At 50.0% G+C, this 104,995-nt stretch overlaps 1 protein-coding gene across 2 annotated transcripts; it reads left to right on the top strand.

Annotated features, from left to right (window-relative positions):
* Positions 1-12,879: 12,879 nt before the first annotated feature.
* On the top strand, positions 12,880-98,212 carry BICD2 (BICD cargo adaptor 2). 2 transcript variants are annotated; one of them, XM_036738178.1, is made up of 8 exons: positions 13,328-13,638; positions 70,183-70,395; positions 81,660-81,812; positions 83,588-84,046; positions 85,665-86,687; positions 89,099-89,250; positions 93,035-93,245; positions 95,943-98,212. In XM_036738178.1, exons 1-8 carry the CDS (start codon positions 13,399-13,401, stop codon positions 95,946-95,948), a joined length of 2,457 nt encoding a protein of 818 aa, XP_036594073.1. In that variant the 5' UTR covers positions 13,328-13,398; the 3' UTR covers positions 95,949-98,212. The 2 variants fall into 2 exon arrangements, with proteins under 2 accessions (XP_036594072.1, XP_036594073.1); XM_036738177.1 differs by having other exon boundaries at positions 12,880-13,638; positions 93,035-96,248.
* Positions 98,213-104,995: the final 6,783 nt, after the last annotated feature.

Genomic DNA, 104,995 nt, shown 5'->3' with positions numbered 1-104,995 from the left:
GGATTGAAAAAAATGAAGAAAATGCAAAATATCTAAAGCAATTGACACAGAAAACAGGTCAAGAAAAAAAATCTAAAATTCATTATGTGAGAAACGTGGTTTTGGGGATCACTGGACTTCCTAGGCAAGGCCAAAGTCCTGAGGAAGAACCCTGTGATAATCCCTAGGGAAAGCTGTACAGACCACAGAACTCCCAGAGGAAGACCAAGTGGTAGCCATCCCTTAATCTGTGGGGATCACAGGGCCTCCTAGGGGTCAGACCCAAGCGATGGCCCCTTAGGATGGCGGTAAGATCACAAGGCTCCCAAGACAGGGCCGGAAGTCCTAAGTGATGTCCCCTTAAGAAGGCCATGCAGACCACAGGGTTCCCCAAGGGAATCCAGAGTGGTAGCCCTCTTAACACCCGCAGTGGGGATCACAGGACACCCCAAGACAAGATCCAGGAGTAAGCCTGGTGAGTTTCTGCTGCCTGTTGCTTCCCTTCACTTGACCTTAGGAAAATCCTTGTGATTTGCCCATTCACACCCAAAGAACTCAGGACCAGAGTGGGCAGAGGAAGGCATTTTATTACACTCCCTGGGAGAGTGGGTGTAGTGCTTGCAGGAACACTCACACTGATACAGCCACAGGAGCAGGGGTAACCATTCCCTCCACTCCTGCTAGAGTCATGGTTAGTTTACAATCTTTGTTTTTTACATAGTTTTCCTAGGTTATACAGTTTATATAAATAGGATAATAAGGATACAGAAGCAAAAGTGAAGTTAATTAGATTTTCCTTGTCTTAGTTTAGGATTAAACTATATTCTTTTACTTCCCCTACTTTCCCTCTTTAACATATGCAAATCAGTAGGCCTGGATTCTTGACCAAGACCAGACCCTAGATAAGCTTGAACAGGTTCAAGTGGGTTTGGCCTCTCTAATTCCCTAGACTGCCTTCTCAAAAAGTATGCACATGCGTACAAGCCTCTGACCTCTCACCTGACTGACCTTGACGCTTGGTCTCTGCTAAAGCTGGGGTGGGAGAGGGCAGGGAAGCACACCTTTAGTTCTGTGGAAACAAAACTCTTCCTCCCATTTCTTACAATTAGTCACCCTGAACAGTATTTTTTTAAGGCCTGAGTACTATATTTCAAGAAATCATAAACTCAATAAACTCAATGTATTAAGACCAAAGGGCAAAATAAAATAGAAAGAATCCAGAAGAAAACAGAAAGAATTCAAAAAAAAAAAAGAAAGAAAGAAATTAGGAAGGAAGGAAGGGAGAGAAGGAGGGAGGGAGAGAGAGAAGGAGGGAGAGAGAGAGAAAGAGAGAGAGAAAGAAAGGAAGAGAGAAAGAGAGAGAGGAGGGAGGAGGAAGGAAGGAAGGAAAGAAGGAAGGAAGGAAGGAAAGAAGGATGGAAGGAAGGAAGGTAGGTCCCAGCAATGTCATAGCCAAAATCTATAATTCTTTCATAATATATGTATATGTATATATTGAAGGCATCCTGAAAGAAAGCATCCAAATGCCAAGGTTCTAGTCAGGATCATACAAGACCTGACAGTTTCTACTAAACATGAGGAAATCTTGGGAAAGAATATTTCAGCAGACAAAAGACACAAGCTTGCAACCAACAATAACTTGCCCCAAATAAAATCCTAGAGGAGGGAAATGATTCTTCAGTGGAATAGGAGACTTTCAAGTATTTCTGATGAAAATGTCAGAGCTGAGTAGGAACTGTGAAATACCAACATGAGTCCAGAGAAAATGAGAAAGGTGAATTTATTGGAGCAATTGGAAAGAACTGAACAAGGATCTAATGTTAATATTCTAATAGTAGAGAATAAAAAAGTGTTCCTTCAGGACTTCAATTTCTTCAAAGTGTATTGAGGGAGTTAAATAAGAAAAAAGAGAGGACCTGTTCTGAGGGTCTGAAGGGGGTGGGGAGGGAAGAGAAGGGAGCATAACAGAAAGAAGGGGTGGAATATGCTATTTCTTATCATTGGGGCATATGAAAATATGCTAACATAGGGGAAGGAGGTAGGGATGGGCATCAGAAAAGCCTCACTCTTATGGATGAAGGACAGTTGAACACACTGAGTTCAGTGAAACAAGCGAGCAAGTGGGGATGGGGACAGGGATTAAGAGGAGAGATAATATGGAGAGGGAATAGTGACAAGCAGAGCTAACTTCTTGACCCTCGAGTGGAGATTAAAAGAAAGGAAGAAAAGAACACAAATCCAAGGGGGTGCTTTCCATTGCCTCGGGCAATTGTGGAATGGCTGAACAAAGTGTGGTAATGGAACATTATTGTGCCATAAGAAATAACAAGAGAGAACAAAGAATTCTGGGGTATATGAACTGACAAAGTGAAGGGAGTGGAAAATGGGAAGATAATTTATATAAGGACAATACCGTGGTAAAGAAAAACAACTTTGAAAGACTGAAGGACTCTGTTCAAAGTAATGACCAACAACATATCCAAAGAACCTGTGATGAAGTACGTTCCCATCTTCTGAACAGAAGGTATTGGATGTATGAAAGATGCAAAGATGACACTGTAAAGATGCCTTTTCTTTGGCTTATTTGTTTCAAAGGCTTTTTTCCTCTATTAATTGGGGAAGGGGGAGGGGTGATTAACAATAGTGATGCAAAAAAAAAAAGACCATTGAAACATTTTTAAATGCACAGAAGAGAATAGAAAGAAATTCAGAAGGAAGAACAGACAAGCAAGAGTTTTGAAATTAACATGTGGTATTTATTATGCACTTTTTTTTTACAGCAAGTCTTGTGAAATGGAGATCCATTGTTTCATGTAGAATCCTCTTTTGTCTTCTGTCATATATATGAAAATGCTTTTTTTGGTGTTTAATTTTAGGATTTAAAAATAAAATTGAAAAAGAATATAATTGGATAAATGTAAATTCTTAAACTCAAGTTCCAAAGATTGACTTCACAAGAACAAGACAGGGAGACAACCCCTTGAAAAAAATATGGAAATTGGACTAAATTGCAAGCAAGCTCATTATGAGTCAGTAGCATGAGGAGGGAGCCAAAGAATGTGATTTCTTCTTTTTTAAAAAAATTTCCATATTAGTCATGTTGTGAAGGAAGACACAGACTGAAAGAAAAGAAACACAAAAAATAAAGAAAGTGAAATCTAGTCTGCTTTGATCTGCATTCAGACTCCATCAGTTCTTTCTCTGGAGGAGGACAGCATTTTTCATCATGAGTCCTTTGGAATTGTCTTGGGTCATTGTATTGCTGAGCAGAGCTAAATCGTTCATGGTCAATCATTGTCCAGTATTGCTGTTACTGTGTACAATGTTCTCCTGGTTCTGCTCACTTCACTTTGCATCAGTTCATATAAGTCTTTCCAGGTTTTTTATGAAATCAGCCTCCTCATTATTTCTTAAAGCACAATAGTATTACCTCAGAATCATATGCCACAACTAGTTCAGCCATTCTCCAACTGATGGACATCCCCTCAATTTCCAATTCTTTGTCACCACAAAAAGAGCTGCTATAAATATTTTTGTATAAATAGGTCCTCCCCCAGCCCTTTTTAAAATCTCTTTGGGATACAGAATATGGTTTCTTTTTTTGAAAAGAAAGCTTCAGTGTCTTGGGACTGGACTAAGAAAGGCCTAGGTCTCAGGAACAAGCAGATGAGAGTCCCACTGTAGTGTCCCCTGGCCAGATCATATTTAGATCTTCAGGCTTGGTTCTGGGCACCATGTTTGGAAGGACACTAATCTGGAGAGTGACCAGAAGAGGGCGCTCAGGCTCATACCATATGAGGATGAAGGGCAGAAACAGAGTAAGTTTCTCCTGGAGAAGAGATGACTCAGGGGGTGATGTCATAACTCTATTTAAGTATTTGGAGAGCTGTCATGCTGAAGAGGAATTCCCCTTGTTCTGTTTGGCTCCAGACAGCACAATCAAGGGCAATGGTAGATATTGCAGAAAGGCAAACTGAGGCTCCATGTCAGGAAACAAGATGGTGGCAATTGGAGATTTCTCTCCAAGGCATTTGGCCTGTCTCAAAGGAACCTTACTGCAGGGCTTCCAACAAAGACTGGGTCGCCACTTGTTGGCCATATTTTAGGGGATATTCTTTACCAGGCATGGGTTGGACTCACTGACTTCTGAGATGAAGCTTCTTCCAATTACATTAGGTGATACTGTGTAAGGGCAGCCTCCATGGGGAAGGGGACTGGCCCCCTTATCAGGACTATTGGCAATGGGCATGGGGTGATCGCTTGTTGAGAATATTATAGGATATGAGATGGACCAGACAGCTGCTGAGGTCCTTCCAACTCTATGATTTTCCTTCCCCTCTAGCTCAAATGCTCAGTCTCCCTGACAGGAAACATCCTGCCTCAAGAGGTTGACAACGGGTCTTACTTTGCCCCTGTCCAGATCAGCTCATAGAGTGAAGAAGGTTAAGGGAGGTAGCTAGTGGGCACTGAACTTCAAGTCAGGAAAATCTGGGTTTAAATACCATTTCAGACACCTAGAAATTGGGCCACCTGGGAAAGTCCCTTGTACTCTCTGAGTCTCAGTTCCCTCATTTGTAAAACAATTGTATCTACCTCCCAGGATTGTTGTGAGAACCAAATAAGATGATGTATGGGAAATTCTTTGCAAGTTACTATATATGTGTATATGTGTGTGTATGTATGTATGTATGTATACATATGTATATATATGTATGTATACATATGTATATATATGTATGTATGTATATGTGTATATATAAATATATATAAATGCCCGCTATTATTATTAAGAGTATTGACTGGGTGGGGGCAACCTATATCAAATATCTCTGATAAAGGTTTGGTATCTAAGATATATTGACAACTAATAGAAATAGATAAGACTGGAGGCCTTTCCCCAAAAGACATATGGTCAAAGAATATGAACAAAGGAGGGAGATTTGCAAACTATTATGAAAAAATGCTCTAAAATTGCTAATAACATAATAAAATTGCTAATAAAATTGCTAATAATAAAGGCAAATCACAATCCTGAGATTTCACCTGAAACCCAGCAACTGTCAAATTTGACAAAATATGGAAACAGTCATTGTTGAAGGGAGTGTAAAAAGGTAGGAACACTCATGCATTGTTGGTGGAGCTATGAATTAGTGTAACTATCCTGGAAGGCAATTTGGAATAATACCAATAAAGGCTAATTTGTTCATATCCTATGATGTAGAGATTCCACTGTTAAGCAGATAGATAGATAGATAGATAGATAGATAGATAGATAGATAGATTAGATAGACATACAACACTTATTAAGCACTTACTGTGTGCCAGACACTATGCTAAGCAGATATAGATAGAATTAGAACACACATACACACACACACCCCAAAGTCATTCACAAAAAGAGATTCCACATACACCAAAATAATGAATGATAATAGCACTTTTTGTTGTCACAAAGAACTGGAAACAAAATAAAGGCCCATTGATTACAGAAGCCAAAACAAATTATGGGATGTGAATGCAATGGTTTATTTCTCAGTGGTAAGATTCAGCTCTAAGGGGAACTGGTCTGTGTCCAAGGAGCTTTGGACAGCCTCTTCATATGGAAGACACTTGAGAACTGCTTCTGGAAGAATGTAAAGAAAGTACCTTGGACAGAACAGAGCTTCTGATGACCTTCAGGGACTGATTCCAGGATGGCTAACTGGAAGGTAAAGGGAAGGCTTTCTGATTATCTTTGGAGATATCCAAAAAGGCCTGTCAACTTAGGCTACTTGTTTGCAAATGTTTACTTTTTTGTTTTCAACCATACCCTAGTGGAGTGACAGTGTCTGGAGAGAGACTCTGCTTAAGGAGAAGGGCCAGGAGAACTTCTTCCACCATAGGCTATCTGATCCTCAAGAAACAGGCCTGCAAAAATGGTCAAAGGATATGAGTAGGCAGTTTTTGGAGGAAGAAATCAAAGCTATATATAGTCATATAATCATTATTGATTAGAGATATACAAATTCAAACAACTTTGAGATGCCATCTCAAACCAATCAGGTTGGCAAAAATGATATTAGGAGGAAATGACACCGGTTGAAAGGGTTGTGAAAAAATTGGGACAGTAGTACACTGTTGGTGGAATGGTGAACTGATCCAGTCATTCCAGAGAACAATCTGGAATTATGTCTAAAGAGTTATAAAACTGCGTATCCCCTTTGACTGAGCAATACCACCACTAGGTCTATTTCCCAAGGTGATGGGGGATGAAAGGAAAAGAACCTATATGTTCTAAACCATTTATAGCAGCTCTCTTTGTGGTAGCAAAGAACTAGAAATTCAGGGGACATGGGGAATGGCTGAATAAATTACAGTAAGTGATTGTAATGGAATACCACTATGCTTTAAGAAATGACAAGCAGATTGATTTTAGGAAAACATGGAAAGACTTGCATGAACTAATGAAGGGTAAAATTAGCAGAACCAAGAGCATGTTGTATATAGTAACACCAATATTGTTCAAAGAGTATTATAAATGACCAAGCTGTTCTGAGTAATATGAATATTCAAATAAACTACAAAAGACTTATAAAGGAAAATGCTATCCACCTCTGGAGAAAGAACTGATATTTGGAAGGATGTATTATACAGTTTCGTGTGTGTGTGTGTGTGTGTGTGTGTGTGTGTGTGTGAAATGTTGGCCTTCCCTAGTGACGGTTTGGGAGAAGCGGAGGGAGACAACTAGGAACTCAAACATAACCAAAAATAAATAAATGAATGAATATATGTGTAAAGAACATTAAAAAAAAAAAGAAAGAAACATAAACGTATACAAACTGAAGTCAGCAGAGCTAGGAAAACAATCAAATATATACAATCACTACAACAATGTCTGTGGAAAGAGCAGTAATCACAAAGCCATTGAAACATGAATGTTGCAAAGTCATAAAGAACTAGCATGGCCCCCAAGAAGAGCACCCCGCTTTGGTGGGGACAGTGGGACAATGGATGCAAAATAGCAGATTATCAGATTTTTTTAATGTTTCTATTGTTTTTTCAGAATTTTTTTTCTTAAAAAAATTCTTTGTTATAAAAAATATCTCTGAAAGTAGGGAAGAGAACACAGGGAAATCTAGACGATGTTAGCACAAAAGATAGCTATAAAATTATTTTTGGGGATTTTCACCTGCAGAATTTCTTGGTTGGTTAGGAGCCCTATGGGGCTGGGTGAGGATACCACAGAGGACAGAATCAGAAAGTGTCAATAAATTAAGCCCTCCGATGAGGAGGGGGAGGAGGAGGACATAGTCACCAGTAGTGAAGGATACGTGTCTCATCCTCCAAACAACCACAAGTTGGCTTTGGTTGAAGTCTGACCTAATACTCAAGAATTCCCAGGAGACCCAAGAAAACCATGGTGTTCTGCCTGGTTTAGCCCCTCTAACTCTAGGCCAGTTGTTTACCATTTTGAATAGAATTTCCAGCTGTGCCTGCTGTGGAAATCTACTCAGTGCACTGGGAAATGATTAGCTCTGACTCCAAGTTCTCCTAGTCCCACCCATGCTCCTACCACGATCATCAAAGCCAAGTAATTAATCTGAGGCAGAAAGGCAGAAGTCGTGGCTCTTGACCCTGATGAGGCTATTAGCCACTCTCAATTGCTTGGGTTGCCTTGTAACCCAGTGGAAGGGCAGAGCTAGCCCAAGGTTCCGGGCTGGAGCATCTAGCACTAGGACAGGAAGATGAGTAAGCAAGCTAAGCTACCTGACTGGCATTCTCCTGTGTTGTGTGGGTCCCCAGTGTGTCATACTGTGTGCAGTCCTACAAGCCTGAGGCAGTCTTCAGGCCCTGCACACATCACTGGGCTGGGCAGCAATGATGCCGTGTCACATGATCAATGACCCCTTGTCAGCACCTTTGGGGCCCTGCCCCCTTCTCCTAGGGTGTTTGTGGCAGATAGCACAGGACCCCAGTCAGAGGTCAGAGTCAGAGGTCATGGGCCCTGATACATCTGTGCTAGAATCTCCTCCTCCCTCCCAACCCCAGCTTGGGAATAGTGAGTCAGCTTTGGGCTCCATCATTTTTGAAAGCCTTGAAATTGTTCCTAACAATATGTCAGTTAGTGCCAACTGCCAGGGCAGCTGCTTCTGTCTCCAAGGAACTGTCACTGAGCTGGACGCTGCCAGTCTCCGACATGTGCCAGCACCTCAGGGATAAGATCTATCACTTTGAATAACAGAATGAGGGTAACAGTGGGCTACAGGGACAACAGGCCACAGCTGAGACCATCTGCCAAAGATGGACACCAAAATCTCTGAGTGCATTTGGACCAGAAAAAATAAAACCATATTTAACAACAATAGCTAGCATTTTTAAAGTGGCTTCTGGGTGCCAAGCACTGTGCTAAGGACTTTACAAATCTTATCTCATTTGGGCCTCACAACTCTGGGAGGCTTAGTCTTATCATTAGACCCATTTTACAGATGAGAAAACAAGGCAAACTGAGGCTAAGTGACTTGCCCGGGTTCACACAGTTAGAAAGTCTCAGAGAAGTCAGTAAGAACTCAGGTCTTCTCAACTCCAGGCCTGATGTTTTACCCACTGTGATACCTAGCTGCTGCACATTTAGATAGTGTTGTAATTAGCACTAAGGCCAGGAATGCTAAGCTGGCCCAAACTTTGGGAGATTCATGGGGTCGTGTGAGGGGCACTTTATTGTTTTTGTTTTTCAGCCATGTCCAAGTCTTTGTGACCACATTTGGAGTTTTCTTGGCAGAGACACTGCAGTATTTGCCACTTCCTTCTCCATTTCATTTTACAGATGAAGAAACTGAGGCAAACAGGGTTAAGTGACTTGCCCAGGGTCACACAGCTAGTACATGAGAATAAATAGCTTGCAGTGGCCCAGCGTTCCTTTGTATTCCCTTCTGTATTTGCTCAGACACAGGAGAGTCTGTGGGGATGGAGAGTCTGTGTAGGGATCCATCTACAGCCATTCCATGGACTGCTTTGGGGCCACAGCACATAGTACACCAAAGAGAGCATCCAAGCAATGATACTTCATGTTATGTGACCACACCTCTGACTCTCTGCAACTGAGCTCAGGCTGTGGAGTTTGGGGGCAGGGGAGGTACCCTGTGGCAGGCTGAGAATGCTGACAAAGGAACCTAGGAAAGTAGTAGCCCAATCTCTTTTGAAACGAAGACCCTGAAGGCTCAGAGCTATGCATGCATAATGCTATGCAGCCAAATCCCTTGGTGATTTCTTCTGAGCTGCTAGTCAGCTAGAATCTTCAGATCTTTTTCTCCACTGCCCCCCCCATCCTCCCACCCCCCAGCTTACCTTCAGCTGAAAATGTATAAAGCAAACTCATCATCTCCTCCCACCATCTGATGCTTCTTCCTGGCTTCTCTGGACCTGTCCATTGCTGAGATGAAACCTTTTCTTTTTCTCTCCAGTGCTTCTTTTACCCTCCCAAAAAAGTTCTTTCAAGAGGTCTCTTGAATTGGGCATTCAACACTGAGGGGAGGGGTGTGTGGCCTGAAGTGGATAGAAAAGTCAGGAAGTAGATAAGGCAGGAAGCTATGGGAAAAGCCTGAGTGAGGCAGGGGTGGGGGGAGAGGAATCCATCTGCCCCTTCCCTTCCTCTCTCTCTCGGGTGGTAGCAGCAGCAAGAAGTGAGCCCAAGGCCAGGGTGGCTGGGGAATTGCCATGTTTTGGCATGGTGATTTTGCCACATCAGGACAACTGCTAATGATAAAGATGCTCCTAGGGGAGGCCTTGAATTTCCAAGTCAGCATGGGCTCCTGATGCCAATCTACTTTAGAAAGTGCAGACAAGACAGCCAAGCTTGGTAGACTATGAGCCCAAGGTCAGGGGCGTGAGGGAGCCAGGCTGGTTTTTTTGTAACATGGTTTTGCTACCTTGACACAACCACTAATGACAGAGAGGAACCTATGGGAGGGATAAGAAGGGGAGGCTTGGGTTTCAAAGACAGCAAGGCTCTGTATGATGATCTATTTCAGGAAGTATAGGCAGGGGAAGCTGCATCTTGGTGCTGCTTTGGCAGAGGGCTCCACTTATAATGGCTCTAGCCTTCTCCTCAAACAAATTTGTCTCTGAGTTTCATGTCAACAGCTCCAGTCCTACGCCAGTGTAGACACAAGTATCATCCAAGTCACTGGGTACACAATCATTCGACTCTAGCAAAGGCACCCCCATTGCCTGAGGTCTCAAGGGTATGGGAGCTGTGGGGATCACAATGAACTGATGAAATGTCTCTTCAGATCATCCCTTCTTCTGGGAAGAAGCTGCCAGGCCAGGTCTACTGGAGGTTTCTTGGCACTGCCCTGTACCAGGTGGTAGAAGGGAGTGTTGGGAGCTTTCCAAATGTCATCATCTAGTGTGAATGGGGAGGAAGAAGGGTGATGTAGAGACAGTGATGTGTTTGACCTGAGGCAGTCCGGAGGGCCTCAGCCTGAATCCTCCCTCTGTCATCATGTGACCTTGGGAAAGTCCATCAACATCCCTAGATTCTTCTGCAAAGTAAGAGGTTAGACTAGATGGAACCTAAAAACCAAATCTCAGCTTTAAATCTATGGTCCTATGGGAGATCCTTGATGAGAAAGACTTTCATTTTTGTCTTTGACCTCCAGTCTAGGCCAGTGCCTGGCACATTGCAGGCTTGCTAAGTGAACACGTATGATGGTGTTCACCCCTTTGGTGCTCACACCTATCAAGGAGTCACAATCAAAAGTCCCAAAGGCTTACTAATTTTGTTGAGTTGTCACTCTTGGTTGGGTCATTTTCTCATGAACTCTGGAGCCCTGTAGACACTTCTTGAGAATTTCAGTGTTAGTGGTAACCCGGCTGGGCATTCAGAAGGGCAGGAGTAGAAGAAGGGCAGTGGGGATGGTTGAGGCTGGGGTAGCAAGACAAAGCTGTGCTAGATAAAGCCCATGATGAAGCTTTTGTCTCTGACTACAAAGCGGGTGGTGGGGGGGGCACAGAAATGTGGGCAAGGGTTGTTCAAGGACTTGGCTTGAGTAGAAACAAGTGGAAGAACGGGATAAAAATGGAAGCCAAGGCAAGTCTTGGTAGAAGTAAAAGCCCTGAGTGTGGCAGGACTTGGCTGGTCTTGCTGAAGGCTAGGCTGGGGTGGCAGACCCGAGGCACTGAGCATAAAAGCAGAACCTTAGTAATGTACATGGAAAGAACACTGGCTCTGGAGCTAGGGAACCATGCTGAGGCTTACTACCATTGTGACCATGGGCAAATCCTCCTGGGTCTCAGTTTTTCCTCTCTAAAATGAGGGGTGGTCTCTGGGGTCCCTTCCAGTCTGAGATCTATTTACTGAGCCCCCCTATTGCTACACATGACTAGGATCACAGATCAGAACTGCAAGTGGCATATCAGATCATCTCATGCCATTTGCTAATTTAACAGAGCAAGAGACTGAGACAGTCATGGGAACAAGTCACCAGAAGACAAGGAGGTGGTAAATATCAGAGGCAGAATTTGAACATCCCTTTTAACTCTCTAGTGGGGATTCTGTGGCATACTCAATTGCCTTAGATTTATTGGCTGATTTATGTTATCTTTCTAAAAAGCATAAAGTACTTACTGGCAAAAACTCTCCTTTGGAATTTGGACATTAGTGGTCACTTGTAACTGAAACCCCCGAATTTTAGAGCAAAGGAAGATCCTGCCCAGAGAGGTCAAGTGACACCTATGTCAGGCTTCGCTGATTCCCCAACTGTCCTCCCCCTTGTCTTTCACCCAATTGACGGCATAGATCTTGAATGTACAGGTTATGTTTGTTTCTCTCACTAGAGTGTTAGCTCCAGGAGGAAAAGACTGGGGGGTGGGGGTAGAGTGGGTTGAGTTTTTTTTGGGGGGGGGGTTGTTTTTTGTTTTGGTTTGGTTTTTTGCCTTTCTTGGTATTCATAGCACTTAGCACGGTACCTGGTACATAGATAACAAGGCTTAATCAATGCCTGTTGGCGTAACTTGTACGTGTTGGCAGGTGCTTAGCACATGTTCATGACTTAAGGTCCCAAAGGCAGCCAGTTGCCGGGCTGGAAGTGGAAATCGAATTGTAAGAGTTGACATGTACTACATACAGCAGGCGCGTCACTGTTTTCATTTATAATACATGTATTGCACACACGAACACACACATATATGTATATGGATGGATGGATCAGGATTCAAATCCTGGCCCTGCTACTTACACTGCATTTGAATTGAACCTCAGTTTTCTCATCTGTAAAACGATCCTACGGGTACCGCCCCATTTACAGATGAGGAAGGAGGCTCATAGAGGTGAAATGATGGTCGCACAGGTCGCAAGCCAGGCCCCGTGCTCCCTGCAGGATGCTCTTAGTGTCCCGGGGCCAGGAGCCCGGGGAGCGGCCGGAGAGCCCGAGCACCTACGCTAGGGGAGCCTCACGCAGGTGCGCAGAGCACGCGCCACACCCCCTCCAGGTGGACTCCGAGCAGTAGGCTGGGATGCCCGTAGCCAAGGAGCCAGTCCTCTACCCCGCCCCCCAGCAGCCCGCCCCAGGGGCGTTTTCGGACCGTTACTCCCGGAGCTCGGACCCTATTGGATGCAGGAGCTACGTCAGCGGTCAATCACCAGACAACAGGGGCGTGTCCCTTCTCGCCCCGCCCTCCTTTCCTTTCAAAAAAGGCCAACAGCTGCGAATACCGGGCTCGGGCCGGCCAGGCTCTCCAGACCGGAAGTGGGAAGCGGGGAGGGATACAATGTATCGTGCGGGTGAGGGTGCGGGTGCGGGTGTGGCCAGCCTTCTGTGACGTCACGCGTGCCGGCGTTCCGAAGGAGATCGGCGTTTTTCCTCGAGGCTCTCGGGGACCAATCGGGCGCGGCGGGCAGGGGGGCGGCCCAAGGAAAGGGGCGGGTCTCCAGGAGGGGGCAGGGGAGGGCCTGGGCGGAGCCGAGCGAGCCTCCTGGGCCTTGTAGTTCTCGGGGCCGGCCGGGGACAGGAGAGGACTGGAGCGGAGCCGAGCCGAGCTCATCGCGGCGCCTCGCCTTGCTGCGCTTGGGGCGGGACCGGGGGCCGGACGCTCCCTCTGGGCAGACGCGCAGCGGAGGCTGCTGCGGCGCGTTCCCGGCGAAGGAGGTCCCGGAGGACAGGCGCCAGAAGCCGGGGCAGACCCAGGGCAGGGCCAGGGCCCGAGGAGGCCGGCGGCGGCGGCGACAGCTACGGGGACAGCATGGTGTGAGGGCTCCTCCAGCCCCAATCGAGGCGAGGCCAGTTGGGAGGCCGGCATGGGCGGCCGCCGTCGCTGCCGCAGCTGAGGGCCGCCCGGCGGGCAGGCAGGCACTCTCCCGGCGCCGCCCGGCGCAGCGCAGCCAGGTCCCCTTCCTTGTCCGCCCCCGCAGCCCCCCGCACCCCGCCGCCGCGGCCCGGGACCATGGCGGGGGCCATGGAAGAGGAGGAGTACACCAAGCTGGTGATGGAGTCGCAGCCCGAGTGGCTGCGGGCCGAGGTCAAGCGGCTCTTCCATGAGCTGGGCGAGACCACCCGCGAGAAGATCCAGGCGGCCGAGTACGGGCTCGTAGTGCTGGAGGAGAAGCAGCAGCTGAAGCTGCAGTACGAGGAGCTGGAGCTGGAGTATGAGACCATTCGCAGCGAGATGGAGCAGCTCAAGGAGGTGAGTGAGCCCTGCCGGGCCCGCCGCCGGGCCAGCCCTCCCTCGCGGCCTGTCAGCCTGCACGCTGGGGGGTTCCAGCAGCATTGCGGCGCCGCCTGCCCCTTCCCCCGAGAAGGGGAGCCTGGGCGGGGGCCGCGAAGGGTCGTTGGCCCTGCCCTGTCCCTCTCCCCACCCTCCAGCTGCCACTTCCCGGCTACCCCCCCAGGCAGTGGGGATCCTGGGAGATCATCGCCGGGGTGCAGTGGGTCGGCCAGTGGCACCCTCCATGCCAGCCTGGCTCGTCTGGGCTGTGTCGAAGCCCCTTAACGGGAAGCCTAGACGGGCTTGGCCGTGGAGACATTAATGAGCAGGAGGAAAAGAGAAGGGCCTTCAGCTGGCGAGGGGGAAGGGGCAAAACTCTGTGGCAGGACTCTTCCTGGGGCTTTCCCCAGCCCCTGGCTGAATGGAGGTTAGGTACCTTCCCCAGCAGCTGTTATGGCCTTTGTGCTCTGCGAGCTGATGGTCCGTGGGTGGGTCTGGACCAGGGAGTTGGTTGGCTTCATTCAGTGCCCCTGCCCGCAAGGGGTATCTGGCTGGCATAGATCTGCCCCGGCATTGGAGCATTTTCTTGGCTGGGGTTTGCTTGGGAGAAACGTGTGTGTGTGTGTGTGTGTGTGTGTGTGTGTGAGAGAGAGAGAGAGAGAGAGAGAGAGAGAGAGAGAGAGAGAGAGAGAGATATCCACCGGAGCAGCAGCAGCAACATCTAGAATGCCAATCATAGGCAGAGGCTGAAAATACAGGAAATGGGTCCCATCTGGCACCATTGGCCAGACTTCCCTCTTTCCAGATAGATGCCCTGGCCCAGGTGTCTAGGGAAATCTACAGAAAGTGGACAAAGGATGGTCTTTAGGAGCATTTATATATGGGAATGATGGCTTGCCATCACTGGAGTATCTTGCATGCTCTTTAGAGTCAGGCATAGGTCACTTGATTGGTTATGTAATGTAATGCCTGGGTTCTACCCAACAGCTTTAAGCCCTCCTGGGGAACTTGGGGGAGTGAAGATGTGTGAAGACTAGAAGATCTGGTGCCTAGAGCAGATTCATTGGGGGGGGGGGGGTGCAGAACTCCCCCCACCACCACCACCAGGTGTCTGTCTTCCTGGGAAGCCTCTCCCTGACTGATTCTAGCAGGCAGCTCAGGCTGGGTGCCCTGCCCCTTTTTAACACGCTAGTTGTGGGAGGAGTCAGAGGAACCTGACAGCCAAGGGCCCTTGGGAGGGGGAATCCATGCTGGGTGCAGATGACCTGTGGGAAACCCTCCCAGAGGGAGGGAGGGTGGAAGGAAGCCCCAGAGAGGGCTATTGAGATCAAATTGAGAGAGGCAGTGCTCTGGAGACTTGAGTTTTGAGACTTTCTGACACTAGCAGTATTCTACTATGAATTCGTCTTTTAGCCTGCCTGAACCTCAGTTTCTTCTTCTGTAAAATGGGAATGATAGCAATAAATTCACTCTAAGATCAAATGAGATAATGTATGTAAAGTGCTATTTAAACCATAATATATCACATATAATAAATCAGTAGTGGATGGAGAGTTGCTGCCCTTGTAGTCAGGAAGACCTAGATTCAAATTCGACTTCCCCACAGTGGCTATTTTAAGGCTAGTGCCTTGACATCTCAGTGCTGTAGGCACTAAGAAATTGCAGAGTTGATGCTGACCAGCTTAGTTGGAAAGGGTCCTCCTCTCCGAGAGCTCCCCATACCAAGGAAATGACAAGTCAGATAAAAATTATTGAGAAGGAATTCCCAGATTAAAAAAATTCTCCTTCTATTAACATATCATCACCATCTGTGTACCTATAGGCTGTATCAGAGGTGGACTAGGTCTTCCTCTCTCCCCACTACATACTCAGTGCTTTTATCTCATAAATATACTTGTGGGGAAAATCTGATGGCCCTACAAAGAGTGTGACCCAAAAAGAAACCTCTTGGCCTGGCTTTTTGACATGGTTTATTTTTCTCCCTGTAAACACATTAACTTTATTAATTCACTTTGTTTTTTCAAATTATTTTTCAATTAAATGAGCATTTATTTCCTTTTCATCCCACCTCCTTCCCCAGAGAATAGTTTTCAATTATACAGAGTTTATTAAATCCTTACTAAGTGTCAGGCCCTGTGCTAAGCTCTGGGGATACAAAGAAAGGCAAAAATCTGAAGAGTTTTCACTGATGGAAGAAGAAACTGTGAGAAAATTACAGGCAGTTACTTTCTCTTCTTGTCCGATTCTGCCTCCTGTCCTGATTATTTGCAGCTGATCCAGAAGGTCTCTTGGGGAGGGAAGAGCTCCGAGGCTTCTTTATGCTGAATTTCTCAGCCAGTCATTTGTTAAGGCATTTCAATTCTCTGCAATGCTTGTGGTTCCAAGTCACTGAATTCATCACCTGAATTTCAGAGATAAGGAGAAGAGGTGGCCACATGGTGAATGGAGCTCTCCTGGGGGAAGGAGACCTTGGAGCCTTTCTGGAATCCTGCTGGGGTTCTAGACTTGATTCGGGATTAAGTCATCCTGAAATACTAGTAGTTAGGTGACAGTGGATCAAACTCCCAACCTAGAGTCAGGAACATCTGAGTCCAAATCTGGCCCTGGATGCTCTGGAGCCTGGGGCCAGACATTCAACCTCTGTTAGCCTTAGTTTCTTCATCTTTAAAATGGGGATGATAGTGGCAGCTCCCTCCCAGGATTGTTGTGAGGATCCCGTGAGATGATATTTATAAAGTGCTTTCCAAACTTTAAAGTGATACACACCTGCTTCTTGTTGTGATTATTATTTCATGGCATTAATTTATTGCTCAAAACCCCTGCCTGGCACCTCTCTGCTGAAATGTATCTGCGCCCCTGTTTGGCCTTGAGGGATTTCTGCTGCTTGATCCTCTGCCAGCCCTTCTTTGGATGATTCTGCAAGCCAGACACTTGCTCCTTCTCCCTCCTTTCCTTCTGCCCAGACAGGCCACTCAACCTTCCCCCGCCCATCTCCAGACTCTCACAGAGTTTAGGACCTGGGCCACCCAACTTTTATGCCTCCTTGGCTTTGCTGTGGCTTGGGTGTGCACTCTAGTCATCCCAAACACAGGAGGAACTTCCTGAGTATAGCAACCACATCTGTCTTAGACTCCTTTGTCTTCCCATTCCCTCACCTCCCAGTGCCTAGACAGTGCCGAGCACTTGGCAATCCCTCAGCACAATAGCTGGCTATTTCCTCAATGCGGGTTCGGCCCAGCATGTTTATTCCCTCTCTACTTTTAGTCTTTGTATACTAGAGTGAGAGATGGTAGGAGGGGCCTTTGAGGGCATCTCTTCCCACCACCCCCTCCTGCCCTGTGGCCCAGGAGCATTCATCCAAGCAAGTGGGATTGGAAAGAGCCTGGGGCTCTAGCGTCCCTGGCTGGGGTTCCCATCTCCTTCTGCTGCTCCCTGTGGGAAGTGAAGCCGACTCACTCATATCCCTGGACTCCAGCTTCCAGATCTGATTTATAATCCTCTGATCATCTAGCCTCTGCTTGAATGGTGCCAGTGACAGAGAACCCACTGCCTTGCAAGGCATGCACATGCAGTTTGGGGCCAGTTCTGGTTATATGTATGCTTCTTCCTATTGGAGCTGTCTGAGCCTCAGCTTCCTCATCTGTAAAATGGGAATCATGGTGCCCTTTCTCACTTTGTATCTGTGGGGATCAGTTGAGCCCCTCCCATTGGAATGTCAGCTCCTTAAGGGCAGGGACTGGCTCCTTTGTGGCTCCATAGTCCACACAGCCTGGTAGAGTTGATGTGTTTAATTGAACTGATCTGAAATATGCCTTCCAGTAGCTTCTGCCAGAGTAAGACTACCCTCTTCAGTATGCCTGCCCTTCAGCCACTCAAAGGCAGCTTGCCATGTCCTTCCTGCTTCCCCAACCCCACACTAAACTTTCTTGATTCATTCCTCTGACTTTCCTGTCCTAGAAGTGTTCCTGGATCACTCACTGTCCTCTGGATGGGCTCCAGGTTCATCATCCTTCCTTGAGAACTGAACACAGACCTCCAGATGTGGCTGACCAGGGCAGAGGCTGGTGGGCCCAGAGTGTCACTGCCCTGGCTCCACACAGCTGCTAAAGTGTCTTACGGTTTGCGAAGGGCTTTACAATTCACCTCATTTGATCCCCACAACTCTGGGAGGGAAGTGTTATTATTAGAGGCAGACAAAGGTTAAATGACTTATCTAGGGTTACCCAGCTACTAAGCATCTGGAGTGGGATTTGAACTTGGGTTCCCCGACTCCAGGTCCAGCACTCTCCCCTCTGCCCCACCTTCCACCCCCCGCCCATTGCTAGCTTCATTGTAGGAAGCTGGTCCCAATGAGAGTTGGAGCTCATATTTAATTAATGTGTTAGGACATACAAAGCAATTGGTTCACAAGCCCCTTATGAGGCGATGCATATACTGTCCTGATATCACTGTTCAGAATTGCCCAGGTGAAGGACATTGTCCAGGGTCCTGGCAGCCACTGGCTAGAGCTTGGACTGAAGTCCAGGTCTTGACTCCCAGTCCATTCTCTTCTGTAACAGAGCCATGAGGAGGCCATATTGGTAATGACGGGTCTGAGGTTGGTCTCACCAGGTCCCTGAAGTTGGCCTTGATTTTCCCCATTGTGGTTAAATGCCGCACAGCTGCCTGGGTGAGAGCAGGCAAATGCAGTTGTGCCATGGGCTGTCAAAGCACAGGTTGGGAGGACCAGAAGCCCCCCTGCTCCCCTTTAAGTGTGGGGAGACAAGCCTGAAGCAGTGACAGGCAGAACTGCCATGGGGCCACATCCTGAATCCTTGGCAGAACTGGGGGTTGGATTTTTCTTAGCTTGGGCAAATGAGTCACTTTGTAGCCTGTTTACCTGTCTGTAAAATGGGCTTGATGCCCATACTGTTGAATCTACCTTGCAGGATTGTTGTAAGACTCAAGTGATCCAATAGAAATACAGTGCTTTTAGTGCTTTGCAAACCGGAACCTGCTCGGCACTCTGGCCGATGGCCACGACCAGGGTTTGGAATTCTGTTTCTGCTCCCAAGTCACAATATCTTTGAGCCTTGTCTCATCTGTAAAATGGCCATACCAGTGCTTGTGCTCTCTACCTTTCTGTGTTTGTTGTGAAGAAAATGCTGATGGAAGGAGGAGAGGCTGGTGGTGGAGGCGGCAGGGGGCAATTAGAGCCCAAGGCTTCCTCCTGTTATGTAATTTATTTCTTTGTTACATGATTCATTTACTTTTGAGGACAGGAGAGAATCCTGCCCCACCTTCAGCAGTGTGGGTGCTGGAGGTGGCACTACCCCAACCTGTCTCTGCCTCACCCACCGCTCATACTATGGCTAGGATGCTGAACTGGGGGTAGCTTTAAATCCTGCTTCTGAAGCTATGAGCTGTGGGACCTAACCTCTTTGAGCCTCAGTGTCCTAGTGTATAAAATGGGCTTGCAAACCCCAATGGTCCTGGCTCTCTCATGCCTTCTCTCAATCCCTCCCATCTTCCCTTATCAGTTATTATTAGGTCGGTTTTACTCTGGGCTGCTTTGATTTCAGGATCTCCTTTAGCCCTGTTCTGTTGCCTTTGTGCTCAGGGAGCTTGGTTTGTTGGTGTTGCTAAAGAGATTCTGCCTGGGAAGGATGTGTGCTCTCTGTGGCAAGCCCTTCCCTGGCTCAGGGCTCAGTGGAAACTTGGACGGGAACCTGCCATGCAGAGCTAGAGTGGGGGTGGGGGGGAGGTCTGGAACTTGACATCAACTTGGCCCCATGCTCTGCCTGCCAGCCTCCTTTCCAGCTGATCTCTCGGCTTCTAGGGACTCAACTGACCGGGGAGGGGTAGAGTGGGGAATGAGTCACAGGATGTGAAAGCTGGAAGGGACCTGAGGACCAGGCTGTACATGATGCCTTCAGCAAGGGCCCATCCAGGAACCTTCAGAAGCAGGGAGCCCACCGCTGGCCGAGGTGGCCCATTCTACCCCTGGACGACTGGCCTGCCTCACGAGGCTGGAATCCATGGACAGCATTCTTCCTTGGCAGCACCCATGGATGGCTCATTTCTCACAAGAAGCTTAGTTACCAGGAAGGTTTTGTGTTTTTTTTAGCCACGCAATCACAGATCTGGAGCTGGAAGTGCTCCCCAACAGCCGTTTGATCTCTACCCCACCCCACGGCCCATTTTACAGATGAACAAAACTGAGGCCCAGAATGGGGAAATGACTAAGGTCACACAGGTAATAAGTAGATGAGTTGGGATTTGAACTCGGGTCCCTAGTCAGTGCTCTTCCCATTATAGCATAGTCCCTTGCCATAGAAAATGCCCTGGACACAACCAGAATACCAGTCTGAGGTCTCTGGGCTCAAGTGGGGCACTGGGCAGCCTTTGATGTCCTAAGGCTCAGCTGCCAGACCATCTTCTCTTGGATGAGGGTGGGGTTGAAGGACCTGGAATTCTCTTCTGCTAACATGGTGGGAATGACAGCCGTCTCCTTCTGAGGCATGCCCAGCACGCCAGGCATGGCACCAAACCTGTCACTTGGCGTGACCCTCCTCACGCTGGAGGCTTCAGGCTAAAGAATGAGGGGAGCCTGCCAAGGCGCCTTTGCAGAGCTGGTGTGGCCTCTACACTTGGTTTGTTATTCATTTGGCCTTGGAATCCTGGTCTCTAGTTTCAGATTTCCAGATTTAGTCATCCTGATTGGCCTCGTTAAAATCTGATTACCCGACTGGGCTGAAGATGGCCCACACTCACTTTGTCCCTCTAGTGTGACAGTCTCAAACTTTCATAATAAATAATATTTTTAGTATGGTCATTTTGTTTAATTTTTAATGCAACATGATTAGTGAATGGAGTACTGGCCCGGGAAAGTTGCCTCTCCAAGACTTGCCTCTACCAACGATCACAAGTCCAGCCCCTTTTAAAGTGGTGCCAAACACATAAAAATGGCAGCTGTGAACAGGTCTGTACATAAGGATCCCCCAGGAGCTGCAGAGTGACTTAGGAAACCACATAGTAACATTGGCAGTGGTCTGTTGTTTTGTTATTTCTTTTGTAAATGTCTTCCCAATTACATTAGAATCTGGTTCAAGCCACCCTGGGCAGTTTGCAGCTGCCCACCAGCAGGTGTTTGGCAGCTCTGGGGTAAAACGTATCTTCTGAGGGATAGAGGCCAGGGCATGGGGGCCATGGAGATAGCCAGTGGGACAGTTCATTGCCCCACTGGTATCCACGCAGTGTTTATGGCTTTAGAGGAAGGTTCCCCAGCCGCTGGGGTGACCTCCCTGTGGAAGATTCATAGGAAGAGTTGGAGAAGAGCCTCCAAGGAAAGGAAGTGCGGTCAGGTTGTTGTGGTGTGTACCATGACAGATCCTTTGAAGGATGGAGATCTTGTACAGGGTGTGGCCTCTGTTCTGATCGTTACACTCAGTGGTCTGTTCCAGAGGATCCTTGAGTCAGGGGGTTTTGTTGGAGATAGGCTAGTCTAGCATTACCCCAACTCGCTGGTCAGTGGAACCTTTTGGGGCCTGATGATAATGTCACTACAATCCTGAAGTGTGGGAGGGAGGTGGTTGGGAAAATTTTAGAGGAAATTCACTTGGTTTCCGTACTGAGCAAACACCCCTTGTTCCAAGCATCCTCAGTAGATAACATTGCTTTGTATTTCATATTTTGGAGGTAAAGCAATGACTGGGGCCCCTTGTGTTGTCTTGTGGATCCTTCCTGGGGGTGAGGAGCCCCTTACTGCTCTGGTCTTCTCTTGACCCCCCAGTCACCCTTGGTCCCCAGGTACCGGCTTTGGAATGGAGCTCTTTTCAGCTCGGGTGGCTCTGGCCCTCCAAGAATGCAGCAGTGCTCAGGATTTTACCTCAGGGCACTCCCCAACTCAGCACGGATCAAAGTGCCCTGCCTGTGTCTGTAGTTAAATAACTGTTGTGTTGACTTGAGCAATGAGGTTGAAAAGACTTCAGAGGTCATTGAATCGACCCCTTTCACTTGGCAGATGAGGTCAGGTGACTGGTCCAGGGTCACATAGCTTTCTAATCCAGACCCTTTGCACCCGCAGTGTTCTTTAGGTCACCTCAAGGGGTAGGAAGAGGGAGGCAGCCTGGTGCTATGGAAGGAAACTTAGATCTGAAATTAGGAGACCCTGAGCCTCCTGGGATGGCCTTGGGCTTGGTGGTCCTCAAGTTCACTCACGGTTCTCCGCCTATGCCCCTCTAGGGACTGAAAGCAGAGACTGATCTCCTTTTGATGAGAAAGCCTTTGGACTCTCAGAGGGAGGTGTGATCTTGGTAGGGAAGAAGGCCCTGAGCCAGAGGCTGAGTGTGGACATTTGGTGTTTGGTCCCAGGAGCACCTGAGGATGTGCATTCCCTCTTGGGCTGGAGGAAGCCCTGCTGCTTCCTGGCCTCAGTTTATGTGAAGTTCCAGGCCTTTATGGAGCTGGTGAGGAGGAAAGAGGAAAAGGGCATTCTCATGGGAATGTCTCTGGGAATGTCTTGTGTCCTCTGGATTCATCTGGTGGGCTTCCAGAGCCACTCGAGCCCAGAGGGAGAGTGTTTGAACCATAAAGTTTAACTATCCTTTGCTGTCCTCCAGGACTGATCTCCCCCCCAATTTAACCCCAGTTTCCTTTAGGCTCTTAGTAGTTAGAGCTGGCCAGGCTCTCCAGTGCTAGCACCACAGATGAGGAAGCTGAGGCCCAAACAAGGCCCAAGAAGCAGCCTTCCAGGGCTCCGTACCCCTGTCCAAGGCCATGGGGCCCAGCGTGTCCGGTGTGACGAGCCGCGGCGGCCTGGGGCCAGGCGCTGGAAGGCCAGGGTTTCTTCTTTCTGACTCCTGGGCACCGCTTTTCCAGTGACACTCAATAGGTGATCTCGCGTCGCAGAGACCTCGCCGTTATTGCCATGAAGGGCGCACACCCTGGGCAGAGAGTGGCCGTTAGATGTGGCTGGCGGTTCTCAGGCGGTGATGTGAGCGGGGGAGGGGGGCAAACCCTCTTCCACCTGAGAACCCCCGGCCTGGCCTCTCGGGCTGGGGGTGTGCTTCCAGAAAGGCCCCAGAGCTGGTGTTCCCTTCTGGCCAGCGGTCACATGGTGGGGCAGAGATGGAGAGGTAGGCTTGTCACGGAACCATACAACTTGGCTCTGTCCTGTGTTGATTCAGAGGCAGCCATGGTGGAGTAGATCCTGAACCAACCTCAAAGCTAGGCTAATCTCTAAGGCTGGGGGTACAGAGAAGGTGCCAACTCGCTTTGGTGTAGAGGGGAGTTTCCTCATCTGGAAATTCCTGATATTAATGCACTTAATGGGGTCAGCCCCTATTCCTATCTGAGCTGCTACTTGCGTTAATCTAAGAGAAAGGGTGGGCTGCCCCCATTCCTAGGCTGTCGGTGTAGGGAGGTGTGGTAAGAAGGCCTGGAGCTCTAGATTAGGAATGGGGTGCTGTGTGGGTGGGGGGGTGTTTGTGGCTAGAGGCAGGCCAGGAAGTCTAATGGAAAGCGCCCTAGTCTGGGGGACTGCTGACCTAGGCGTAGGGTTCAGCTCTGCCACTAAGTTGAAAGTGACCTTGGGGAAGTTATGAGGGGATTGGACTAGAGAGTTTGAGCTCCCTCTGAGCTCTGAGATTCCTGGGTGGTTGGATGTGGCAGCTGGAGACATGGCTCTTGTTAAGTTGCTCTCTTGGCAAAGACGCTGGAATGGTTTGTCATTGCCTTCTCCACTTTTCTGCAGGGGGTAAGGGACTTGCAGAGGGTCACACAGCTAATAAGTGTCTGAGATCAGATTTGAACTCTGGTCTTTCTTCCTTCAGGCCCAGCGCTCTAACCACTGCACCGCCCAGCTGCCCTGCTGTGGCAGTACTGTGGGGAAAACGGCCCCCGGAACTCAGGCCATCTGTGTGAATCACACTCCCTCTGGGCTGTGTCCCTAACTGCCAGATGAGGGGGTTGCACCTTTTCCAGCTCTAAATTCCGATGCCCTCAACACTCCCTTCTTCCCACCTGGCACAGGGCGGTTGCAGGAAGCCTGGCCTGGGTCTGAGAGCAGGATTGGAAGAGGCATTCTTCCTTCAGCCTTTCTTTGTTTCCAGCTGCCATGGTCTTGGAGCCTGGAGGTTTGTAAGCCTGAGGCAGTGAAGGCACATCTGCTCCAGCTGGATGGTGACCCAGCCTGGTGGCAGGGATGGTTCTTGAGGGCATGCTGTTCCAGCATAGATTTGGAGCTGATGCCAGAGCCGAGTCTCTGGGCCTTGGTAAGTGGAGCCCTCTGCCAAACCAGCACCAAGATGCAACTCCCCTGTCTATACTTCCTGAAGCAGATTGGCATCAAGATCCTCGTTGTCTTTGAAACCCAAGCCTCCCCTTCTTACCCCTCCCATAGGCTCCTCTCTGTTATTAATGGTTATGTCGATGTAGCAAAACCTTCTGCCAAAACAGGAGCCTGGGCCCCCACCACTGACCTTGGACTCATGCCCTGCTGTCTCCCAGGAGGAGGGGATTGGGGGCTGAGGGGCAGGGTGGCGAGGGGAAGGTCACAGATTCCTCCTCCAGAGACAGATTTTCTCCCACAGACACTTTCCCTCCCAACCCTTCCTTGTGACAGTTTTTTATGATACAAGAGGCCTTACAAAAGATTTGTGAGGGGGCCCAGCAGGATTCATTTAGAAAAGAGGACTTGGAGACTGAAGGTGATGGGGAGAGGGTAGAGGGACAATGAGGGGCTGGGGGCGCAGATGTTCAGGCAGTGGTGGAAGAGATAGAGAGGACACAGCCAGTCAGTCCTCCCCAGAGACCGCTGAGGCTGTGGGCACGTGGGTGAAATTGATGTCTTCCCTAAACACTCACAATTGACCCGGTTGCTCCGGATGTCACCTGGCTGCCTCTGCCTCACTCCTGCTGCCATTGGTCCAGGGCCACCCTTGGTTTGGGGCCCATCATTTCCACTAAAGGGTTTGTGGATCCTGGATCCTGTGATCCCAGGCCGGCACACACATAAGCCCGTCTTTCTCGAAACTTCCAGACAGTGTAATGGGCAGAAGGAAGGCTGGTGAGCTTGGTAGGGAGAGCCTCCCTTGAGCGCCCCAGAGCAAGGGAGCTCCCTAACTCTCCTCCTCAAGACTCACTGGAAACGAGGGGTCCCCGGGGCCTCTGACTTCCTGGACTTCCTCTAGCCCACATTCCTAAATCTGCAGAAAGTGAAACTTGGGCTGTTACTTCCTTTTGACCTTCAGTGTGCTGAGTCTGGGCCTAAGTGAGCCACCGCCGCACAGGTGAGAGAGAATGATCAGTGCATGACACAGAGGCAGACGGGTGGGGCAGTGAGGAGAGTGCTGGACAGAGGAAGTCAGAAAGGCCTGAGTTCAAATCCTTTCTCAGACACTTGGCATGTAACTGTGGGCATGGCACTTAACCTACCTCGGTTTCCCCATCTACAAAATGGACTACAAAGGTACTTCATGGGATTGTTGTGAAGAGCACGTAAGAGAGCCTGTGTGCAGCGCTTTGCATATGTAAAAGGGCATAGAAATGTGCTTTCTGGCTCCTCAGCAAGGATACTGGGCATTGTTGCCAGCCGTGGGAATGCATTGGGCAGCCTCTCTTCACCCCCCCCCTTCTCCTCCCGCCCCCAGCCAGTACCTGTGGGGCACTTAGCAGGACAGGCCTCTAGGGACGCGGCTGGGGGCCCAGGTGTGAAGCCACCTCTTCAGGGAGGTGGCAGTGGGAAGGGCTACTGGCCGGCCCTGCCGAGGCTAATTGGTCGGTCTCTGGATTTGCCAGGGCATGCATGCTTGTGGATCTGGAAAATCAGGCCACAGCTCTCTGCCTCGCCCTGGGTAAGGGAGGTATTAGCCCCATCTTACAGATGAGCGCAGCGGGCCTCAGAAGTTAAAGAGCTTGCTCTTGGTCCCACGGCTGGTGAGTGATGGAAGCTGGCATGTCTAGAATTGGAATCCAGGATGGCTTGGTCCCCAGCACACACTCTGAGGAGAGTTCATTTTTCAAGACTTTTCAGATGCCCTCAGAAATTCTGCAGAGAAACATGGAGGGCATAGATTTGGAGTCAGCAGGGACCACAGACCAGCTAGGGCAGCTACTTTGGAATTAGGGTCTGTCTATGTGGGTGACTTTGACATTGAAGCAAAGGAGGTTCCAAGAATCCTTGGCTTTTACTAGGAAGAGCAGAAGCCAGCTGCCATGGCCCTTCCGTTGGTAGGAGGATGCCTTTGGTCTGTCAGCTGCTCCAGGATCAAGCTCCCTGAAGCCGACCTCCAGCTGGTGTCCATTCTCTTAGCTCTGGTCCTCCTGTGAACTCTTCGCCTTTGCCCCTGCCCTGAGTTTGCTGCCCCCTGGTTCTGCTCGTACTTGTTACTCTGACCTTTCAGCCGCCTAGGCCAAAGCTCCCTCTCATGGCCACTGCTCCCTGCCTTGCTCCTTCCTAGCTATAGCAGCTCTGTCACATCTTCTTCTGTTATTTAGAAAGGACACCTAGTCATTCCTTCCTGCCCCCACCCCTCACACTCACACCATGGGGTGTAAGGGCTGGGGCTGTCTCACTGTATCTCTAGGCCTCACACTGCACAACAATGCTTTTGAATTGAATTAGTTTAAGGATAAAAGACCAGATCCTGGAGGTTGGGCCCATGTCTGAGCAGTCCTCACCTGGAGCAGCTCCCGTCTAGCCTGGCCTGGTAATAGGAGTGGCCCTATGCCGAAGACTCACTGTTTGTTCCTAACTTCTTACAAATTAATATTTCAGGGCTCCGTGTTTCATTGAGATGGGTGGGCATTCTACCCATGAGAACTGCAATCCCTTTGACTGTAAACAATCTTCAGTAGTGGTTGTGAGCAAAAGATCCATTGCTTTCTGCCCACCTGGTGATGAGCCTGTCTTGTTTTAGCTAAAGTGGTCCTTAGGTGACCAACAGACGTTCATCTAGGCCTTATCCTGTACTGACTTGGGCCTCCAGAACATAAGGCCCCTTCCAAATCATGATGTAGTATTGGATGGGGTTTGGGCCCCCAAGTGACCCCAGAATGAAGAGTTGCTGAGTGTTTGGGATATGAAGAATGGCTGGACAATCAGGAGCAGCTGAGGCCTGGTTACCACAACCAGATGCTTTCTGGGTTGCTGCTTAATTCAGCCGTTGTCTCTCTTTTAGCAAAGACAATTGCAGCCAATCACCCACAGGCCAGCTCATGGGACTGCATCCCAGTTGAAAGGCCAAGCTGAAGCACATCACCCCTGTAGCCCTCCCTGCCTGGATGAGAGCTGTCGGGGCTGGTTTATACTGATCCTGGTGAATTCTTGACGGAGGGAGCAGCTATAAGGAGTTCTTCTCACTTCCTTTCCCTTGTCTTCTGCTCTTGTCACTTAGCACAGTCTTAGAAATTAGAGGGGAAGGGAATTTCCTAATACAGCGAAGCTTCCTTCCCTTCTCTTCTCTCCCTGTAGAGGTATACATTTAATTCAAATTAGCAAGCATTTATCAAGTACCTACTATGTGCTGGCACAGCGCTCAGTACTGGAGGTACAAAAACTTAACCATCCCTGTCTATAAATGGGTGTTCTGTTCCAGGGTGGGTGGGGGCCAACATCCACAGAGAGGGTTTGATTTTTTTAAGTATGCTTTATATTTGCTTATTTAAAGAGAGGAAAAATCACTGGGTGGGGGCAGGGGAGACTAAGAACTGCTGCTCTGCAGGGGGGACCCCTCCCCTACCAGAAAGGAAACAGGAGATTCTGTGAGAGGGGAAAAAAATGCATTCATTTACCTGTCTTGTGGCTGTGAGAGGTGGAATGCTTGGGGAGAACACTCAGGCCTCTTGGCCTGGAGGAAAGGATACATATAAGAGAGTAATATAGAACAGGACCAAAAGGTACACGTGAGTCTGACTGTTGAGCAGAGACTGGCACTGATCCCAACCTGGCCCTGGCCGTTTTAACACTGTGTGTACCTTGATGCACTCTGTGAGGCTAAAGTAACATTGATCCCCCACCACCACCACCACCACCATACACGCACACCCCAGCCAAAGCTCTTCTCTTTCCCTTGGGTTCCATCAGCATCCACTCTGCTGTCTTCTCCCAGATGTTCTCTACTCTGCTGGTGCCATGTCTTCTGAGGCCGCCTTGTATGGACTCTGTCCCTGCCTATCCTCAGATTTGCCCGTTGATGTACATTTTTCAATCTACATTAGATTGTAAGCTCCAGGGGTGGCTAAGGAGCATCTGCATTTTCTCCCCTGGGCCAAGAGCTTGGTGCAGCTCTTAGGGTATAGAAGATGTTTGGTGCCTGGTCAGATCGGCCTCCACCCTCAGAGAGGAGTGAAGAGGCAGAGAGGAGGAGAGGACTCTTAGGAGAAGTGGTCGTCAGTTTTTAACTTGCCTGGCACCATTCTTGGCTCCAAAGTTGGCTTCCATCCACCCCTGTGAACGCTTAGACTCACAGTTACTGTGTCTGTGTCTTCTGGCCCTAAATGCCTTTGTATCCAGTAGTTGCAACTTTGATTTTGCCCTTAACCTCAATTCCCTGCCCTGCTACATTCAGTTCCACTGAGGCTGGATGGGTGTGAGCAGACAAAGAGCTTCAGTCCCTGCCCTCAGGAAGCTGATGGTTTTTAAAATAGAAATGTTTTTATTGTTTTTCCATCCCCTTAATTCCCCGCCCCCCCATCCCTCCCTCCCTTTCCTAGAGACCCTTTCCCTACAGCAAAAGATTTCAAGGGGGGGGAAACGCCAGCAAAACTGAGCAATACATTAAAAAGAACCCAGACAATACAGTTCACTAAATATCCACACCCAAGGACCCACCCCTTCATCTCTACCTAGGATTGGGATGGGAGTCTGCTGACATTCTGATGGAATTCTGTCTGTAAATAAATCTCCAAATTGTCCGCCCAGTTCAGCCTCTCCCAGACTCTGGGCCAGGCCTGTGTTTTCAGTTCCCCCAGGATCAAAGTGCACTTGATTTCTCTGCTGATTGACTCAGTTTGTCCAAACTGATCCTCCCACTTAATCTGGCTCCCCTTCACAACTTGAGCATCAGGTTCATTGTCCCAGAATGGTCTTGGACTCCTCCCTCATTCCCTATGCCCAATTGGTTATTGATTCTTACTGATTTGCCTTTGGAACTCTCTCTGATTCATCTCTTTAGCTCTGTTCCCATTGTGATGGGCCTCCTCATCCTCTGTACTGCATTCGGAGTTATCTTCTTAAACACTGCTTCCATTCATAGGCCTTCCCTGCTTCTGAATTCATAATGGTTCTCTCCCTTGCTTATCAGATCAAATCTGAATGCCTTATCCTTATGTTCTGGGTCCTCCCCCCATCCCATCCCAATTAACTAGCTCCACCTTGTTGCCCAACATTTATTTCCTCCTATTCTCCACCTGTTCTAGTCAGTTTAGCCTGTATTTCCACACATTCCATTTTCATTCCTGCCCTAGAGACCTAGGGATTCATTAAAAGAGCTGGATGGATCAAAGAGCATTGGACTTTTGTCACATGACCAGGGTTTGATTCCTTCACCCCACTGCTTAGAGCCGTGTGTTTTTGAGGAAGCCTTTTCCCCTTTCTGGGTGGTTTTCTCATTTGGGACGTGGAGAGGGTAGACTTAAAATGGATCTCAGAATTTTCTTTCTCTGGCCAATACTGTTAAGTGTTTAAGTACCAATCTCAGGACTAAGCTCCAAGGATACAAGATAAGCCAAAAAGGAGTCCCTGCCCTAGAGGAACTTGCATTCTAAGGGCGGAGACAATGTGCAAAGATCATCTTGCTTTTGCTTATGTTGCTCTGTTTTTGGAATATGGTCTTCTAACTGGTTTTCTCTGAGGGCCCATAAATTCCATCATGAAACCTGCTGTGGCTGTCCCCATCTCTGGTGATCTGGCTCTTCTCAAGAGTCTTAGTATTGACTACCCCCACACACTAATTGAATATATCTTCTATGCTAGGGATACAAAAAGGGATAAGGAGGTCCCTGTCTTCGATGCTCTGGCAGTCTGTCCAGTTTAGAGAGGTAAGAGACAGATTTGAGTTTCCTGGTGAGGAAGCAGATCTGCATCCACACTCCAGCGCAAAGACTTGCCAGGCAGGCCACAGAGACTTTGTTACTTACTCAGAGTCCCAGAGCCATTACATGGCCAAGGCAGAACGTGAGGCCAGCTGTCTGTATGCTATTGCGCATATGCTTATCCCATACTTGGATATGCCCATTTACATACACGGTAAAATGAAAACTAACAGTGCCAAGTGGCATTTACAGATCAGGATCTTAGATGTTTAAGAGGTCTTAGAGGTCATCTAGGCCAGTGGTTCCCAATGTTTCTTGTTCCTCAAACCCCTTTCCGGAAAAAAAAAAGGAACTGCCACTGTAACTCATGATATTGTTTTAGATTTATTCATTAAGTGCTTGTAATAAACATAATTATAACTTTTGCCCCCCAAAATTCTAGATTAAAATTGTAATTGCAAAATATAAAAACAGCCTATATGTTTATAAAAGAAACATTTATTACATCTTGATGGTGTGATTACCCAGCTGAAGAGGATGATGGGATGAGGGACCTCCTTTGGATCAGTGTACAGAATGCAGATGAGGGAATGGACATGTATCTGACCATCTATTGGGAATCCATTTGTGCTCAAACAGCAAACCCTTCTGGTGGTTTGGAAACAATTTGATAGATTAAGAAACAAGAACACATTGTGTTTTACCAGGAATGGTCAGAGGGCTAAACGAACACTGAAGTTTGGTATGTGCATGAACATGATGGTTTTGAATCTCTGCAAAAACAAAACTATCATACTCCAAACATGCGCATGCTCATTGTCACAGAAGAAAAATATCTTTGTAACAATTGGGCAATTACTTGCTACTTAAGGCACCATGAAAAACATTTTAGCTTCAGCCTCTTGGCCCGCAATCAGCAGCAACCTGCAAAGTTCCCAAACCACTAAAATGGGAATCCACCGATTGAATCTAACCTCCTTTTTATTGAAATAAGAAAATGATCTGTCTTTAAGGAACATGCTTGGGTTAATCATTGTTCCTGTGAAAAAGAGCTGGCATTTTTAGTGAGTTACAGACTCGATGGGAATTCACAAGCAGACTGGCAGTAAAGCTTTTTTTTTTAAGCTCCTTTGATCTTGGAGGACTTTAAGAGGGAGTTGTAGAATCCATCCCAGTCTCTGAAGCGCCACGCTGGCCATGGAGTCCGAGACACACAGATCCCTAAGCTGCAAGGAACCTTAGAGGCTCTTCAGATCCTCATTTGGCAGATGGGGAAACTGAAGTTCAGGAAGGGTCTGTGATTTGCCCAAGGTCGCAGGTCAGAGGTGGGATTTGAATCCAGGTCCTCTGATAGCAGGGCTGTGCCATTTACACAAGTGTATGATTGTGGGCAGGCTGTGGTGCTGCTATGTATTCTGCCCATTCAGAGCATGCTTAAGAGTAGAAAACTCATGGCTGGGAGAAGGAGCTGCTGTCTTTTGTCTTTTTATCCCGAGTGCCTGGAATATGGTAGGTGTTAAATAAAAGCTTGTTGGATTGGAGTCTTTTTTGGTTCTAGGAGCCACATTTTAGGAAGAAAATTGATGAGTCAGAGAGTGTCCAGAAGCGGATGTGCAGGGTGGTGAGGGCATCACAGATTATGCCAACCTAGAATAAAATGAAGGAACTTGGGGAAAGAGAAGGCTTCTCGGTTTTTCTTCTCACGTCTCATCAGCTCCACCTCCCCTAGACTTCTCTGGACCTCTCTCCAGCATGCTTTCCTTTGGCAGGATATTCATCATTGGGAAATCTCATTAGGCTTCAGGATTGAATCTACCTGCTCCGCTCATCTGTCCCCTTTTCCCTTCTGATTGGGTGCTGTGACTGGAGGGCAGGGCTTCTATTTAAGAAGGAAGGGTCTCAGCACAAGTTTTTTCTCCCCTGCTTCCCACCAGCTATACTGATTTTGACTTTCTTTGGAAGACCCCATCATGTCCCCATGCCTGGTACCTCCTGTTTTATTCCTCCCCTTTCAGCCTCCTTTTGTATGGATGGATGGATGGGTAGATGGGTAGATGGATGGATGGGTGGGTGGATGGATGGATGGATGGATGGACGGATGGATGGATGGATGGGTAGATGGATAGATGGATGGATGGATTTCCCTGCCCACAATGCCCATTGGAATGAGCTGGGCCATATTGGAGTTATTTGGGTTTTTAAAACCCAATCATGTGCCCAGTCTCTGAAGCTCCACGCTGGCCATGGAGTCCGAGACACACAGATCCCTAAGCTGCAAGGAACCTTAGAGGCTCTTCAGGTCCTCATTTGGCAGATGGGGAAACTGAAGTTCAGGAAGGGTCTGTGATTTGCCCAAGGTCACAGGTCAGAGGTGGGATTTGAATCCAGGTCCTCTGATAGCAGGGCTGTGCCATTTACACAAGTGTATGATTGTGGGCAGGCCCCTTCCTCTCTCTGAGCCTTTCTCATTTGGAAAATGGGACCATAATACTTGAACTGGTGTCTCACAGGGTTGTGAGGAAATCATTTCTAAATTGTAAAGTTTTACATAAATGGGCACTATTAATAAGAAATTTAAAGGGATTTTGAGGCCAGGGTCCCCTGGGATTCTTGGTGCTGGGCTGAGTGTTCTCCATCTGAGTCGCCTGTTGTTGGACCTTCCAGGCTAGGAGGCCAGCTGTGGGACTTTCTAAATGACTCATTGTAGAGCCTCGTGTGGCAGAGACAGCCACCAAGCTGGGTTACTGCAAACCCTGGCTGTACCCCTGCTCTCCCTCTAGCACATGCTGGTTGGGTGGAACTGCCTGTGGGGCACCTCCGGTTGGAGCACACCCCTGGTTTTCATACCCAGCTCTGGACATGACAAAGCCAGGAGATTTTGCTAGGTTTGAGGGGTCCCTGTCGGTGGCCTATTGGGAAGCCCAAGCGCTCAGGGCTTCCATAGAGAGGCTGCATTGAGCTGCCTCACCCATAGCCACCCTCTCACTTTCAGATCCTGTCAAAGGACGCAAGGAGACAAGATAAGCCAAAGGGCTCTTCAGCTCTAGAGAGGCAGAGAATATTGAGTGGGACAGGAATGCTGCCCTTTGCATCCCAAAGAGCTGAGTCCAAGCCCTGCCTCTGACAGTAATGACCCTGGGCCACATGGCATCTCTCAGCCCCATTTTCATGAGCCAAAAGGGGATAATAATGTCTGGGTCCACTTCAGAGAGTTCTAGAATCTCGGGTGTAGAGTAGTAGGGAGGGACTGAAAAGGCTTCTAGCCAAATCCTTCATCTTACAGATGAGGAAACTGAGGCTGAAAGGTTAAGCCAGGATCACCCGGTTTGTAAGTGTCTGAATCAGTATTTAAAGGGAGATTTTGGGTGGCTCCAATTTCAGGGCTTTATCAAGGCAGTGGCCTGCCTCCTTGTGAGCCCTCTGTAGGATGATGTCTGTAAAGTATTTGGGGTGTGTTGGGTTTTGCAAACTTTAAAGTCTCTGTAAATGTCAGCTGGTCTCTCCTCTGGCCTGAAGGCTCACACTGACCAGGCACTGAAGGATGCTTTTGTTCAAAAGAAACCTGGTTTTCCCCTTTGACCATCAGGTATTCTTTATATAGAACAAGGGAGGGGAAAGTCTCCCTGGGTCTCCCCTGTGATCAGACCAGTCCTGACTGCTGAATTGACTTTGGGGTGTCAGGTTTGGGACAGGGTTGGTTGTTATCTTTCATTCTTGAAGAGGAACAAAATGGTATCACTCTAGCTGCCTGGCATCACTATAGCAGCCAGGGCCAACACACAGTGTGTCTGACTGTGACTGATCAGACCAGTGTGAGCTCGGAAGGTCCTAGCACAGGCCGAGCAGAGTCCTGATGAACATTGGGAACGAAGATATCTCTAAATTTGTGCTTGCACGTTTCTTTTGAGCTGCTGCCCTTCTGCTTTGCTCACAGAGCACAGGGCCTGCTTTGCTGAGGGCTCACCGTGCTGGGCAGTCCTGTGCCAGTGTCTCAGAGTTCTTCAGAGAGTCCTTGAGAGTGTCCTCGTATCGCTTATTCTGACCCCCGTGTGAGTTCTCCATAAAATAGTCTCTGAGGTATCTATTTGTCATACAAACAACATGGCCAGCGCATCAGAGTTGCCCTTTCTGCGATAAAGCGTGGACGCTCGGCAGTTCAGCCAAGAAAGGACCTCAGTGTCTGCTGCCTTATCTTCAGAATGAATCATTTCCATTTAGGGAGTATATGGACAGATTGGAGCAAATGTCTGAAATGTTGAGGGACCGCCAAGCCATATCCCATGAGGACCATTTGAAAGAACCAGGGATGTTTGGCCCACAAAAGGGAACACTTGGGAGGCCCACGAGCAAGCCTTGTTGGAGGAGTTGCCATGTGGGACAGTGAATAGACTAGCTCAGGGTCTCTCAGCCAGTCTATGGCAGAGGGGACTCGACCTCCCCGGCTGTCTGTGTCTGCTTCTGGTCAACTCTCTCCACCATTTCCTGTCACTTTGAACATAACTTTTCTCCCATTATGTTGGTTTGCAGTTGGGGGCTTTCGGAAACCTGGTTTCTCCCTGACAGAGGTGAATTTTACAATAGGATGGCTCTGTTGTGTGATTTTTCTCTCCCGAATTTCCCTGTTAGCTGATTTCAGATTCTCTCAAATACTTAAACAGAACTCCAATGGCCTGGGGGAGGAAGAGGGAGCCCTGGAAACCATCTATCTCTCCTCCTCTCCCTCTCCTCTTTCTGACCTCCCTCCTTCCCATTTCTTCCCCCCTCTTTCCCCCCTCTTCACCCGTTTCTCCCCCCACCCCCTCTTTCCCTCCTCTCTCTCCCTTCTGCCTCCCTTTTTTTCTTCTCTCCCCTTTTTCCCCCTTCCCATCCTAGAAACAGTCCTTTGTGGGGGCAGGATGGTGAGGAATCTATATAAGAGGGTTAGGGACCCTGGTGTAGGGTAGCGGGCACTGCCCTGTGGCTCACAAAGCCCTGGGCTCAGCCCTCTGGGGCTCTGAGTGACCCTGGAGAAGTCACTGTACTTCTTTATGCCTTAGTTTCTTTATATGTGAATAAAGGGTTAGACTAATGATCTCTGGCTGCTTTCAGTCTATGATCCTTGTAGATTTGGATCCTGGAAGACCTGGGTTCAGATGCGGCCTCTGTTACTCGCTGCATGTTCATGGTGTTGATCTGAAAGTTTGGCTAAAGGAGGCAAACAGAGTTAGGTGATAGAAAATTTATATTACTTATTCATTTATTCTCCTAAGTTAGCAGACATACATGCATGTATGGGGCCAGACAAAATCTGACTGCCTGAACAAAGGAATGAGAAAGCTTATATACTTTATTTTTAGCAGATTCAGCATGCCTGCATTACTTCACTTCATGATCCCTGTGTATGTTTAACCATGATACAAGAAAAGGATTTTCCTTAATGGAATAGGTTGTAAATACAATAAGTCAGGATAGTTGACAAAGTGTCAATTGGAAGTCACATAATTCAAGATAGTGTCTGAGGTCAAGGTTCTCACCCTTAATGTCCATAGACAGAGGAAAGAAGGCTCCTAAGTCAAGCCCCATCTGGGCTTGTTGACCCAAGAAGAGGCATTTTCTGGGTAAACTCAGAGAACAAAGAAGCTTGGGTTCAGTTCTTCTTCTAGTTGACCATTAATAAAAGGCTCTGGCCCTTACTGAAAGTTACAAAAATGATATTAAATGACATTAATGATCATCATTGGGGAAGTCACTTTATTTTTCTCTGCCTCAGTTTCTTGGTCTGTAAAACCAGGATAGTATTGCCTGCAGTACTCCTCCCTCTTGGTTGTAGAAAGCATTGAGTAAGATGTCACCAAGAGCTGCTCCATAGCGCACAGTTATTGCTATCCTTGCTACCATTAGTCTTCCAGCAAGGCTAGGCTGGAGGAAGGGTTGGAATATGCAGGTCCTTGGAGGGCTGTCCTGGCTTGGAGGCCCCAACCCCAGCAGGACTTGGATTTGGAATGGCTGTGGCCCAGATGAGTCTCAGCTGGCTCTCTCTCCTAGCGCTGGGCCTGGGCTTCTGCTGCCCTCAGCACATTCCCTAGGGCTAGTGGGGGTTGGGGATGCCCAGCTGTCAGGAAGGTCCCTTCCCTTTGGGGGGGGGCACCTCCCTCTGGCCTGATCTGTGGGCTGCTGAATGAGGTGTTTGTATCCTTGTGAATATGTATGCAGGTCTTCACAGCTGTGCCCTGGAAGAATAGTTGGCTTCTTCTCACTCTCAGTGCCAGGCTCTCTGCCCTTGCCCTTGCCCTTCCCTGCCTGGGATGCTGGGCTCTCCTGCCAGGGACACCTCCCTTGCCGGCTGGGCAGATCCCATAGCTCTGGTTTGGGTGGCCAGTGCCAGGAGGGGCTTTGGCCCTGGGAAGCAGGCTGGGCCTAGGGCAATTAGGGTGTAAGCTTTTCTAAATAGTGCCAAATTCATTGTAAATCCCTCCCTCAGGCCAGGATCTGGGGATGAATTACAGTTTATAGATCTGGGACACTGCCCAGGGCTCTGTGGGTAGAGTCAGGGCGCCACTGCTCTACCCTGGTGCTTGCCCCCCAGACCCAGCCTTATCCATGCTGCTGCCTCCTGTGAAGCTGAGGCTACCCAGGGCCCAGGGAGGCCACTGCCCAGGTCTGGGAAGAAGGCGGATCATCACAGGGGCTTAGCTCTGACACCAGCCAGTCCAGGATTTTAGATATGGCCTTGAACCCAAAATCAAAGGAGCAGAAATGTCAGAGTCAGGATTCAAATCCTGATTCTCTGACTCCAATCTCAGCACTCTGGGGACTAGAGAAAATTCATTGTTAAACTATCTGCCTTTTATTGAAAAGTCCTTGAGTGTTCTATCATCCATAAATGGAGACCTGAACTCCACTGGAGCCAACGAATTCAGCCTAGAAGAGGCTGGTTGTGTCTGGAGCCCTGGGCTGCCTCCTCTTCCTCCTCCTCCCTCTCAGGCTGGCATGATTTGGGGTGGGGGACAGGGTAGGGGGACGCACAGCTGGCAGCTTCAACCCCCCTCTCTCTGGGGCCCTGCGTTCTAAAAGGGTGAGTGAGCCTCCCATCTGGTCTCTGAATGGGGGGGGGATGGGGATAGGCTGCTCTGGCCTTGGGCGAGGGGTCTGTTTCTTCCATAGAGACTCAGAACCCTTCAGACTCCACCTGGGCCTGCTGCCTGTCCCCTGACAGTGAGACTTCATCTCCCGTTCTGCTCCCTTCTTCCTTCTTCCAAATCCTTCTTTTAGGTTGGAAAAAACTCTCAGATTGGGCTAATTCTCTAGTAAGTGTTAATCATTTATCTAGATTTAAGAGAGGAGCTCATTAACCCAAATGGATCTCTGGTTGGTAGAATCTCAGGCTGGCAGTGGGGAGTGAGTGACTTTGGGAGCAGAGAAGGGCCTGAGGCTCAGGAGATAAGATCCAGATTGTCCAGAATGTGTGCGGTGAGTCACAAAGTGTGCCATTTGGAAGGGTGATAGGACCTCAAATGTGATGGCAGCCCAGGCTCCCTGAGCTGGGAGGGACCCAAGAGACCCTCCAGTTAGATGCGCACATGTGCATGCGCGCGCGCGCACACACACACACACATGCACACACACACACACAAACACACAGAGTCTATTTTTACTGATGATGCTGGGAACAGACAAAGCCAGGTGTCTTGGCTAGTCAGTGGGAGAACAAAGACTAGGCCCAATTCCAAAACCCTCAGCAGCTCCTAGAATGAGGATGGTCATGCCCATTTTGCAGGTGAGCCCTCAAGAAAAAGCTGGCCAGGTATATTGAAGACCTGGGGAGCCTCACTCAGGTGGGGTTTGACCAGATGACCCTGAGACTCCTTCCAGCTCCGAGCTTCTGAAATTCCATAGTCAGATGAGGGCAGGGCTATATATAGCTCATAGGATCATAGAAAGGGTCTTAGAGATCTTCAAGCCAACTCTCCCATTTTACAGATGAGGAAACTGAGGCACAGAGTGGCTCAGTGACTTGTTCAGGGACACACTACAGGGATGTACTGGTAAATGTTTATCAGCTCTCTGGAAAACATACTCAGACATACTTTTAAGTGTAATCTGCATTATTAACATTTTCTTCCATGCTAAAAAGCAAGTCATCAATCCCTAATTTGTGGTGTTTGCCCATTTCTGAGGTGCAGACACTCACAGAAATTAATAGTGGCTCCTTTGGAACTGGCTCTGGCACACCCTTCGAAGAGCTCGAAGGTGTCCTGGGAGGTTTCAAACTCAGGTCTTTGAGACCATCATCAGCACAGGCCCAGCTGAGTCACAGCATGGGCTGATTGCTCACTCCCCCAGCCTACCCTTAGCCTCCCCGAAGGGGACTCCATGCCTCCAGCCCACCTTGTTCTTTTGTTTTCCTTGGGTTGGCACTTACATATCGTTGGGGCCAATGGGTGGTAAGGTGAGGATTCCACCGTGATTTGGCCCTGCGCAGACCCCGTCCCACTAGGGGCTGCAGATGCTGGGGCTTCTCTCTGCTAGGGGCCCTCCCATTCTCCCAGAGACCTTGTGGCCCTGCAGCCAGAGGCTACCAACCCACAACCAGTGAAGCCACTTGAAGGTGGGTCAGGCCAACACAAAGTTGGGCCTTAATTAATGTCAGGTTTAACTGAGTCACCCAGAGCTCAGAAGGGGTTGGCTTGTCTGTAGGTTATGAGAAAGAAGGTAATTCTGGGAGCTCCTTCCTACAGCTGAGAGCCGACCACAATGACAGCCAGCATCCTTTCTATCTTCCTTTACAGTTGGCATGTGCCTGTGTAGATATTGTTGAACCTCACACCAACTTTATGAGAGGGGCACCGTGGTTAATAGTGCCCCCTTTTGGGGACGGGGAGACAGAACCTCAGAGAGGGCAAATGATTGGACCAGTTCCTCAGCCAATAGCATTTATGGAGCGCTGATTGTTTGGTCAGAGGGAGGATTTGAATCTAGGTCTTCTTGGCTCAGAGTCCAGCTCGGACTTTATGCTGTTAAGTGGAAACGGAGCAGTTGATTGAGTGGTCCTGTGGGAAGCTGGGCCCTTTCCAGCTTCTTGGGGCCTTGGGGCTGGGTTCTGTTCTGTTTGGGGCTGTTAAGAATTCCCAGCTAGGAGTAATCACCAGGTAGAGAGAGGCCAAAGCCAAATTGAGGGGAGGGGTGGCTAGCCTTCATTTTAGATTCTTTATGGAACTGCTTTTAGTCTTTGGCCCAGAAATTGATTTAATAGGATGGCTACCCCTTCTGCTGCCCTGGAACCTGAGCGTGGGTTGTAACAAGGGGCTGCAGTCAGCCTCCCGGGAATACGGCTGTTATTCTGTGGCATCCGAGTTTTCCTATTTTTCCCTCCTTCTCTGAAAGGACCATCTTCTCTTCAGGTAGAGCTTTCTGGCTTTTAGATCATAGGGTGGAGACTGAGGGGAACCTTGGAGATCATCCAGCCCGGCACCATCCTCATTTTACAGATAAAAAAACTGGGGCCTAGAAAGATCTAAGGCACTTGCTTAAGGTCACCCAGGGAGTAAGGGACAGGAATGAACCCAGGTCTTCTGACAAATCACCGGTCCAGGAACATGCTGCCTGAGGTAGTGCCCAAATGTGGCCTGGCCCCCTAGAATCCATGCCTGGTTCAAGGCACGCTTTGGGTCCATGTCTAATCTAAACCCACAGCTCATGAGCCCCCACCAGTGGTTTTAAAGCAGACAGACCACCCAGAGAGCAACCAGTTCAAAGCAAATGAAATAGCAAAGCTTCTCTGATAGATTTAAGTAGTGTCTCTTACAGATTCCCTCCTGGCTGGAGATGTCATACATGTGCCAAAGGGGGCCCCACATAGGGAATCCTCATAGCCAGGGTAACTCCTGTTCCTTGAGCTGAGCCCTAGCCAGAAACACTCTTTGCCTTCAGCATCATCTTTCAGTGTCCCTCCTGTCCTCTTGAGTAGCTCATGGCAGCTGCTGCTATGATTCCCAGTCTGGTGCTCTTTGCACTATTCCATGCCTCCTCTTGCTAGTGACAGCCTCGGACTTCTCATGTCCTAAGAGAGGCCTTTTGTTTCATAGTATCCAGCACCTTCTGATTCTTCTCATCACTAGAAATAATCAACACAAACCTTGAACCCAAATCCCTCAGTCTCTATCCTATGATCTAAAAGCCAGAAAGCTACGCCTGAGAAAGAAGAGAAGATGGTCCTTTCTAGGAAATCCATCCCTCAGATAATGCAGAATGATGGCTGTGTGCCTGGGGGATTGACTGTAGCCCCTTGCTACAACCCATGCTCAGGTTTCAGGGCAGCAGAAGGGGCAGCCATTCCATGAATTCGATTTCCAAACCAAAGGCTAAGAGCAGTTCCATGAAGAATCAAAAGTGAAGGCCAGTCCCCTCAGCAACAACAGTCCCTTTCACTAACAACTCGATCCACTTGGAGAGTTGGGACAGACTTCTTCACAGAAGATGGCGGCACTCCGGACGGTCAGTCCTTATCTAGTAACCCATGACTCATCCCACCACAACATGGCCCCAACCTGCCACCCAATAAAATAGGCTAATAAATAATAATAACCAGCATTTAGGTCCTGCATGAAGGTTTGCAAGTGTAGTTTCCTCCTCACAACCCCCTGGGAGATAGGGACTCTCATTATCCCCACCCTACAGAAGAGGTAAAGTGACTCTGCTATGGCCACACAGCTAGTAAGCGCCTGAGGCTGTATTTAAAGGCAGGTGTTCAGAACTCCAGGCCCAGGGCTCTGTCTGCTGCTGCTGTGGTCTGGCCAAGCTTCGGTCTGAACACCTTCACTCGGGCCTCACTCACCCTCCATCCTTCGGAGGCATTCCCTGATCGCACCCGTCCCTTAGAATCCCCGGGGTCCTCTGTGGCTCAGCTCATGCTCCCCCTTCCACTGGAAGCCTTGGCTGCCTCCCAGCGCTGCCCCTGCCCGCCTTGTCCCCTCCCCCTCCCCGCATCTTTCACACATCCCTGGCCCTGGCTGTAAACCCCTCAAGGTCAGAGCTGCTTTTGGTCTTGGTTGTTGTGCCCCCACTGTGTGGAAGAGGGACTGCCAGCACACAGTAGGTGGGTTAAAATGCTTGCTGCTTGCCTATGGAACTGCTGATCCCATGCGTGTTGTCATTTAGTCTTAAAGGAAGCCAGATTTAGGGAAGCGTGTGTGGGCACATTCAAATCATGCAAGTGCACTCGCGCGCGCACGCGCACACACACACACACACACATGCTGGGAATCCATTTATACACAATAGATCCCTGTTGTGATATGGCTCCTTGGTGTATATAAAATGGGTGATTACCTCTATTGGTCTCAGTTTCCTTAACTGTAAAATGGGAGGGGGCTTGGCCTAGATGACTCTCTGTTGCCTCCCTCTCTGGGAATGATCTGGTGAACTCTGGTGAACTCTGGAAAGGCACAATGGTCTGTGACTTAGAGGAGGTTGAGGGTGGGAGGAGGGAGGGGGTTATGGGAGCTCCCTAGGGAATGAAATGACATCTCCTTGAAATACCAAAATATTGAACTTCCCTAAAAACCCAGACTCCACCCTTGCCTCTAGTTAGAGGAAGCACCAGAAAACAGAAACAAAACAAACTCTTGGTGGGGGGAGATGGGGGAAACCCTTGGGATCCTGAGCCCTGAGCCTGGGGGGCCTGGCAGTTAGCCTGGACCAGACCCCTTAGGAAGCTGCATTTCCTGGGCTGTGTGTGAAGGAGACAGGTTAAGGGAGCCCAGGCCAGGGCATTTTTTGCCCTGCCCCATTAGCCAGCACCTTGTGGAGGGGGCATGATAAGGGGAGGACAGCTAGAGGGTGTCCATGTGGGGCTCATGGCTAGGACTGGTTCCTGAGCCTGCCCTGGGATGCCTCAGCCACCCTGGCTGCTACTTCCTGCTTCTGGAGAGCTGTGGAGAGGACATTGTCTGCTAGCCCATTACCTCATCTGAATGAGCGCCTGGGACTGGAGGGGGAAGGACAATCAGGCCTGGCCCTGGGCTGCAGCCACATGACTCAGGCTCTGAGCAGGGCAAGCTTTCTGGTGGTAAAAGCAGGAAGGCCCTTCTCCCTCTCCTTGGCATTGGCCCCAGCCAGCCTGAACCTGACCAGCAGCATGACCAGACGTCCCCCACAGAGGGGTGCTCCCAAGAGAGGCCTTTGCAGACCCCCTACAGGGGGACACAGGGCCACCCCCCAGAGGGAACTGGCCAAATGATCGTTCTCTTGCTGCCGGCATACACGAAGGACTGTAGCAGCAGGGGAGGTGCTGCTGGTCTTGTGGGAGATGATAATTGTAATGATGAAAGGAAGGTGATGCAGCTTTAGCACAAGAGGGAACAGATGTGTTCTACAGAGCTGGAGGCTCTCCTGGCTCTGGGAATTCAGTAAGCATTTATTAAGGGCCTACTGCATGCCAGGTCCTGGGCTAAGGACAAAACTGAACCAGACTCGAGGTCTAATAACAGCTGGGCTTGCCCACCAGGAGCTGACCCCTGTCAGAGGAGCAGGTGTCAGCAAAGGCCTCCCTCAGGAGGTGTTGGAGAGGTCCAGGCATCCCAAGAACAGGGCTTGAAGATGGGGAGCATGCGTGCAGGAGTGAGAGGGGGTGTCAAGTATCATTGGGGGAAGCCTTCCCAGGCTCACATTTGTGCAGACCATGGAACATGGTGGGGTGAGCTGGGGTGGGGGGGGGTGCTTTAAATACTACAAGGAAGACTTTGCATCTCCCCTTAAGGCCACGTGGATGGGCCTGGAAGTCCCACTTCTGATGCATCCAGAGCAATCTCTAGCATTGGTAGAGGGAGTTTCCTCACCTGGGAGCCCCCAATGTCAATGCAGCAGTAATGGGGAGACATCACAGGTTCTTGAGCTACAGAGTAGCAGATCCAAGGTAAGGGATGAGCACTGAGGGGGAAGGGGCTGCTGTGGGCCCCACCTCAGACCTCAGACAAGGTGAGCAGAGGGTGTTTTGGGGGGGAACACAGAGGTGAGCCTGCTTCAGGCTGCGGTTGGTACATGGCCCTCCTGGCTTTGGGGCCTGCAGCTTCCATCCCTGTGGTCACTGGGGGTGGCCTCTGGGTATCACCCCACCATGGTGTGTAGTGGGAGGAAAGTGTGACAAGCTGTGCTACTGCAGCCCCTGAATGGGGCCCTCCTCTTGCAAAGATCCCTGGACCTGGAATCAGGAGAGACTGGGGTCAGAGGCTACCTCTGACACATGCCTCAGGCAAGCCTCAGTTTCCTCATCTTGTAAAATACGTGCATTGTAATACCTGCCCCTGCCCCCCCCCGCCCCAGCACTTCCCTCATGGGGCTTCTGTGAGTCTCCAGTGACTCAGCGTGTCTATGAAGAGACAGCTGTTATTATCATGGTCAGACCCATGATTGTCTTCATGGGGGGAGCAGCCCCTGAAGAGCCCCAATCTACCTAAAGCACAGCTTTGATTCCTCATTCCTCTGCCCAGGAACCTTCAGTGGATCCCTCTTACCTACTAGGCAAAAAGCCAAATTCATTAGCTTGGCATTCAGGGCTTGGACACCCAACTTATCTGGGCAGATCTGCCCCTCCTTTGTGACTCAGTCTTGGGAAACCACCTGGGGTGCTAGGTCCTGGCTCCTGCAGCCATGGTGTATCAGGCAGAATTTGAACCCAGATCTTCTTGTCCTTCTTCTCCTCTCTGCCATCTTGTCTTCCTTCATGTTGGTTATTGCATCTGTAATGGTGATAGAACATTGGCTCTGCACCTTCACTGCTAAATCTCACTTTGATCTGTAAAATGAGGAGAATGGCATCCTTCCGGTGCCCCTCATAGGTGGAACACAGGACTTTGTAGACTGGAGTGCGAAGTAAGGATCAGACCTTGTTCTGGGACTTGAAAGGGTATGTTTGTTTCCTCGGCCATGTTGGTGTATCCTCACTCCTGGTGCCCACACTCGGGTCTGAACATCCTCTCTTACTGGCAAAGCCTGGGCTTAGATACGATTGGCAGTCCATATAGGGCCCACGGTCTGCAGTGGCCTTTGTGGCTCAGACTGCCCGGTGAACCCCATGGGAGCCACAGCCTGGGGGGTGGCCCCTGGGATGTCTGCAAGCTTGGCATGGGATTCCTGGACAGGCCAGACACAGCCTCATTCACCTCCTTCCTCCAGGCTTGCCGCCTTTCATTCAACAAATTCTGAGCCCTTGACCACATATGTAGAAAGAAGCAAAGCTCTGTAACCACAGATGCAGTCTTTGCCTCTAAAGGTACCTTCTGGAGGCACCCTTCCACATAGGCTTCTGCCCAGGATAATGGCTGGGGAAGCTGAAGGGTGTTTGAGGACAAGGGTCAGTTTTCTGGGAGGCCAAGGCCCAAGAGCTGGGATGCCATCCCTGCCTGAGCAGCGCCAAAGTCATGTCCTATACTGGGAGTAACCCTAACAAGGCATTTGAGAATGCTAGGGGGTGGGGGGAGTGCTGGGAGCCAGCCAGGAGGGGAAGGAAGGCAGGCCCTCTTCCTGTTTTGCATGAGGCAAACAAAGACGCCCTCCCCAGACGCCCGGGCGGTTCATCAGGCAGTGTGAGCACTTGTGCTTGGTGCAGTCATGGACAGGAAAGGCCTTTGGGGACAATAAAGCCTTTGAGCATATGTTGGGGAGTTGGGGGGTGGGGGTGGGGCACAGGACTTAGTGACAGTCCTGGGATGGTGATACTCACATCTGGGCCTTCTTGGCCATAACTTAGTCCCTCCTCCTCCTCACTGGCTCCTGACCTCAGTGGTCTCTCCCCTTCCTATCTCTGCCCCTCTGGTCTATCCTACACGTGGCCCAGTGAATCTGGTTCCTCTGCTCAAGAACCTTCCAGGGCTCCCTGTTACCCTTAAGAGAAAGGCCAAATTACTGAGCTCAGCCTTCAAGGCTCTCTATGCTCCCTATTCATCCTCCCTTTCTGCAGCTCTGCTTACAGCCCCCTCTAAAGCCAAACCAGACTCTGTTTGATTCTCTAAAAAGCTCTAGGATGTGCACATCCCTGCCCTTCCTCAGGCCGAATGGACAGGAGGGTGAAGCGGGTAGAACCCTGGCCATGGAGGCAGGAAAACCTGGATTCCAATGACACCTCAACCACGTGTTAGCTGCGTGACCCAGGGTGGCTCACCTGACCTTTGTGTGCCTCAGTTAGCTCATCTGGTGAGGAGGGGGTTGGTTACAGGCTTCCAAGTCCCTGGAGAGGAATCTGTCTGTGGGATGCTTAGGGTGGCCTTTGAAGCCCCCAGAACCCTCCTTCTCCTTGTTTCCAGTGTCCATCACATGTTCCTGGGTCCAGCACCACTGGCCTCCTCCCTGGTCTTCAAACAAGACCCTCCATGTCTGGCCTCTGGGCCTTCTCTCTGGCTGCTTCCTCCCCCCCGCTCCCCAAAGCTGGCCTCCTCTGTCTCCCAGCGTCCCTGGCTTCTTTGAGTCTGAACTAAGCCTGCCTTCCCACCCCTTGCAATTCTAGTACCTTCCCTCTGTTAATTATTTCTTGTTCCTCAGCTGTATAGCTTGTTTGTGTCTATCTGTTTACCCATTGTTCTCCCCCCTACCCATTATCCTGCGAGCTCCCTGAGGACAGGGGTCAGCCTTTTGCCTCTTTTTGCCTGGCACATAGGGGTGCTTAATAAATGCTTATTGGTTGATTAGAAACATAGATGAGCTTTTAGACTGGAAAGGTTTCCAGAAGTACCTGGAAGGACCACCAAAAGCAGCTTGGCGCCTGGCATCTCTCACACCTGGTTTGTTAGGGGAGGTCAAGGAGCTATCCCCCAGATAAGCCGTCACTCTCCCCATCCTCCCCCTCTGTGTTGGCCAACCCAAATTTACCTTGCAAATAAGGAAAGGAAATACCAACCCCTAGATCTTTGTTCTTAAACCACCTTGATCTCTCTCCAAGGCACATTCCTTGTCAAAGCAGTGACTAAAGTCCATTCTGAGCTAGATAAGGGGTTACTGGAAAAGCTGATCCTGCAGCTTGGTTGGTTCTCCAGAAGGGTCAAAACTAACAGGCTCCCTGCCATCTTAGGGAGTTCCGTGGGCCTTGGCATCTCTGGAGGGTGACTCCCAGGATGCTTAGGGGCAGAGCAGGCCCATGGGTTTTGGCAAGGACAAAATACAAACCCAGACTACCAGGCGGCAGTAGGATTTGAACAAAGGAAGCTAACTAGTTTCAGACACATTAATGAAACTACTTCCTGGAACTCTTTCTCAACTAATTAGGATGCTAGAGCTCATCCCAATGCCTTGAGTTGTATGGGTGCCTTGAAATAACCAAACTGGTTTGAAGGAAAAATCAGAAGGGAAACTCTGGGAGGAGGAGTCCTCTGCCCCACCAAGCCTGCTGGATTCCATGGTGCCTCCTAGGTTAGCTCACATTGAAGGCAGTTCTTCTTGGGAAAGAGAGCTTCCATGGCTGCTGTCTATGATCTGGGCATGGGGAAGAGCTTGCCGGAATCACAAGCGGGAGCCCTGAGCATTCTTTCGTCACAGAATCCTGGGACATTCAACAAAGGGGGTGATTTCCTGGCTCGTGCACTGGTATTCCCCAGGCCTGAATAGTTCCCTAGGCTCCGAAGAGAATCCATTGGTTGTGGGAAAGGGAGAGCCACTGTTCCTGTTGAGTCACAGAATCTGAACCTTGGAAGGTGCCTAGGAGGCACATCATGAGGGCTGAAAGGGAGACCCTTGTGGAGATCAGGTCTGACCAACTCATCTAAGCAAGATGGGAACTGAGGCCTGGGGTGGGGGAGCTGTGACCTTGGAGGTGATGAGCAGCAGAGCCAAGACTCCTAGGATTGTAGGGCCCGATGGGAGACCCATTAGTTCAACCCCCTTACTTTATAAGTGAGGAAACTGAGGCTTGCCCATAGTCACATAGGAAGGGGCAGAAGTGGGATCGGAACCCAGGTCTCCTTGATCCAAATCCAGGCCCTGGCCCCCAGGACCATGTGACTTCCCAACCATTCTTGGTGGTGATGAATCCAGGAGAGTCTTTTATCTTGATTTGAAACAAAAGTTTATAAACAAAACAAAAACAAGATACAAAAGCCATAAGCTCCAAAGCATTTCTCGTGAACTCTCGCTATCTTGGTCTCTGTCCTCTCTTGGGCTCTCTGGCTTCTGGCATCATTCAGTCTTGTTTTCTCTGTGTTGTTGTATTCAGTGACTGTGCACACACTTGTGATTGGGCTGTTCCCTCTAAGTCACTGGCTCTAATTAGCTGTTACTGAGAGGAAAAGCACTCTTGGCTGAACCCAGAGTGGGACACCATTTTATATGGATTTATTTGTGTCTTCTAAACACACACACGCACACACAGCCCCAGGAAAGCATTTGCCAAGGACATGATGGCAGCTCCCTGCTCCCCTGACTTTACCATCCATACCTATTCCTCATCCAGTCAGTCAGTCTCAGGGTAGGTCAGCGGCCAGACAGGCTGGTCAGACGGGGAGCTCTAGGGGATGGCAGATGGACAGGTTTTGGAGCAGGGACATTGCTCTTCCTTAGAGACCACGAAGAATCTTGCTTTTTCAGAGCAAGTCCTGAGAGTAATCCTCCCCATTCTGGGACCCATCAGGAAGAAAAAGGTTGAAAATGAACTGAGGCTTTGTCCACTTGGGTGGTACAGTAACTAAGGGCTGGGAGGGAGTAGGAGGACCCAGGTTCAAATTCAGCCTCTTGCCTGGTGACTGGAATGGCATGAGCACTCAAAAAACATTTCCAAAATAAACAACCCAATCCTTCCTGACTCTGGCCCTTCCTGCCTTTCATGTGACCGTGGCAGAGTTGTCTTCCTTCTCTGGGCCTTGGTTCACATCTATAAAATGAGGGAGGATGTGGCCCTGATCTCTGAGATCTCTGAACAGCCAGGAACATGATTGAGGACCTCTGGTGTGATGTTTGTTTACAGGTGGCCACAAAACCAGAATCACTTGACTTGTTTATTTTCATTATTATCGAGGAAGATGGCCTGCAAACTGGCAAAGATAGAAAAGAAGCTGGTTGGGAAAGAAGGGAGAGAGGGGTGAGGAGATGAGAGCCACCTGTGTCAGGTGAATTCCACTTCTATCCCCTTCCACTAATTCACAGGTGATGATGTGGCCAGAGGAAACCCAGATACAACTCTGGGACTTGCCAATCCCGGGCAGGAAACTGAGAGCTGGGGGCACAGACAATGACAGTAAACCCTTCTGGTTGTGGGTCATGAACTTAGCTTGAAGGGAGCTTAGAGATGATTTGCTCCAACCTCCCGCCGCCATTTTATAGACGAGGTGCAATGTCTTGCCCAGAGTCACACCAGGCACAAATAGGAAAGCCAGGTTTTGAAGTCAAGGCCCCAACTCTGAATCTATCCATCGCACTACACAGTCCCCCATTTCTTTTGGCAAGGAGGGCAGGACAATGGGCAGTGAGCAGCCAGCTGCCTAGGGGGTGTGGAAAGTGGGGTTCGGTTTCAGGATCATGGCTTGCAGTTTGAGAACATTTGGATTCTGCCAAGGGATGGAGTGTATCTCGTGAGGACTGGAAAGAATGTGCTTAGCAGGAGATTTGCCAGCCTGATCAAGAAATATGAGGAGAGGGAAGAAAATGCCCAGATAGAATGGCAAAACAAGACTCTCTATAGGACAGCAGGCATGACACAGCAAGATCAGTGTGGAAGGTGCCCAGAAATGGATTCTGAAAACGGGAAGAACAGGGAAGGGGGATGGGAATTCTCCTGATGGTCTCCAATGTCTGTTTGCTATTGCACAGGATGGAGATACTGTACAATGTGAACTTAGTATTGGACCTGCTGTCTGTCTCTGTAAAGAAAGTGACCACAGGGATGAGGTCAGTGGAGTATTGAAATTCAGGTCCCATCTCCTAGGTACCATTGGCATGTGGTGGGAAAGGAATAATGATTAGAATGTGGCAGTGGAAGGGTGTGTCTGTTTTAAAAGCCGATTGAATGACAGGAGCTATACCAAGGAGTGAAATGGACCTAAGTGGGAATCGATTGACCTTAGAATGGCAACATGGTGGACAGCCTTTAGCTAAGGAAGGACAAGAGGAAAATAGAATGAATATAGGAGCATAGTATAAGCTGACTGGCCAGATGGAGTCTATGGATGATACATTTCTTACAAAGATAATGAATTTGGCACAGAACTTATCAGTATGGTTTTTTATGGTTTATAAAATAGCTGTAGTCGCAACCTTGTGGAATAGGCAGTACAAACATTATCACCATATTACAAGAGGAAATGGAAACCCAAGGGGGCTGAGGGCTTCCTGAGGCTGGAAAGCATTGGGGCCAGGACTGAAGTCCAAGCCTTTCTTCTGTCCTTTCTGCCCCATGCTGCCATAGCGGTGAGGGACAATTTTCATTCTTCAGGCCAGACATTTAGAACTGGTTTGTCTTGGAATGCTCTGGTATTCTGAGGAAGCCTGTTGACTCTATTCAGAATCATCTTTTTAGATGCATACAATAAAATACATAGGATTCCAAAGGCTGGTGAACATAAAGGTGGACTTTTTTCCCCATCCAAGTTTAAGGACTGCTGTGGACCCAAGCTGGAGAAGCCCTGCTCTAGATCTCTGTTGGTGGTCTTGCTCGGCTAAAAGGAAGGAATCTTACAAATTCTTTGGAGTCATCACAGATGTCAGGACTTTTATGCTCATCTAATCCAGTGTTTCCATTTTGTAGGTAAGAAAACTAAGGCCCAAATTCATTTGCTAAATAGGTCATCAGTGAGCATATAGTCCAATTCCTCCCCAAATCAGGAATCCCCTAGGTAACAAGCCCACAGGTGCTCCTCCTCATGAGGCAGCTCAGTTCCCTTTGGTGTGGCCACAATAACCTGGCCTTACTTTGAGTCACCTCTTCCCCTTCTGGTTCTGCCCTCTGAGGCCAGATAAGGTAAGTCTTATTCCCTCTGCCACACGGCAGCCCCCAAAGGCCACGCCTGTTCTCTAGTCTTGGTGGGAAGACACCAGCTCTCCTCACTCTAAACCCTTCTAAAATGGACCCAATCTCAACACATCTCCAGCTGGAAGGCAGCTTTCCTGTCTTCACTTGAGTCTTTTCTTCCCCAAGGTGAACTGTCCCAGGTCCTTCAACAGACTTGTGGTAGGAATGGTGATAATTGCCTCCCACCTGGTCATTCTCCTGGGCATGCATCCATTTGTCAGTGCCTTTTCTAAAAGGTGGTGCCCAGATTGCAGGATTCCAGATGTCATTTGCCCAGGGATGAGGATGATGAGGTAGGAACTGTGGCCTCTCTTGTTCTGGGCACTGAGCTTAATGCAGAGATTGGATTCGGTTTTCTGATGCCTTTTTTCTTCTTCCCTTGTGCTACTGTTGACTCAGCTTGAGTTTGCGGGCCACTCAGACCCCCTGGCTTTATCCCACGTAGACAGCTATCTAGCCATGCCTGCCATATCCAGAGTTCTTGCTCTTGACTTCCGTAACTCAAATGTATGTTTACATTTCCATTGTTCTTATTTCATCTTAATAGACTTGGCCCATCGGTTTTGCCTGTTCAGATCTTTTGGAGATGCCAGTTGTCATCCAGAGTATTGGCTATCTATCCCCTCAAGTTTGTTGTCATATGCAAACAGATGTGCTATTTCTACCTTCATCCAAGTCATTGACACATGATTTCAGGAAATCACATGGTACAGTGGAAAGTGTTACCCGGAGGACCTGGCTCTGCCACTTACTGTCTGTGTGACTGGAGGTGTTTCTTTATGGGCCTCAGTTTCCTCATCTGCAAAAGAAGGTGAATCAGACTGCCTCTTATGGCCCTTCCTCTTCTCAATATTGACATCACCACTCTTTGGGTTGGGCCATCCAGCCAGTTCCCAATCTTCCCTACTTGGTGCTAACTATTCAGACCTCCATTTCTCCAGCCTATTGAAGGACTGTCAAACACCTTGCTGAATTTCTTCTGTCTTTAGACAGAAACGATTGGACAAGAAGCTTGTTCACGGGAGTGTGCTTCCTGACAATTTCATCTCTTAGAGAGTTTGAGGAAACAAACCAAGGAAAAGGAACTGGTTAAATGACTAGAAATGACGTGACTCCTGAAGAATGTCCCTATGTCATCCTTAAGTGCATCATAGTCAGAGAATGGCATTTTGGGCACAGTCAGACACGTACACTGGGTTTTAGGAAAGCAGATTTCAAAAAGAAATGTAAGGTATGATCCCATCCCCAGAGACTTTGAAAGAACAAACCCTGAGGGCTGGGAGGCTCTAAAAAAAATAAAATGGAGACACTGTGATCACAAGTGATGGGAAGAAAGGGGGAGGTACCCAGAGAAATAGGGCAACTGTTTAGGGAGGGGCTCCCAACTAGAGAGAAATACAAGGAATGGCAAGAACCTACAAGGATGTTGTCAGGACACAGATGGTGCCGGGGTGAAGTGAAGCATGAGGAAATTGTAAGGATGGACCCGAGGCCCAGGGTGCGTAATGCTACTGGTGACACCAAGGAAGCTCCTACTTTGTTTAGCTCATCTACCAAGAAGAATCAAGCTGAAAAATGGCAGAGAGGGGAAGGTCTAAAAGCTGCACATATTCCAGGAGCTAACAAGCAAGGACCTTACTTCTCTAAATGATTTCAGACCCAGGCCCCGATAAGTGCATTGACTATCAGCACAGGAAGAGCTCACAGATGAGTCTGAAGAGTCACTGTTAGTATTCTCTGAGGAAATCATGGTCAGGGAGGGGGGGTCCCCAAATTGGAGAAGGAGAATAAAGAGAAACCAACGATGTTAAGAACTGTCTTCCAGCAAAATGTCTAGAAGATGATTTGTACCTACTTAGAAGAGAAGGTGTTGATCACTAGGACCTGGCATGGGTTCAGCAAAACAGGCTCCACCAAATTAGCCTCAGTTTTGTTTTTCTTTGGATCCAGCATCTGTATTGATCATCAGCCATCACGTTATCTTGATTTCTACAAGGCTCTTTACAAAATCTCCCTTGAGATTCTTGTGGACAAGATAAGGAACCATAGATTGAAAGCTAGAACTCTCAGGCTTAGTCCCTGGTGACTATCCATCCCTCCTCCCCCCACCACACACATACACCCAGAACTGTGATCTTTGTTAGTGTCATACCAACTGACCTTCGAAATTCCTTCCACCTCTAAACCCGGAGGGCCGTCTCAACTGGTTTGCCTCCAGGTGTGGTTCTGGGTCCCTGTGGGGTCACTGACTTCAAGATGGAATGGAGTTTGGATTATTGAGTCTCCCCGCTTTATTTCATGGATGAGGAAACTGAGGCCCAGAGTTAAGTCACTTGCCCAAGGCCATACTGGCAGAAAATAGCAGTTCTGGGATTTGAATGCTCTGATTCCAAAGCTAGTGTGCGTGTTCCTTGTGCCCCCCGCCCCAAGCCAGTGTGTGTGTTCTATGTGCCCCCCAAAGCCAATATGTGTGTTCCTTGTGCCCCCCTCCAAAGCCACTGTGCGTGTTCCATGTGCCCCCCCCTCCCCCGCAGATGCACATTGTAGATACTGGGAGGTGGAGGCTGGCCACCCTCCCCTTTTCTTTGGCCATTTTGAAGTCCCTTCCAGCCGTGCTTCTGGACTTGTTGGAAGCTGTTGAGGGATGGTGTTTTTAGGAAGTTTATGGCTGGCTCAAGGTAGGAGGGATAGGTAGTAATTCTGTAGGACAGAAGCAAGATTCCAGGGACCTTGGTAGGCTAGAATGATGGCTGGGCCCAGACAAACAAGGTAGTATGGAGGGTGGGTCAGTTGATTGGTTGGTTTTAAACATATAAGATAAAGATGGGGAAGAAATGGCTTACCAGCAGCTGGGGGGAGGCGGGGAACACAGTCTGCCATGAGCTTACTTGTGGGATGTGTTACTAATCTGGAACATCCAGCCCCAGCAAGGAGGGGGTCCCATGGGCCTGTGCAGTGCTCAGACCACACATCTGGGTGTGGCCGGCCAACAGGCATGGGCATCTTTAATCTTGGAATCACTTTTACTCACTACAGTTTATTAAGTACCTACTGTATGCCTGGCACTGTGCTAAAGTAGAGACTCAAGTCTGGGTCAAGTGGCCCTTGATTTCTAGGTGCAAACTTCTGAAAGCCTACTGGAATCAGGCTCACGTGCAGAATACCAGGCTGGAGGAATCCAGAGCCAGAACTAAGGCTGCTAGGAGAAACAGCAACAGTCCTAGATATGCAGATGATGCCAAAGTGAAGAAGGTTTAAGAAGCCTCTTGATGAGGACAATTTCAAGCTGGCTTGAAGCTTAACATCAAAAAAAACCAAGATCATGGCACCTGGTGCTATCACTCCCTGGCAAATGGAGGGAGAAGAAATAGAAGCTGGATCAGAGTTTGTATTCTTGGGCTCAAAGGTCACTGCAGACAGTGATTGCAGCTGTGAAATTAGAAGACGCTTGTCCCTTGGAAGGAAAGCTCTGGCAAATCTGGACAGCAGACTACAAAGCAGAGATATCACCTTGCCAAAAAAAGGTCTGTATAGTCAAAGCCGGGGTTTTTCCAGTAATGATGTATGGCTCTGCAAGTCGAACTATAAGGAAAGCTGAGAGTCGATGCTTTCCAACTCTGATGCTGGAGAAGATTTTGGAGAGTCCCTTGGACATCAGGGAGGTTAGATCAGTCAGTACTTACAGAAATTAATTCAGACTATCCACTGGAAGCTGAAATACTGAAGCTGAAGCTTAAATACTCTGGCCACAGAATGAAAAGATGGGACTCATTAGAAGAGGTGCTGACGTTAGGAAAGATTGAAGGCAAAGGGGGCCAACAGAGGATGAGAAGGATAAATACTGTGGCGGAAACAATGAATGTGAACTTGGACAGACTTGGAGAGATAGTGGAGGACAGAAGGGTGTGGTGTAGTCCATGAGGTCTGCAAGAGTCCGACACAACAGAGCTGCTGAACAACGAAAGGCTTACTGCGTTCAGAACTGGAAAGGACAGCCGTCTAGTCCAGTCCGCTGTTTACCAGAGATGTTAAGTCACATGAGGAAGATGAGAGAGTTGAGATGTAGACTCCTACTTGTTCCTGCCAATGCCCATGCTGCCTCTTGATCCCCTCTTTCTGTCAGGGGCTTGCCAGCATTTTTCCAGTAAACTCTGGTGTGTCCTTTGATGCAAAACCACACTCCTCCCTGCCATCTCTCCCTCCTTTCTCCCTCCCCATTTGTTGGTTTTCTAGTTTCTCCCACATCCATCCCTCTTCCTTTGGGGTCCACACCCTTGGACTGGTGGTCTGCCTCAGGGCTTCACCCTCCCTCAGCTCGTCTTTCACACCCACCCACTCCACCATGATCTTCCTAAGCTCTGAAATCCGATACCCCGCTCTGGCCCTCTGTTCCCAGAGGCCCAGGATAGACTTGTGCAGCCTGGGGAAGAGGGAGGGGAAAGAAGAGCTGCCTGGGGTCTCTCCTATCCCCTTCACATGTGATCATTATCAAAATGAAAGCTGGATTTCTAGATCCTGTAAGGCTTGCAAAGTATGTTCTCCACAACAACCCTGTTATCTTAGCTTGTTTTACAACTCACAGGTCTAGTGACCCTGCCCAAGGTCACACAGTTTATAAATTGTCCAGCAGAATTTGAAGGCAGCTCGCTTCTGCCTTGGAGCCCAGCATTTGGCATTTCCTCCACCTTGCCCAATGCCAGCCAGAAGGCTGCCTCTTGCTTTTCCCCTCCCAGCTCTAAAGGGGAAGCTGCTTCTGAGGCTCTGGCTTTCGGGGATTTCCTCTCTGGGTGGCCCTTACATCGCCAGCTTCCAGCCAGGTCAGTGCAGCCTCCCTTGGTCCCTGGATCCTTTCCCTTTGTGGCCAACATGCTTTACTGGGGTTATCGGGAACACATGGACTCCCTACTCCCACCCCGTACTGCTCCCCTGTCCAGTACCTGGAGTGGGGCTGGATAAGGTGATGGACATGAGCCAACTAGAAAGAGGGCCTGAGCCAGAGGCCTCCAGAGCAGATCCAGCCTGCTTTGTGGAAAGCTTGGAGGTCACCTTTGGCCATAAGCCACCATAGTGTTGGACAGAAGAATCAGAGCTCAGATTTCTGTCCTCCCAAATATTTTCAAGTTCAGCGTTTGTTCCCAATGCTGCCCAGAATCTTGTTACTGGGGAGGCCACATGGGACCTAGGAAGCAGCACCAGAGGGCCCAGGCTGGAATCCCAGCTATCACTTCCCACCCTTGTGGCCTCAGCCATGGCACCCCCATGGCAGATTTTCCTCATCCATAAAGTTGCCTCTGGGGGCTCCAGCTCCAAATGCTACAACCCTAGTCTTTTTCAGTCATTTTTAATTGATAGCTTTTGTTTTTACCCTTGTATTCCTCCCCTTACTCTCTGATCCCAGAGAACAATTCCTTATTGCAGAGGATTTTTTTTTAATTGGAGAAAAAATGTCAACAAAAACAGTAAACACATGAAAAAACCTTGACATTAGAGAGTCTTTCCACCTCTGCAAGGGAGTTGGAAAAAGGTCTTCTTCTAGCTCAGGGATGAGGAACTAGAAAACCATATGTGGCCTTCAGGCTGCTGGGCCCCCCCGCCCCTGGCCTAGCTCTTCTTTGGGGCCAAGCTTGTGATCCTCTTAGTGCAGAAAAAATCAGCTTGATATTGGCTGGGCTGGTGGGCACGGTGTTTGCTGGGATGGGCTGGTGGGCACGGTTTTGACTGGGCTGAGCTGGTGGGCACAGTGTTTACTGGGCTGGTGGGCATGGTGTTTGCTGGGATGGGCTGGGCTGGTGGACACAGTGTTGGCTGGGCTGGTGGGTGGTTCCCATGGACCTTCATCTGGCCCTAATTTGCCCATAGTTCCTTTTCTGCAGAGCTTTGAGCTTTTCAAAGTTACTTTCTCCCCACAGCCCACTGAAGACAGTAGTGAAAGCAACTGTATCCTCATTTTGTGGACAAGGAAACAGACTCAGCCAGGTGCAGTGATTTACCCTCATCAGACTCAAGGCAGAATTCAAATGTCGTCGTGGGGTTTTGGACTCCAGAAGATTGTGATGATGAGCATATATTTAGTGTCTACGGCATGCCTGGCAGGTGCCGAGTGCTGAGGATGCTGTGACAAAAGCCGGTCACTGTCTTCAAAAGGCTCCCACCAGCCCAGCAAAGACCATGCGCACCAGACAGAAGTTAGGGGACCTTGCCTTCTCTTGGAGGTTGAGGGCAGGGTGGTAGGACAATATGCAGAGAAGCCAATGATACAAACTCCCATTTATTTACAAATGGTCTTAGGGATTTAGCATCACTTTCTTTCCTCAATCCTTTAATAAAAGAATTAAAAGGTGGGGATTCACTATAGACAGTTTAACACCTGAGGCCATGTGTGCAGCCCAGCCAGCTCACAGACCCCCAGCTCTGCAAAGCTGGCAGGGAGGCACCATCACTCAGCTCTTCCTCCGAGCAAGCTTGTCACAATTATCCCGTGTTCAGGCTGGTTTTTTCATTGGCATTGCAATCCTTGTGTATATTGTTTTTCCTGGTTCTGCTTTCCTCATTTTCCATCAGTTTGTACAGCTCTTCCTATGTTTCCATCCTCACCATGCTCATTGTTTCTTAAAGCACAGTAACATTTCAGTGTTTCCATGTACCCAACTTGTTTGGCCATTTGGCAATGAAATGGTTTCCTCCTCCGGTGCCAGGGCAGCTAACACTATAAGAGCAAAAAAACGTAGGTAATTTTGTCCTTCTGCTCTTGTCTCCCTTTGTTCTCCTCCTTGCCCAAGGAGATTGAGACCCCTGCCCTCCCTCTCTTCCGTCCCTCCATTCTGTGCCTACTAACGCCTCCCTCTGTCTCCGCTCAGATCCCGTCCCCTCTTGCCTCGTCGGCACTCTTTTCCCTTCCTTCCTTCCTACCCTTGCATGCATCTCCAGGCTCTCCCTCATCACTGGCTCCTTCCCAGGTGCCCGCACACACGTCCGGGTTTCCCTAATCCTGGATGATTCTCCCTTGGACTCTCTGTCATTATCACCTTTCTTCCTCAGCTGCCAGTCTTCCGGACCAAGTCCCTCCTTGGCCCCTCTGCAGCATCTCTGCGGAGTCTTGGGCACTGACGTGGGCTCCCTCTCAGAGGTTGCCTGATGGACAAATCCAAGGGCCTTTTCTCCCTCCTCTTTGACCTCATTGTCCCTGGAGGGCCCTCCTCTGGCATACACTACTGTGCCAGTTCAGTGTGTGCTTTGGCCGAGTCTCTTCCTTCTCGGAGCCCTGGCTTCTCCCTCTGCAAGATGAGGGGGATGCACTGGATCAGTCAGTTAGCCAGCATTTATTAAGTGCCTGCTATGTGCCAGGTGATTCCAGAGACCTCTTCTAGTTATTTGTCTCTGCTCTCTGGGTTCCCAGGGGCAGAGGGGAAGCTGCCACTTGGCTGGCCCCTCTCCCCAGAGCAGAGGAAACGTTATTTGATCAGGCTGGCTCCTAGGCTACATGATCAGCTGGAACAGCTGTCTATGGTATGTGAGGTTGTGCTGGCCCAGAACCGTGGATGCTGGGTGAGGGGCAGAGCAGGCTCTGGGATGGTAACAGGAGGTCTGACAGGGCTGTTCTTGGTACCCTGAGCTAGTGCCTGGGTTCAGCTGAGATCAGGATGGCCAGCTGGCTGTCACTTTGAAACCTCTATCCCTAAGCGGGTCTAGAGACCCCTGTGCAAAGTCCCTGCCTGGAATGCATTCTGACTGACCCAATCTTCTTTGGAAGAGAGAAAGTGCTGCTTGGGGACCAAGGGGATGGGGACTGGTGGGATCTGCCTCTGCCCACGAGGTGATGTTTGCAAGCCCTGCCTGTGCCCAAATATCGCAGCAGCATCCATTGTCCCCTTCCATCCAGTGCGAGCCCCATCGGTGGCCCTGATGGTTATACAGCCAGCATGGGAGCATTGTCTTCAGAAGGCCCCTTCCTCCCTGGCCAGCCCCATTCCCATGGAATCTCCCTGTCTGGGCTTGTTTACTCTGTTTAAAATGAAGAGGCCGGGCTATCCTGCCTCGAGCTCTCCTCTGGCTCCAAACATCTGATCCTCTGGTTACCAATGTAGCAGGTAGTGAAATGGACAGAGCCCTGGGCTGTGGAGTCAGGAGAAAATCTGAATTCCAGTCCTTTTTCCAGGACTTAGCAGCCATGTGGCCTTGGGCAAGTCTTTTTGGTCTCAGTCTTTGTTTCTTCATCTGTAAAACGGGAATAATAGAGTTCTTGTAAACCTTAGTGCATTCTGTGTGGGCACTGTCTAGCACATCTCCCTCATTATCTGACATACTGGCTGGGGCCTTGAGGTGAGCGGGTGCCCCGATCTAGGGCAGGTCAGGGGTTTGTTGTGTACACAATGGGCAGAAGGCCCAGCCTATGGGGCCCTGTCTGAGGGAGGGGCCCCCCAGAGCACTGCAGAAGAGTACTGGAGGTGTCAGCCAGCGGGGAGATCGAAGGAGGCGGTCAGGTACAGTGGCCTTGGAAAGATTAGGACTGACCGTGCACCTGGCGGACTCATTGTCTTCACAGGTGCAGCTGCTTTTGCAGCCAATGCACCAGCTCTTCCCAGCTACCTCATTGGTTGCCTGGGTCCACTGAGTGCACCCCCTGATCACTGAGCCTCATGAACCCTTGGGCTTTCTGAAATTAAAATGGTGACTTCCCCGTCATGGAAGGTTTCAGGTAAATGGCTGCTTGTCAGGGAAGCTGAGGAGAGATTCCCATACATAGATGGGTTGGACTGGATGGTGCTTCTCTCTCCTCCTGCTTCTGTTGTAGGTCACTGTGGGCACCTCACTGGGTGCCTCAGGACTAGATAGAGACAAAAATCAAAGAAGACAGAATGATTGTAGATGGTGACAGGAAAAGGGGGAAATGGGCGGGGTTGGGAGCTCCTGCTGGCTCCCAGGCTGCCCAGAGCAGGGGCCTGGCAGTGAGGCCTCTGGGAGGACACAGGTAGGCTGTTTTCCCAGGGGCTGCCAGGCTGGCCTCGCTTGACCTGTTTTTGTTGCTGCTCCTCTGCCAGTGGTTGTTCGTGCCAGGTGGCTCAGTGGAGCAGCTGGCCCGGGGTATGAAGGGGTGCGTTTGAGAGACAGCTGCGGTGGGGATGGGAGGGATGCTGAGGTTTAGAGTCACCCAGTGAGAGTCCAGGTGAACAAGCAAGAGAGAAGCCTCTGGTGTGCAGGGAGCCCCCGAGAATCGGGCCGTAACAGTGGGTCCACGGCCATGCGGTGACTCAGCCATCATGAGAACAAGGTTGCAGCGGCTTTCCCAGATGTGGAACATCAGCACTCTCCAACTTTGGTTGGGATTCTCTTTTTCAAACAGTTGAGGGATTTCTTGTCTGGGTTTAAGCCTAAAGGTCACCCACTGGCTCGGTGTCTGAAGCAGGATTGGAAGCTGAGTCCTTCCTGTCTCCAAGCCTTTCCTCAAGTTCTTTCTACCAGAGTATGCAGGTCAGGAGTTCCAAAGGCACACTCCCCTTCCTGCTGGAGCTTGACCCAAGTGGGGCTGGCCTCAGCATAGGAAGGCCTTGTGCTCCCAAATGCACGTGAGATGAGGGTATGTTGGAGGCTGTGCAGAGGCGGTGTGGACCTGGAGCTTTCTGGAACCTCCTGTTATGGAAAATGAGAGAGAGATACAGACAAGGTCAGAGAGAAGGCACACGTGTCCTAAAGAGATGGTCCGCAATCCTTTTTTCCTTTTCAAACAGTAAAGCCAAATGCTCACTTGATGCCCCTGGTTTGGAGAGTAGCAGGTGGTTTCAGCCTTGGAGGGATCACCCCATTATGGGAACCAAATTTGATCTTCAAGGTGGCAGTGGACGGAGGCTTTTCTCCTAGGATTCAGTCCACCTTTGAATGCCAGATAAATGCTGTTTTCAAAGCACCGGACCCTGGCACATTGTGCGTTCTGGAAAATGCTTGTCAGGCTTTGAAAACAAGCCCCCAAGTGCCTTTTGTATGTCACATGTACGAGCTGGACTTATTGGGCCCTAGCCTGGGTGCCTTCCCCCTTTCCCAACAGGGGGAATGTGGTTGGGGCTGGCTTCCTGCTCTATTTCCCTTCCTGATCTGTGGTCATGAGCAGAGATGGCATGTGAATTACTTTTGGGTCACAGAATTTACTCCAGTCCTGGTCCCCGTTTGGACTGATGCTTGTGAGTGCTATAGCCAGGCTGCAGGCACAAGGTAGAATCAGGAGTGATAAAAAGCCCAGCTGTTGTACAAGCTCCTGGGATCTTGTTGGCCACCATTGGTGCATTGGTGACCCATCTGCTTTCTGGTCCATGGTCACTGGAGGCCTCCCTTTAGCTCTGGTGGATAACTTGCTCATGGGGGTGCCAATGGCTTTAGTCAAGGGGTGGCAGGATAGAATTTGTGGTCCAGGGCTGCCACTTCCTGCCAGTGCAACCTTGGACAGACACTCTCTGGACCTTGGTCTCTCATCTATAGAACAAGGAAGTTGGGTTTGGTGGTCTCTGAGGGGTCAAATATTTAGGGACAAAAGGTCATCTGGCCCTGCCGCCCTCATTTGAAAGATGAGGAAACCAAGGACCAGATGGGGAATGTGCCTAAGGTTGCTCAGGTAAGAAGTGGCAAAGCCAGGATTTAAGTCCATCCTCCAGCTCCAACAGCCTCTGTTGACTTTAGTCCTCATGTAATTTGCTCTGGTACCTGGAGAAAATGGTGAAGGGCTTGCATCCTCCCCCTTCTTCCTCTGCCTTTGGCCTCAGCTGGCTGGGCTCTTTGCCCACCCACTCCACCCCCTTGGTGTGCCACATGGAACAGTCCGCAGGACTTCCCCTGATTTCTTCATGCTTGGTGGTGCATAAAGAAGCATGAAGGCAGCCGAATGACATGGGCCTGGCACCGGTGGGTGCATTCTGGCTGTGTCTACATGTGAGTTTCTGGACTTTGTACCTGGTGCCCACTCCTGGAGTGCCCGCTCCTGGAGTGGGCCCCCTCGCTTCCTCTCCAAAAGCAACTGTTCTTTCTGGAGCTCAGCCCTACCCCCCACCCCCCACCACAGCCCTGTCCAGTTTCCCCTGTGGACTGTGCCCGTAGTGCTCCCAAGCCAGGCCACTCACTACCTCAGCTGTGGGACCTCAGATATGTCCAGAGGAGTCTCTCAGTTTCTATTTACTTGCTAGTAAAATGGGAAGCCCATGACTTGCACAATTGGCTTCCCAGGGCATTCTGGGGCTCAGAGATGATAAGGTGTGGGGGTGAGGCTCCCCTCCCTCTGCCCCGCCCAAGCTCCAATGTCTTGCCATTGAAACACTAGTCTTTACCTTGACATGCGTTGACATCTGTTGCTGCATTTGCATCGTGCTCAGCTGTTTATAATGGAAGACGTTTGTGAATAAGAGATGACACATCTGCCGACATGTTTGCTGATGCCTCATAGACTGGGTTTGCCCGTGCTCGTGTGCTCACTCGCCTTTGTTTCCATCCGGGTCCAATGAGCACCGGTTGTAACAAGGTACCCTCGAGGTCTAGCGACCCTTGGATCTCAGTTACCTGGGCACCTTCCTGGGAGTCAGGACCTTGGGCACGTAAAATATGTAGACTTCATTAGGTGACCAAGGATGTCCCCCATCAAGGGCCTGGTGCCAGCTGCATATGCCCCAAAGACCTCGACAGGAAGGCATTTGTGGGGAGCTATGAGAACAGGCTTCACTCAGAGAAAATAGAAATGAAGACTGTAGACATACATAGCAGTGTGGGAGCTTTGTTCCCCCCTCTTTCAGGTCGCTCCTTCCCTAGGCCCATACACAGTTACAGTCAGCCATCATGTAGTGAGTTCCTACTGTGTGCCAGGTACTGTGCTAAGCCCAGCTCTAATGCTGCCCCAGTGAGGTCTTTTTTAATTTACACACACACACACACACACACAGTGTCTATTGTGTGTTTGTCTGATTTTGATTTTGTATTCCCATCACCCAGCACATAGTAGGTACTTAGTATAGGTCCATGAAATTGAATTGGTTTTTGAAAGCAAAGAAAAGCCTTGGGAGTCAGGCTCTGTGGCTACCTGTCATTGGGGCTCAGCTACCACAGGGATCCCCCTTTCCTGGGACTGGGGCAGGCTTGGTGCCTCCTGATGACCCTTCGACTGCGGAGGCCCCAGCTTATACCTCAGAACCACAGCTTTCTCTCCTTTTAGTGATACTAGATTTCCCACCGCCACCACCACCACCCCTCCGCCAAAAAAAAAAAATGCTGAGAAATTATCCCATTTTCAGTAAAGAGCAGCCAGGCACAGGCAATCAGTCCTCCTGGCAACAATCTGGGAACTCAGGGAGCTGTGTCAGGGTTGTCATGGCAACAGGTGAATTGATCAGCAGAACATTTTGTTGTCATGGCCCCTCCCCTATAGTCTTCTGTTATCGAAGCCTCGTTTGGGTGACCATGCTGACACTTGGGTAGAGGCAGCAGAGGAACGCTTGGTGGCTTGGGGCCTCTCCATCCCAGGAGCATCATACTGGGATGCTGTTGCAACATTCCCTCATTCCTGCCCTGCTTCCCCCGGCCCTCTTTGAATCCCAGCCACCCTTGGGTTTCTAGGGGGGTTGTTTTTTCTCCATCAGCTCGTCAGGAACCCACAAGTGACGACAATGATAGGTCACACTTCCGCTGTGCTTTGAAGTTGGCAGAGCCCTTTGTTAGAGCAATCTCCTTTGGTCCTTATAACTCGGTGAGGAGGTAGATGCTGTAGTGTCCTAGCCACAGACCCACAGTAGTGCCGTGCCTCCCTGCCTCCCTTCCAGTTGTAGGTATTGGAGACTTCTGTACATCTCTTTTTCAAACCTCAGTCATTCCATTTCCCAGCATGCATCTGCAGATGGAGACAGGAGATGGAGGCTTGTCACAAATGTAGGAACCTTGTGCAGAGACCATTGGAGTGGCCACCACCCTGCCCATTTCATAAATGTGGCTCTGTTGTCCTGGGTTCCAGTGGCAAACAGCTGTTACATTTGGGACCTGGGAGGCCATCCAGCCCAACTCCTTCCTTTCATAGATGAAGAAACTGAGGTACAGGGGAAGGAAGGGATGGGATTGAACCCAGAGCTTCCTAACCTAAATCCAGCACTCCATTTACGGCTATATCTCTGCTGCCTTCATTGTAGTAAAAGAATGCAATGTGAAATAAGGCTGGGATGGTCAGTGGGAGCCATGTAGTCAGGGAAGGGGAGTTACCTAGTCAGAACTGTCCTTAGCACAGCGCCAGGGACAGCTTAGGTGCTTAAGAAATGCTGGTTAGCCGAGTCCCAGATGGGTCGGAGAGGGGAGAGCCCAGAGGCATTCAGGAGGCTGTCACAGGATAGTGGCCCATCGGGAGAGGAGACAGCACAAGAGGATAGGTGTGGAGATGCATTCTATGCTTGTTGGCCTTGGTTTTCAAAGAGGACCAAAATGATATCACTCTGTTAGAGTCAGGTTACAGTGTGTCTGCCTGTGGCTGATCAGGCCAACAAGAATGACACAGTCTACAGGAAATAGGGAAGAACAAAGGCGGCTTCCATGAGGGGGTGCCAGGCTGAGCTGCCCCCCCACCCCGAGGGAAGTGGACTTGGCCGCCATTTTAGGCCCTTTCACATTTTGTCAACGTAATGTCTTCCTGCTTCCTGCTTTCCCCAACAGTGAAATCTTAAAAAGCCTTGGTGGGAGGGAAAAAGAATGACTCCCCTTCTTTAATGAGGGTGTGCGAAGTGAACACATTTCCAAGCCTGCTTTTCTCTGATGTGCGGCTGTCTGGGGAGGGTAATTAGAGGATTACAAAGAGCCAGGCAGGACTTTGGAATCCAGACTCATCAGGGAGGGGCCTCTTTGATGGCTGAAATCAATTTCCTTTTCGAAAAGAATTCTTCTTGGTTCCAGAGCCTTTGATTGAATCCAACTCTGGCCCTGCCATCCTCTTGAGGCTGATATTGTAGGGTCCACACTGAGTGGAACTGTCTGCGTTATTCCCAGAGGTCTTCAGTGGCTCCCCATGGCCTTGTGAATCAGGCTCACTCCTGCCATCTGAGGTAGCCTGGCACCATCTGGCCTTTGCGGCCTTCTTTCCCATTACTGCCCCCTTATCATTGTCCACACTCCCCAGGGGCTGGACTTGTTTCTCTCCCTATCCTCTGGGTCCAGGGCCTTCCTCTGTCTGTTTGATTTTACCGTCCCCTCTGCCTGAAAGGGCAGTCATCTTCATCATCATCGTCATTATCAGACAGAGGCAAAAGAGACCTCTGGGGTTCTCGCCCAACCAATGCATTTTACAGAAGAGGAAACTGAGGCTCGGAAGCCAAGTGACTGGCCAAGGTCCCCCAGTGCACGGTGAGGGGCTCCCTTTCCAGGCTGGATTTTAGATCTTGGTCACCTGCCTAGGTCTCCTATCCCCTTCCAGCAGGGACCCTCTCCCAGCACCTAGCCCAGTGTTCTGCATGCAGCTGGTGCTCAGTGAGTGCTGAATTGATTTGAATTTGCTTCTCCTCCTAGCCCCTCCAGCCCAAAGCCAATCAGCTACCATGATCATAGAGCTGGCAGAGACACTAGACACTGAGGCCCCAAGAGCTGAAAGGGCAGGCTGGCCAGATAGTCACCCATGTGGCAAGTGATGCAGCTGAGGTTTGAACTGGGGCCTGTCGTGGCAAGGCCTGGTCCTCATCAGCATCCTTCACGTACTGTGCTGCCAAGTCAGCAGCCAACATTCATCCCCCCAATCATTACTATATGCCTGCTGTGTGGGAGGCTCTACGCTACAGATCAGCCCATCCTTCTGCATTGATGAAGCACCTACTATGGGCTCTGCCCTCAAAGACTTTGCAGAATGGTGCAGTAACTGCCTGCCTCTTAGTCAGGGCTTTGTCTGCCTTCATTCATTACCCCCTTGGGGGAATTATCATTAGCTCCCCTGCTGGCCCCTCTTCTCCAAGGATCCCTCACACGCCTGCCTGAATCTCCTTCCTAATTGCTCACCAGTCCTCCCCTCTGCTCAGGACCATCACTGGCTCCCCATGGCCCATGGTGTCAAACTGGCCATTTCTTCTTTGTGAGGGTGTCCTGCTGGCCTGGGTCCCCTTTTCAGCTTTTTTTTTCTCCTGGCTATGTGTTTTATCTCCCCCAAAGTTGGAGCTGCCTCTGTCCTGAGGATGGAATGCTGAAGTGTGGTCCTTTTATACCTTCTGGAGTGAAAAACATCCTTAGAGGCTTCAAGCTTAAAACCTGCTTCAGAGGGTGCAGAAAGGCAGGCTCCCAGAGGGAGCAGGGGAGGAGGCAGCTTTGGGTGTGGCATGGCATCATCCAGAACTGACCTGCAGCGACTCCTTGAGCAGAGGTGATCCAGGGGCAGGCAGATGCTGAGATCATGTCTGCCGCTGTCCTCAGGTAGCTCTGCGCTCCAGGGAAGGGACCTTGGTGCCTGCAGATGAGCCCTGCCCTTCCATGGCACAGCAACAGGCAGCATTCCCCAATATTGGTCAAGCTGTAAGAGAGAGGATGGGGTCTTTCCTCCTCTTCTCCAGTGCCACCCTTGGCCTTTCGGACCTAGTGACCAAACTGGGGCATGTGGGGTGTTGCCAATAGAGAGGCTGTTCAGTCATTCAGTGTCGTCCAACTCTTAATGACCCTGTGGACCATGTAATGACAATACAGTCCATGGGGTTTTCTTGGCAAGGTTACTGGAGTGGTTTGCCATTTCCTTGGATTAAAGCAAAGAGGTTAAGTGACTTGCCCAAGATCACACAGCTACTGAGTATCCAAGGCCAGATTTGAACTGGGGTCTTCCTGACTCCAGGCGCGGCACTCTATCCACTGAACAACCCAGCTGCCTCCTGATGGGTGGAGAGGGGGCAAAAGAAAGAGAACTAAGGGCTCTGGAGCTGGTGGATCGTGGTTAGGATCCTGGTTCTGGCTTTCTAACTGTGTGACCCTTAATCTTTCTAGGCCTCAGTCTGTTCATTTGTGAAACAAGGAGGTTGGACTTGATGACCTCTCAGGTCACCTTTAGATCTAATGCCAGACCCTGTGACTTGGTCCCTGATAAGCCTGAGGCCTGTCCAGCTCCCAACGAGGTTCTTGCAGGCTGGACCCTTGTTGCACCCTTGTCCTGTTAGGTTCCTAAGGGTGGGGCCCTGGCTCGTGCATCTTCATATGCCTCCCATGTCTAACTTGTGCCTTCTGTGCAGTAAACCCTCAATAAACGTTTGCTGAGTGAACTGTATCTGGGCGATCACACTGAACGGGCTCCATGGTTTCCCCCACCTCCAGGACCCAGGGTGTTTTTCATGTCATAACATTACTGTAAGAGGGAGGAGGTCAATGGGAACAGTTCTGGTCTTGCAATCTGAGAGGCGTGTTCAGGACAGGTTGCTCTCGACGCTTCCCTAAGGCTGTTCCCTGAGGAAGGGCTGGTGCCAGCTGCATGTTCCCAAAAGAGCTGACTGGCCTGCAGCTGGTTGCTAATTAGGAGGGCAGCCAGCCAGCATCCTCCATTCCCTTGAGGTACCCTGCCCACCCCTACCCCTCCACCTAAACCCAAACACACACATCTGGGAGTATTTACAACCCCAGGAGCCTGCCATTGGCTGGGGGAGCCCAGGAATGGCATTGGACACTGAGCATCACTGAGCTGGGTCAACTCCCTGTGTGTCTGGAAGCCAAAACACCAGAAAACTTGCTTGAGAGTTTTTTTTTCTTCTGCCTTCTACCTTTTTAGGAGAGGGTGCAGTGTTGTTTAAGGCCCATGTTTGGATCCTGCATGACCCTTGGGCAGACCCTTCTCCTCTACCTATAAAATGAGAGGCTTGGCCCTTTCCAGCTCTGAATCCTGGGGTCCTTTGTTCTCAGGCCCCTGGAATGCCTGATCTTGTGCCCTATCTCTCCTGCTTCACAGTAAGGCAGAAAGATCAAAGGCTCTGATCCCACCTTGTGTCATGAATAAAGGATATAAGACAAAAGATGAAACAATCTCTGCCCTTAAAGACCATACATTCTCCCCAAGGCTTGAAAAATGGTGACTGGCTTGATTGGAAACCAACTGGATTAGAAATCAGATGTTAGCTATTGGTTCCAAGGCCAGGAATGGAATCAGACACGTGGACCTGAAGTGGCCCTTCTTTCTGATGGTTGGCAGAACATGACCCTTGTGCTCTGTGTCCCCAAGACTCCTCATCTTTTTTGACTGTGGAGGCTGTTAGGCAGCCTTAGCCGGGGTTTGTCCTTATGGGCCAATTGCTTCTTAAATGAAAATGGGAGTGTCAGGGTAGGGGTAGCTAGTGCAATCTCTGCCCTCCCTCTCATTAGGACTCATTTAAAAACCCAGATCAACATGTTAGCTCTTCCCTGAGACACTCTGGCTCTAGTTTTGCATCCTGATTGGCAGGAATACCAAAGACTGGATTTTATCAAAGGCGTTGGCATCATTTCCTATGACATCCTTAGAGCTGAAAAGGAGAAGTAGGGTTGGTGGGAAAGTCTCTTTGAGCTAATCCAGGTTGTCGGTGCTAACCCGAGGGGAGGATGTTTGTGGCCTTCTAGCTTTGAGCCCCTCATTTGTATTCCATTCTGCGCTCCTTATGTATGACTTGGATGACGCATCCGGTGGCATGCTCACCTGATTCAGAGGCAGCAAAGGAGTGGAGATTGTTCCACTTATCAGGGTTATTAGTGTTTTTTATGTTGTTAGGGACCCTTCTGGGGAAGGGTCGGTAATAACACTGAGGAGCCAAAGATATCGTGAGGGGCTAAAATAAACAAAAGAAAATCATGTGGAGAGAAATGGGAAGTTCTGTACTTGAGGCAGAAATGCCGGGTTCTCAGAGCAGAGGGAACCAAGGACCAGCTTTACAGCTAGTCATTAATGTACTTTAAAAGGGGAAGAGGTGGGTTTTTGATCGGCTTCTCTATGCCTGTGAGGTGAGAGCTCAGGGCCCTGCTTTGAGAAGTCTTATCCCTCTGTTTTGGTGGGAAGGCCCAGGGAGCTGTGGCCTCACTAGAGGTTACCCAATGATACCAGGGATTCCTTCGTAGATGGCAGGGCCAGCCACACCAGGGCCATCCGACTGGGAGGTTTCCTATCTGTGAGAGGAAAGAACAGAACAAAAATGGTTACCAGAGAGAACTCAGGGTCCCAAAAGAACTGATGGATGTTACTGTGATGACTTCTGAAAGACTGTGGAGAGTGAGGGAGAGAAAGGCGGTGGACAGAGCACTGGGCCTGGAGTCAGGAAGACCGAGTTCAAAGCCAGCCTTGGATACTTGTTCGCTGAGGGACTGTGGGCAAGTCATTTAACTTTTGTCTGAGTTTCCTCATCTGTAACATGGGCTTGATAATAATAATGCCTCCCTCTTAAGGTTGTTGTGGGGATAAAATGAGATCACGTTTGATGTACTATCTGTTTTTCAGTTACGTCTGATTCTTTGACCCCATTTGGGATTTTCTTGGCAGAGATACTGGGGTGAGTTTACGTTTCCTCCAGTTCATTTTACAGATGAGGAAACAGACAAACCGGGTTAAGTGGCCTGCTCAGGGTCACGCAGCTAGGAGGTATCTGGGGAAGAGGAGTCTTCCTGACTCCAGGCCCGGCCTAGCCAGCCTTAAAGCACTGTAACAATGCTAGCCATTACAAGCCGTCCTTGTTGTGATCAGTTCTGGGCCACTGACCCATGGTAGATAGAATGTTTCTCCTTTAAGAAACAAATAGCCTGAAAACTCCTTATGGCCCAGATCCCTGGATTGAATGAGTCCCTTCTCTGGCCTTAGTGACTGGCCTGGAAGCTACACCTGGCGGGGGGAGGGGGTTAGGGAGGCTGGTTTTCATCAGGTGTTTGAAAGGCGGGGGTGTGGGGGGGCCCCAAAGGGCAAACCCAGGAACAAGGGGTGGGGGTGGGGGGTAGAGAGAGACAGATTTAGGATTGGTCTTGGAATTGGAGCTGTCCAAGGGAGGGGAGAAGACAGTTGCAGAAAGGCCATCTGTCACATCATCTAATAACATATAATAACCTGGCCAGAGCCGCCTGCTCTAGGGAGTGAGAGTAGCCAAGTCCATGGCGCTGAATCGTGCAGGTTTTATTCTGCTTTGTGCCTCACTCCTGCTTTAGGAGGAAGCTATTTGTGGTCTGCTCTGGGTTCTGCCCGGGGACTTTGGGTATCGTTCGGTTCTACAGCGTTTGTTGAAGCCAAGCGCTGGGAAGAAGCACCCTGTGCACACCCTTTAGGCCCCGAAGTTCTTCTGGGCTGCCGATGTGGACATAGAAGATAAAACACACATTGATTTTCAGTAGCATGTGTGGTCCCTTCAGTAGACCAGGCTGTAGGCAGTCAGGGCTGCAGGTTCCTGAAGGCCCCCTTGGATCACTGCCCTTCTACACAGGCAGCCACTGTGGCTCATCCCTGCATCTTCCCCTTTCTTCCCACCCCACTACTTGCTCTGCCTTTCCTTCCGAAGCTTTTCCTTTAAAATGGTGCAGAAAGGAGGCCCATTAAAAAATTATCCGTTGTAGTCATTAGATCATCTTTTCCTATTCTTATTTTTAAAAAGTAAACACAATGCATAAGAGTCCTGTCTCTCCCTTTAGAAACAAGTGGCCTCAGCTTGACCCCTTTGTGGGTCAAGACCCTTGTTCAAAATGATTTCCTCTTGGGGCCTTAATCCTTTCCAAAGGAAGCTGAGAGTTGAGCGTGTCCAATGTGCTGCTGCAGACCAAATAAACAGCTTCTGAGCTGGGCTGAGCACCTTTTGGGTCCCTCATTAAACCTGCTCCCCCTGCCCCCAGCCTGGGGTGAGGCCCCTTTCCTGAAGGGTACTCACTGGGAGAGCTGAGATTGAGCTCCAGAGGGCCCCAGCCCCATTCCTGGGTCAAGATACTTACCGGATACAGACTAGTCATGGGATGTGGAAGAGGAAGGGTGGGAAGGATGATGAGGCCAGACTGGGAAAAGGAAGTGGGGCTCGCAGTGATTGTAATGACCAGCCTTGGCCTTGAAGATGGAGAAAGAGCCCACTTCTTCCCCTTCAGTAGAGAAGCAGAACTCCAGATCCAAGACGTTGTACTGGCAGTTCTTGTAGCCTTTGGTTTTACTTACCTGGTTTTCCTTATTACTGGCAAGCGCTCTTGGGGTGGGACAGGGCCCCTGGTGTCTGCCCCTCTGCCCCCCGCCCCACCACCAAAATGATAATCCTAAAGCTCAGGTGTGACCATGTCCCTGTCCTGCTCCACAGACTCCGGGGCTTCCTCTGATCCAGTTCAGACCCTCTGCCAGCCATTGAAAGGCCTCCACCACAGCCTCCCTCCCTGGCCTTGTCTCGTGGCCCTCCAGAGTCCAGCCAGTTTGGCTTCTGGGACAGCCCATCTCCCCTCTCAGCCTTGAGGCTGGGGGGCGGGGTCCCTGTCTAGCCAGTGGCTTTCTGTGTGAGGGCAGCTGGAGAGCCACCTGGGGACAAGGGCCAGGGCCTGGGAAAAGGTCGCAGGGTCCCAGCACTCTCCAGGGCCGCTGTTCTCGACCTTCTGCTCAGTGTCGATCTCCTCTGTCTCTGCAGGCCTTTGGACAAGCTCACACCAACCACAAAAAGGTGGCTGCGGACGGCGAGAGCCGGGAAGAGACCCTCATCCAGGAGTCGGCCACCAAGGAGGAGTACTACGTACGCAAGGTCCTGGAGCTGCAGACAGAGCTGAAGCAGCTGCGTAATGTCCTGACCAACACGCAGTCAGAGAATGAGCGACTCAATTCTGTGGCCCAGGAGCTGAAGGAGGTAAAGCCCCCTGTGTCTGATGGGGGGCGGGCACCTCTGGAAGAGTCAGGGCTTTAGCCATTTGAACAGGAGAACGGCGAGGGGAGGAAAAGAGAGACCCGAGCTTGCCCAGCCAAGCAGGTTAGGCATCATCCCATAGGTAGCTGGGAGCTTCCAAATGTTTGTGAGGAGAGGAGTGACCAGATAAAAGGGATGTTTTAGGGCCACGAATCTGGAGGTACCTTGATGATGGCTTGGTGCCAGGAGGAAGGATTCACGTTTCCAAGCAGTGAACTTGGTGCTCCTCTTCCCCCTGGGCCTGACCAATGCTGGACCCACCCTGTCTGCCTCTTGGGCAGAGGGTGGGGGAGGTGGGGTTCGTGAGCAGCAGGATCTCTCCAGCCAAAGGGACAGGAATCCTAAGTCTGGAGTGGTTGGTTGGTTGGTTGGCAGCAGCCTGAGCCCATCTCCTGGTATTCTTGTTTCATCTCCAAGGGGAATGGTGCAAGTGCCCATCTCTGGGAGCGGCAGGATCCAGGAACCATGGAATGGCCAGAGGAGATGTCCCTAGAGAATCACACAAGAGAAAACCCAGGCCCTCAGAGAACCAGCTCCATGATGTAGGGGGAGGAACATTCCCAGGGCTAGACACTCCAGAGACTCAGGTTTGAAAGGCAGTGAGGGGGCTGAGGAGAGCGCTGGCATTGGGGGCAAGAAGACCGGGATTCAAGTCCTACCTGATGCTCCCAAGCTGTATGACCTTGAACAAGTCCCAGCCCCCGCCCCCCATCTGTAAACCAAAGGGGTGCTGGCCTAGGGGATTCTCAGGTCTCTTCATGCTCTAAATCTGTTCCTCCAGTTTTCCACTGGAATTGTCACTGGGCCATGATGGGGAACTAGCTCACATGGGAGAAAGGGATTCTGGGAAATGGGGGCTTTGCTTGGATTGCACAAAAATCTCCTTCCTCCTCTGGGGGTGGGCAGAACCCCTCTGCACAGCTGAGCTCAGGCCCTGGGCTTGCTAGGCCTTCCAAGTGGCCAGTGGGAAGGGCAGAGAGGCAGGCTGCCCTCAGCCCAGATGGGCACCGTCTCAGAGAGGCTGCAGAGAAAGCTGATTTAGGGAGAGAGTAGTAGGGCCTGGGTATGGGGGCCTGCTCCACCACTGGCTAGACAGGGACCCTGCCCCCAGCCTCAATTCCCTCACCTGCAACTTGCTGGGGTGGGCTGGATGATCTCAAAAGTCTTTTCTATGAACCATGGGTGAGCCTAGGCCTGTAGCCTAGGAGCAAATGACTGAGGAGACTACTCCCCTCCCCCACCCTCATCCTTTGGGGGACTCCAAGGGCCTGGGCCTCCATCCACTCTACTCTCCCTTTCTTTGGCTTCCCAAGCCAACTGACCCAGGACCCATGGAGGGCCACCAGAAATGACCTAGCAGGACACCCTGGCTCCAGCGTTGCCAGTCACTGGTAATGGGCCCAGCTGCCTCCCTGGGGCATTCTGGTGAATTAGGGCAGCCCCTGATAAGCCCTGCAGGAGGCCAGCAGCCCCAAGGCCGATGGCAGCTACCAGTGCGATGGGGCAGCCCCAATCCTCCAAGGTGAATTTCTTTTCCTGACCTCCTAGATTTATGGCAGGAAGGGCCAACAGAAACTAGGCTCCCTCCCTCTCTCCTATCTAGATGGAGTTCAGTGACTCAAGCAAGGTCACACAGGCAGTGAGCATCCAAAGTGAGATTGGGCCAGAGTTGCTTGGTTTCTCTCTCTCTCTCCTCTCCCCTCTCCCTCCTAATCCCCCATCCCTCCCCACCCCTGGAGGATTGTCAGTACCCCTACACACACTACCCCCTGCCCCCACACCCATCTGACACATGGCCACAGGCTCGACAGGATGCTCCTTCCTTTTGGTTTCTTTCCTCCGTGCCCCTCACCAGCTGTGCAACAGGCTTGTCCTTTGAGACACATCCTGGCCGGCCTCACTTGAGTTCTGCAAAGCCCCCGTGGCAGGGCAATGTCACCAGCCTGGAGGGTGCTCAGAGCTCACCCCTCCCCTGCTCCTCTCTCAGTCTGCGGCTGGATCCAGTCAGGCAGTGTCTGTGCAGGAGGGCCAGTGTTGAGAGGCATCGCCCAGCTGGCACTGAGCATGCTGAGACATCAGATCGGGCAGGCCTGATGAGACCTGAAATCCTGTTGTGGAAAGGCCTCTGGGGGCAGGTGCTTGGCGGAGGAAGGTTCAGGCTTGACGAGGGCCTCATAGATGGTCTCTCATGAGGATTCCAGTTACCAGGCATTCTCCCCATTGAGTGCCTACTGTGCATCAGGCGGTATGCTGAGCACGTTGCGGTGATTTCTCATTTCTTCCTCACAACGACCCTGGGAGGCAGGTGCTGTGATGATCCCCACTTTACAGATGAGAAACAGAGGTAGACAGGCTAAGGACTTGCCCAGGATCGCACAGCTTATAAGTATGTACAGTTGGATGGTCAGGCAGCTCGGCCTCCCCCTCAGCCAGGAGCTTTGATTGGCTTTTGTTTTTAGACATTGAGGCAAAAGTGTTTCATCCCAAGACTTGATTGCCTGGAAGGGAAGGAGCCGATTTGAAAACAAAAATGGAAAAGCCACTCTTAGTCATAAACTGGCCTGTGTCCAGCAGCTGTCTTGTGTGCCGGCAGATTACAGGCTAGCTGGGAGCACGTTGAAGCTCCCGGGTGGGGCGGGCTGGCCTGGGAGAAGGGAGAGGCCCAGGCCCGGGCAGGCCGTATGGCTATGGCCAGAGTCTCATCTCAGTACCGAAGGGTCCTTGCTTGGAGCAGCCCTAGTCAGGGACCAATACCATGAGAAGGGAGGCCCGGTTCATTCATCCATTCATCGACAAGCATCCATTAAGCACCTACTGTGTGCCGGTCCCCCAGGAAACTTATCGACCCTTCATTTTGCAGCTAGACTGAGACCTAGAGGCTACCCAAGGGCACCCCAAGGAGATTCCATTCCCCTATCATCGACAGCTGTATGCCAGGCACTGTGGAGATGCAAAGACAGAAATGGAGAAAGGCCCCATCCTCAGGCCTATGTTCTGGAGGGGCAGGGCAGGTGGCAATATAGACACCACTAAATAAAGACCTAGCAATCTGGGGCTGAGGGAAGGTCTCATCAGGGTGGGGAGGGTCAGGATAGACCTCGGGAGTCTGAGAAGTGAAGGTGAGGGGAGGAGAGGCCCAGGAGGGGAGAAGATGTCATGTGTGGAGAGCAGGGAGCAGAGCCCAGTGGGTGTTGGGGAGGAATGTGCAGGAAGCCAGGGGGGTGCCGAGGGCTCTGTGTTTGAGCAAGCCCCCTGACCTGGCCAGGCCCAGCCAGAGGAATGTCACGTCGTTGGCTCTGGAGCGTGATTGGAAACAGGGCACAGCCGTGCTTTGTCTGTTCTGGGGGCTCTGGGTCAGAGGCTCAGGGCTTCACACAGCTGCTGGTGAGGGCTCCAGCTTGGGGGGAGAGGCTCCTGATGTCAGGGCAGGCCCAGAGGCCCTACCAGCCCAGCTCCTTTCAGGTTGTCTGTGCTTTATCACAGTGCATTGAAGCCATTAGGTTGGAACCTGGCAGCACCTCCCCATGCCACCTTCTCCCCAGATGTGCCTGTCAAAACCGTCTAGAGTGGTCAGGGAAATGACACTGACCAGCTGTCCTGCTCACTGGCTCCCCTCCCCCATCACGCCAGTGGTTCCCCCACCACCCCTTCCCCAGGTTCAGGGTCCACCTCATTTGTCCAAGCTCCTATGTGCTGTGCTCATCCTGGTACTAATGCCCAGATCTCTGGGGCCAGGTTTCCAGCTGTGCCAGGCAGACGCTGGCTGCCTGCTCACCCTTCAGGCTGCACGTGTCTAAAAGCAAATTCAAACTGGCTTTCTTTGCCCTCGGCTACTCCCTATTTCTGCCATGACTCTTGTGGTTATCGAGGAAGGTCACATCTGATGGTTTTTCCATGGGGACCTTCTGATGACAGGTGCCAAATCCTGACAGGACCTGGCTTCCTTCCTCATCCCCAGAGCCTGTCTTGGGGCCTTGTCTTTTCCACTCTGGGTTATTAGTGTCCCTTCCCAGCTAATTTCTCTGCATCACTACCTTCTGCCCTCCACCCCACCCCCACCCCAGTGCACACATATGCACACATTACCATGTGTCCCCCTAGCACATGAACCTCTGATGCTTGGAGAAGCAAGTTCCGATGGTGACATTCAGGGCCAGCTGCAGTCTGACCCATGTCACCCTCCCAGCTTGAGCCTCCACTGCTATTCTTGGGGACACAGACTGCCCGGGAAGGCACTGGAAAGGTTAGCCAGGGCATCTGGTAACGTTTTCAGAAAAGGAAAAGAGCCAAAAGGAGTGAGTGGCCTAGGCAGGGTCTGAGCCCACATCTCAATCAGTCCTTTCTCCCTCCCCGCTCCCTCTCTCTCCCTCCCCGCTTCCCTTTCTCTCCTTCCCCCTCCCTCTCTCTCCTTCCCCACTCTGTTCCCCCCCTTCTCCCCTCCCTCCCCCCCATCCCTCTCTCTCCTCTCTCTTTTCTCCCCCACCCCACACCCACCCATCAGACTGGTTTAGCCATTGTCCCCCAGGTGGACCTTCTTCTCCCCTGCTTCCATTCTGTCCCCCTCCCTCCACCCCCCGTTTATGAAGGCCTGTCTTTTCTCTCTAACAGAAGCCTTCCCTGTCTCTCCCAATCCAGCCTACAGCCTATGCCTGAAGTCCTTCTGAACCCCTGAGTTACCAATGACCCTCCCCCCAGGTCCTCCTGCAGAGCCAGCCCCTCCACCATTGAACAGATTCTATATCCTGGGTCGCATTTGCCCTCCTTTGGTTTCTGTCTCTCCTGCTAAACTGTTGGCTTCTGGAGTGTCCTCGCTCACCTGTTCCCTATAAAGGAACCCTCCCCCTGCCCCCGCCAAGGGTGCCCAGTGCAGCATCCCTGTGTGTGGGTCTCCTGCCCACTTAGAGCAGGCAGGGGCCTCCAAGACCATCAGGTCCTGCTCCCTTCTCTCCCAGAGGAGGGACTTCCCAAGATCACATGGATGGTAAGTGCCAACCCGGGGCCAGGACTCAGCACACTGGACCTGCTGCTTCTTGGGCATGCCAGAGTTTGTTTGTTTCCCCCTAGGGTGAACACAGGCCAGAGCAATTCCCAGACAAAGAATGAATGGCCCTCCAGTGTGGAGCGAAGGAAAGACAGAACAATGTCAGATTTAAGCCCAAGGTTATCCAAAGGGCCACAAGGAGCAGAGGCCTCTGAGGACCAAGGGCAGTTGTACTGCAGGCCACCTGCCCCTAGCGGGAAGCAGGGATGGGGGGAGTGGGGGTGGAGGCGGTGTTTGAACCTGTTGTGTGTCCAAGGTCCTACCCCTCTTGAAGACCAAGGATCTTATGAGCCAGACAAATAATATTACTGCTAAGGTCTTTAATCATGCAAATCTCATCTGAATGACCTAGTATTTAAGCAAAAGTGGGAGTGGGTGACTCCTCTCAATTCTCCCCACCCACTCAAGAAAAGCCTCCAGCTGTATTTCATACCTGGCAGGGATGGTTTGAGCCTGTCTTCATCCAGCAGGATTTCTTCAATTGGGACTGGGGGTGGACAGAAGCATTTAGAGAAGGGTTTGGGGACCCAGGGAAGGGTCCCACCTTAGAGCCCGTGGAAGATGGTGTCACCCACTGCCCCTCAGGCCTTCTTCTTCCCTTCTGACTATTTGCACCGTCTGTGACCCTGAGCCCAGGACCAGAGGAGGCAGGAGCAGGACCGGGTGCCCTCAGGAAATCAAAGTCACCGGCTTCTTCATTTTTTTGAGTTCCAACACCTTTATTAGAGTTAAAAAGGAAAACTGTGAAATCTTAGTCAAACAGTAAAGTTTTAATGAGGCACTAATTTGGGAGCCACCAAGCAAGCTGGGTTTGTTCTGGCTCATAGTCAACACCCACCAGTGCCTGAGATCCAGACATCAGGTGGGGGTGCAGCACTGCAGCTGTTCTGGTGTTTTCCTTTCCACATTGGTTCTCAGCCTGGCAGTCAGGCTAGCCGTGAGCAGCCGAGGTGAAGGGCAGGCCTTAGTTTCCTCCTCTGTAAACTGAGAGGACCTGACTAGCTAATCCCTGAGGTACCTTCTCCCACTACACCCAAGAGCCAGGAGACCTGGGTTTGAACAACAGTGAACACTTATGAAGTACCTGCTGTGTTCCAGGCGCTGTGCCAACTGTCAGGGATACAGAGAAAGGCCAAGGACAGCCCCTGCCCTCAAGGAGCTCAGTCTAATAGGGGAGCCACAGATATACAGACACATGTGAATTTGATACATTCAGGATCTGTTGGAGGTGGGGTTAGCCCAGCCACAGAGGACAGAGCTGTGCTGAGGTGGACGGACTGGTCATACCTGCGTGGGAAGCAACCTGAGGCAGCCACCTGGGTGATTGTGTGGCTGTGGAGCAGCATCCTTCCCCTGTGGGTCCCCACCTCTTTGGTGCAAAGACATGGGTAACTTTTTGACCCCTTCTCCCAAGAGCCTTTTCTACTCCCCTGGGTGCCCTTCTCAGAGCCATCTTTATCATTTGAGAAAAGCAATCTTTGAGTAGCTGTGTGTCTGATGCCAGAAAACCAGATCCCACCTTTCGCTCTGCATCTGTGCCGTCTTGGACCAGTCACCATGCCTCAGTTTCTTCCTTCACCTGTAAAATGAAGGGGTTGAACTACACCACCTCAAGCTTCCTTCACACCCCATGTCTACCTCTGTTTTATGGACCTGAGGCTCCTACATTCAGACTCGGAGGCAGGCCGTTATGTCTGGTCTTTCCCAGGCTCTGGGGCTCCCTGGTTGGCTCTGCCCAGGGCCCAGCAGATGCTGTGTCTTGCTGCCCCAACCAGCTCTGATTCACTGCCCATCTGCTCAGATCCATGTTCTGCTTTGCAGGACGGTGCCTGTGGCAGCTGCAGAGGCTGGGGCTGTCACCTCCCGGGGGGGAAGCGTGGCAGGCCCTCCCTTGGGGAAAGAAGAGCCTGTCTGGGGCTTGTTCTCTGGGCAGTGCAGGGTTTCCATCCTGTCCTTTGTCTCTTGGATATCCTCTCTTGGCAGCCCATACAGATGGCCTGTGGGGCAGCAGCCTGGACCTCTGCTGCTGGGACAGGCGCCTGGGCACTTTCAGACCTCTCCTGCCATAACTGCATCCTGCCTCCTTCCCCTAGAGCCTCTGTCTGCCTCCAAAAGCCAGCAGAGGCCTTTTCCTGCTGGTGTTTTCTTTGTGATGACCCAGGGAGCCCCAGAAGCCCTGGAGGCTTCTCTTTCCAGGCCATGCCAAGCTCCTGGGCCCTCCTCCTGCTTCTAGGCAGCCCCCATGGTAAAGCACCAAACTTGGAAGCTAAATCCTTCTTTGGACACTTACTACCTGTGTGACCCTAGCCCAGTCACTTAACCACTCAGCCTCAGTTTCCACATCTGCAAAGTACAATTCATAATAACAGCACCTACCTCCCAGTGTTGTAAGGATCAAACGGTCATAGGTGCAAGGTGGGGCATGCACAGCAGGGCTCTGACGTTCAGCGAGCTTCTTCTCTGAAGGGGTAGCCAGAAAGTGCTCCACAAACCTCAGAGCTATATAAAGTTGTCTCTGTTGATTGAGGGTGAGGGGCTCAGGGAGGAGACAGCCCTGGGCCTTGAGAAAGGAGAGGAGCCAAGGATGGAGCTGCAGTGGGAGGCAGCTCCAAGAAGGCGAATGTGGCCAACCCTTCTTTACAGACTCTGACTTGTGGCCCCAGAGGAAGGAGAGATGAGGGGCCAGGCAGATTCCTGGGTGAGGCATCCCCTGGGCTGAGCCTTGAAGGACAAGTGGGACCTTTGTGTGCTACTAGGGACAGGGAGGCTACACAGGCCTCCCACAGAAGCTCAGTTCCTCCTTCTGGGGCCATGAGGTGGACTCACTTTCTCTCCTGTCACTTCTGAGTTTTCTTGAGTGCTGTAAAGAAGGGCAGTGTGGTGCCCTGGAGCTAGAGGCAAGGGGCTTGGGTGTGAGTCCTCCTGCTTTGTCCCATGTACTCCTGTGTGAGCTTGGACAAGTTGCTGGACTGCCCTGGGCCTCAGCTTTCCCACCCTGTAAGATGGGTCCCTCCCAGCTCCAGGCTGACTGCACAGAAGAGAGCTGTTGGGCCTTGGCTAGTGCAGTGGGAAGATTCACTCCTGGTTTTCCAGTTTCAGTTTTAAACATGTTCATTTGTCATTTACAAGGAGGTGTAGAAGGCAGCCCTCATGGCTAGGTCAGTCTGCCCCAGGGGCCTAGAACGTGTTCTCTGAGCTGACAGGCCCAGCCTCCCAGGGCTTCTCTTAGCACGAGCTGATCAGCTGACCCCTCCGAGCCTCTTGGGCTGAGTGAGGGACCCTGAAACATTCCCCAGGGTAGAGACCAACCCATCATCTGTGACCAGGACAGGCCCCGTGGGTGATGCTCCCTCAAGATGGCGACTTTCCTTTCCATGGCTGTCCTTGGACTTGGGCTTGGGTGGAAGAATAATTGTTGGCTGATTGACTGAGACAGTTTCTAGAGGCCCTGAAAAAAATGGGGTTGTTCCATTCAGAAAATGAGGCCAAATAATGTCACAGAGATGGAACCCTTTGTGAGGCAAAAAACACTATTACAACTGCAGACTCCTTTTGTTACTGACACGTACCAAGAGCCTCTCTGCCAGCTGGGGGGAAGGGGCCTGCAGACTCCTCACAGACTTTGCATTCTACAGGAGAAAACATCTGCCAGTCAATCAACAAGCATTTAGTAAGTTGTCCTATGTGCCAGGCACTGTGCTAAGTGCTGGGGTTACAAAGCCCCCATAGGTTCAGGTAAAGGACTTTGGCCTGTGTCCTGCAGTGGCGAGCCAGCAAAGGTTATTCAGTGAGGGATCAGGACAGTGTTTGAAGAATGGATTGGTGAGGGGGAAGCTGGGGCTGGGAGGCTGGCACCGGATGGGTAAGAAAGGGGGGCTGGAGATTGAGAGGCCATTGTGGTGCAGCAGGGGAGTGGGGGAAGGGGAGAAGGGGATATCAAAGCATCTAGGATTGAAGACAGGCGGCCCCCAAGGAGCCTATAAACCTGACCCCACTTGGTGGGTTGCTGGCTGCGACCCCAGCCTTATCTGACCATGGGCCTCTCTCACATGCCGACGTTTGCCCAGATCAGCCAGAATATCGGAATTCAGAGGATCTGTGTGAGAGATGATGTTGGCTTAGCATTGGCTACAACGTAGGATGATTTTGAGGCCCATCCCTACCAAACACTAGCTTCCATGTAACTTGAACCAAGGCTCTTCTCTCAGCCTATTTCCATATCTGTAAAATGAGATCCCACTTAGCCCTTGAATTCTGCAATTTTATTAGGTGGTCAGAAGGGATTTGGAGAGGGTAGGATGAGAGAGATTTATTAAGGCTTGTGAGGAAGGAGTCAAGACAGACTTCCTGGAGGAGGCCTTGCTTAAACCAGGTCTTGAAAGAAGACGTCTCCTTTGTCCTCTGCAGAGTCTCACTCTGATCTTTGTGCAGACCCCTCCAGTAGATTGTAAGCACCTTCTCTCCCTGGCTCTTAGCATAGGGCCTTGACACATAGTAGGTATTTTAGTACTTTTTTTAAGTTGATGTGCTGTTGACATGTGGAATATGCTGGCTGTCGAAGGCCTATCTTCAGATAGACCCGGCCTCTAGAGCTTGAAGTTTACATAATAAGGGGAAAGCCACATCCCCAGGTAATCCGGCTAGAATGGGGAAAGAGCAAGGAAGGCAGGCATCACCTTGCCAGTCAGCTTGGCCACGGGCCAGTTTGGAGAATGAATGACAAGGATATGTTAAAGGCCACTACAAAGTCACTCTCAAGCTTGAGAGTTTGGGAGAAGGACTGATGGGGTGTTAACTGAGAGAGAGATTAAGGAGAGAAGTGATAAACTCCAGTTTGGACGAGCTGAGGGTGACGTACTTGGGTGGCTGGCAGACTGGAAATAGAGCAGAGTTGTGAGGAGGTGTGCAGTGGCTGTGTGTGTTGGGGAGTCATCTGCATAGGCCGTGTGGCCACTGAATCTATGGGACAGGAGGAGCCGTCCAAGGGAGAGTGGATGGGGGGGCTGACCCTCATCATGTTTAAGGGGTAAGAGAAGGAGCACATGCCAGGGAAGGTCTAGTTGGAAAGAATACAAGACTCGAGATCAAGTCTTCAATGAAGAGGCTATGAAAAATAATCAAGGCTATGAATGATGGAGCCAAAGTGAGACTTGTGGCTCTGTGGAGAGAGGGAAAGGGATGGGGGAGACAGAGACAAAGAGAGATAGAGACAGACAGAGACAAAGAGAGAATTAAGAAGCTTTGGCAGCTGGTTGAATGGGGTGAAGGGAGGCAGGAGCTAGCTGAAAGTAACTCAGAGTAGGATTGCCGACAGAAACAGGGAGGTGGGCGGAAGCCAGCCTGACCGGGTATTTGTCAGGGATCCAGCGTGTGTCAAAATCAGATAAATGTGAAGGTGCATTAGCTGAAGTGGTTTGCAGACCTTAAATGGCTCTATAACTGTTGGCTGACAGATACACGAGAAGCATTATTATTTTAGACAGTGTTGTCTTTATGCATCAAATCGGGGCAGATTTGTCATCCTGGGCAAGGTAATGCACCGCCTACAGGCCAGGGTGGGCTGCGTAGACCACCCTGAAACTGAAGCCAGGATGGCCCTTAATGACTAGTGCCAGGGGAGGGGGGTGGGTTCTGGCAGCTCAGGGGGCCCAAAAGTTTAGATCCCAACGTTTGCTTTTTAAAATATATCGTGAATGCCTTCTGTTTTTTTCTTAGCGTTGTCATTTGAACAAGTTGCCTTTAATGAGCTCTTAATGTATGCAAAGCACATATTCAGCTGCAACCCCCCCATGTGCCCATTGAATATTCTTTTGCAGCAAGAGTTAAGCGCCCCCACCCCCACCCCCCTGCCCATATGACTAACTCTACTCCTGTCTCCCACCTCTTGACCGAGGGGAGGGAGTCACAGTTCCTCATCTGTTCTTTGAAACCCAGATTCTTCCTCAGTATCGATCAGTGTCTGCAGCCAGCTCCAGCGTCTTGGGTTCTGTGCTTAACCATTCAGTCCCCAGACTCGTCTGTGAGCCTGGGAAGCAGCTTAGAGTGGTCTTCCCAGCCCCCCCGCCGATAGCAGCTAGGGTGCCCTGTGTCCGGAGCCCCTCAGAAGCAGGGGCTGGGGAGGGCCCAGGCCCTCGATGACCCGCTTCTGCTGCTGCTTCCCCGACAGATGAACCAGAATGTGGAGATCCAGAGGGCGCGTTTGCGAGATGACATTAAGGAGTACAAGTTCCGAGAAGCCCGCCTGCTGCAGGACTACACGGAGCTCGAGGAGGAGAACATCTGCCTCCAGAAGCAAGTGTCCGTCCTGAAGCAAAACCAAGTAAGTAGCGGAAGGCTTAGCGGTCAGACTGGCCCTTCTCCTGCCTCTGGCATCAGGCCAGGGAACTGCTTCCTTCCCTATCTCCGTCCATGCTGCTCGGTCTAGCCCTGGGTGACAGTCAGGAGCCAGGGTAGAATATGGGGCTGAATCTTAATTAGAAGAAATCGGAGAAACAAAAGTAAAATCCTGTATGTGTGTTCAAAAAATCAGCTTCACCAGGATAAGCCTGGGAAGGTGTGGCCAGACAACAGATAGGTGAAAAAAAAAAAAGATCTGGGGATTTTAGTGGACCACAAGCTTCAGAGAGGCATAGTATTCAGGTAGGAGAGGTGATTGCCTTAGTGCATTCTGCCCTGGTCAGACCACATCCAGTTGAGTTCAGTTATACCAACCCTCACCTCCCCTATTTTAGGGAGAATTTAGACAAGCTGGAATATATCCAGAGAAGGTATCAGGTTGGGGAAGACACCAGAAACCTTGTCCCAAGAGGATTACTGCAAGGAATTAGGGATACTGAACCTAAACAAGATAATCTCTTAAGGGAGACATGGTAAAACATCCAAGTATTTCACAGAGTCAAAGAATTTTGGAGTTGGAAGAAACTTCAGCAAGTCCAGGGGTGGGGACCCTGCAGCCTCGAGGCCACATATGACGCCCTTTAGGTCCTCAAGTGCAGCCCTTTGAATCCAAAGAAATTTGTTCTGTGACATTTGGGTTCAGTCAAAAGGCTGCACTTGAGGACCTAGAGGGCCACATGTGGCCTCGAGGCCACAGGTTCCCCACCCCTGGCCTAGTTGATCCCATAGGTAAAATGAATCCCCTCCATAACGTCCTAAGTGGTCCAGGTTCTTGTTTAAAGGCCTCCAAGGTGTGTGGGGGGGAAACGACACCCCACCTTTAGGGTGATGCTCCCATCTGGAGGGCTTTTATATTCTGCCTGGGCCCAGAGAACAGAACCAGGAGCAAGGGGCAGAAACTGCAGAGATTTGAGCTGGATGTCAGGAGGAAAACTAAATAACAGCCTACCAACGATTAAAATAACCCTCAGTGGAGATTTAAGAGAAGGCTAGAGACCACGTGTAAGTGAGGATGCATGGATGGATGGATGGGAAGGCCTCTGAGGTCCGACCATCCCTGGGCCTCTGCCATTCAGAGCCACTGCCTGATGGTCGGCAGTGAGATCCAGCCGAGCAGGCTGCCATGTATAGTGTTGGGGGGATGATGACACGTTTGCAGAGCACCCCCAGCCTAGGAAGAAATGGCTGGAGGGGTCATTCCCTAGCCCATGAGGATGGACTCCCTCCTTCCTTATTCCTTACCCACTAACCCAAGTCTTCTACGTGAACTTTCTCCCCTACTCATACACCTAATTCTGAACCTCTGGCTGAGTCTAGATGGAGCCCAGTGAGCTGCAGAGACAGAAACAGAGAAGCACCTGCCCTTAGGAAGCTCCCATTATACCGAGGGGGATGCACATACACATAAAACTCAGTCCAGAATCTACCCACAGGGATTCCCAGGAGCAAAGCCAGGCTTGTGCCCACTAAGGCCCCAGAGGGTTGCTCCTGCCTCTGCCACATCAGGACTCTCATCTGCTCACAGAATAGCCACACTGGCCCTTACCTTGCTCACTCCATCAGCTCCAAAAGGCCTGGCTGATGAGGCATTGGGTGCCAGGATTCCCTTGAGAAGAGGAGGGGGCCCCAGAGGCCCAGGGGAGGAATCTGGGCCCCCTGTGTCTGACTGCTGCATTTTTTGCATATTCTCCTTCCCAGGTGGAGTTTGAAGGCCTCAAACACGAAATCAAAAGGCTGGAAGAGGAAACAGAGTATCTCAACAGCCAGCTGGAGGATGCCATCCGCCTCAAGGAGATCTCTGAGCGCCAGTTGGAGGAGTCCCTGGAGACCCTGAAGACAGAGCGTGAGCAGAAGAACAACCTTCGCAAAGAGCTGTCCCACTACATGAACATCAATGACTCCATGTACACCAGCCACCTGAACTTCTCCCTGGACGGCCTCAAGTTCAGCGATGAGACGGCCGAGCCCAACAATGATGACGTCATGGTGAACGGCTTCGAGCACGGTGGGCTGCACAAGATGGCGGCCTGTGACAGCAACAAGACGTCCACGCCTAAGAAGGAGGAGGGCTTCCCGCCAGCCCCCAGCCTGGTGTCTGACCTGCTGAGCGAGCTCAACATCTCAGAAATCCAGAAACTGAAGCAGCAGCTGATGCAGGTGAGAGGCACTGCCCGCTTATCCCCGTGTTTCTGGTTCCACGTTCCAATGCTATGGCCAGATGGCAAGAAGATCTAAGCCTTGGACAGCCTCACTAGGTCCTTGGTCTTCTTTGTTTATTGTTTGGTTGGTAGAGGGCTTTTCCTTGACATCACCATCACTTTCTCTTTTTAAAAAAAATTTATTTTTAGCATTCTTTTTAAATTTTGAGTTCCAGATTCTCTCCCTCCCCTACTCACTGAGAAGTCAAGCAATGTGGTATCAATTATACATCTGAAATAAAATCACCGTCACTTTCGAATGACTCCCTGCCCTCCCCAATCTCCCTCCCAGCACCACCACCGATGAAACCCTCCTTTGTAACAGAGAAGTCCCAAGAAAAGCAAATCCGATAATATATGCCTCGTTCTACCCCTGTAGCCCACCACTTCTCAGCAGCAGGATGCTTCGCTCTCAATGTCCTGAAGTCCCCATTATTCATAGTAGTGCCTGGAATATCACCTCTATGGGGGCCTGGGGAGCCCAGGGTCTCTGCCGTGGGAGTGATGAGTGATTTAAGCCCCTTGCTGAATTTTCTTAGGCCTCACTTTTCCAGCTTCTAAAATAGAAGTGGTGATAGACCCTGTGAGTACTCGGCATCATGACGCTTCTATATATCGAAGCCTTTCTATGACCAGTACTAGATAATATAAGATGAGGAGGAACAGGACATCACTCTATTAGAATTGGCAAAGATTAAGCACCTGCTGTGTCCCAGGTACTGGCTTAGGTCCTGAGAATACAATGTAAAAAAGACAAGAACAAGAATTGTTCCTGTCTTCAAGATGCTTACATTCTCCTTAGGAGAAATGACATTCACACCAGTAAGGAAGTAAAAAATGTGAAATAAATAGTGTGTGACTTCCAGAGTGCTTGGGGGAGGGGTCCTGAGAGCTCAGGGGATCAGAAAGGTCTTATGGAGGAAGGGACGCTTGGGCTGTCTTTAGTGGTCTGTGGTTCCCTGATGGGGAGGGAAGTGAATGTCCCTTTGACCCAGACCTCCCAGGGAGACATTCCTTGAAGGCAGTGCACTCTACACTTAGCCACTCTAGGTCTGCTTAGCTTCAGGTCTTCCTGTGGATAGGATGGGGGAACTCACCAAAGGGCCTGTCCTGTATGACTGGATCCTCCCTAATGAGTGGCCTTAGAGAGAGAGAGGTGTCTGGGGACACTAAAAGGCTAAGTGGAGGGGAAGGGCCGCTGTGACCTCCTCAGGGTCACAAGCAGGACTGAACCAAGGGCCTCCTGACTGCCGAGGCCCGTCTACACCTCGTCAGACTGCCTATCCTGATCTCCTTGATCCGCTGGTCTCATGAGGAGGCAGGGACGATATTGTGGGCGTTTCTATTCATGTTTCTGAAAGTACCTTGAATATCTGCTTAACGTTATTTTTGGTGGCTCGAGGGAAGGCCCATGGGCATTATCTTTTTTTTGCTTCTGGCCTAGTGTTTGACTGTCCATTGTGTTGCTTCAGAGGGAGAAATGGTTGTCCAGGACCCATTGGCTGACTGTGTGTCTTCTGCCTTTGAGATGAGACGAATGGCCGACAGAATCATAGTCCCGTTTTATGCTTTTTCAGATGGAGCGAGAAAAGATGACCCTGCTCTCGACGCTGCAGGAGTCCCAGAAACAGCTCGAGTCCACGCGGGGAGCCCTGTCCGAGCAGCACGAGAAAGTCAGTCGTCTCACCGAGAACCTCACAGCCATGAAGAAGCTCCAGGTCAGCAAGGAGCGCCAGTCAGCGCTGGACAATGAGAAGGAGCGCGACAGCCACGAGGACGGTGACTACTACGAGGTAGACATCAATGGCCCCGAGATCCTGGAGTGCAAGTACAAGGTGGCCATGGCAGAGATGGGCGAGCTGAGGGAGGAGCTGAAGACCCTGAAGGGCCGCTATGAGGAGTGTGCGTCCAGGTATGAAGAGGAGAAGGGCCGCTACGAGACCGAGGGTCAGGCCCTGACAGAGAAGATCGCGCTGCTGGAGAAGTCCAGTCGGCTGGACCGAGAGCACATGGCCAGGCTGGAGAAGGAGCTGAAGAAAGTGAGTGATGTGGCTGGGGAGACTCAGGGCAGTCTGACTGTGGCCCAGGATGAGCTGGTGACCTTCAGCGAGGAGCTGGCCAACCTTTACCATCATGTCTGCATGTGTAACAATGAGACCCCCAACAGGGTGATGCTGGATTACTACAAGGAGGGGAAGGGCGGTGGGCGCATCAGCCCCGAAGGCAAAGGGAGGCGCTCGCCGATCCTGCTCTCCAAGGGGCTCTTGGCCATCGACCTGGGCAAGACAGAGAATGGAAGCGGGGACAGCTCACCCTCCCCCAGCTCCTCTCTGCCATCCCCTGTGTCAGACCCCCGCAAGGAGCCCATGAACATTTACAACCTGATCGCCATCATCCGGGACCAGATCAAACATCTGCAGGCAGCCGTGGACCGCACCATGGAGCTCTCTCGCCAGCGTGTGGCTACGCAGGAGCTGGGGCCAGTCGTGGACAAGGACAAGGAGGCCCTGATGGAGGAGATCCTGAAGCTGAAGTCTCTGCTGAGCACCAAGCGAGAGCAGATTGCCACTCTGAGGACCGTGCTGAAAGCCAACAAGCAGGTAAGACCCAGGGCTGGGTGAGGGGTGCACACAGTTCTGATGGGTGTCTGCTGGAACAGGTGGCCTTGCCCTGCAGGCTGAATAGGACCAGAACTGGTCTTTGGAACCAACTGCCTTTGAAAAGGGGGCTGTGGGTGTCGTTGGCACCCAGGCCCACACAGAGTAGTCTAGAAAGGCTTGTCTCCTCCCTTGCTGAGGGGGCTTGGGCTCTTTCCCCTCAAAGCACAAACATGGTGAGTCTTTGCTGCTTGGGAAAGGAAATGCTGTGTCATGGCATGGTAAAGGAATCGTGTATCTACACAGAGTTTGGAGAGGGAAAGTCAGACTCTGACAAGATTGACTTCTGGAAAAATGATAGAGCCATAGGAGTTTGCCTCAGTTTCCCCTTCTTCCTTTGGCCTCCTCTCTACCACCGCCAGATGTTCAGTGCTCAATGCCATTGTCACCATGACACGTGCACCAGGCCTTCTGTCTGCCATCCCCCTACCATCTCAAACATCTTTACTAAGGGGTTCCTGGGGGATCGGGCCATCTTTTGGGTCCCTTTTAAAGCACCTCTCCAATATAACAGAAGATTATAAGAGAGCGGAGCCTTAGTGCCTTAGCCTGAAGGAGGCACCAGGAGTCTTCCTAGGTTTCCTGGAATTCTTCTCCTTCCTTTCTCACAGCTCAAGAGCGTCCTTTGGCATCTACGTGCAGCCTTTTGTTTAGCAATCTCCAGCTGATGTGACGACTATCTCTTTCTAGTTCTTTGTTGCTCTTCATTAACCAACACTCATTTGTTAAGGGCCCACTATGTGCTGGGCACAAGTTTACTTTTAAATACGCATATTGGAGAAGCTACTGCCCATTCACTTTGTGCCTTTGGCGCTGGCGTCCGCAGTTAGTGTGAAGAATGTTTTATCTTCCTCAGGGGTGAAGGAAGGTGTTTGAGAGTGATGGTTTATGAGTCAAGGGGGAAATGGATAAACTCTCCTTCAGTTAAATTGGGCAAATATTCATTAAGTAACTAGGAAGTGCAGAGCATTGTACTTTGTGCTGGGGCTAGAAAGAGAAGAAGACCGTGGTGTCCTGCTCCTGGCCCTCCAGGAGTCCACATTCTGTTGGTTAGGGGAGGAAGAAACAAGATGGTGATCCATAAGGATCTGTTTTCCAAGACCTGGATAGTGGAGACTGAAGGCCAGTATAGACAGATGCGATCTTATAGTTGTTAATGTAGTGGTTTGGCACAGTGGAACTCAAAACTCCTCAGTGAAATATGGCAGGCAGGACTCCTGCCTTCTTGGTAGAGTGATTCTGGGTCTGAGAAGTTAAGCCAAGAGGGCACCCAGGCTGTCTTATATGGTAGAGAGCTATGGATGGTGGGGTGGACGCCTGAATGTGGCGTGCTGAGCCCCAGAGGAATCATGGCCAATGGGATGGGATGTTAGCGAGGAAGCTTGGGCACAGCCTGCTGGGGGTCCCCTTTGTCCTTTTCTGGCTGAACTTGTTACTACCTTCCTCTAATAAGTAAACTATATCCAAGTGAAGCATAGTAAGTAAAGTGTAGGCAAGGTGAGCATGGGCCAAGAGAGCACTTAAGGGAGCTCCCCAGGCCGAGGGCCCATGGTCGAATCTGGCCTCAAAGGGCTTCAGTAAAGAGGTTGGACGGGGTGGCCCTGTGATGCTGCAATCTCTTGGGGCTGCAGTCGGCTCCTATAAAATGAGAGGGTTGGATTAGATAATGGCCTCTGGGGCTCCCCATCTCTGATCCTGTGACCCCGAGGGCAGCAGATCATTGAGCCCGACCAACTGGGCAGCTCCATGCCCAACAAAGTTGCCTTCCTGCTTGGTCTCCTAAGCTTGAGTTGAAAGAAGACTTGTAGTTCTAGAGAAAGAGAGACAGAGACAGAGATATATCCCAGACTGGCTGGTCCTGGCCACTTTGGCAGGGCATCTGCTGCCATAGAAGCTGAGGTCTTCAGGAGGGCCTCACCAAGGCACACTCAACACACGCGCATGCACGCACACATGCACACACACCACCCACACCGCACACACACACTCCTCTTCCCAGCAGATTTCCTGACATTAAAGTCCTTTCTCTGACCTGTCTTGGCATTTCCAGAGAAGCAAGCTTCCCCCTCAGAGTTCTGCCCTCCCTGGAGGCCGTCGAGCAGAGGCTCAGGTGATCCCACATCAGGCAGGTTGTAGGGAGGGCTCTTCTGGGGGGCAGGTGGGGTTGACCCTCGCTGGGTCCCTTCTGGCTCTGAGGTGCTGTGAGTCTGGGCCCTTGAGGTTGGGGAGGATGAGGCGCCTGCTGGCTCGTGGGGGTTCTGCCCGGTGGGGAGGCGCAGACGAGGCTCCCTGCCTTCCTAAGGCCCCAACCCGAGTCACTCACACATATCCCTCCTCTGCTTCATCATCCCCAGACAGCTGAAGTCGCCCTGGCCAACCTCAAGAGCAAATATGAGAATGAGAAGGCCATGGTGACAGAGACCATGATGAAGCTCCGCAACGAGCTGAAAGCCCTGAAGGAGGATGCTGCGACCTTCTCCTCACTGCGGGCCATGTTTGCCACCAGGTAACCCCCTCCCCCTTCACTGCCAGACCTGGGTGGTCCTGAGGATGAGGCCAAGGGCCTCACAGGGCCTTGAGTACACGGCTCATCTGGGCTTTGAGACATTGGGTGCAGCAGACAGACACTGGCAGCCAGGTTCCAGTCCTGCTCCTTTCTGAGCCTCGGTCTCCTTATCTGTAAGATTGGGACAGTGGCCCTCGCACCATTGATCTTCCCAGGTAGTTCTGAGGAAATCGCTTTCTGAATGCTGAGGCCTAGAGAGGGGTCACTTTTCTTATTTATCCACAAAGAAAAGCCTGAATAATCACAGCAGGCTTGTCTGTGCAGTGTGTGAGGGCTTCCAGAGCATTGAATACATATTAATTTGGCTGTGAAGTGGCTCTTGTTATTATCCATTTTACAGAAGGGGAAACCAAGGCTGAGAAATGCAGGGATTTGAAGTCCGACTCCATGGCCTCTGTGCTACCCAGATGGAGGGGGCACCAGGTGTGTGTGTGTGTGTGTGTGTGTGTGTGAGAGAGAGAGAGAGAAACACGTGTGAACTTTAGAGCACAATCTCACCATCAGGTAGGCAGTTCTTGTGGTGGGTTGGGAAGGCCCCCACACAGATCAATTGGGAGTGTGTTTTCCCAGAGCATTTGGTCAGGAAACAGATCATGGGCTATGTCTAATCCTTGCCTGGCTTTTTTTCAAGGGGAGCCTGGTCCTCAGGCTCACTTCCACTCTCCTGTCTCTACAAGCAGTAGAACAGGAAGCCGTCTGACCATTTTTCTGAAGACAGAGGTTAGATTGTGGCCTGATCTTCCGGGGTGAAATGATGTCACTTCCATGGGGAACCCTTGAGGAGGGCACCTTTGGGAATGGACTGCCCTGTCCACCCCTAAGAGCTTGCCTTTTCTCTGCCAAGTAAATCTTTACTTCACCAAGTGGCTGAGACAGGTGATAACACCCCAGAGGTTGGGGACCACACCTGGCATCCAGCCTATCCCCTTCTCCCTGGAGGAATGGGCCTCCCAAGCTGCCCAAGGGCTGCCCTGCCAAGGGGCTCCCTGAGCTGCCTTCAGCAGGACTGGAGGAAGGAGGGAAGCCAGGGCCTCAGCACCCAGTGTGGGTTGTCCTCATCTTCCTCCTCTTGATAACTTGGGAGCCTTGGGCCTTCCTAAGACAAATCAGGATGTCCCAGGAGACTAGGCAATGCAGATGGGAGGCTTACACCAGAGACAGGAGGAAGCTAGGTGGGAGGCAGGCAAGAAAAAGGGCCAGGAGAAACATTCTCACCGTTTGGTGCCAAGGTGAGGGTATTTAGGGATTTCTTTCTTAATCCTGTTCTCACGTTCCAGTTGTCGAGGCAGGTCCGAGGGGAAAGCTTTCCTGCTTGGAGCATCAGGTGATCCCCTCATCTGTAACCCAAGGCAAGGGGAAGAGGAGGGGCAGAGAGGGGAGGCAGAGCTCAGAACCAGAGGAGGCCTGTCTTCCTTGTGATCTACCACAAGGGAAAAGCCCGACCTGGGATTTTACCAGGTGGTGAAGCCCTTTAATTAGGTTTGGAATGCACTGGAAATCTGTAGTGAGTACAGCACTACTGCCTCGATGTGGGTCATCAGATGTAGGTCGAGCCAGGCTGGGATTTCCTGCTGCCGGGATGTTTCTCTTACGCCTCATGTTGTGTCTGATGCTGTCAGCGGGGCCGAAATGGGAAATTCTTAGGTGAGCTCCTCCTAAGCTACGAAAGGATTTTCTGTAGAAGCTGTAGAGAAGACACCAATGATCTTGAGTGGAGGCTCCCAGGAGGCTCTCTGAGACTTTTCTTCTGCCATCACCAGTCTCTGACCTAACGGACCTGTCCAGCTCAGAGCTCGGTCCCATTCCTTGGCCCTCCTTTGTAAGCAGAAGCTTTTTGGAGTCAAATGCTCACGAATACCTGGGAGTTTTTTAGAATATTTATCTTTTAAAAGAACATTCATGGTGTTTATTTGGATCACTGAATCCTAGTTGGCAGGGACCTTAGGGATAATGGGGTCCAACTCCTTCAACCAAGGAGGCAGGATTTGAAACCAGGTCATCTGACTCTAGATAACTTGCCTGCGATCACACAGCTAGGAAATAAAGCTAGGGTCCGCAGACTATCGGTCTCATGGAGTTCTGGACCTAGAAGGACCTTTAGAGGCCATTCATTTTATAAATAAAATATCATGGCCAACAGCAGCACCTGCTCTGATTTGGGTTCAGTGTTTTCTTGACACCTTTCTAGGACTAGGAAGTCATCAGTCTAATTCGGGACAAAAGACACATACATAAGCGGTTGTATTGCAAATAGCAATTTCATATAATAGCCTAAGAAGTGTCACAAAATGGTATCTACCTGGTTAATTGTTCTCTGGGTTGTCTGCCCTTGACATAGGCACACATGTATGGATGCAATCGCTATTTGGAAGGCATTTTAATGACCATTTTCCGCTGGACTTCTCCCATCTAAACAGACACACGGATCAGTTAAAGTTGCAGCCTCCTTGTGGCCAAACTCTGTGCTTTTGTGAAGGCTTCTGAGAAGAGGCCATCCCCTCTGACCTCGGAGGACAAGTACACGTTCCCTGGAAACCCCTAGGGACGGCACTGTCTGGGCCAGACCCATAGGAGGGAGCCCTGGACTTGGAGTCCGGAGGCCTCCCTGAGACTCTTTGGGGATCATTGACGATGCACTTGTACTGCCTGCCTCTCTTACAGGACAGTTCTGGCAAACTGGAAAGCATGATGGGTTTTCTAAGAAGCGGCATTATGAACCGGGTTTTCCCAAGATTGACTTACTCGTTTGACTTTGAGCACGTCGCGGAGTGGATAGAGCACTGGGCTTGGCATCAGGGAGACCTGGGTTCCAATCCTGCCTCATTCTCGAGGTCTCAGACTAGAGGCTTGATGCTTCCAAGCCTCAGATGTCTCCATCCCCACTCTCTAGATGTGTCATGTTCCAGTCCCAGGCAACTTCTCAATTTGTAGCCCTCTAAGCCCTCAGAAACACTAGGTTTACATCAAAGAGTAGACACTCACGGAGCCCGGACTTTTGTTGACTGCTGGGCTCTGTCTCCCCCTGGTGGTCATCATGGGGATCTTGCTGTTTTAAACCCCGTGAGTGGGGACTGGGAACCTGAGAATATGTTACCAACAGGAAACCAGCCTCGTGTTTATAAGGCTTCTTAACCTTAGAGCTGTCCTGAATGAAACGGGCCGCCCCGAGGGCTGCCCAAGGTCCCCTCGCCAATAATAGTAACACTAAGGTTTGAAAATTCGTTGTCTCATTCCCTCGAGGCAGGTATAAGTTAAGTTAGTGGCTTGCCTAGGTTGGCATAGTTAAGTGACTGGGGCTAGATTTGAACTCAAGCCTTCCTGGTTGCCAGTCCAGTGCTCCCTCTGCTGTACCACTTAGCTGACTCCAAGCAGAAACTGGATGATCCTCTGTCTGGGACTTCCTTTCGTATCTGGGCAGTATTAGAGGCTAACTCCAGAATCTTGGGGCTGGGGAGGCCTGCCCTTAAAGGTGTCCATGCCCAGTGCTAGTGACCTTTCTGCTGGTAAGGGATTGGGGGTCAGAGGGCAGCCCTCTCACACTTGCTTCTTCATTAGCTATATAGGAGGGATGTGGGAGGCCTGGGCGCTCCACTCAGCGCTACCTCATGAGCTGATCCTTGGACCCTCCCACCTCTGGCTTCTCACCTGCCAGACTCCCAGGGAGTTCTCCCAGTGGGCAGCGGTGGCCCGTTTTTAAGGCTCCTCCGGTCCCTTGTCATTGCAGATGTGATGAGTACGTCACCCAGCTGGATGAGATGCAGCGTCAGCTTGCGGCCGCGGAGGACGAGAAGAAAACCCTGAACTCCCTGCTCCGCATGGCCATCCAGCAGAAGCTGGCCCTGACGCAACGGCTGGAGCACCTGGAGCTCGACCACGAGCAGGCGAAGAGGGGGCGCACCAAATCAGGCTCCAAAGGCAAGAGCAACACCCCAAGTGTAAGTCACCTGCGGTCCTGTGCGGACAGGCCCGAGGGGGCCATGCTTGGCAACCAGGTGTTCTGCAGCGAGAAGTATAAGATTTACTGTGACTAGGGAGGCTCTCGGGAAGCCACGTGGGATGGTGTGCACATCTAACCGTCCGCTGTCTTTGTTTTCTGCTTAACGCCCCACTAACGTTTCAGCGATGGAGGCTATTGCTAGTTTGTCCTTACCAACCGTGTCGTACACGTTGCATTACGCTGGTCTTGACAATGAGCGATTCATGCGTAAGGGGGATGTCACTAGTTACACAGTTATTGTAGTGGGGACTGGACCCTTTCCACCATGAACATGGATGGGGGGATCCTTTTTTTTTTCTTTTCTATTAAAGGGAGCGTGTCCTCGAATCTGTATATGTTGGGTGGCACCAGCTGTAGTGTGTAGAGCACAAACATGACCTCCGCCCCTTCCTGGGCTGTATCAAGCACACATCAGATTTCCCAGCCTCCTTTTCAGATGGACAGGCAGGCTGGAGATGATGAGGTGGTCCCAGAAATCGTTGCAGGACAGCATGGAGAATCAGGCATTTGTCACAGAAGATTCGTGACTTGCCCATTAGTAGAAGTTGGGCCACTAGTCATTGGGGGGAAAGATGATTGAGTGAGCTTCCAGGAGGTGGGTGGGAGGTACATTGGTTCTCCCAAACTTGCACATTTCATGTTATATATACATATATATTATAAAAGTTATGCAATTTAACCCCCCCTCGGGAATATGACATAAGATAGGGTGTGTATTGACGTAGTCTGTCACCTGGCAAAGTGGCTCTTGGGCCAGCCTTAGGTAGTCTTTTGCAGCATGTGGTATTTAGGAAAGAAATGCTGTGTCCACAGGCCATCCACGCATGAACTTAGCTAGGTCAGTGTGGGTAGGAATGTGTGCGAGATCCAGCCTGTTCCCTGTGTGACTGTCCTGGCTTAGCTTTACCCAAGCACACACAGGGAGCAGATTTTCTAAGCTGAGGAAGAAAGGATTCTTTAAAAACACACACACACACACATACATACATACATACATACATACATACATACATACACACACTGGCATTTCTTATGCAAGCAGAGCGAGCTGTAGGTGCAGGAAATTAAACCAGTTCATCTTGCTGATGCCCACTGGAGAGCTCTGGTGATTCGGAGACTTTCCTGGAGACTTTTAGACACTTGAGTCCAATTTCCCAAGAACCAAAATCAGACAAAAGGCCCTCTAAGCTTGGTGCCTGGAGGGCTATGGAAGGCCAGAAGCTGCTGTTTTTGTGCTGAGGCCTAGGGGATTGAGGAGGCAGAGGAGGCACATGGTTTGGTTTTTCTTTTGAAACAAAGTGCCTGATGCCCCTCCCTTCCTTTTCTATGGGGAGCCCTGTTCTTTTTTCACATCTAGAACATGCTAAAGAATGGAAATCACCAATGTGGTTTCCAGGGCTGATATTAGGACAAGCAGATTGAAGAAATGGGGGGTTTTGTCCTGGGTTTGTTTTTTTTTTTCAATAAATTCTTTTTGGAAAATAGCTGAGATAAGAAAAAAAGATTGAGAAAGCTCAGTATATGCTCTGTCTCCTATAATAACCATTTGTTTTCATGAATTAGGACTTTGATTTTGCTAATGAGCAGCTTATGTTATTTTAGAAGCAAATGCACTAAGTCCACTGCCGCTCCAGTCCCCCCTCCCCCATACGCCCCCACCGGGGCCCCAGTTGGCCTTTATGTTTTTCCTCCTTCTTTCAGACTAGATCCTCCAGCAGACACTGGCTCCTTTTTCCATGCGATGATGCCGGTGTTTCCCTGGGGGCGGGAAGCTGCTCCCACACGCACCCAGGCCTAGAGGGGCCACTAAGGGACAGCCTAGTGGTACAAGGACAGATTTCAGGAGATGAGACCTGCTGCCCAGGAAGGCTTTCCGAGTCCTTGAGATTTTTCTAAAAAGGGATCAGTGTTATCAGGGGACCCGAGATGATGTGACTGTTTCCAAGCCCCGTCATTGGTTTAAAAACACCTTTCAGGTTGTCTTCAGCCTCCATCATTTCTCAAAGTCGTCGCCAAATGTTTGTGTTTGGGTCCCAAACCGAGGTAGTAATGTGACACAGTTGTGAAACAATGAATCCATCCTGCCAGTTTGGCTGCACGTGTAGACGATGCTCTATGAAAGACTGTGGGGCTTGTACGTTCTTTGCTCTTTTCTCCTGGGCTTGGTCTGTGTCCAATCTTAGCCTCTACTTACTTGGCTCTTTGCGGATTTTTAACATGGGAAATTTCTTCAGCCATCACCTACCTCCTCGAGCAGGCTCCTGTCGGTTGGATTTCGGCGTTAGCCCGCATGACCCACACTTCCTGCATGTTTTTCCAGAGACCATTTAGCTTCACTGATAAACTCTCCTGATGCTTCTGGCCCCTTGCTCCTCCAGCCTCTCCATTCAGTACTTGTAAGAAATCTTTTTTTCCAGCAAATGCCCCAGCCCAGTTCTCCCTGGCCCTCTTGGCTTCCCAGCCCCTCGGCTCAGGGGCTGCTCCTCTAACAGACCAACACTTGGGTCCTCTCTCGCCACCCCACTAACCTGCTCTGTAGCTCTCCAAGTGCTGCCAGTATTAAGATGTCAAGCCTCTTAATGGGATACATGACCTGTTTTTTCTAACACGATTTCATTTTTCCCCCCATTTTCAGCTGTAGAGTAGTACCCGGAGACGGAATTGGCCCTCAGTGCCCTCGGTCAGATTGCAGCTTTCTTAAACTGCTCATGCTGGTGGCTAAACCAGCCCAGGGAGCTCTGGTTGCCCAAAGGAATGGACGAAATCCCAAATTTCCACTCTCTCTCTTTTTCTTTTTCTCACAAATGTCCTAACTGCACTCATTTTCAAAATTGTATATCCTGGGTTGGAAGGAGAAAACCTGCACACCTCATGTGCTCATATTGCTGCAGGAAAAATTTTTTACAAGTGCTGAAGAAACCGCCTTCAAACAAACAATGAGTCTACTGCTCAGACTGGGCTGGGAGGGAGGGAGGGAGGGAGGGCACCACTGGGGGGAAGCCATTTTTGGTTGTTACCTATATTGCTTTCTTATCTGATTGTTAAACCTGTGCACTTTTCATATTTTGGTATTGTATTAGCTTCCTTAATTCCTCATGTAGAAAAGATCTATGAGAAGCAGCAGTCTGTGCTCACAGTAGGTCTCCATCATGGGTTTGTCTTTGTTGATTTCTCCAGAGGCATGTTGCAGAAATTTGTAAGCTTTTTGGGGTTGTTTTTGCTCTAGACTCTGTTTAGATGAGAGCCCCAGCTCAAGTGGGGTGACTCTGCTAAACTCTTATGTGCTGTGCTTCAGCAGCCTTTTTTAATTATGAAATGTTATGGTTTATGTTTTAAATGACTGATTTTTAACTGCCATGTTCATTACGAAATCCAGGGTATTCAAATTCTGGGGTTTTTTCATATTGTATTATTATTCTTAGGAATAGTTCTATGTAACAAGAAGAAAACTTGACTTTGCTCTGGTTAAAACAGTAATAGGCACTTGAAAACTAAAATGAAAGGGATAAAGCAGCAGTATTACCTGCAAGTTCCAGAGGTTCTGGATTGGGGGAGCTCGTGAAGCGTGACTGATTAACAGAATTTTCTACAACTGTACCAGTGAAATTCCAAATTGGAATTGTTTCGTTACCTCTTTGTTTGTTGTGCCAAATTGTGGTACATTTAGAAAGAAAAATTCTAAAGTTGTCAATTATAGGGTGTTCAATTTCAACGCCTTTTTGTTATTCGTTGTTGCCAGTAGTGCCTTTGCTAATTTGAGGGAAAATCCTAGGATATAGTTTAGTCTAGAAAAAAAGGAACCGGGACGAGCTGCTTGGGAATTGGAAGGATGTGGAGCAATAAACACAAAGTAAAGCGAGCGCCCCAGCTCATTGGGTCTTGGAAATGGGTCTCTTCATATCCCGCAAGAGATGAGAAATTGTGCAAAATTCTGTTAGTCAGTGATACTTTACCAGGCGGATCCTGGCAAATTCAGGGCTCGAGAAAGAAAAGCAAACACAAAACATTGAATACACTTGGGGAACCAAACGGACTTTTACTGAACAAAGAAGCAAGCTGTGCAAAGGAAGGAGGGCGGTTCTGGTTGCAGCACCCATGGGTGTTAGCAGTAGGTATTCTGTTCGCTTTCTATGGCAGCAGCGATGGGCATGGTTTAACCATTAGTATTCTTTGCGAATGTGAAAGCAAGACATTAATACCTTCTCTTGCATGTGGTATCTAATCTTTGTAATTTCAGGAAACAGAAACAGAAAAAGGACTTCAACAAAAGTCCAAGGGGCCTTCGTGCCTCCGGGCTTTTGTTGAGGCTAGTGTGAGTGATTAAATTGGTACTTCGGGAGGAAAAAGAACATATTTTTCCCTCAAAAAAGTACAAATTATAATAATAAATAATAATAATATAAATGGCAGGAACAAATGAGTTCTGTTTGCTGGAATAAACATTTATTATTCCTAGATGTGGGGACTTCTCTATTTTCACCTTCTGTTACAGTATTGATTTATAAGAAATATTGTTGCATTTAAAATAACTTCATCTGTCTATATGTGGGTATTTATTTGAAATGATGTCTACGTACTGTATTCTGTTCTCTGTGCATTACCCTTAGTGGCGGATTATTGGTCCTTATTTTAAAGTCATATGCATGTACTCCTGCCAAGGAACCTTTACACAGACCTGAAGAGGCAAAAACGTCCTCATTCTTTGCGGAGAGGAGAAGAAAGAATGAGGACGAGAACTCTTACAAGTAGAATTTTCATGATTGGGTAACTCTCCGTTGTCTAGGGGGTGCAAAAGTGTGACTTTTAAATTAATCCAAAACCAATATTTATAGGAAACAGCCGGCCTGTGTAAAGAGAGTCACATTGGCAGTTATCGATAATAAAAAAAATTTTTAAAGATGAAAATGTATCTTGTCTTCTCTTGCTCAACTGTATTTTCCCTGTGGAGTTCTGATCTCTAAGAAGCTTTGGGCAGTATGGTTTGGGGTTTTATGAGCCTTTGCATATGAAGATGACCAGAGAGATTATCTAGTCCTAACCATCCATCCACCCAGTCCCATTTTCCTGATGGTTCTCTATGGAGGACCTAGAAGACTTGCGCCTAAGAGTTGCACAGGTTGAAAAGAAACGGACGGAGGGTGATATCAGCAGTAAATGGAAAACCTCCCAGTGAGCCCACAGACCCAAGTGATGGGATAAGGAAGCCTCAAAAGAAAAAAGAAAATAAATCCATTCTTTAAAAAGAGAGAGAGAGATATGGGATCACATGCCCTCTTGGGGGGGGGGGAGGGGGGAGAAGAGGGAGGGAGAGAAAATTTGGAACTCAAACTTGTGGAACTGAATGTTGTAAACTAAAAATAAAAAATAAATTTGAGAGAGAGAGAGAGAGACCGACCACGAGACCACCCAGGAGAATGCAGAAGTAAACTAGACCCCAATTCTAAAAAATGTCCTATTGATGCACTTTGATTTTATGTCAGTTATTTGAATACAGCCAGCCCTGCTTCACCCCATCCCACCCCATACACCCTCACCCAAAATTGAACTCTCCTTTGTAGCAAAGAAAAAAATGGCTGCTACAGTGACCACATCTGACAATGTGTAGCAATCACTGGCTGGAAAGGACCTTGGAGGCTGCCTAGTTCAATCCCCGTTTCCTTCAAAGATGAGGAAATGGGGCCCAGAGATGGGAAGTTCCTTGCCCAGGGTTATGCAGGTAGTGAGTAGCCAAGTCAGAATTTTAACCCATGTCTTCTGGCTTTGGTACTTTTTCTACTATATCATGATTCTGCCCCTATATTCCCAGCCTCTCAACTGAAATGAGGAATTTGATTATTATAATTACTCAGAGTTTGCTTCCTTAATTTACAGGATTGTGCTCACACTCAATCCTTCTGTTTCTGCTTAGTTCAACTACATCAGCTCATCTAAGTCTTCCCGTGCTTTTCTGAATTCCTCATTCCTTAGAGCGCAGTAACATTTATGAACCACAACTTGTTTTAACCATTCCCCAATTGCTAGGCACCCACTTTTGTGTGTCAGTCCTTTGCTACCCCCCAAAAGGGAGGCTGCTATAAATATCATGCTCTTTGTTGGTCTTACCTTTGACCTCCTTTGGAGAATTGCCCCAGAATTTAAAGGGCTTGTTGCCAGCCTTCTTGGAGTGTTGAAAACAGCAAGCATGAACAACTACAATTAACTATGAGTTAATGGGGCTCCCTAGTAAAGCCAGCTAGAATGGGGGGAGGGGGACATGGTGGCAGCTGGCTTGTGGAATAAGCCGCCCCCTTCTCTGTTACAGTATGGTTAGTGGGATCAGTAAGTGAAGTCAGCTTACAAATGGATTCCTGCTTCCCTGGAGTGCTGATGGGACAGGTCTGGTGTCTTTGCATGGTGGTAGTGGGATGTGGAGAGAAGAAACTCTCTTTTGGAGATAGACTCACAGGAGCCACAGCCTTCCTGGTATGGAGGGCAGAGAGATAGTGCACTATTAACCATCCTCTTCTCTACTGACCTTTCTTCTGACCTGCTGCCCCTAGATGGGAAAGAAATACGGGTGGGGGTGGGCAACCTTGCCCTCACTGGCCTCATCCGTCTCCATGGGGTTACACAAGACATTTGAGAACAGAAATCTATTTAAGAAGAGAAAGTCAAATTTACATCTGCCCATCTGATGCACTGTTGGGCAGGAGACAGGAGGAAACAAAACTAGCCTATGGCATGCGATGTTGGCTCAACGCTAAATATAAAACAAGGAGATGGTACCCATCATCTGAGGACTTTCGATCCAATGATCACTATTTTGCTTAGCCTTTAATATTGGCGCGCTGTAAGCTCCCTTTTTTGATGCCCAGGAACATATACGTCCCTGTGGCAACTACATTATTATTTCTATCTCTGGGAATCAATTTCCATTTGAATTTCAATTCAAATAATTGGGTGTTTACACTGTCCAAGGTGCTAGTGCCCCAGAGAGAAAGAAGGAAGGCTTTGCCTTACATTCCTGTAAATACCAGGTCATTGAGGGGAGAGGGCACTCCTGCATGGGGTGTGAAAGGGATCCAGGAGAGTGCTTGAGCTCAGACTTGAAGTTAACTGGAGATGGTAAAGCGCTTCTAGGCATGGGGGTGGGGTGGGGAATGTGAAAATATTTTGAAAGTGGGGAATGGAATGTAAGGTAGGTCTAGTCTGGGGACATGAGAGGGGGAAGAATAACTGGAGAGGGGTAATGTCAATTAAGGCTTTAAAAAAAAAAGTAGGTATGAGTCAGGTTGTGGAGGCCCCTAAATGTCCAATTGCAAAGTTGGTATTTTACCCCCCAAAGCAATAGGGAGCCCCTGGAGAGTGGAGCAGGGAACTGGCACTGTGCTTAGGAAGATGATCATGGGAGTGCTGTAAAAGGTGACTCCCTGGTAAAGCCAGTTGAAATGGGGGAAGGGGTGGATGCCTGGAGACCAGTTAGGAAGCCATGAAAACCTTCTAGGCAGGAGGAAATAAGGCCCTAGAGCAGAATTTGAGGCCCTGTGAATGTAGAGAAGGGAGCGGGTGTGAGAGACATGGGGAGGGGTACTTGGAAATGGATTCATTTGCAACCAAGGTTGCAAACCTGGGGGATTGGAGAAAGGGTGGGTCGAGAAGATGATGAGCTCCATTTTAGACATAATGAGTTGGAGATACCTTTGGGATGTCCTGGTGGAGCAGCCTAGCAGGCAGTTGGGGTTAGACAGATTTGGAAATATCTATAGAATCATTGAATCCGTGTGAGCTGATGAGTACCTCAAAAGAGGAGGATATCGCCCAAGATGAACTTAAAAGACATCGCTCGTATTAAGATTTATTGTTTGACCCACTTGGTGGTGCCAAGATTACCACAAATAGTAGCCCTTGAAAGCTGACTTCAAATTTCATCAGTTACACCTGCTCTCTCCCAAATGGACTCAGTAGTTTCTCAGTTTTCGTTGTTCTGGCCCTCTCTGCTTCATCTGACAGCCCTGAGCAGCCTCTCCTGAATCTTCCTCCACTCTGGCATTTTGGGCTCTCTTGATTCTCTTATCTGCCTGACCACTTAGCTCTGTCTCCTTTACTGGCTCATCATCTTTACTACAGCCTCCAGATGTCATCCCCAGAGTTCTGTCCCGAACCCTCTTCTCTTTCTCCTCTATCCTGACTTCTTTAATTAGCCTCCTTACCTAAGGCTTTCCCCACTCCAACCCTCCTCTAACACCAGAGGTGTAGAATGCAGCCTGAATAAGATGAAAATATAATTGGGGAATGTTTAACAAAAATACAACCCAACATTTGTGGTTGTTCAGATATGGCCAACACTTCATAACCCCATTTGGGGTTTTCTCAGCAAGGATGCTGGAACAGTTTCCCATTTCCTTCTCCAGATCATTTTACAGGTAAGGAAACTGAGGCAAAAAAGGTTCAGTGACTTGCCCAGGGTCACAAAGCTAGTATATGTCTGAGGTCAGAGGAGTCTTTATGATTGAAGGCCTGGTGCTCTATCCACTGCATGACCTAGGTATCCTGCAATCCAACATAGATAATGTTCATTTGCGGGTTTCTAAGTCAATATACAGTGTACAAGAAACTCTGAGGGTATTCCCCTCCCAGATTGATTCTTTTGTGAAGGCAAACTAGGCCATCTTTTCCCTCAGTTCTTGCCTAGCCTTTATTCACTGAATGGGTGTTGTCTCAGACAGAGACCTGGGAAAGACCTTAGCTTAAAAAGACCAAAGTCTCCCACTGCATCTGAGGCCATTACTAGTCCTGACTGGACTCTGATGACCCTGGAGGAGGGTGAGCTAATGACTTTGTGCAGCCCTGCCTCACTCAAATCCAATTCACTTCAAGACATCACCTCCTGCTATCATTGGTCCTCTTCAAGAACCAAAGATGAACAACAATGCAGAGCGCAGGGTTCTGTTTCTACGAGTTTCACACTTAACACTGTGTTTGGCACATAGTAGGCACTTAATACAGTAAATGTTTGTACAGTAAAAAATACAGTAAAAATGTTTTTAACTATTTCCCAGTCACATTTTTTGGGGGGCAGGGCAATTGGGGTTAAGTGACTTGCCCAAGGTCACACAGCTAGTATATGTGTCAAGTGTCTGAGGCCGAATTTGAACTCAGGTCCTCCTGACTCCAGGGCTGGTGCTCTACTCACTGTGCCACCTAGCTGCCCCCTCCCAGTCACATTTTAATCTGGTTCACAGCACTAGGGAGTGTTCCACAGGTGTGACCCCTCTGCTTTACAGGTTTTCTACTCCTACTACAGAAGGCTTTGTGCAGGTTTCCTTCATCCACTTTGTTTTCCCTGTGTGATTAGTGAAGCCACAGTCTTCCATATCCACAACCAAGTAGTGGGTCTTAGGAAGAAAGAACCCAAGGAAATAGATTCTTTGAGTCTGTCCTGTGCACAATGTGGTCCATAGGCCTGCATTGGGAGTGGCTTCTCCTAGGCCTGCATTCATTCCATTTTCTTGTTTTCTTCTACCTTCCCTTGCCTGCATGTTCATCGTGCATCATCGCCTGTGTGTAGAGTGGCCTGTCTCAAACTGTTGGAATCCTGCCCTTGGAGGCTGGATGATCCTGTGGGAAGATTGCTGAGCTTGGCGTCCCAGGACCCAAATTCAAAGCCTGGCTCTGCTACGTTTCACCTGTGCAACCGCATGTCAATCTCTTCACCTCCTTGAAGCCCAGCCTCTTCATCTATAAAGTGAAAGGGTAGGAAGAAGCCCCCATGGTCCCAAGATGCTTCATGCAAGGCCATTCATATCTCCTCAGGAAGCCCTCTCTTCCTTCCAGCTCTAAGAGAATGAAGTTATCCCTCGCACACTTCTCTTTGGTCATCTGTCCAACTGTGCATTCATTTGTGGCAGCACTGTTACAAAGTGCCCACAAGGTGGCGATGTTCTCCGATCCCACCTGGAGGACTTCTTTATTGAATAAAAGTGATGTCAAACTACGTCAATGAAAATAAGACAACAAATTTAGACCTTCCATCCCATCCACACACACATCCCAACGCACACACCCTATAAGCTCGTTCTGAAAGGGAAAAAGGCTTAAGTATGCACAGAAAAAGCATTACACCATTGTTCACCCAGCGGGAAGGCATACTGAGAGGGCAGTGAGCATGGTCCAGTGCTGTGATCCCCAAGAGGGTGTGGGGGATGGCTGGTGCAGACATTCCCTCCACTGAGGCAGCTTGGGAGCACTGAGATTTTCACTTGCTCAGAGTCAAAAAGCTGGTGTGCATCTGAGGGAGAGCTTGAATCCTGGCCTCTCTCATTACAAAGCCAGCTTTTCATCCACTCTGATACTCAAAATTATGAGTATATATGTATGTGTGTGTGAAATTTTAAATATACATATGCATATATACAAACATATACGTGTATATGTATATGTGTGTATATATCACACCCCTGTGTGTCATATACACACATATATACATATACAAATATATTCATGTTAGAGATAAATGGATGGATGGTTGGATGGATAGATAGATAGATAGATAGCACAGCCATAGAGGGGTGTGTGTGTGTCTGTAACAGCATGACCAGAGGGGTGCATGTGTGTCCAAGGGGGTGTGTAAATGCACACCCGTAGAGCATTGCCTGGTAGATAAAAAGATGTCCTTGGAGCTACTAAGACTTGGATTCAAGGCCAGTTCCTGATCCTGGCTTTGTGACCCTGGATCAATCACTTGACCCCTTAGTAGTCTTTAGTTAGAGGAGGCGGTGCCCTGCATGGATGGAGTTTCCCACCATGAGAGAGTGCTTCCTCCATGCTCCAAATGTATAGAGACCTGGGATTATGGAGGGTCTCTTCCCATCCAACTAAAGAGCCTCCCTTTCTTCATTTTGATCATCACTGCTGTTTGACATGAAGAGAAAATCAATGACAAAAGGAAGCAAAGCTCAAACACCCTCCTAGGCCTGTAACTGAAGGGACAAAGCTCTGGCTCTTGCGGTCCCTTCTTTCTCTGGCCCACAAGCTCTCTCTGCCCTAGCCCCACCCCTTCCTCCTTCTTCTCTAAAAGCTTCTCTGGAATTCCTACAAGCTATCTATAGATAGAAACCCAGTTTACCACCTGATTGGAGCCTCCCTGCCAATGGCTTCTGGGGTGGGAAACCAATGCTGCTCTGCCCCAAGGGCATGGACATTCTAATCTATTGTTTTGTTTTTCTCTTTCTTAAAAACCCGCCTCAACCTCCAACCACTCAGGCTCTCTGAGATTGGCCAACAATAGGTCCCAGGCTAATCCCCACTTGGTCATTGTTTGGGCCCAGAAAGGCTCTGAATGAATGTAAATAGCAATTTTTTCTGTTGGCCAGAAACCCTCAGGGTCTTCCCTTCCCAGATTTTTTTTTTTTTTTGCTAGGTAAAGAGGCCATTCTCTGCCTCATTTCTTACTCATCCACTGCATCCAGGACCATCTACAATTGTCTTGATTTATATCTGGCCACTGGACCCAGCGGGCTCTGGAGGCAAACGTGAGGCTGGTGACTTGGCACAGCCCTCCCTCACTTCAATCCAATTCACTTGCATGTCATGGCATCACCTCCCTGATGCCATGGTCCTCTTTGAGAATGAAGGACAGAACCCCAACAAGTGCTCATGTCACAGTCCCTGAGGCAGCCTCTCACCCCATCCTGGGTTCCCTCCTGCTAC

The sequence above is a fragment of the Trichosurus vulpecula genome, chromosome 9, assembly GCF_011100635.1.
Source record: "Trichosurus vulpecula isolate mTriVul1 chromosome 9, mTriVul1.pri, whole genome shotgun sequence".
NCBI lineage: Eukaryota > Metazoa > Chordata > Mammalia > Diprotodontia > Phalangeridae > Trichosurus > Trichosurus vulpecula.
Note: the sequence above shows the minus strand (reverse complement) of the source record. Positions and strands in the feature narration are given on the sequence as shown.

Excerpts from the sequence above, each read along its gene's own strand:
- BICD2 (XM_036738177.1), top strand. The coding sequence starts at position 13,399 with ATGGCGGGGGCCATGGAAGAGGAGGAGTACACCAAGCTGGTGATGGAG. Across the intron at positions 81,813-83,587 it reads CCGTCCTGAAGCAAAACCAA|GTGGAGTTTGAAGGCCTCAA; the intron begins GTAAGTAGCGGA and ends TCTCCTTCCCAG. Across the intron at positions 86,688-89,098 it reads TGCTGAAAGCCAACAAGCAG|ACAGCTGAAGTCGCCCTGGC; the intron begins GTAAGACCCAGG and ends CATCATCCCCAG.